The 144,179-nt window shown below is 38.3% G+C and overlaps 1 protein-coding gene across 1 annotated transcript; it reads left to right on the top strand.

Annotated features, from left to right (window-relative positions):
* Nucleotides 1-57,059: 57,059 nt before the first annotated feature.
* Nucleotides 57,060-57,755, top strand: LOC140240635 (uncharacterized). Its single transcript, XM_072320389.1, has one exon. It carries the CDS (start codon nt 57,060-57,062, stop codon nt 57,753-57,755), a length of 696 nt encoding a protein of 231 aa, XP_072176490.1.
* The last annotated feature ends 86,424 nt before the right edge of the window (nt 57,756-144,179 follow it).

Raw genomic sequence — 144,179 nt, 5'->3', positions numbered from 1 at the left:
CTGTAAGATGTCAAAATTTTGAAGCTTGCTCGCTCCGCTCACTCGCTCAATCATTATGCCATTCTCCTGATGTTGCTGCCAGTAATTGCCAGCAGTTTTCGCCCGGTGTGCCTCCCCTTAATTTCCAAAGCGAAAAATGCAGCTACAAACGACATTGTCTGGGATTGCAAAATGTCAAAATTTTAAGGCTCGCTTGCTCCGTTCGCTCGCATTTAATCGCTATGGCATTCTCCTGATGTTGCTGCCAGTGATTGACAGCAGTTGTGCCCGGTGCGTCCCCTTTAATTTCCAAAGCGAAAAATATAACTACAAATGGCAGTTTTGGGGACTGTAAGATGTCAAAATTTTGAAGCTTGCTCGCTCCGCTCACTCGCTCAATCATTATGCCATTCTCCTGATGTTGCTGCCAGTAATTGCCAGCAGTTTTCGCCCGGTGTGCCTCCCCTTAATTTCCAAAGCGAAAAAATGCAGCTACAAACGACATTGTCTGGGATTGCAAAATGTCAAAATTTTAAGGCTCGCTTGCTCCACTCGCTCGCATTTAATCGCTATGGCATTCTCCTGATGTTGCTGCCAGTGATTGACAGCAGTTGTGCCCGGTGCGTCCCCTTTAATTTCCAAAGCTAAAAATAAAGCTACAAACGGCAGTTTTGGGACTGCAAAATGTCAAAATTTTCAAGCTAACTCGCTTCGCCCGCTCGCATTTAATCGTTATGCCATTCTCCTGATGTTGCTGCCAGTACGAACTGCCAGCAGTTGCGCCCTGTGCGCCGCCCTTAATTTCCAAAGCGAAAAAATACAGCCCAAAACAGCAGGTTTTTTTTTACTGTAAAATGTCAAAATTTTGTTGATGTTGCTGTCAGTAGTAATTGCCAGCAGTTTCACCCGGTGCCCCCCTTAATTTCCAAAGCGGACAAAATACAGTCACAAACTGCAGTTTTGGGACTGTAAAATGTCACAATTTTCAAGCTCGCTTGTAACAGTTTGTCAGATATATATCACTCTCCTCCCACTTTATATTTCATGCAAAAGAGTGAGACATCCGATCCCTGTAAAGTGTGTGTGTGTGTGTGTGTGTGTGTGGGGGGGGGGGGGGTTACCAAGCTTCTCTCACCCCCCGTCCCCCTCAAGGCTGCGCCGGTTCGGTTATGGGCTTGTAATCGTGGTGATGGTGACTATCGCCGATCATCCCCCCCCCCCCACTCCTCAGTATGGATTTACGCCGTTGATCCCGTTGCAACTGATTGACAAATTGCCCTACATCGACGTAAATAAGCACTGAATTGATCAGTGTTTTAGTAGTAGCCATGATAAAAAATCATGGGCGTACATACTCGAGCAGGATTCGAACCTACGACCTCCTGATCACCGGACAGGCGTCATCTCCACTAGACCACCGAGCTTTCGCCCGACAGCAAGTGTTGGTTCTAATCCTTATATCATGCGGCGGGTACTGCTTTGTTATTCAAATTTATGAAAATCAAATGTTTGATTGCTTGTTAACACTGATCAATTCAGTGCTTATTTACGTCGATGTAGGGCAATTTGTCAATCAGTTGCAATGAAAACATCTCGACGGAAGAATTTCATAAATTTGAATATATATCCCGTGTTAATGACACAGTAGTACCAAAAAGATAATTAAATCGAGGTCCATACACATACCATTACCTTTCACGCTTGGCAACATCGCTGAATTAACTTGACAAGTATATGCATGAAAGACATTTTTGTGACTTGTCAACCTCAACTTACTCCGGTTTTACTGTCACAAATATATGAATGATATTGTTGCAGTCTCTGAGTTCACTGTTCGCATCCAACAAATTGTTACGTTTCTGTTGATACAGAAACTAACAATGTAACCGAAGTCAATGTATCACTTGTTTGATTGCTTGTTAGCAAGAATGTCTTTATTGTATAGCCGTCTTACGCTGTTACGTCATTGTGTGATTACCTTGTCATTTGCTTTTGTTATGAATGATTGTTACTTAAAATAGTTGTTAAAAAAGGACTTCAAATTCAAATACCGTACCCTCCCGTTTTCAGTGACAACAGTAGCTATCAATCTGTTGTATCACAACCAGTTCTGCCCAGTTCTTCTCTTCTTTCATGCTTTGTCTCCACAGCTTAATGTCTTATCTACCCGTATTCTACCCTATATAGCTTTCAAATTCTCATCTTCCCTCCAGTATCTGCCTTCGTATCCCCCTTTCTTTTCTACCCATATTATGCACGGTTATATCGAAACCAGTTTTCTCTTGTCCACCCTTCCCCCTTTCTGGAGTTTGTCTTTATTTCTTCCTCTTTTCTTTCACCCGCATTCCATCCCGACTCACTCTAATGTCAAACAAGAATATTGTAAAAAAAAAAATGACACATTCCTTTCAGAAAGGAGATTGTATTGACATAATGATACTGTTTATTTTTCACTATGTGTAAGTTACAGTACTTGATAGGTCACCCCTAAAGTGTAGCATATTATTTGAATTTGTGTTTTTGTGTGTGTATGCTCTGCAGTCCTGTAGATCATGTCAATAATTTCGTTTCAAGCGCTCCTCTATAGTTTGTTACAGCACAACACGCACCGATGCACCTCATCGTATACACCCCGTGTATACAATGTGCACTGCACTTCCCGTTGCACCATGATATGCTGCGATCACGTAATGTCACTCATTGTAAATGGATTCTGATTTTGGAAAAATGACCAACAACTAGTCAACCACACAAATCAGTACTTCACTATCAATGAATTCAACAGTCAATTTTTTTGTCAACAAGGCAAATCAGATTTGTGCTAATTTTAGTTTAATCCATCTCAATTCAAGGAGTTTGAATAGAAATTTTGAATGGTTTGAATTATTTCTAAGTTCCCTCAATGATTTCCTATTTTCCGTTATAGGAATTACGGAAACATGGTTGCACTCCAATTCTCCGGGCCTATTTGGCATTGAAAATTACAATTTTATTCGTAATGACCTCATAGAAGGTGGGGTTGTCATGTATGTTAATAATCAAATTAAGTTAAAAATTCGAACTGATTTGCATATCCAGGGAGCAGAAAGTTTATTTATTGAAATTTTAAATGATAATGAGAAAAATATTATAGTTGGTACCATTTACCGTCCTCCGCAAAATGATATTCAATCTTTTTTTTTTTGACAATTTTGACCAATGTGTTAGTGAAATTGTTGGAGAGAGAAAATCATTTCTTTTTTGTGGGAGATTATAATATAGATTTATTACAACCCACCCATTTCCATGACATATTACTTTCCAACTCACTGCATCCCCACATTAATAAACCCACCAGAATAAACAACAACACCCATAGTAAAACATTAATAGATAATATACCGTCTAATGTTATTACTGAAACCTGCACGAACGGCATTATTTATTCAGATATATCCCATCATCTACCGATTTTTATGATTAACGATAAATCTGTAACAACCCCAATACGCCGCCAACCCAAACAATACTTGAAAATGCATAGAAATGAAACACCACAAAATATTGATTCATTGAATCAAGATTTATTTGAAGTACAATGGAATGACGTCTTTGAACTCCAAGATGTTAATTCTTCTTATGAATTTTTTTTTTTTTACAAAAACTATTAGATTATTATGATAAACATATTCCTTTAACTACCAAAAGAAATGGAAGGAAAAGAGCTCGGCAACCCTGGATTACTCAAGGTCTTATACATTCCATTCTTACTCGAAACCGTCTTTATAAAATATCTCTGAGAAAACTCACTCCTGAAAATGTGAAAAGGTATAAAACATATAGAAACAAACTAACTACTTTAATTCGAGTTTCACGTAAATCATATATTTCAAATAAACTCGAATCTAACAAGGATGATAAAACTGCTCTTTGGCGGACTGTTAATGAAATACTCAAAAAGAAACCTACGGAATGTCCTGATAGTATTACTCATAATGATAATGTCATTACCAATCCTGACCAAATTGCAAATATTTTTAACAATTTTTTTTTGTTAATGTTGGTCCTTCTTTAGCAGCATCTATTCCCATAAATGATATCAAAAATTATAAAGAATATTTACCTGAAAGTAATCAAAATTCTTTGTTTTTTACTCCAATTAATGAATCTGAAATCATTGCTACTGTTCGATCTCTGAAATGTAGTAAATCCTGTGGGCCTGATAATTCAAGGGTGAATTTGTTGAAAAAAATAATTTACCCCCTAGCAGCCCCTCTCACCCATATATTCAATCTATCCCTACTTAATGGCAAGTATCCAGACTCTTTTAAAACCGCAAAAGTTATCCCCATCTATAAAAAGAAAAAATCCATCAATGGTGAAAAATTATAGACCCATCTCATTGTTGCCTGTTCTATCGAAAATTTTTGAAAAAGTAGTTTACAAGCGTCTTTACTCGTTTATGATTGAAAATGATATATGGAATGCGAATCAGTTTGGTTTTAGGAAAGGATTTTCTACTGATTATGCTATAATCAAATCTGTCGACAATATTATTGATGCGCTTACTAAAAAAGAACACATAATTTGAGTTTTTATGGATCTTAGTAAGGCATTTGACACTATTGATCATGACATTTTACTTGAAAAATTACATAATTATGGCGTGAGAGGGATTACTTTGTCATGGTTCAGAAGTTATCTAAGTCATCGCAAACAATATGTTGCATTTAAATCTAGTCACTCATTATATTCTAACGTGTCATGTGGTGTCCCTCAGGGATCTATCCTCGGGCCCCTACTTTTTTTTTTGATTTACATTAATGACATGATCAATTCCTCCCTTCGTTTGAACATCATCTTATTTGCAGACGACACTAACGTTTTTTTACTCCCACAAGGATATTGCAACACTGATTGATACACTTGATATGGAATTAGGCAACATCTCGAAATGGTTTAGAAGTAACAAGCTTTCATTGAATATTGATAAGACATGTTTTATACATTTTCATACTCTTCAATCCCAACCCACCCTTCCTAAAAGTATTTATATTGATGATCATAAACACTGCTGAGAAACATTCAACCAAGTTTCTAGGAGTGACCCTAGATAGCAATCTAACTTGGAACACTCATGTCCAGAATATTACTACAGCAATATCTAAAACAACTGGTGTTTTAAAGAGAATAAAGTATCTAATTAATGATCAAACTTTAATAATGTTATATAACACTTTATTTTTACCATATGTAATATACTGCAATATTGTATGGGGCAACTGTAGCAAAACTAAATTAAGCACAATTTTTATTCTTCAGAAAAAGGCTTTTCGTATATGCACACACTCAAATTTCTTGGCTCACACTAATCCCATATTTTATCGCCTAAAAACTCTAAAGGCCCATGAAATACAAAATATACCTAACTGCCATATTTATGCATAAACACACTCGAAATTTATTACCATTTTTTCATACTGCCTTAGTAACCAATGACCATATTCACTCATACCCAACCCGTCGTTCCCATGATTTTCATTTAAGTAATCCAAAGCTTCTACTTGCTCAAAAGTCGATCAGACATCATGGTCCGGATACATGGAACACTCTTCCTGAGGAGTTGAAACAATGTGCCTCCTTGTTTTCATTCAAAGCAAACTTAAAGAAGCACATTTTATTACAGTATACTTCAACTACGAATTAAAAACAAATAATTCATATGATTAATGTTGGTCTCCCAAATAGCAACATCGTATATCGTTCCCTCTTCCAGGAAACCAATTCTATTATTCTACATTCCAGCATATCTGCCCTTGTGCACATTCTAGCACTTGCACGCACATCCACCACCATCACACATCAGAGTTTATTTTCCCCTGCTATCTTCGCAGCATAATTTGTATTGTATTGTATTGTATTGTATTGTATTGTATTGTATTGTATTGTATTGTATTGTATTGTTACGAAACTAGCATACGTCCCTACCTTTCCCTCCGGCCGGCCATCTTTTCAAGCTATGCTTACAATGGCGGCCCTCTGCATAATCGCTCCATAATTATAATTGTTGTTGTAATCCCCGCTGCATAGACATGCATACTGTATATTGTATCATTCATTACCTTTTATATCTTTGTTTATGCAAGTCAAACGACTCTGTTTTGAATTTATTCTGTGTATTTCCCACATGTTCATGATTATATGCCTTGTATATATTGATTTGCTAATTGATTTATTGATTTGCAGAAAATAAATTATCTATTAAACAAACAGACAAACAAACAAGAAATTTCAAATTCATAACAGCATCAGTCTTTAATAACATATGAATCAAAGCAAGATGTTAAGGCATTTTTTATGAACAAAGCAGGCGCGGTGGAGCACTCCAATTTGCATCTCATTATCGCCCCGTTCTATTTGAATTTCCAACGGGCATCCACGGCTGCCCGAAACTGTGTGCATGAAAAAGTCAAATCTTTACCTTCTCCTTGTGCCGCTATGCGTGCCGCTAGTAAACTCAAACTTCCTACACTATCTAAGTTTTTAAAAACCTTTCTTTTGATGAAAAAATTATGAAATTTGCTGCACTAGAACTTGAGATATTAAAGCGTTTTGAAAATCACCTCTCGCAAAACATGCTCTCTGTTTTTTTCCGACTGGACTATGGCCGGGCTCCAATGTGTCCGAAATTGGCAACATAAGTTTATCAGGCCTCAATCCATTTATGGTGAAAGTTTACGCTTGGTTCCACCTGTACTTTTTGAGAAATCAACTTGTTTCTACAGGGTTTGGAATAGAAAATTGTAGTCAGCGAAACAATTGAAAATGACGTCATTTCTTTTCCCGTAATATTGGGCATGCGTGGTACACACTGATCTCCCCTCTAGGGGGGAGATCAGTGATCTCCCCTCTAGGGGGGATATCAGTGGTGGTACAGTACGTGAGATTCAGGATTTCGTGCTCATTGTTGGTTTGCATGTGACGCAGTCAATTTTGCTGAGTGTCGCACGGCGGTGACTGCTCGGAGCGGGTTAACCCGCTAGCTGTGACTGCTGAGCTGCTGCCGCGCACGTTGCATGCAGCAAAGCGTTGTGTGTGCTGTGACATGCAACGCTACAGTCACGCGATTATACATACATGGGACCGACCTGTACGCTTTGCGTTCGTGTCATTTTTGATATCACCTTCTGTTTTTTTCCGACACAACCATGACCGGGAATATTACGGTATGACATTTAAAACGCAAGCAGATAAATAAATTTTGGTGTACTTTGTGCGAATGGCGCTTTGGTTCCGCAATCACACTTCGTGAATTTTAGGATGATTTTCGAGGCATATTTTTGGTAATTTTGCTCGCCAGGTTTTCGCTAAAATTTCACATTTTATCATTGTCAAATCCTTTAATATGTTATATGTGCACATTCGGACATGTTTTCAAATTCAAACTAACTCAATTTTAATCCGAAAATAGGTTTCCTTAAATTGTTATTAGCTTGAGAAGTTGTTTACTTTTTCTCAACTACGCGAGTACATGTTGTTTACTTTATGCAAATGAGGCTCGGCTGCCGATGGATTTCTGCGAGATAATTGGGGTGCTCCACCGCGCCTGAAAGGAGAAATCAATAAAGGGAACCGTCATCATAAGCAGAGCTTGACGTGGATGAGGCCCTATGTTATATGTATAGATATATATTACAATACCAAAGAACATACACTAAAACTCTTAATCTTAACGTTATATTAATACCAAAGACATTAATTTTTGCAAACATTTTGTTGCTGCTGTCGTGCTTATCAGATGCATGCTGTCAAATACCATAAAGGCACAGGAGCAAGAGACGCAGCTACATTATTATTATTACTATTATTGTTATCATTATCATTATTATTGAACGTTTGTCCTATTATTTCATATACCCTGATTTCATGATGTCTTGTTTTGATTTTCTCTCGTGTTTCTCAGTGGTGTATCGGAGGGGTGTGTGTCAGCTCAAAGCTAGACGTAGCCCCAGCGGTGGACGGCGGATGGACCGAATACAGCAACTTTAGCGAGTGCTCGCGAACCTGTGGCACGGGCGTTCGAGTCAGAATCCGCAATTGCACCAATCCCACGCCACAGTGGGGCGGGGAGCCATGCGTCGGGGACAGCCATAAATATGAACTGTGCAATCAAGAGGTACGTGCACTTATGACATAGAGCTACAAGATATTCTGTTGCAGTTCCATGCACATAGTCTCATTTACCAGTTAAGGTTAGTCTCATATTGCAAGCATTCTTCTCCCATAATGACTCTGTCATTTCCAGTAGCCCATAACTGGTAAACATTGATACACCTAATTCAATGAAACAACATGTGCACGAGACTAGAAATTCATGTTGTGTATTAAATGCATTTGCTTAATGTCCAATAGAGTTCTCCTGGAAAATTAACCAAAACATAAGGTTAATAGTTTCTATATTGAAAGTGAAATATTAATGGACCATTAAAACGATTGAAAAATGATTGGAAAAACCATTAGAAGAATAACATACTCCCCCTCCATTACGCTAACAGACCATAAAAATTGGAATAGACCATTAGAAAACCAAAAGAAGAATTTAGAACAAAGAACAAAAGTACAATTTACAATGTAATTAAATGTACAATGTGCAATGTATAATGTAATTAAATGTACAATGAACAATGTATAATGTAATTAAATGTACAATGTAAAATGCACAATTTAATGATCTGGCAAATTTATTCCTGCAGTAGGAATAACTGTTAACATGGTTTAGAACACAACATGCATCAGACAAATTGAAATACTTGCGAAATCCTTGATTACAAACCTCTCATAGGCCTGCATGTTAGTGAATTCCATTCTTTCTAACACAATGTCACCATGCCATAGTGCATGAACGACATTGTCATCATGGTTAGTTAGAAAAATCTTTTCTTTAAGTGTTATAAATATTGAAATCGCATTTGCAAAAATTCCTGATGTCCGTCACTTTGTGATAAATTCCCTGCTGCAACGTATGAGGAAACAAAACGTGCTGCAGTCACTGTCTTCATAGAAGAATTGAAAATACAATAAATTCGGCACAGACAAGCAAATCATCTCCAAAGGATTGTACTCTTTCAGTTTCTGTTGGTACCGTTGTTTTCTAATGGTCCAATAGATTGTGATTAAAAAAAAAAAAAAATCTGCTCTCATAATGTGTGCTGATTTCTAATGGTCCAATATGTTTTGATGGGAAAAAAATAAATCTGTTCTAATAGTATGTGCTGGTTTCTAAGGGTCCAATTGGTTTTGGTGGAAGAATCTGTTCTAATGGTTTTATGCTGGTTTCTGATAGTCCAATAGGTTTGATGGAAAAATCTGCTCTAATGGTATGCGATGGTTTGTAATGGTCCGATAGGTTTTGATGAAAAAATCTGTTCTAACTGCATGTGCTGGTTTCTAATGGTCCAATAGGTTTTGATTTTAAAAAAAATGATGTTCTAACGGTATTTGCTGTTTTCTTATGGTCCAATATGTTTTGATGGAAAAATCTAACGGTATATGCTGGTTTATAATGGTCCAATAAGTTTTGATGGAAAAAAATCTTCTTATGGTATGTGCTAGTTTCTACTGGTCCAATAAGTTTTGATGGAAAAATCTGTTCATGTTGGTTTGTAATGGTCCAATAGGCTTTGATGGAGTCGTCGACTGTTTTTAGTTTGTCTTACATGTTTATATTCTTTCCAAGAAGAAAAAATATGTAATCGTTTCTACCGGTGTTTATTAGATCATTAGAATGATCATGATTGTTGTTGGTCCATCACAACTCCAACTGAAACCATTAGAAACCATCAGATTTATCTAATATTCTCTACTAATGGTCTCTAATGGGTTCTTGATGTCGGGGTACAGCCTGGTGGACCATTAGGAATTCTTTGTTGGTCTATGATGGTAGAATATGCTTTTTACTTCCTATTGATGAAATGCCATGATGGGCATGTCACTGCTTGCTTTAGCCCATTAGTTACATTTAGCTCGAAATGTCTTGTACAAGGGAGGTGGATGCTACCCAAACTCCCTGCTTGTACAAACCTGGTGAACAAAACCATTAACCTTCCGCAGACAGCAAGAAAAACAACACCTTAATGATCTCCCTTAGTAAATTCAATTGTTTCGTTTTGGTACTACAAGAAAACCATGCGTTATAACTTGTAAATCTTATGTTCTAGCACATAATACATTTGGAAAACAGCTAAAATGTAGACAGAGAAGACAGAGAGGAAATATGCAGAAATTCTTAGCCATGCCAATTTGTGGATTTCACATTCTTCAGTCCTGTGCGACGGCACAAGATACCTTCCGTGATGAACAATGTGCTGATACGAATTCAGTGGCAATCAATGGTGCGTTATACAGCTGGGAGGATTACACCTCAACGTTTACAGGTACGTAAATAGATTCTTGTTCTGCTTGCTATGTTGATGGTAGTCCCCTGTACAGTAACTCTGCTCATCATATGTCGCAAAATCTCCATCAACTTTCATTGATTTTAACGGATCAATAAACATAGGTACAGCTGAGTTGCATAATTCGGCTTTTCATCTGGACTGTAGATACCACGTAAGACACCACGTAAGCCACCACGTAAGCCACCCCCCCCCCCCCCCCTCCCTTAGCCCCACCGTTGGTACGGGACTAAGCAAAAATTTACAAGTGTAAAAAGCCCTTAGGTCCTTTCTGCACCAATAGTTTCAAAAGTAAGCTTGCCGGAGGGAACACACTGTCCTACAGTGTGTTCAAGCGATGTGCGTTAATACAGTCGAGTTTGTGTTAACACTGTGGGACAGGGTTCACGCTGTCCTTTTGTTATTGTATTTTACACTGTGTTCTTTCCGTGAGAGGACCAGGGAGACCAAAGTAAATTCCATTTGTTGAAACAAAAGTTGAAATAACCACGGCATTAAGAAAAGAAGGGTTAGTTACAGACCAAGAATACGGTGGGAATACCATAGAGTGGGAACGCTGGCCCGATTCGGATCTATTCGAGAATCTCCGTAACCAATCGTATACAGCTGATCTCTGTTGTACAAAATACACGGTGAAATTATCTCGACTCAGGTCGACCGTGCGTTTTATTCTATTTCACGAGACTTACGTTAGTTGTGGTTTCGAATGGTTTCCTGTGTGCAGATGAAATAAAGACCCATGTGTACCCATGCTACAGGGTAACAAAAAGACCTGGTAGCAAAGGGAGGGACAGGCCCGATTGAATCAATCAATCAATACATCATGGAATCCAGTTTTCTCGTGTCCACGATGACACGTGTTGCAGTTTCATTTTCCCCCTCTTTTTCGTTTCTAATTTTATTTCATGTTAGTTGACATTGGTTCATTTAAGTTTGCTTTATATCTGTTTGTAGTTTCATTGATTCAGTACTCGTTCTCTTACGTATTTTCCGAGGATCCTATGTCGTACAAGCTAGGCATTTTAGTGGGACCCTCAATTTCCATTCCTCTCCTGATTCAATTGGTACTGTGCATATGCATATTATATATATACAGTCAAACCTGCCTTAGCGGCCACCTGTCTATAGCGGCCACTGCAAAATCCCCCGGGAGAAAAGCCCTGTTAAAGACCCTGTGTATAGCGGCCACCTCTCTAACGCAGGGCGGCCAGCGGCCACAAATTTTGTTTCCCGCGGGAGATATTAACCTGTCTATAGCGGCCAAAAACCCAATGGAGCCGTAGCCAAGCCGATAATTCAGCGTATTTTTCTGTTTGGTAGCCGTGCGAGCAACGTTCAGTGATCGCCACCGCTGCATTCATCCCTCATTCAGTCATAATAATGCACGATTCTTCACGACAATAAACATGCTACACTCTTAGAAAAAAAGGTTCTTTTGAGCACCATTAAATGGTTCTCAGCACTGTCACAATAGCGACACCCTTTTAGGTGCTCGTGAGAACCTTTTTGAAATGGTGCTTGTCGGCACCTTTTGCAAAAGGTGCCCATTAGAACCTTTTTCCCGATGAAATGGTGCTCGTGAGTACCATTTAAAAGGTGCTCATGGGCACCTTTTTGACTAAAGATGGGCACCTTTTTGACTCTTTTTCAAAAGGTGCTCACGGGAACCATTTCATTGGAAAAGGTTCTAATGGGCACCAATGTTAAAAGGTGCTGACAGGCACCATTTAAAAAAGGTTCTCACAGGCTCCAAAAAAGGTGTCGCTATTGTGACAGTGCTGAGAACCATTTAATGGTGCTCAAAAGAACCTTTTTCTTTTTTCATAGAATGTAGTATGTGAATTGATGTCTGTGTATTTTTGGTGTGTTTCACATGCAGTGCTGGTAAGTGCTTCACTGGCACCATTCTTAAAGGTACATTACCTATCTGCATTGAAAATGTGCATCACAAACTCATTTGAAATGAAATGAATTCATCTGAATTTCATCTCATCAGTCAAACATACGTTCAAAACATGTACATTAGCAATACATTAGCATGTCATACATTATCATTGACACTGGAAAAAAAAGAGCAAGGATAACACACCCATGCACACGCAGTTTCACAAGCATGAATACATGTACATGACATTCACCAATATTTTTTCATGAAACATTACTCAATAATTGAAAACCATAGAAATTTGCTCTTTCACAAATTCGCAGAAATGTATTTATTCACCTTAACTTTTACAATCTAAAGGTGAGGTTTGTATTTGTCATGTTATAATCTGTCAAATATTCTTAACAAAATATTTTCATTTGTTTACTAATTCTTTTTCAACAATATTTGTCATTTGTGTACCGAGCAGTTCTTGAAACACCATCACACATCTCTGTACAGATGATATGAAATAGCAAGAGGTGCATCAGGCTTTTGAAATACATAACAAAATTTCTAATTCTCTGTGAAATAATTCCTGCATGGATGAGATACAGTAATTGTGTCAGTCTTAAGATAGGCAGAAGTCAAGTACATTACTTAAGAAGTATGAGGAACTTTTTCCACATGTTTGCCAGTTTGTTCGGTGTTGTTGTTTTTTTTTTCTTTTAAAGCATGCTTGTCCTAAAAGCAACTACAAAGGGCAGGAAAACAATTCCAAATTCCATTAAACAGGACCTTTGGTATTGTCACAGAAAACATACATTATATTGCTGGTATGATACTTGGGATAGGATAAGCTTTACACTTCTTCACTTCACATTCATAACGTCGAGTACTTGAATTAACTTATCTTTGTTTGTATACGAGTGACCTTTTTTGTTGCTGTTCTGCAATTTGAAAGCACCACAGACTCATCTATACAACTGTAAATACAAGAAGAGTATCAATTCAGGTTAATCATGACTTCTGACAATTTACAGCATGTCCTACGAAAACACACACACACACACACACACACCCAAAAAGAAGAAAAGAACACATTGTTTATAATGTGAAGGATAATAAGAATCCCAAGGGGAAAAGAGTTAGGATACCACACCCACACAGTTTCACAAGCATGAATGAACAAAATTCCTCAACCATGATCTAAAATATGTAACATTTGGAATCAATAAAAAATTACTTTTTTTTTTTAAAGCAGAGCAACAAATTCATTAGAGTAAACTATATATGATGCAGGCCTAAAGCTGAGGTTTGAATTTGCTGTCCTATAACCTGCCTATGACAATAATATGTTGTTAGCATTTGTCATTTTGTTCACCAAATTTGCCAACAGTCTTTTAAACACCACCACCACGTACATGTACATTTTGTATGTCTGCAAAAGCAATATAAACTGGTGACAAGAGGTGCATCAGTGCTTTGAAATAAATTACATAATCTTCAATTCTCTATACACAATACGTAATTCCTGCGTGGGTATAAATGCAATACGTTTTACTAGTCTATGTGCAAACTTTAAAAGTGTGCAGAAATCGACCACACAATGACTGGAGAAGTATAACGAGCATTTTCCGTTTGTGCTTTTAAAGTTTAGAACTATGAATGACTCCACTTCTCAGATTGGCATCTGGTCTGATCTCATTATGTCTACCCCCCCCCCCCAATACAGTTGATTCAAAGCTGTTAAATGCACATTATAGTGAAACATTATCACTGGTACATTGTACGTTGCAAATGAAGAGTTTGTTTGCAAAAACCGATAAGTCCATAGTTGCCAAATGGAGATATTTGCGATTAAAGGTCAAGAAAAATAAAGAGAATAATAAAAAAAAAATCTTTGCTTCTTTTGACCATAACTTTAAAAATGTACCTTTATATGTAGTGACCAAAATATCATTTAAAAGGTATTATTTTGTACTTTATGACAGAGACCGTACTTCAAAATCTTCAAAAATGGACTTATCGGTTTTTGCGAACAAACTCTTCAAATACTGTATTGGGATCATAACAAAACATATGTGACCCTCCATCACACAAACCAACAAAAAGTCGCCTGACATGAATATTTGGTTGACGGCAGATTCTGAAAGAGCAGCTATAAAATACACTATAAGTCAATGCAAACGGACTTACCTATACCCTATCTACATATTTCTCAAAGGTTTTCTCTGGCAGCATCAGCGTTTTTTCTTTGACTCAGCTCACTCTTGGCTAGCGTAGGTTTCTGGTCGATGCTGTCAACGGGCTATCGGGCTAAAATTGTCATTCTGATCGATGTATTCTTTTGGTCACCCAGATCATTCGTGACTAGCCAAGGGTTCTGTTTGATGCTGTCAACGGGCTATCACGGGCTGTCATTCTGATCGATGTATCGTCTTAGCCACACAGCTCATTCTCGACTAGCCCAGGTCCGGTTTCTGGCTGATGCTGTAAATGGGCTATCCCGGGCTCTTATTCTGATCGATGAATTCTTGTGGCCGCCCAGCTCATTCATGGCAAGTGTTAAGCCTACGGTTCTGGCCGATGTTGTCAACGGTCTGTCACAGGCTGTCTCTCTGATCAATGTAGAGTCTACCTTTTTCCCAAACACGTACGTTCTGCTTCATCGTCCCGGCCGGAGTTTCTTGTTCCGTGGTTTCTGTGCATGTTGGTGTGTCAACTTCCCTGACATATGAATTGAAAGAAACAATAGACCTACACCGCGTTAATAAAACAAAGTCATGCTATAATTCGATAAACAGAACACGGCATTACATGACGTGACTCCTTACTTAGAACAAGCCTGAAAACATATTGAAGAGATTTTGACCTAAAAGTTAGGCCTACTGGGCTGTAGACAGACCTCTATTGCTAGTATTGGCTCTAACGTTAACAATGACAGTTATAACTTATAGAACAAAAGTTATTGCATGTAGAACGGTTACCGGTAGTAGACCTTACCCCGGGGCGCTCCTTGTACAGTTATCTTTGCCTTTAGTCTAGTGGGATTTGGAGAAAATATGACTGTTAGAGGCATTTTAGTAAAAGTTGGGAACCGGTCTATTTTGTATAATTCGAGTACGCTGAATCCAAAAATTCCGGTTCCCAAGCGGAATTTTGAGTCTAAGAGCATCTAATTTGCATAAACAAAATGGCCGCCAATCCATCGCTTTTTAAGGTATTTCGATGATCTAATTTTCATGAAATCTCCATAGACATGCAGAAATAGTAATAGTTTTAGAAATTAAGGTGCGGAGACAATAGCTAGGTCGTTATTGTTCATAACTATCACTTATTATATGCAAATTAAGAAGTGAAATATGCAAATTAGGAGTTGCCGCTGATACAGCAATGCATTACCGCGTATGTATAGTAGCCCTACCTATACTTATTCACTTCTGTTTTTAATCATTTTAACAAGTTATCGGGCAAACAAAAAGTACGAGGTGTCGTCAGAGTCCAATCAAGTCCTGCAATCAATCAATTCATAAGAGTTGAATGACACTTATGCAAATATCTATACAAATTGGTATACAAGGGGATACATAACTGGCAGGGTTCTAGATTCTACAACGCATCGCCGCAATAAATTATATGAATCTGAATCATAATTCTGATGATAGTTATCATTGTATCACGACCGGTTCACGATTCCTAGTCTGATAAAGAGATACAAGAACCAACTTCAAGTATTAAAATAAAACACGCATCTCATTTGCATAATAGATTATGCAATTTTTTTCCATTTTCTCAACGTATTTTCCCCTAAAACAAAGTTTTGCTATCAAAATGTACCTTGGCGTAGTGAAATGTGATATGCTATTGGTCAAACAAAGTGTACATGGTGTCATCAGAGTCCGAGGAAAATTAAGCACTGGAATCAACCAATTCAGGAAAAAAAATATAACAATAGATTTGCAATTACGTATGCAAATTGGTATGCAAGAGGCTATACTACCACAGGCTTCGAGATTCCCCAACACATTGCCGCGATATAGGAATCTCAATCATTATAGTGATCATATCAAGACCTAAATTGATGATTCTTTTGTGACAAAGAGATACAAGAAAAAACAGCTATTAGAAATGCCCTAATAATCTAATTTGCATAATGAATTATACAAATAGTTGGCCATTTCTATGAATATATTCCCTAAAACAAAGTCTTGCCATCAAAATGTACCTGGCGTACTGAAATACAGCTAAGTTATCGGGCAAACAAGTTGCACATCATAGTGTCGTCAGAGTCCGAGGTAAATCAAGTACTGGAATCAATTAATAAAGAAGAACTGAATAACTTACGGAAATATGTTTGCAAATTGGTATTCAAGAGGCCGTAGACCAGGCAGGTTTCAAGATTCTTCAACGCATGCCGCAATATATGAATATGTTTCATAACAGATTACATCAAGGCCTGTTAATGATTCCTGGTGTGATTAGGAGATACAAAAATTAACTGCAACTACTAACCAACACACCTCTATTATCTCATTCGCATAATAAATTATGCAAATATTTACCCATTTTCTGTCCATATTTACCAAAAAACAAGTTTTTGCTATCTTAGTTATCGGGCAATCACATCACTATACATTACCCTATAGATTAGTGCAAGGTCACTTTATCCTTCCCTGTACTTTGTCGTTTTCATTGGATAAATTGGTTTATAATTATTTTCAATCTGCAGTTTCAATCTGCAAGTCTGGCAACTTTCATAAATTTCGTCTGCGAACATAATTTATGGCTTTTTTATCTATCTCTTCACCCATTCTTCAGGGTCAAAAAAAAAAATCCTGGTATCTCCGGACAGTGTCGGAAACAGAAAATAAGGATGACTTTGTAATTCTTCAGTCATCAACACCTTTATATTTTGGCTGTCGAAGAAACATAATCTGAGTCGAAAAGTCTATTTCTCAATCGAGCTTAATTGATCTATACATTCATGCAAGGTTTGCATCATCACACTGTTGCTAACATGCACACGCTGCTGAACATCGTAGGCCTGATTTGTGACATTTGCATCGAAACGTTCTGCATTGCTTTCGCATGCAAATGAAATCATCTCAAGGCAACTTTGCAGGATTGGAGCTAGATACATCAGTTGTACAGGCTGTAGGCCAGATCAAAACGTTCCCACCCATTATCTTAAGGTGAAGAAAGATCAGGTCTGGCACAGTGAGCAGGTTTTCTTCTTTCTTTCTTTATTATGCAGGAGTATTGTCGTTGATCTGCTTCCGCGAGCGTTCAGTTTACTTTTGTCGGTAAAATGGCGGAACATAATTTTTTTTTTTTTTTGTGCCAAACGAGCTTGCGTGATGCATCTTTTGAATATAATATAAGTTTATTCTTATAAAGACGACTGATAACAACCATGTCTTGGAATCCTTTAGTTTTCTTCTCGTACAAGCAGCATCCTTGATGATTGTGAGTCCTTGATCACTTGCTTTACTAAGAGTGCTACTGTCAGTATCAGTCTGACTGAAAAAACACAACTCCAGCATCTACGGAAGAAAGGTCTCTTTGAGGTAGCTATCGGATCGATGTTATCTCTCCAGGGAACAAAAGAAAATTCATGTTCGCAAGGTGGTGGAAAACCCAGGTCCTCCATAAAAAAGATCAATATCTTAATTCTTGGGCAGAAATTCAAGTGACAACATGGATATTCAAAAACTATACTTGATAAAGCATATAATGAGAGGCGAAATGGCGACCATTTACGTCTGATACGATGTGGAATCTTTTGTATGTAACATGGTTCTTAATGAGTATTCAGTATTCATTAGTTTTTACAAACCACTGGTCCTTAAAGCTAGAGGCCTATTTGCTAAGAATGTCATTTCTATGATCTGAATCACACCTCGTGAGATATATCAGAAGTCAGACACACAAGGGAACGTGGCGTCGTCCAGTTAAGAATAAATTGAAATGCATCAATACCTAGTGGTTATCACTGGCGGTGTGTTATCCACGCATATTGAAAACAAAATAAAAAAAGGACCAGGAAGGTGTAGACCCGTTATTTCGCAGATTGCACTGGCCGAGGCAATTTCAGAGTTCAAACTGTCTTGAAGTTGACTAAGTTACATCCTTTGAACAGATGTAGAAGGATCAAATCTAGGTAGATGTATGCCACACGTCTTTTTTTTTCTCTCATTTCCTCTCCCTCACTGCTATTGTAACATCGTTATTTAAGATTATCATGACAAGGCGCGGTCAGAGTGGCAAAAGATCGCAAAGTTTAAGATCGTGAAGTCTTCGCGATCTTTTGTTGTCCGGTCACACTGGCAAGAGACCGAGAAGTTTGGCGGGGATGGCATTATAAAATGAAATATCCCTGTAGTGGGAAGTTTCAAGGAAAGTTTGCAGTCACACGCACTTAAAAAACTTTAAGATCTTAAAGATTGCGATCTTAAACTTTTCGATAATTTTGCCAATCTGACCGCGTTTGTTGAGATCTTGGAGATCGCGATCTTAAACTTTTTGATCTTTTGCCAGTGTGTGATCGCGGCTATTCTACAAGCTTAACTTCCCAATGGATCCTTCTCCAGTCTTAAAAAAAAAAAAAAATATATGATTTCATCTAACGGACTTACAACATATTTTGTTTATTCATTAGGGCATCAGTAATGCTTGTTGTGATATTAAAGATGTTTTTCTTCGACTTGCAAGAAAAAAAAAAAACGCCTCAAGAGAAAATACTATAAAACCACCTATCCCATTTCAACCTATAGACGAATGCTTGCTATGTATAATCATATGTTATCATATATGAGAGTACCATGCTCTGGCTAACTGGGAAATAGAATTTCTGTGCTGATGCTACAGATTTGCATATTGAAACAATACAATAATGGATGTTGCATATGAACACGATGGCATTGATCGATGACATTTTTCCACCCCCTCCATAAAAAGTTGAGTCATGATCCGCGTAGAGAGAGTTTTCAGGAATTCGTTTTGCGATTATCGATGTACTACGCAATATTGCGGCTATTTTGTATGTATTATGCAAATTAGATGTTAAAGTTCATTCTCTTGAATAAGACCCTTTTTTGTTTGTTTTGTTTTTTGTTTTGTTTTTGTTTTCTTGCCCTAGCGCAATCAATTTTGGTTAAGAATCGGGTTCCTAACTTGAATTCTAAAAAAAAAAATCCAAAAGGACCCTTTTACAGGATTTGAAAAATAAAATCCCACAGGGTATATAGGCTATTGAATTAACTGCATGCACAAATTAAAAACTCATGAAGCATACATTATGATGTGCATATCAATTACAACATTTGCAATTTATTTTGATACCACTGAGAAGGGATTCTGGTATTTATCTAACCCTTAAAACCTGAAAGTCTCCATATCTAATGTTTTTAAATTCCCTCTCACAAAAAATGTAAAAATTACTCTTTAGTGTTAATAATTATATATTCATCTGCAAATTTCAGTCCTAATTTGCATAATTTTGAAAGAAATATAGGCCTATTATTTACCACCTGAAAAACGTTTATCCTTCAAGGTGCTAATTCCATTCTATGTAAAAAGATTTCAAATCACTTTTTCCAGCTCATTTGCAAAAAACAAAAAACAAAATCTAGAAAATGCTTGTCTGAAATTGACAATTTCTGTGGCTGGGCAGCCATTTTGTTTATGCAAATTAGATTGTCAAGATTGGTGAATTTTGCTTGGGAACTGGAGTTTTCTTCACCCTCAAAACCTGAAAGTCTACATATTTAGTGTTTAACTTGCCATTCAAGAAAAAATTGTAACAATTAATCTTCCAGTGTTATTATGTACTTATATATCTGCATATTTCAGTCCTAATTTGCATAATTATGAATAAAATATACAATTTGCCACCTGAGGAACGTTTATCCCTCAAATTGCTAATTCAATTCTCTGTACAAAGATTTCAAATCACTTTTTCTTCAAGCTCGTTTGCAAAGAATTTCTAGAAAATGCGTGTCCGAAACTGACAATTTCTGTGGCTGGGCAGCCATTTTGTTTATGCAAATTAGATGGTCAAGATCAGTGAATTTCGCTTGGGAACCAGAGTTTTCCTAACCCTCAAAACCTTAAAGTCTACATATTTAGTGCCTAACTTGCCTCTCAAGAAAAAGGAAAATGTAAAAATTACTCTTCCAGTGTTAATATATATATATATATATATATGCATATTTCAGTCCTAATTTGCATAATTACGAAAGAAATATACCATTTACCACCTGGGAAACGTTTATCACTCAAATTGCTAATTCCATTCTCTGTACAAAGATTTCAAATCACTTTTTTCAAGCTTGTTGCAAAGAATTTCTAGAAAATGCGTGTCTGATTTTGACAATTTCTGTGGCTGGGCAGCCATTTTGTTTATGTAAATTAGATGGTCAAGATCAGTGAATTTCGCTTGGGAACCGGATTTTTCGGATTCAGCATACTCAAATTAGGTAAAATAGCCCGGTTCCCAACTTTTACTCAAAAATGCCTCTAACACCTTTTTAGAGAGCCCTTTTGGCCCAAAACCACTATTTCGGCACAATTGGACAATCACAAAACGGGAAAATTAAAGTTGTTAGAATAGGTTTCATTTTTATACCAATCCACGAGACAAATATTCAAGTTTGTAGTTGAAAAATATGAACACATAGTTTTGCTTTATTTTAAAGGTGTGATAATTTCTTCCATGGGGCGTAAATTTCATCATGTAACATACGTTACCATGTCATTCTATTTCAAATGCATTAAGATTGGTGACTACATTCTATGATTGAGATAATTATGCGTCAGATGTGAAGTATACCATCGGCTGCCATGTTTGTAAATGCTGCCTGCAGATGGGAAGGATGGCAAATGACCTGTATGCTATACTGAACACAGCATGTCCTATTGTGTTAAACCTTAGACAGGTAATGTTAATTTGTTTTCTCGATAATTTGACATCAGACTTTCTTCAGAAAATATTTTTCACCATTTATCAGTCCCAAATTGCCAGCTAATTCTTGAGTATCATCGATGAAACATGTGAAACTATATTCGCAAAAATATAGTCGTTAGATTCCACGTAACGTATGTTTCACGTTAATGTAACGTAAGTTACAAAGACAATACTACTACATGTGCAGCAAATTTTGGAACATTTTCTTTTTGGTTTTTGTATATATTCTTACACTAATTTCTCTTCAACTCTAAGTGAACGAATATTATAACACGATGTCGCAATATTATGGCGATACAATTCTCAAAAATAACAATTAAAATAGTTGTAAAACTGCAAGACTTTATAACATGTCCTCGTATAAACTCTTCAGTAGAACAGTAATCCGTAACTGTTGATATTTTGAAGACAATTGGCTTCATACTTATGAATTTATGGCATTGAAATGATAAGAGTTGGGAACATGCTGTTTCGTGCCTTAACGGATGAAAATATTGTCGTGATGTACGTGTAATATAAAACGAGTGGTGGGTAACGTAGGTTTCACTTTAATTTTATCATAATGAAGGTTTTCGTATGCTTGATATCTTGTGACTTGTTATCTTCATATTGATGTCTTGTAACTTGTTATCTTCATGCTGTTGAAAGATATGTTTCGAATCCATAACTTTGCAGACTCATCAGCTGTCGCAACAGTTACTCTATGCAGGAACAGTTTGAAAAGAGCAATTGCAATAAAATAGTATTCACAAAATTTTTAACACTTGTATGAAACAAGAAACGGCAGAAACGAGATGATTACTCTGTTAAAGTGCTTCATAATGAACAATAACGCCGTATTGCTTGTATTTAAAATGTCTGAACTCGGTAAAGGAGAGATAGGGAAAGAAGGAACCGAGAAATGTTCTTTGTTAACTAAATAAATGACCACTTTACTAAGTTGACTTTGGCAAAATGAGGTCCATGAAATAACGTCAAATTACACAGTTTCATTAGCACAATACTGGGTAGGATGAATGAAATTGTCATTAGTAAAATGATGTACTCGATTTTCCTTGTTATGTATGCATAAAACAGAATAATCCACAAGGATAACAAGAATAACAAGTCTTGCATTAATAATTCTTGCCGTATCTTGAAATTGTCTCCAGGAAAAATGTTTTGAATCTTTAAAAAGAAAAGTGAAAGGACAAGTTGCTATGCATGCACAACAAAGGTACTGATAATGATTATAGGCATGCATGCCCGTAAGTAGGATTTTTATGGGGTGGGGGATGGGGTCAGGAGTTAGAAAAAGTCGACCACTTCCAGTATTAATCTCCTGACGGGCAGAAAAATAAAAAGCTCCCGTGCCTTTTTTTTTTTTTTTTTTTTTTTGGTTTCATTTCTTTTGCCGGGTTTCATCGACTGACAAGCAAGAAAAAAAAAAGAAAGAAAAGAAAATTGAAGAAATGTAAAAAAAAAAAGGCTTCAGCTCAATTCGATGCTGCCAGTACAAGCCCAATTTCATGTTTGTTTGTTTGTTTTTTTATTTCAAACGGGGGAGGGTGAGTCCGCGATTCATTTTTTTCTTTTTATTTCCTTTTGTTTATATTTTGACTGCTGGCAAAGGTGCGGGGGAGCCTGAACCCCCTCCCCTATAATTACCCTGATGTGGTGGGGTAAAAAAAAAAAAGATGTGTAACTTTGCTTCTTTTCTTTGTTAACTATGAGGCGGGCATAATTTTTTTTTTCTTGAATCTTTGCTTAGAGATATGCTTTTTTGCCATTCTGATTACAGCTAACACGTTCCCTATATATGGGGTTTTAATCCTAGCACTGCTCTTCCCCATTGCAACTGTATAACTTCAACGAGAAGGAAGAACAAAAAATGTTAATGTCTTAAACATATAGCTTACTGAAACATATATTACTATAATTACTATTATCATTATCATTATTATTATCATGTAGGCCTGATCTATGATGGTAAGAGTAATACAATGTAGTTGAAATTACATTTCTCTAATGCACTGTATTTTTTTTGCCTTTTCTTCATTCAAAATGTGTGTTTCTTCACTTTGAGATCATCAACGACATTACGACAGAAATTTGAGTTTATTTTCTCCATTAAAAATAGTCAGGGAGTAAGTCACCATATTGGTTTATGATAAGCAAAGATAAATATAATAGAAAAGACGTATTTCCCTACAGAATTCCTTCAACAATAGTTCTAGAACAATTAAATGTTATTTTTATCCACGCACATTCTCTAAAATATCCTTTTTCAATGACATGAATTGATGAAACTTACGTTACCAAAACTAGAAACTTACGTTACTACATTAATGCAGGGACCTGGTCCACTAGTTTTGAATTAGAGATCTGTGTAATCTCTAATCTTATTAGCTATGCACTGAATTTTCTTAAAACAATGTTAAATTCATTGCTTATACCTGAAATATGACATCGTTAAAGCCAAGTTGAACATCAACGCCCACCAAACGATTTTTTTAAAGATACTATGATTATGTCCCCTTTTACTGCATCCTCCAAACAAACAAGAACATACAGCTGTAAATGAATTTGATATGTTTTGACGTAGAAATTCATCAACATCATAACTGCAGCAATTAAATTGTCTCAGATTAAATGGGATTTTCCGTAGATTGTCTGTTATTAACATGACAACATCTTGAAACTTACGTTACCAAAATTTGAAACATACGTTACTTAATAAATTGAGTGATTTATTTCAAAAGAATAAGCCTGTACAGCAAAGTAATTACTGGATTTTTACGGTGAAACCTACTGACTTAATAAACACACAATAAACAGAAGTAAAGCATGATTCTATGAAAAACAACAACACATTTCCAACAATCAAACACTTACTCAGTTTTTCAACACATCATGTAAAGGTATTTTGCGCGCTGCCAATGCTCAAGATGCCAGTAAAAGAGGTTGCTGAGCTATCCCATGGCCTCAAATCGACGGCACAGATTCGAGAAATATACATTTAGGTGGTAATTAATGGTGTAATTAAGCTTTCTGTCATTTGGTGGTAACGTAAGTTACATCACGTATGTTACACTTGTGGATTAAATCGTATAAGTTAGCAACATAATGATGAATCTTTTGCCACCCATGGGTATGAGGACAATCTACTCCATAAGTCTCAACTTTAGAACAATCATTCAGAGCCATGCACCTTCATACTTTTTACAAAGATGGTAACGTATGTTACTTCTCTTAAATCTACCTTTTTAAAATCTATATTTGCGAGATTAGCAGTCGCATGTCTTTTGAAGCTGAGTGATGAAATATTTTTTAACATAAACTTAGACCCCTTTTGGTCAGAAAAACAATACAATTGTGTAGTATTCACTGTAATAGCATTACCAAGTTTGCAGTACAAAGATGGTAACGTATGTTTCAGCAGATCTGGCGACACATTTCCATCAGGTAGTTTGTTGTTAAATAATGATAAGCTTATAAAGTTGTGATAGGTTTTCATAGAACGTTCGGCTACTTTTCTGAAACTGTGAGTAAGCTTCTTCTTTATGCTCATATTTTCCCACAAAGTTGAGAAAACATAAAAAATCATCGTTGGCGACATGCACTTTTGAGCCTGTTGGCCGAACTTAACCCTCCACCGATGGATTAGTGGTACAATCTCGCCTTCGAAATGATTTCAGTTTTTGTCTATATGTCCCTTGGCATCACATAAAATCACCGGAGCATCTTGAAAGAGCTTTTTATCTCTCCTAGGTGAGAAGGAACATAAGCGACACGATTTTTGACCAATTGCGCCGAAATAGTGGTTTTGGGCCTTTTTCAGAAATCCCACTAGACTATTCGGCGTTCGGGCTGTGTTTCGGAGTTAGCAGACTCTATTTTTAATAGGCATACACGTTACATATGCAGGCCTAGCCAAGTAACTTAGCCCGGCCCAGTCGCTGTAAAAACGCGACAGCCCTGCTCCGGCCCCGCACGGCGTCTGTTCGGGCTAGCCCATGGGCTATTGCTATGCCAAATTTCTAATTGTAAAGTGTTAGGCGTAACATGTTATTGTTAGATCTGGATCTACTGTACCTGGTAAACATTACACAAGATAGCAGCTTCGATCAAATTAGATCTAAAACATTAACGTTAGGATCTAGCTAACCGTTAAAGGTTAATCACTGACTGAAAACCAAAACTGAGTGATGAATCTAATTTGATTTTGTACCAACGACTGTCGATCATCTAAAAATGAGATAAAACCACATTAAAACTAAAAATCGTACCTATTCTCCTAAATTGTGATGACTGCCATGGCGAGAATGGAATTGACAGTGACACGTTTCCAGTCCACTTCAGGCAAAATTAATGTCTATAATGTTAACGTTACCAGGTGCCGTTCGTTATGGGTGTGATACTGGTGATGCATAGACCTAAATGTGTAAGTGTCTACCCGGGCCCGCCACACGTACATAGCTAGCTGCATGCATGGTATTGCATTGGCACTCTCCTGCCGCTGTGGTGGCTTGCATAGGCGCAGCCAGGCAGCACAGGGCTAAATATAGCCGCGGCGCGTGCCGCGGCGGTTACATAGTCCTACAGTGCAGTACTAGTATGTGTACGTTTACGCGTACGCATATCTGATCGAGCGCTAAAATTGGATCGTGGCAGCTGTCAGTTGGCACGCAGCCAAGAGAAGTCATTAGTCTACGATAAAAAACAATATGAACTTTTTATTATCACAGCAGTAGAAACACATACAATATTTTTGTACCAATACCACAGTTTTGGTGATTCTTACATCTGGCATTTGAATATACAGCAAGGGGAAAAATGAAAGTGGACCTAAAGATATTGTTTGACCTGCAAGAGTACCACAAATAACACTCGGGGACTGGGTCGCATACTAGCAAATGGTGACGAACGGAACCATTTCGATTGGGAACCATTTATAGGCGGGGGCGGAGTGACGTCACTTCCGCATAGCGACGAACTCGCTGCCCTTAGTGCGATGAAAACAATAGCCGTCAAACGAGCGTGCAACAGAGCATGCAATGCCGTCATACAATACGCGAATTGCAATATATGGGACCGTTCATTAGCACACATAAACGGAGTTTACGTGGATCTACAGTGGAGCTGTCAGTTCACGCTGTGTTACTACTGTCGCGTTTAATGCTGTTCATTTCACTTTTATTTACCGCTGAATCTAGTTCATTGTTTCAGTTAAAATATGCTTTCATAGATTATAAGATGTCTTTCGATTACTGTGATAAACTTTCACGGGAAGCAAAGGAGAGATACGAGACTAAACTGTCCTCCATCGGCCTTGCAGTTTGTCCTTACCGTGTACCTAAACTATACACAGCCCAGTCGCCGCTGTACATACGTATTCGCGTAGAACAGCGTCTGGTCGGGCTACCGTGTACCCGCAGACTCGTGGATCAATGACCCTACGTCGTGGCCAGACATTCAGTTCGCCGATGTGTACATGTACCTAACGAGTACACCTGGTTAAGTAGTCGGTTATCATTTACTTCCAGTAATTTGAATTCAGAGCATATCGTCTTTGACTTCACTGGACTCCAGTGGGATCCGTCTTCATTCTCCCGGCTGATAGCAGCTAACCACCGGTTCCTTCTTTCTGGACTGCGATCACGTTTTCGAAGTTCAAAGAAAGATCGTTTTTTGTCCAACATTAGACTATGATTATGGCAGCCAAACACAACACAACTTCGAGGCATTGCGAGGATGTGAAACAAACGATGAAATGATGTACGAATCTGCAGTAAAAATGTCAGAAAGCTGTGCAAAAATAACCGATAATAGCACACTAGCGTATAGCGTTCATTCAGTGCAGTGCATTACCGTGCGTGTATTATGCATGCGATGCATTGCTGAGCGCTGCAGTGAAAGGTACGGTCGCTACGCATTTGTTTTCATCGGCCGGGTCGGTTACTAGGGCTCCATGTTGAAAATGCCCGGATGTCCGCCCCCGCCTATAGGTGCTCATCGGAACCATTTTGTGAGAACCATCTGATGAGAACCATTTTGGAGCCGACGAGAACCATTTGAGAACCTTTTTTTCTTAGAGTGTACTGTGCAACAATATCATATACACCGGCATGGTTAAATGCATGAAACACGGTGTATGCATACGTACACACATACACTGTACATGTACATGTAAGGATACAACGATGATTCATGTACATGTAAGCAATGCACACAAAGTTGGATTACCTGTCTATAGCGGCCACCTGTCTATAACGGCCACTTTTTCCGTCTCCCTTGGGTGGCCGCTATAGACAGGTTTGAGTGTATATATATATATATATATATATATATATATAATAATAATAATGATAATTGTTTTGGATATAAATTCCAAATTTTATTGTCCAAGAATGAAAATTCTTTTTGCCCAATTGATCGTGGGCCCGGCAGCCACTGAGCAGCGCCAGATCGACGTTGCTCTAACCTTTTCAACTGGTGAACGGCAAACAAGGTAGCAGCAACTCCCATCTTTTAACGTCTTTTGGTATGACGCGGCCGGGGTTTGAACCCACGACCTCCCGATTGTGAGGGCAGCCGCTCTACTCACTGAGCCAACAGTGATATATACATATATATATATATATATATATATATATATATATATATATATATAGATAGATATAGATATATTATATATATTTATGATTTTGTTTCTCATTATCACATGTATTTTGTTAATTTACGTTTTTGCAATCATTACACATATCATTCAGTGAAATGTTCTCTGTTTATTCGATGGAAATGAAAATAAATTTGAACTTGAGATTTAACTTGAGTCTTCATTCGCTGCCCACCGGAATATATTAAAAGACGTGGAATTTCGTGTTTATCCTAATAGGACCAGCCTTCCTTTTCATGGCCTCCACAGCCTATCGGGTCTTATAGACGTGTCTTCATCAGCCCGAAGTTCAAACCAGCGGGATAATTTCCGGTTTGGGAAAATATCCCGGCAGCATAATGTAGGCCTAAGAACATATTAGAAAGTTCTTGAAAGCAAAATCTTATTGCAGAGGGATGAAGAAATGACGTACGAGTTTCCTCAATTTGTCTGCCCTCTGTACAAATGAAATTTGTAAAAAGGCAAATGCTGATCTTCATACCAGGGACAGACTGGTGGTAGTGTTGATGCTCGGAATACAGTAGATGAAAGTTTCTATTTAGTTCTCCTTTTTTCCTACATTTTGTTAAAAATGCAGATCAACGCTTGCGATCTTACAAATTTCATTTGAACAGAGAGCAGACAAATTAACGAAAACTCATACCTCATGAAACGTTCCTGTTGTAAAGTGAGGTAGTGTAACTTTCTGGCTTTTTGCGTTGTCTTCTTTTTCAAGTTTTGTGTTTCATTTTGTTCTGATCTCTCATGCGTTGATGTCCTATTTGGGATCAAATTCTACCACCAGGTGATGATCTGTGTTTGCTGTACTGCCTTTCCGACACGGATCTCTTGCACACTCGACCGAGGGATTTCCACGACGGCACTCTCTGCTGGGACGATCGCTTGGCAGACATACGAACGAATAAATTATGCGTCAATGGCAAGTGTGAGGTAATACGCATGGTATTATTTGTTATACTTCACCGTAAAATTATGATACAGCAGCACCAGCACCAGCAGTCTTTCCTTCAGTACAAGCAGGGAATTGTTACTTTGTCTTTAGAGACGATTACGAAGACAAAATTACTTCGAGTTGTGGAGTGTTTATTTGTTCGTAGTGTTATTTCTACAATAATTACAAAAAAAAAACAGGTTTAATAACCGTGACTTACCTGCATTTTCTTAAAGTCCAAAGGATATAAAATGATGTTTTATATGGAATGAGGTTGCATCACTTAGATTTTATGCGCTGTCTTGAGAGAAATATCCAGTGTCTTGCATATTGTTTGCCTTGTATTTGCTGCCAATGAAACATCAGAATACAATGGAAATGGTAAAGGACAAGGCTTCGATCATGTCTTAAGAATGTCTTGTCTGAGACCATGCGATCTACGGTTTATTGGAAAATGTCAACTAACCAACTAGTCGCTGTTGTCATTTTTGCTTTAGTAAAACATTGGAATCGAGATGAGTCTGAATGGCTCCTCAGGTACCAACTTAAAGCGTTGCAATCCAGATATACTGGGGTTCATGTCTATAATATGCTCTTATTCACTTACCTATATACCACTTAACGATTTGCAATAGTCCGGTTATGAGCTAGCCATTTTTACAGAAACAAACTTCGAAAACTGAAGTCTATCTTGTTGATAACTTCTGTAAACTATTATAACGGACAGGAAGTTAAACTCAGGGCTGTCAAAACCACGCTGCCGAAGTAAGTTGAATTCAACTTTCAGCCTAGACTGCTTTACCATTGCTTGTTACTATGATCGTCGAATACTCTTTTGTATAAAGACCGAGTACACAAAATACAAATATTAGTTTAGGGAAATTTCCACAAGCCTCTTGACAGAGTCTGTCTTTTTTTTTTTTTTGCCTTGAAAACAAACAAACAAACAAACCTTAGGAATAACTCTACAAGTATTGCTTGTTCGAACATTCTGAACATTCGGACTTTCGGAATAAACAAATATCACCCACAATTGATGTGGCATTAACATGAGTAATCATTTCTCTCTCAATATACCTTTCTTGTCGTTTATCGCAATCATCAATACAAGAACTTTGGCTGTGATGGCAGTGGGAACGCAGCGCTCGTTTATGACGATTGTCGTGTATGCGGGGGAGATAGTTCTTCATGCGATTGTACTAATGGTGCCATCATTTCTGCGCCAAATGGCGGTGAGTATCACTAGAGAAGACAAAACCGTACACAAAATGTGAATACCTTTACACATAGAAGTGGAAGTAATTATGATATTTATTGCCTTTATCTTTGGATATTTAAAAGACAAATTTTCTGAGATTTAAGTTGCATAATATTTCAGATATTGATTATTGTGTACATGTATCAACGGACAGCCATCTATTAGATTCCGGGCATTACTTCTAACTAAAATTTGTCCTGGAATGATCACATACACAATGTTCATACTTCAATTTTTAGAGGCATCGGAATCGTATAGCACCTGAGAACCTTAGTTTCTCAGAAGTTTTGTATATTTTTTATAATGCTTTTATATTATCTTACATTACGTCTTGTAATATCGTGTGGGAAAATTGTGGATCAACTTTACAAAAGCGAGCAATGCGGTTGATTACAAACTCCTTTTACTGATCTCCCTTAGACATATCAGACCCATTGTTTTCTCAATTAAAAACGTTAAAGGTAGATGATAATCATGCTTTAAAAAAACAACAACTATTTTTATGCACAAATACACGTTCAATGAGCGGCCCGTGGTGTTCAATGATTTATTAATCCCTAATTCCAATAGTGGTATTCATTCTTACCCAACTCGCCGTTCATCTGATTATCATCTTGAAAACCCAATAATAATTGTTTTAGCACAAACTCCTTAAAACATCATGGCCCTGTTTGGAAATTTTTACCCGACGACCATAAATCTATTCACTTATTAAAAAAAAAAAAAAAAACAGCGTAAAGCGATGATCCTAATCTTGTCTAATGTACGTCAGATTACTAGAGCAGGTTGCTGTTTATGTGTTTTCGTTGTTGTTGTTTTTTCTATTCCCTGCTATCGTTAAAGAATGGGCCCCGAACTGAACGTACTGTACATGATAAACGTATACATAAAAGACACGCGTATGCATTATCACATATACCCACAACTCATCTCCACACAAACACTTCACATTTTTACCTCTTTGTCTTTATTTTCCCTCTTTCTTTATCTCCACTCAGGGAGTGGTGACATGAGTTATCACCTTAGTATGTCGTATTGTTTAGACAATCATTTCTGAGGCCATTATCCTCTGAAAACAGATCAAAATCTGAAACCTAACTTCAAAATAAATCTTGAATTTAATGAAACTGATTTATGCTATCATTTTCAAATTGTACACCATTCAGCTATTGCCCGTATCAATGTCAGTGTTATCTGATATACAGTTTTTGAACTATGAAGGATGGAAAGTGGGAAATGTTTTTGGTAACACCTATATAGTACATGGGATTCTATGTTTTAGGCCAAGAGTATTAGTTTGAACATGGACATTTCTGGTAACAAGCTGATATTTGTTTGTTGTTATTTTTACGATAGCTCCAGGAATGTGTCTCGAATAACATACTAAAAGCCCTCATAAATTCTCCATGAGCGTTTTCCGCAATCTAAGATGGCGTCGAAAATGGCCGCCATTTCCTAAAATTCTTATAACTTTTCAACCACGTATCCCAAATACAAAATTTAAATGTATGAATATACATTTTGAAGCATGAAGAACTCAATGAAATACACATTAAGAGATGTTAGCGCACACAAGTACCATAATTCAAGCAAAATGGCCGCCATTTCCTGTTTTTTTTTCTCAAACTTTGAAAGTAAAATTCACCGGTACACACTTTAAATGTCGACATATACAGTACGTTTTGGGTCACAAGGAACCAAATAAATGACTTATTCAGATATTCTGAAACACACATAAAGCGCTTAAGCACTTTCAGAAATCCAAAATGGCCTTGTTTTTCGCATAACCCTGCAACTAACTAACACCGATACGCACTAAAATGTCTCAATAATATTTTGAGACATGAGGGACCCAGTAAAATAATCATTCAGAGATCATGAAGCACGTAAGTACCAATAAAACCATGCGAATTCTTGCTGAAAACCAAATGTTGCCCAAAATGGCCACTATTTTGTTTTATCAACACATTGCTGTTTTTAGCCCGTTTCAAGAGACAAAGAAATTTTTCTTTGTCTATAATTTTAGAGAATCAAAAACTCGGAAGGTCCAGCGGAATCTTTACCTTAATATGTGCACAACATGGGTATGAGTTGTGTTAGATGCATTCCCCATCCCCCGCTCTTGGGGAAGGGGGTTGGGGAGGATGGCCTGTACAATAATTTTTGTCCAAATATTCATCCTAAAGTATATGCACTTTATTGTTGAATTGCAATCATAAAAATGCAAAACGTCCCTCGCTTGGCTCCTTTCCATCGAATTCGTACACTTGTGAGATTTTGACAAATTTCCGAATATGTCATTAAAAAGTGTGCACCAGATCTTTCAATTACAAATTACAAAGTTCCCTCATATTGGAAGGTGATATGCCATTCCTAACCCTTCCGCGGCTCAGTCCCCTGATATATATTAAGCTTTGATTAACATCTCTTCAATTTTATTAACAATTCCCATATGTTCCACCAACTATGTGTAAATGATATAACTATGTTCATCTCAATTCAAATGTAAATGCTCCCTCGTGTTGGAGGGGTTGGGGATACTGAGACTATACTCTTTGAGGATGGACAATATTTTCTCAATATTTTACACCAAGGGTGCACCAGGCCGTTCAATGACGATCATAAAAATGCAAGAACTCCCTCCAGTGGAAAGGGGTTTCCCCCTCCGACATCCTCCACCATGTCATTGCCTTGAATATACTACTCTTTATTCTACTCACAGTTCTAATAGAAAAAAATCTAATATTTCATCAACAGTGTGCGCCATAAAACCCGAGATTTTCAGGTCTGAAACGAAAAAAACAAAAACAAAAAATAAATAAATCTCCCTCTTGTGGGAGGGTGCATGACTTCCTACACCTCCCACGCATATTTTCGTAAATATATATTTTCTTACTTTTACGATAAAAACAAACATCAAATGTTTCACCAAAACAGTGCGCCAAATCACTGAATTTCAAGTCTGAAAATGCGAAAATCTCCCTCGTATTGGAGAGGGTTAACCCGACCACCGCAAACTTCCATGAATATATATCTTTTTGTTCCTTTTTTGATGGAAATAGAAATCTGATATTTCACCAATATGGTGCATCAGATGTCTGAATATCAAGTCTGAAAATGTCAAATCTCCCTCATGTGCGTGTGTATGTGTGTGTGTGGGGGGGGGGATAGGGGATCCCCCTCACACCCTCCCGTTGCCCGTTTTTCTGAATACTACTTTATAGTTTTGTTACTCTTTGATGGAAACAATTTGATATATTACCAAACATGTGCACTATAAATTATGTTTCATCTTCAAGCCAAAAAAAAAAAAAAACTCCTTCGTGTGGGAGAGGAGTATCCCTCCTCCATGTACCAATAACTATGAGTGTCATATTTCCTGATTTCTATCTATAATTTATCTAATCTACATGGAATGTATAGAATAATTTAATCACTATGTTAGGTGGAGTAATAGACTGCACCACAGAAATTCACTGTCATGTGATAAATTACACATTATTCTGTAGCACATGTAAACACTCATTTTGAACTTGTATGTAGTACAGATACCAAAAAGAATTGTTTTACTTCCTAAGTGAAAATTTTCAGTTTCAAATGGAACTTACCTGATGGTGGACATCAAATGCGTTGGTAAAAAAAAAAAAGACGGACTAAAACAAAATCTCCATCTCATGTGCTTGAGGTGACGAAAATAGACCATGTGGTAAAAAATATCGCCTTCTAGTAGGATGTCCGTTTAGCAACAAAACTGATGGTGAAATGTTTCTCTCGTAACAAGGACACACTCCTTGATTTTAGCATTCAAATGTTTTAATTTGTATACCTTTCACATTAGAACTATTAGAACTTACGGAAATTATTTCGGTTGGTGGTGACTTTTTTGTAATATATGTCTTGTATCACTGTGTGAAAATCTCATTTCACTTGATATTATAGTGAACAATATCTTCCCGACATTATGTTAGAGTTGTAAGCGAATCGTAAGATCGCAGAGAAAAAATGGCAACATCAAACCCCCATAGTTACTCATAAATGCACTCACATGGTAGAAATCTGTAGGCAGTCATGATGGATACTTTCAGGAAGCAAACTTCTTTATACAGACTTCTTCAGTGGATGGCAGGTATCTGCATGGATTATGCAGTTTTAGTCGTCATTAGTTCTCAAAGAAAGCTAGAATAATGCAGATTTATTTTAATATTGAACATCCCAGGCTCTTGTCAACATTATGGGTATTACTGAAACAGGACCAAGAAACAAACTCAAATGGACGTTATTCTATTACGAAACTCGACTTTGATAAATCAGTACAACAAAGTCTACTCATAACATTACATCGCCTTTGATGGTTTGCCTAGTGTTGAAATAAAGCCACGTGTTTCTTGTACAGGCACGTGAGCTTTGTACTTGGATATAAAAGCCCCGTCACACTACAGCGTATAAATCAGCGAATGCCTAGCGGATGGGCAAAATTTGGCAAATTCCAGATACGCTCAAATCCGCTCGAATTCGCAAGCAAAATGTGGTTTTCGAACTTTCACCTAACGAATGATGAGCATATGCTAACCGTGTTACGAGCGGATAAAGTAACGAATAAAAGCGAATGCGTACAGTCCAGCCAACGGATGCTAAGCGGACAAAGCGAATGAGCAGCGAATGCCCAACATATGCAGAGCGATACTGCCGCGTTCACGTGACGGATCTCGGCTGACGCACACTTCACCAAATCATTTTGAGCAGTGACAATGTCAAGTAATGTTGTGACTGTGAAAATGGCCCCCGAAAGAAGGATGCAGAAGTCACCACCAAGTACTAGTACTCCTGGGGGTGTTTCATCAATTTAGTCAGCGCTGACAAGTTGTCAGTCTCTGACAATTTCAGCAAAATCATCGGTTTTGATTTGCTGAGATCCTCTGGTCACTGACTGTTACTATGGTGATTGTCAGAGACTGACAACTTGTCAGCGCCGACAACTTTAATGAAACGGTGCCCTGATGTCACTACCCTCGACTGTTAAGAACAGTCCTCATGATTAAAGTGCACTTCCTTCTGATGAACACGTTGACGCATGATGTTGGTAGTCCAACATCCTCCATTGCGTCTGGTGCCTCCAACTGGAGTCGAACTTTCACAATTCCAAATTTCGATGCAGAGATTCTCATTTACTACAGGTTGACTTTTATAGCAGCGGTTTAGAATAATGTTCTCGATACAAGCACTACAAGTGCAGTTATCTACCATTTTTTACTTAATGCCAGAATACGTGTAATGAAATGTCCCGTAGGGGGTGTGCCACAGCGGATAAGACTCCCAACTCCTGAACCGACGACCCGGGTTCGAATACCGTCCAGTACTTATATCCTTCTCGACCCAGGTGTAAATGGGTACCTGGCAACGCTAGGGTAATGATAATACCAGGACCACTGGTAGAGCAGTGGCAACACTGAAGAGGCTACCCTGGGTAAATAAGACATTTTTCTTGTATTGTTATCATTATTATTATTATTATTATTGTTATTATTATTATTATTATTATTATCATTATGTGTGCTATGAATATATATTTGTTTTTTTTTTTCCTTATATACGTTAAATTAACTTGTGTTGCTGTGCAGATTTGGTGGGCGAATTTGGACGAACGGCGGACGAATAAGAAACGAACGCAGAGCGACCAAAACTTTCGATCAGCGGATGCTAAGCGAACACAGAGCGGATTGTCATTCCGTTCGTCATCCGCTCAAGATTTTGGACATGTCCAAAATCAAAATTTGGCTCTGGCGGATCTCTGCGAATTTCTGCGAACAGCTAGCGGATACAGCGAACGTCAAGCGGGTCACGAACGACGAGCAACGGATGTGAGCGTATCTCCAAATTTTCGGATCCGCTGGGCATTCGTTGGCTCGATCCGCTCTAGTGTGACGGGGGCTTTAGTATCGGCGACAAACCAGGCATTACAGCTTTTCAAATGCTGTATCTTTTATACAATGAATAAACTTCCTACTGTTTCCAAAATTCCTTGACATAGTTATGGGCCCCGTCACACTACAGCGAATGCCCAACGAATGCCCAACGTATGTCCAATAAATTTGAAAATCTGAAGATATGTTAACATCCATTGGTAATACGAGAATAGTTCGTAACATGCTTGGCGTTCTTTGTATTGATTAGCTATTCGTCGGGATTCGCAGAGATACGCTGGAGCCGATTTTGTTTTTTAAACATGTCCAGAATCTCCAGCGTATCTCTGCGAATCCCTATGAATAGCTAATGAATTCAAAGAACGTCAGACATGCAAACTGTCTTCACATTTTCGAATTCGTTGGGCTTTCGCTTGGCATTCGTTGGGCATTCGCTGTAGTGTGACGGGGCCTTAAGGAATTTTGTGAACAATAGGTGATCAAGAGTGGGTTCGTGTGCTTTTGATATGGCCACAATACGAGATTTACTCGGCGTGTCTTAGACCCTGTTTACAGTGCGAGCCCAGCCCCGCTTCAGTGTAAACGCGCAAAAGGCCAAATGCGAGGCCAAAATTGGCCTCGCATTTGGCCCTGCTCTGGAGGTGGTCTCGGCCGCGGCCGAGCCACGGCCGAGCCTTTTCTTGGTGTAAACGCAAACTGGGCCAAATGCGCGGCCAATTGCGCGGCCAATTTTAGTCTGGCTTCCAAACCCTCTGCATGTATCTTTCGCTATTCAGGATATTAATCCCCTCAACGTCGAAAACTAGTATAGTTTAAGGTGGTTTTGTCCTGCAAAGGATTCTTTCCTTCGGCAAAGGCCTTTGCCCGAACGGCGACTTCGTCGCCACGGAATTCATTTGGCGAAGGGTCTGAAAACCAGACAATACCAAATTGCATTTCTTTATAAGCAGAGCGCCACTACGACAAAATATTGAAAGGTTTGAATCAAAAGCGCGGCCGAGCCCGGCAGTGTACACGGACAAAATTGCGGGGCCCGGCCTCGCAATTGAGGCTGGGCTCGGCCGCGGCTCGGCCGCGGCTCGGCCCAGCCCCGCACTGTAAACGGGATCTTATCGCCGTAGTTGCAAATGCGTGCTGTCTACTTGCAAAAACGTGGGCAAAATTTGGGGATCCGTATGTAGTAAGTACCGCCTCAGTACGGATTTTGGAGCACGCAGACACGCCGTAGCACTTTTAGGACACGAGGAACTTTCGCTGCGTTCGGGCTACGGATTCACCCTAAGTTCGGGCAACGTACGTGCCCTCTACAGCGAACGTGCGTACAACGCACTGACTCCGTGCGTCTTTTAAAATTTTCCCACCGTCACTTGCTCGACGGACGGCGTACGTAGCACGTACGTGTTGAGCACGTAATAAGTGCGCAGCCCGTGGTTATTCGACACTTCCCCGAGTTCAACTGTTCAATAGAGCACGCAGACCGTACCGAACTTGCCGAATAAGCACCTGCTCCGCACTTAAAACGCAAGTTGTGCGCAGTGATTTCTGCACTGTACACGAGCCGACCCGACGGACGAGTATCATCGTCTCCAAAATGTCCTGATGTTGGCAATTATTCATACTGTTCTATTTCACCTACCGGGCAGAAATGCCCTGTAAGGATTATGGGATCGAAAAAAATAGCATACACAGAAAAATGATTGTTATATCACTAGAAAGGGCTTTCAAAACTCTTTCGAATAATTGTGTCACAAACCAAAATGTCATGTTATAGGACCCTTCTGCCTGGTAGGCGAGGAGTAATGACCATGGTTATTATATATATATATATATATATATATATATATATATATATATATGTATATATATATATATATATATATATATATACATATATATATATTCACAACAGTAGGTCAATATACTCCGTTAGAGACGTAAATTTGACGGAGTTTATATTGACCTACTGTTGTGAATCTATACTTTCTTAGGACTCCGAGCAGAAGCTAATTGCTGTTATATATATATATATGTTTATTTATATATATATATAAATGTATATATATATATATATATATATGTATATAATATGTTGATTAGGCTGTCCACGTGTTGGCAAGATAAAAAGATAAGTAACAAAACTGTATAATTTACACTTGTATCATATTTTGCGGCGCATAAGACAAAGTCAAAAACTGCTTGAAGAATCAAAGCATAATAGAAATCTTGAGCTCTAAGAGGTCAGTACATGATAACAGTGATAAAGTCAGTACCATTCTCTGAAATCGAGAATGTGTATATTTTGAAATTAAGCAAGGAAAAAATTTCTATGACAGTATTACCTTAGGGCCTTAATTGCAAACATGACACCTTCAGACTCAGATAAAACTGCAAAACCATAGGCCTACATTCATTGTTCTATATAGTAATATGCTGATAAATCTAGCTCAAAAATGCCTCCATGGCTGAAATGCCACCACCACTGAAACTGGGTATAAAGATGGCAGACTTCATAACGGCAAATCATATGCATCTCACCTCCAGTGCCAATGTGTTAGGATGTTTCAACCAAAATAATGTTATACAATGTCATTGTATACCTGATATTGACAGTAGCCTATTAGCCTACATCAGGTATACAAAGCCATTTTATACGTGATGTAACCCATGTCCTATACCTGATATAGCCTATTAACCCTTTTTCTGTCAGTGAGTCAAATATGCACACATTTCATATATTTCATTTAGTTCATTTATTTCAATCTCATTTTCTTTCAACAAAATATAAAAACTTATAGACATGAAATGAATATGACACACAGAAGGTTAAACTACCATTTACACGTATGGAGAAGACGTATGATTATACATCTGAAGAACCTCGGAAGGTGGTCCTATAATTAGGCCTACCCCTAGCATCTGACGGGCGAAAAAAAAAAATCATCGCACTTGCACGCACTTTCAACATGCGACAGAGTAGAGATACCATACGTGAGCAGCACGTGTTATTACAGCCTCCGCAAGAGAACGTGGCAATCGCACGCAGATTGTAAGTTGTAAGCACGTACAACTCACTTAATACGTGCACAACGTACGATGCACGTAACCCCTCACGGCCAGGCGTGGCGTGCGGGCCACGTACTTACACCCTGCGCAACCGTGCGAGTGTCGTGCGTTGACGTACTTCCACCCTGCGCCCTCCCCACGTTTTTAGAAAAAACGTGAGTGCCGTGACCTCCGCCAAGAACGTACGGACTAAAAGCACGCACGGCGAGTTGTGACCAGGGCTTTAGTCACATCCCCTTAGCAACCCTGGGTTCGGGCTCGATTTTGGAAAACCTGTCCGTCTGTGGGGGGTGTTCGTTCGCTCAGCAAACCATCCTAAACGGGTTAATACAAAAGTTTTTTGAATATTTTCGGATGAAAAATCATGTGTTAATCTTGATATCTATTGACATAATTATTATGAGATGAAATTGTTAATGCCGGCCATTTTGCACGTCATTTTGTATTTTAGGAAGAACTCGAGCGGTTTTATAGGTACTTGCGTGCTTAAAACATCTCTTAATATGTATTTCATTGTGTTCCCCATGCTTCAAAACATATATCTAGACATTTAGATTTTGCATTAGGGTTACCTGGATGTAAGGTTATAAGAATTTCAGGAAATGCCGGCCAGTTTGGACGGCATCTTTGATTACGGTACTAGTACGCCAACATCTCTTAATATTTATACTATTGAGTTCTTCATCCTTAAAAACATATTATATCTAGACATTAAAATTTTGAATTTAGTTCTTCATCCTTAAAAACATATTATATTTAGACATTAAAATTTTGAATTTGGGTTACTTGGTTGAAAAATTACCAGAATTTCAGGAAATGGCGGTCATTTTGGACGCCATCTAGGATAGCGGAAAACTCTGAGGATTTATGAGGACTTTTAAAATGTTATTCTAGACATATCTCTGGACCTATCCTGTAAAAATCAGCTTGTTACCAGAAATATTTAGGTTCAAGCCTACTTTCGGACCAAATGCTCTTGGATTATTGGTATATATGCATACGATAACGCCTGCTCGTTTTCACTTTACATTATTACGTTATAATGTCGCATATTTCAATTTTACTGTTACGTGTAGATTCAAATAATATTGTACTCGATCAGTTCGTTCAATTGACTTTCTATTATATTTATGTATGAAAAAAAGAAATTCAGAAATCAATCAATCAATCTTCTGACCAAAAATTTAGATCGAGTAGAAAATTACAGTAGAAAAGCGATAAAGATATTTTCAGTTGCACTTCTAAAATATTTGAAGAACTCTGGTGATATTCTAAGACAGATTTATCTATCTAATTTTAAAGAATCGATTTTAGAGGCAATTCGGAATTCACTTACGAACTTCTGTTTTTGTGTTTATTTGTGTGTGTGTGTGTGTGTGTTTGTCTGCATTTGGGTGTTTGTGCGGTTTTTTTTCAATCTGCCTTTGTTTTCCTAATTCTGTAATAAGTCAGTGCTCATGATGATACTGAAAATTACAAGCCCCGCTTTTCAGCAGTCCACTCTGTTTTCAACAACTTTGTGTCGGTGTATTCATGATGAAAGTCACAACATACGTACCCTTTCCACGGCAATATTCTTGACGTGAACTGAGTGGACGCTTGGAATTCCGTCTGAAAAAAAAAAAAATGTTTTTAACTGTTCCATGACATTTATCCCTGCGGCAATTGCTCCCATGAAATATCTGCACGCTAAGCTAAACAAAAATTTATCCTCAAACATAACCCTAACCCCAATCCTTTTCCTCAAACATAACCCTAACCCCAATACTTTTCCTCACATAAAACTTTAAATCTAAAAACCTAAATAAATTTGGAATGGTTTAATAAGCAGAAGAAAAGTCACTAGGACATACAAACGCAATTGATTGTAGACATGTTAATTATGATACTTATAAATAGTATATTAATTTAATTTACAATTTAACTCAAAGGAAGTATTCATTTTCCGTTTGAATTCCAGAGAGCATCATTTTGTCGATACCAGCAGGATCATCAAATGTTTCTGTGACAGGATATGACAACTCTTATGTTGGTGAGTTTTTAACTATGCTGCTCTTAGTTGACGAATATTTGTTTTCTTCAAAATCAAGTAACACTCCGACCGTGGCTTATCCAGCAACACTCTGATCGTGGCTTATCCAGCAAAAATCAATTTTGGACATCCAGTATGATGCTAAGCCTTCCCCTTTCACTGATATGTACACTTAGCATGCCCTCATTCTGATTTTATTTCACCTATTTCCATCATTTGAGACATATTGGATAATGATATTGAATATTTATTTTGAATAATTTCATAAAGATGCTTGATTATAGCAGGGACAGTACACATGCCTATTGTTTTCCGTTGTAAACCTACAAATCAGATGTTTCCCAATGAGTTACAAGACTTGCAAGATGTCAGATGAAGCAAACTGCAGGAATTCTACAGAGTGAAATGTGGGTTCCGACCTCTATCCCACTTTGATTGCGATGAAACTGAATCAGATTATTGTGTGTGTGTGTGTGTGTGTGTGTGTGTGTGTGTGTGCAAAGTGGTGATAAAGAATTATACAAGATGTCACGAGATAGTAAGTATATTTACATTATAGGTAATCTTGAATACATTAATTTATCGCATTCTTTCTTGGGGTACCTCTAGTCACTATATACTACTCCCTTTTCTATTGGTAATCGTAACATTGATAAGAATGCAAAGACATTTTTATTTCATGCGTGATTTATGCTTGTGTGAATATTTATTTTCAACTAGAATAATCCAGCTATCGGCAACATTAATCGATATCACATCCAATATTCTTTTTTTATACTGATAATTACACTGTGTGTGTATGTGTGTCTTCTTATGATGTTACTGATTATTTTCCAATAATTATTTTTTCTTAATAAAACTTGATAACAGGAAATTTAACATGTTTAGGAAAATACAAACATAAAATGCATTCAGAACGAGAAAGTGCCTTACGAAGCCCCTCACGTAAGAGCAGAAAAGTAAGTCTTTACGAAAAATAAATAGGAGAGTCAATATACATGTGTCGCTTGACCATTTCACCTGGGGTCCCGTTCATAAAATCATCGCATAAACAATTTTAATTTAATTGAGTCTGTCATAAGTGTGTCTTATGAGCTGAAAGTCTTTCATAAGGCTTTCATGAAACGGACTCCCGGACTGTTCTGCTGCTGGTGATAAGTATTAAAAGTAAATACAGAGATGATTTCAGGTTGAAAACATAACAGATTACAAAGTGAATATGAGACCAAAAAAAAAAAAAATGGATGAAATGGAATGTATATACCTACGAGAATTACAAAATCCACGATATTTCTTGGCAGATACACAGGCGTCATGTTTTTGATACATCAGCTCTTATTACTTTCTTTTCGTCAGGACTTCAATATCGAGGCTCGTTTATCTTTGGAGTAAATGTTACGCGGCCTGCGGTTACACGTCGTGGCACATACATCGTCGGTAATATGGCAGTACGTTTCAGCCTCGTCAATAATGACTATTCCATACACCTACTGACTGAACCTACAACTGAGGTTCTCGACATTTTGCTCTACAAGGTCTCGAATGTAGATGTCGTATACAGTTACTGCGAAGCTGCTTCTATTACGTCAGCACCCGTAGCAAAAGGTACACTTCAGTCTTGAATGTATCAGACACAGGTTAACACAAGTTCAGTACAATATTTACACCAGTACTGGTAAATACGTATGATACTCCAAGGTCTACCGATGTTTTCGAACTTATCGTACGCCCTTTTTATACACTATTAGAGACATCTATTGTTAAGCCAATTCGAACTGATTACACAAGCTTCCAAATACCATGTAGGCAGAGGATTGGAAAATGCTCTCTGGAGTCGATATTTGTGATAACTCTAGATGAAAAAGGCATAACTATCTCTGAATATTGCAAGAAGTGTGCGCACAGCAGTCTACATCGTATATTGCTCTTGTGCGACAGCAGAAAATTTTACGGTCGGGTAGGCGGTATAGACAGACTAATGATCTTCTCTCCAAATGGTTTTCTTTCTTATTTTCAAGGGACCTGGCGCCTAATTGTAGGAAAATGACGGAAAAACATAATTATGTTTATTTGTGACCGTGAATCACAAAACGAACAAAAAGTCCCACGCAGTGATTTTGTGTGAGGACTGAAAATAGGTGAAATGGGTCAACCTAGCCAATCTTAAGTTTTTCATATTTTCTGAAAGAGCAAGTCTTCTTCTACGTTATGTTAAAGTTTGGGATCATAAAACAAACAGAAACTGTGTTTTTCGGAGTTTTTCTCAAACATTTTATTGTTGAAGAGTCCCCTTTTCATTTCTAAAAAACCCTGTAAACAATCTTCACTTTCAGCTCTAATAACTTTTGAAAAGATAATGCTACTGCTTTGAAAGTTGGCATTAATCATGGACAAAATGTGTTGATAAAGCATGCCTAATTTCAGCTTAATATAATAATTTCTTCATTATAATTGCTCCGGTGGTTAACACCATGTTTTTTGTTCCATTTATGGCACAGCTAGCGTAGCTTGGAAAAGATTAAGTGCTTGAATGGTCTCTTTACTTCAGAGCCTCTTTTCTCAGTTCACACTTTTCCAGAGTGTGTGCTTTCTTTCCAACATTTACATGGGTTAGGAGAGTCCATTTGAATGGAGTTATACATTATTTTAAAGCTTAGAGTCTGCTCTTTTAAAATTTGTCCTTAACTAAAAATCCATGTCTGGCGACTTTTTGTTTGTTTTGTGGTGCAGGGTCACATTTAATACCAATCGCTATCCCCACAAAGTAAAAGTAAAGAATTGGTCGCGATGAAAAAAGGTTCCTCTAGGCCTAGATTAATTCGGTAGGATGCAATGTGTTCTTTTTTGTTTTAATTCTTTTTTCGTCGTAATACCGCTCTTCTGATCCAAATAATGTGGATTGCTCCATCCGACAAAATACTATTACGATGGTTACTGAAGATTCTAAGCAATCCTGCCATCACCACCTTCCCCACACGTAGGATTCTTGATCATACTTTTCATTTATGAGTGACCCAAGGTGTTGACCAATGTTTATTTTTCGACGCAGATATTACGACAACGAGCAGTGTTACGACGATGGCAACAACAGAAAAGGTGACAACAGCTCAAAAAACAACAGACCCAGTAATAAATACTAATTCTAACGCTAACCCTAACCCTAATCCCGGGCCTAATCCGAATCCTAACCCTAACCCTGTTGATACAACAACAAATCGTGCCACAACTATGGCCACTACAGAACAGGCAACAACAGTTGAAACAACAACAAAGCCGTTAACTGATGCCACAACGAACAGTGTCACAACAAAAATTACGATAAAAAAGGCGACAGAATCTGAAAGAACAACAGAGACAGAACTCGATAGCAGAACGATCCGTGTAACAACAATGGCTACAATAGATAGGGTTACAGCAGTTGAAACAACGCTAAGCCCAGAAATTGATACTACAATGAACCTTGATACAACATTGATTACAACAGGCAAGGCGACAGAAACTGAAAGAACAACAGAAACAGAAATCGATACTACAACGACCCGTGTAACAAAAATGGCCACAACAGATAAGGTGACAACAGCTGAAACAACAGAAAGCCCAGAAATTGATACTACAACGAACCTTGATACAACATTGATCACAACAGACAAGGCGACAGAAACTAAAATAACAACAGGGACAGAAATCGATACTACAATGACCCATCTAACCACAACGGGCACAACAGATAAGGTTACAACAGCTGAAACAACAGAGAGCCCAGAAATTGATGCATCAACGAATCTTGATACAACAATGATCACAACAGACAAGGCGACAGAAACTAAAATAACATCACAGACAGAACTCGATAGCAGAACGACCCGTGTAACAACAATGGCCACAACACGTAAGGTTCCTATAGCTGAAAGAACAGAAAGCTCAGAAATTGATACAACGAACCTTGATACAACAATGTTTACAACAGACAAGGCGACAGACGCTGAAAGGAAAACTGAGACAGAACCCTACAGCAGAACGACCCGTGTAACAACAATGGCCACAATAGATACGGTTACAACAGCTGACACAACAGAAGGCCCCAAAATTGATACTACAACGAACCTTGATCCAACATTAATTACAACAGACAAGGCGACAAAATCTGAAAGAACAACTGAGACAGAAATCGATACTACAACGACCCGTGTATCAACAATGGCCACAACAGATAAGGTTACAACAGCTGAAACAACAAAAAGCTCAGAAATTGATACTACAACAAACCTTGATACAACAATGATTAAAACAGACAAGGCGACAAAATCTGAAAGAACAGAGACAGAACTCCATAGCAGAACGACCCGTGTAACAACAATGGCTACAATAGATGAGGTTACGACAGACGAAACAACAGAGAGCCCAAACATTGATGCTACAACGGAGATTGATACAACATTGATTACAACAGACAAGGCGACAGAAACTGAAAGAACAACAAAGACAGAAATCGATACTACAACGACCCATGTAACAACGATGGCCACAACAGATAAGGTTACAATAGCTGAAACAACAGAGAGCCCAAACATTGATACTCCAACGAACCTTGATACAACATTAATTACAACAGACAAGGCGACAGAAACTGAAAGAACAACTGAGACAGAAATCGATACTACAACGACCCGTGTAACAACGATGGCCACAACGGATAAGGTTACAACAGCTGAAACAACAGAGAGCCCAAAAATTGATACTACAACGAACCTTGATCCAACATTAATTACAACAGACAAGGCGACAGAACCTGAAATAACAACAGGGATACAAATCGATACTACAACGACCCATCTAACCACAACGGGCACAACATATAAGGTTACAACAGCTGAAACAACAGACAGCCCAAGAATTGATACTGCAACGAACCTTGATACAACATTAATTACAACAGACAAGGCGACAAAAACTAAAAGAACAACAGAGACGGAAATCGATACTACAATGACCCGTGTAACAACAATGGCCACAACAGATAAGGTTTCAACAGCTGAGACAACAGAGAGCCCTAAAATTGATACTACAACGAACCTTCATACAACATTGATTACAAGAGACAAGGCGACAGAAACTGAAAGGACAACTGAGACAGAAATCGATACTACAACGACCCGTGTAACAACAATGGCCACAACAGATAAGGTTACAACGGATAAAACGACAGAAAGCCCAGAAATTGATACCACAACGACCCTTGATACAACATTGATTACAACAGACAAGGCGACAGAACCTGAAAGAACAACAGAGACAGAAATCGATACTACAACGACCCGTGTAACAACAATGGCCACAACAGATAAGGTTTCAACAGCTGAAACAACAGAGAGCCCAAACATTGATACTACAACGAACCTTGATCCAACATTAATTAAAACAGACAAGGCGACAAAAACTGAAAGAACAACTGAGACAGAAATCGATACTACAACGACCCGTGTAACAACAATGGCCACAACAGATAAGGTTACAACAGCTGAAACAACAGAAAGCTCAGAAATTGATACTACAACAAACCTTGATACAACAATGATTAAAACAGACAAGGCGACAGAATCTGAAAGAACAACAGAGACAGAACTCGATAGCAGAACGACCCGTGTAACAACAATGGCCACAACACGTAAGGTTCCTATAGATGAAACAACAGAAAGCTTTGAAATTGATACTACAACGAACCTAGATACAACAATGTTTACAACAGACAAGGCGACAGAAACTGAAACGAAAACTGAGACAAAACCCGACAGCAGAACGACCCGTGTAACAACAATGGTCACAATAGATAAGGTTACAACAGCTGACACAACAGGAGGCCCCAAAATTAATACTACAACGAACCTTGATACAACATTGATTACAACAGATAAGGCGGCAGAAACTGCAAGAACAACTGAGACAGAAATCGATACTACAACGACCCGTGTAACAACGATGGCCACAACAGATAAGGTTACAACAGCTGAAACAACAGAGAGCCCAAACATTGATACCACTACGAACCTTGATCCAACATTAATTACAACACACAAGGCGACAGAACCTGAAAAAACAACAGGGACAGAAATCGATACTACAACGACCCATCTAACCACAACGGGCACAACAGATAAGGTTACAACAGCTGAAACAACAGAGAGCCCAAGAATTGATACTACAACGAACCTTGATACAACATTAATTACAACTGACAAGGCGACAAAAACTAAAAGAACAGCAGAGACAGAAATCGATACTACAACGACCCGTGTAACAACAATGGCCACAACATACAAGGTTTCAACAGCAGAAACAAGCAAAAGCTCAGAAATTGATACTACAACAAACCTTGATACAACATTGATTAAAACAGACAAGGCGACAGAATCTGAAAGAACAACAGAGACAGAAATCGATAGCAGAACGACCCGTTTAACAACAATGGTCACAACAGATAAGGATACAACAGTTGAAACAACAGAAAGCTCTAAAATTGATACTACAACGAACCTTGATACAACATTGATTACAACAGACAAGGCGACAGAAATTGAAAGAACAACTGAGACAGAAATCGATACTACAACGACCCGTGTAACAACAATGGCCACGACAGATAAGGTTTCAACAGCTGAAACAGAAAGCTCAGAAATTGATACTACAACAAACCTTGATACAACAATGATTAAAGCAGACAAGGCGACAGAATCTGAAAGCATGACAGAGACAGAACTCGATAGCAGAACGACCCGTGTAACAACAATGGCTACAATAGATAAGGTTACAACAACTGAAACAACAGAGAGCCCAAAAATTGATACTACAATGAACCTTGATACAACAATGATTACAACAGACAAGGATACAGAAACTGAAAGAACAACAGGGACAGAAATCGATACTACAACGACCCATCTAACAACAGCGGCAACAACAGATGAGGCTACAACAGCTGAAACAACAGAAGGCCCAAAACTTGATACTACAACGGACCTTGATACAACATTAATTACAACAGACAAGGCGACAAAAACTGAAAGAACAACTGAGACCAAAATCGATACTACAACGACCCGTGTAACAACAATGGCCACATCAGATAAGGTTACAACAGCTGAAACAACAGAGAGTCCTAAAATTGATACTACAACAAACCTTGATACAACATTGATTATAACGGACAAGGCGACAGAATCTAAAAGAACAACAGAAACAGAACTCGATAGCAGAACGACCCGTGTAACAACAATGGCCACAACAGATAAGGTTTCAACAGCTGAAACAACAGAGAGCCCAAAAATTGATACCACAACGAACCTTGATACAATAATGATTACAACAGACAAGGCGACAGAAACTGAAATACCATCACAGACAGAACTCGATAGCAGAGCGACCCGTCTAACAACAATGGCCACAACAGATAAGGTTTCAACAGCTGAAACAACAGAGAGCCCTAAAATTGATACTACAACGTACCTTGATACAACATTAATTACAACAGACAAGTCGACAGAAACTGAAAGAACAACAGAGACAGAAATCGATACTACAACGACCCGTTTAACAACAATGGCCACAACATATAAAGTTACAACAGCTGAAACAACAGAAAGCTCTAAAATTGATACTACAACGAACCCTGATACAACATTGATTACAACAGACAAGGCGACAGAAACTGAAAGAACAACAGAGACAGAAACCGATACTACAACGACCCTTTTAACATCAATGGCCACAACAGATAAGGTTACAACAGCTGAAACAGCAAAAAGCTCAGAAATTGATACTACAACAAACCTTGATACAACAATGATTGAAACAGACAAGGCGACAGAATCTGAAACAACAACTGAGACAGAACTCGATAGCAGAACGACCCGTGTAACAACAATGGCTACAATAGATAAGGTTACAACAACTGAAACAACAGAGAGCCCAAAAATTGATACTACAATGAACCTTGATACAACAATGATTACAACAGACAAGGATACAGAAACTGAAAGAACAACAGGGACAGAAATCGATACTACAACGACCCATCTAACAACAGCGGCAACAACAGATGAGGCTACAACAGCTGAAACAACAGAAGGCCCAAAACTTGATACTACAACGGACCTTGATACAACATTAATTACAACAGACAAGTCGACAGAAACTGAAAGAACAACAGAGACAGAAATCGATACTACAACGACCCGTTTAACAACAATGGCCACAACATATAAAGTTACAACAGCTGAAACAACAGAAAGCTCTAAAATTGATACTACAACGAACCCTGATACAACATTGATTACAACAGACAAGGCGACAGAAACTGAAAGAACAACAGAGACAGAAACCGATACTACAACGACCCTTTTAACATCAATGGCCACAACAGATAAGGTTACAACAGCTGAAACAGCAAAAAGCTCAGAAATTGATACTACAACAAACCTTGATACAACAATGATTGAAACAGACAAGGCGACAGAATCTAAAACAACAACTGAGACAGAACTCGATAGCAGAACGACCCGTGTAACAACAATGGCTACAATAGATAAGGTTACAACAACTGAAACTACAGAGAGCCCAAAAATTGATACTACAACGAACCTTGATACAACATTGATTACAACAGACAAGGCGACAGAATATGAAAGAACAAGTGAGACAGAAATCGATACTACAACGACCCGTGTAACATCAATGGCCACAACAGATAAGGTTACAACAGCTGAAACAACAGAAAGCTCTAAAATTGATACTACAACGAACCGTGATACGACATTAATGATAACAGACAAGGCGACAGAAACTGAAAGAACAACAGAGACAGAAATCGATAGCAGAACGACCCATGTAACAACAATGGCTGCAATAGGTAAGGTTACAACGGCTGAAACAACGCAAAGCGCAGAAATTCATACTACAAAGAACTTTGATACAACATTGATTACAACAGACAAGGCGACAGAAACTGAAAGAACATTTGAGACAGAAATTGATAGCACAACGACCCTTGTAACAACAATGGCCACAGCAGGTAAGGTTACAACAGCTGAAACAACAGAAAACTCAGAAATTGATACTACAACAAACCTTGATACAACAATGATTAAAACAGAAAAGGCGACAGAATATGAAAGAACAACTGAGACAGAAATCGATACTACAACGACCCGTGTAACATCAATGGCCACAACAGATAAGGTTACAACAGCTGAAACAACAGAAAGCTCTAAAATTGATACTACAACGAACCGTGATACGACATTAATGATAACAGACAAGGCGACAGAAACTGAAAGAACAACAGAGACAGAAATCGATAGCAGAACGACCCATGTAACAACAATGGCTGCAATAGATGAGGTTACAACGGCTGAAACAGCGCAAAGCCCAGAAATTCATACTACAAAGAAATTTGATACAACATTGATTACAACAGACAAGGCGACAGAAACGGAAAGAACAACAGAGACAGAAATCGATACTACAACGACCCGTGTAACATCAATGGCTACACTAGATAAGGTTACAACATCTGAAACAACAGAAAGCACTGAAATCGATACTACAAAGAACCTTGATACAACAATGATCACAACAGTCAAGGCGACAGGAACTGAAAGAACAACAGAGACAAAAATAGATTCGACAACGATCCATGTAACAACAATGGTCTTAACAGATAAAATTACTACAGCTGAAACAACAGAAAGCTCTAAAATTGATACTACAGCTGAAACAACAGAAAGCTCTAAAATTGATACTACAACGAACCGTGATACGACATTAATGATAACAGACAAGGCGACAGAAACTGAAAGAACAACAGACACAGAAATCGATACTACAACGACCCGTGTAACAACAATGGCCACAACACGTAAGGTTCCTATAGCTGAAACAACAGAAAGCTCAGAAATTGATACTACAACGAACCTTGATACAACATTGATTCCAACAGACAAGGTGACAGAAACTGAAAGGACAACTGAGACAGAAATCGATACTACAACGACCCGTGTAACAACAATGGCCACAACAGATAAGGTTACAACAGCTGAAACAACAGAAATCTCAAAAAATGATACTACAACGAACCTTGGTACAACTATGAGCACAACAGACAAGGCGACAGAAACTGAAATAACATCACAGACAGAACCCGACACAAGAACGACTCATGTAACAACAATGGCCACAACAGATAAGGTTACAACAGCTGAAATAACAGAGACCCTACAAATTGATACTACAACGAACCTTGATACAACATTAATGATAACAGACAAAGCGACAGAAACTGAAAGAACAACAGAGACAGAACTCGATACTGCAACGACCCGTGAAACAACAATGGTCACAACAGATAGGGTTACATCAGCTGAAACTACAGAAAGCTCAAAAATTGATACTACAACGAACCTTGATACAGCAATGATTACAACAGACAAGACGACATTAACTGAAATAACATCACAGACAGAACTCGATACCAGAATGACCCGTCTAACAACAATGGCTAAAATAGATAAGGTTACAATAGCTGAAACAACAGAAAGCCCAGAAATTGATACTACAACGAACCTTTACACAACAATTAGCACAACAGAAAAAGCGACAGAAGCTGAAATAGCAACTGAGACAGAAATGGATACTACAACGACCCGTGTAACAATAATGATCACAAAAGATAAGGTTACAACAGCCGAAACAACAGAAAGCCTAGAAATTGAAACAACAACGAACCTTGATACAAGAATGGTCACAACAGACAACTCGACAGAAACTGATATAGCAACAGAGACAGAAATCGATACAACAGTGACCCGTGTCACAACAATGGTCACAACAGATATGGTTACATCAGCTGAAACTACAGAAAGCCCAGAAATTGATACTACAACGAACCTTGATACAACATTGATCACAACAGAAAAGGCGACAGAAACTGAAATCACAACAGGGACAGAATTCGATACCAGAACGACCCGTGTAACAAGAATGATTACAACAGAGGAGGTTACAACAGCTGAAACAACTGAAGCCCAATCAGAAATTGGTACTTCATTGAACCTTAATACAACAATGATCACAACAGACAAGGCGACAGAAACTGAAATAGCAACAGAAGCAGAAATCGATACTACAACGACCCGTGTCACAAACATGGTCACAAATAAAAGAGAAACACCAGCTGAAACAACAATGGTGCCATTGATTGATACTGCGACAAACTATGTCACAGCAATGGCCACAGCAGAAAAGGCGACTACAGTTGAAACGACCATGCCAGTAATCGATGTAACAACAAATCGTGTTACAACCACTGTCAAAACAGAAAAGGTGACAATTGCCGAAACAACAGAAACGCCTAAAATCGATACTACAGCGAACCCTGCCACTACAACGGCCACAACTGGAAAGGTGACCACAGCTGAAACAGCAACAGAGCCAAAAATCGTTGCTACAGCGAACCGTGTCACTACAATGGCCACAGCATATTTAGGGACCACCGACAGAACGACTGAAGAGTCAGATGTAACAGGTAAGGTTACAGGTATTCTTTTATCACAATTTTCAGTTATCAAGCAAGAACAAGGGCAAATATGGCATAACTGCAGTGTAAAATCAAAGTCGTTCGGTCTTCTGTCCAGTAAAGACAAGGAATGTGAGACGCTGCGGAAAGCATAGTAATTGCAATCCGTTTTGCCATTTCCGCTCATGACTTCGTTTAGAGTCAAGCCTGCCTAGTCGCGATAGCCTTTGCCTTCCAATGTTCATTTCTGTTTCATTTTCCCCTTTGCAATTTACCTTGTAGGACTGTCTAAATAAGTCCCGATTACCTTTTTTCCCCTTTCCATGCGATGACATTTTGACCATGCAGTTGGAGATACTGTATGTTGCAAATTGGCACCAGGTCTGATAACAGCAAAGAAAGGCAACGTTTTTGCCTGTACGAAGGCCCAAGTGAAAACCCAATTGCCTCTAAAAAGTGTTCTTTTCTTTGGTGATCAAAGACAAACAGCTAACCAATTCATCATCATAATCAAACTGTGTCCATGCCTTTATAACAACGGTTGTTCAAAGATGATTGGAAGTATCAAAACATACGACTCACATCAGGTGCTTTATTTTTTTTTCACTGTAGATCTTCAAGGAACATGTCAATGAATATGATTACATACAGAAATGTGTGACTATAAAATATTCAAGTGTAAAAACAAAATTTATGGAATATGTGAACTAATATGCTTTGTTGTCATTCTCAAAATCTTCAGCAAATGCTGCTCAAGCTTCTTACTTCCTTATCAATTCCTTATAGATAGTATTTCCACACCACGATCTGCATGCCCGTTCTTTCCCCGGGACACGTCAGCTGCAGCTATAACGTGCCAAACTTCCCAGTTCCGTGATGGGCAAAATGTAATTCAGCTCTGCTACTGTCCGATAGGATATCAGCCTGCGTCGGTTGTCTGCAACGATGGGGATTTCGTCGATGGTAATATTTACGAACGTCAAGGCTTACAAGTGGCAGCAGCACCCGTGTGTGAAGGTAGGCCCACCACAATGATATCTCATCGCTGTCGCGTTTATAAGATCAGACAAGTCACACGCATGTACAATAGGAATAGATGTAGAAATCCACTTAATACACTAGTTGTAGACTATAAACTGACAGAAAATAAAATCGATTTTGTAATTTAACTTTAAAAAATTAAGCAATTACATCGTCACGTTACCTGATATGCACTCTCCTTCATAAGACTGTATTCTTATTCAGGTGCGGATCCAGGGAGGACCGCAACCGGCGCACCCCCCCCCCCCTTTATTTTTTGTTGAAACAAAAGAAATAAAAAGAAAAAAATGGGGGAGGGGTGCGTGCGCCCCCCTTTAATTTTGTAAACACGCCCCCTCTTTACGGAATTCCTGGATCCGCCCCTGTTATTTTCTTATTATTATTTTAATGATAAGATACGAAATTTAATATTCCCTTATATGCGGTTTGTTTGATATAGTTTGATTTGCGTACAGTGAAGTTCCAACGCTATGAACGTTTGATTTTCCAGTCTGCACTAAATTACGCACAGAATTCTAAGCTATACAGAACTTCGCCGTTTTGGCGCCATTTATCATTAGGTGTCAGCACTTAAAACATGACCATCCAAGTAGGCAACTCGTTTACTTTGTAGAATGTCAGAGTCTCTGTATCATTTGGACTCACTTTTGCCCTATCAGCAATAAGACAGTTGTTGGAGAAGAATGCTGATACCCACTCTCCCTCTGTAGCAAATGGGAACGAATACGCCTTATCCTATTTCGAAAAAAACCCAACAACAACATAATCACAGGACCTATTATGACATGCTAAGCCCTGCTGAACCTATTCTTAAATCTGTATTACCGTGCTTTACCGATAAAACTCTCGGGTTGCTTATGGTGATCTTCGACAATAGTCTTGGAAAGCTCGAGATTGGGAAAGTGAAAGTTATTTGAAAGAACCTTGCATGTACTGGTTAATTTTAAACAATATGATGAAATGAAACAACCGCAAAAGTTTTTGCAAAATCGAACAGAGGGCAGTGAGTTGGCTCAGTCGATAGCGCGTCTGCCTCACGATCACGCGGCCCGGGTTCGAACCCGAGTCTGGACTCAGCAATGTTGTGTGTAAGCATACCGTCCCCTCAAGAGGCAAAACACTCTGTCCCTCGGATAGGACATAAAACGGAGGTCCCGTGTATGAGAGACTAACAACTCATGCACGTAAAAGATCCCGCTTCATTCATTCATCGCAAAGAGCAGGGTGTTTAACCCGGTGAAGTGGTCCCACCTCACATCCACCTGGACCCCATGGAAGACCAGCTTAACGTAGCTGAATATGGGCTATCCAGCCATCTCGTCACATGGAAATAAAACAAACAAACAAACAAACAAACAAACAAACAAACACATAATACGAAACACTGAATGATCTTTCAAATTTCTCAGTTTGGGGTAATTTCTATGAAGCAAAATGTAAGTGTAAAAAAGAAGAACACCAGGCAAGTGATCTGATTAGGATAGAACGTTATGCTCGTTTCCACACAAAAAGATAAATAAATAACTTTCAATTTCAAACCAATGCCGCAGAATCTATATCAAGTGGAATGTCAGAAGCCATGCAGATGGATTGTTTTTCGCATTATTTTCAATAAAACGAATCACCAACAGGTCCTGACAAGATATCGTCGCCTTTTTTTTTTTCCAGATATCGATGAATGCAGCGGAAACAGTGCAGGTTGCGACCCTGATGAGGGAACGTGCACTAACCTGCCAGGTAGTTTCGAATGCGGATGTGTTAGTGGATACGAACTGTACGACGATGGATGGAATTGCACAGGTGACCTTCTAGTTTCCTTCTTACATTTACTGTCTAACAATTATCCCGTCATCGAAGCGTAACTCTTTCTATGCTAGAGGCTTTGGGCAGTGTTTACAACGCTGTGGGGTTTTTTGCGCCAATCGGCACTCATGTTGTACACAAAGAGTTGTAGCATGTCAGTGTCCTTTGCGATCGCTGGTGAACTATGTCCTTTTCCTTTTGTCTGTGCCGTCATATGTGTACAAATTTATACACTGAATTTTAGTGCATCTGATTCTTGCATGCATTTTCGTAATATGTATATTAATGAATGGGATATAGTACAGAGGGTGCACAATATGCAATGTACAAACGCAGTGGACGATGGCGTACGTTTTCAGCATTTTTTGTTCCCTCTTCCACTAAATGCACTCATAGAAATGCATCAATGAAGGCATGAAACATTGTGAGATGCTCGAAGACTTGCTCTCCTGCCTTTAAAAGTTTAATGTTTGTTTGTATAGAGAGAAAAAACATATTAGAAAAGAACAAAAATCCAAATTTTCCCCTTCTCTCTCGTCCCTCGTGAAACATTGCGAGCAACCTAACAAACACGTATAATTAGATGGTTAGATGTACAAGTTAGTATACCTGATATAATGACCACAATAAAGGACAAAATCCAATGTTATTCTCAATGTTTTGGGCTACGGTAATTTCTGCTTCTCCAGATGTCCCAGACGAGGAATTTCTTTCAAATTTGCGATCAAAGCGCTATACATCTTTACATAGCGACATGTATTAACCAACAACTGATTTGATTCCATTATAATAGTCATGCGAAGTTTATTTTCTGGATGTATAATGGCGTATGTATATCCCCTATGTTTTTATGTTGCCATAAATGTTTTTTTTTTTTGTATCTTCAATTGTACACCATTTCATGGCATGAATAGATATGATATATTTAGATAATTTTGCATTCGCTGTTATATGTGACATGTGTCTCAACCATTTGATTTTTTTAAAGACATTGATGAATGCAGCAGAGGTCTGCATAACTGTGACGAAGATGCGACATGCGTTAATAATCCCGGCAGCTTTCAATGTTTCTGTGATAACGGTTTTATTGGAGACGGTGTTGATTGCATAGGTACGTGTGCGGGAAGTCACTTCATCTTTTCTTTTATGTCTTTGTTTTGTTTTGTTTTGTTTTGTTTTGTTTTGTTTTGCTTTTTTGAGGAGGGGTAGAGGGTCACCCCTTGGGTGTGTTTTCCGGATCCGCATATTCCTTTGGCGGATTGGTATAACAAAGGTAGAAAGACACGTGTAAGAACGTACAAGTAGCACTCAGGATGAAGAAAATAATGTTAACGAGATGCTGAAAAAAAAAAATCATCTGATTGGAAAATCAACTGGATGAGCGTTCGTTTTATCACAGTCAGTAGAAATTACCTTTGCTTGATGAGAATTTCGCCAGCTGGATCAGCGATTCTGTACTGCAGGCTTCTTCAGATCGAGCGCTGTGAGAAGGACTTCCCACGTAGCTGGCGCACGCCGATCTGAGAGATCGCAAACATCTACATGGAATACCTGGAAGATGAAGCCATCGCCTCCGCTCATGTCGACACCAAACCTAGAGTTTGGAAATGGTATGTGGATGACATCCTTGCCATCGTAAAAGCGGACACAGTCGACACACTTAAGGCACACTTGGACCAAGTTGATGACACAGGCAGCATCAAATTCACTCATGAGCTAGAGGTTGATAACTCCATCCCTTTTCTGGACACCAAGATTACCAAAAGACCGGATGGCACAACTAAGATGGTCGTCTACAGAAAAAAGACACACACGGGACAGTACCTGAACTTCCAATCACACCATTCACTCCGCCAAAGATTAGGGGTTATCCGCACACTCATGGACAGAGAACACTGCATTGTCAACGAGGAGGCAGACCTGAAGGTAGAGGAAGAGTACATCCAGTCCTCCCTCAGGAAATGTGGATACCCTGGCTGGTCTTTCAAGAAAACCAACAGAAAAAGGAGGGAAAATCAGACCAAACCGAAATCACAGACCAAACCAACCAATCACAGGAGAAAGTTGGTAACCATCCCATGTGTAAAGGGTATCTCTGAAGCCTTGCAAAGGATTTACCAGAAATACGACATCTCCACAGCATTCAGGCCACGCAAGAAACTTAAGAACATCTTAGTACACCCGAAAGACAAAAGATCGATCGATGACCAATCGGGGGTAGTGCACCAGATTCCATGATTGTGGGAACTGCGAGAGAAGCTACATTGGAGAAACAGCCAGGAAATTTGGTACCAGGAAAAATGAACACAAACAAGAGGTGGACACAGTATAGTGCATCCTATTTCACAAAAGAAAAAGGAAAAGAAACCACCTCCCACATGCACAAGTCGGCCATCAGCGATCATGTGGCCAGTGAAAATCACCACATCAACTGGAAAAAGTGTTCCATCCTAGCCAGAGACTCTGGGAAAACCTCACGCTGGATAAGGGAAGCCATTCACATTCGAAAACAACAAGGGAAAACCTTCAACCGAGACCTGGGGCAATACTCACTTTCCTCAATATACGACCTCATTCTCTCATATCGGCGTGCGCCACCTACGTCGGCTCGTGGGAAGTCCTTCTCACAGCGCTCGATCTGAAGAAGCCTGCAGATCCAGCAGGCGAAAGTCTTATCAAGCAAAGGTAATTTCTACCGAATGTGATAAAACGAACGTTCATCCAATGTTAACGAGACATGAGGGGATGGGATTCAACATGGTGCCGTAGCGTTGTTCAGTTCATGCAAATCCTTCGACTTTATTTACAGTTATAAACTGTTCAACGCTCAATACACTTGATTGATTTGATATAATGATACGTAAAATCTAATGAATTTTTGCCTCGTGCTAGTATTCTTTTGTTTGATGCATCATTTACCTTGTATCAGAAAATGTGTTTAAAACTAAACCCATTTTCACGCCATTTTGCGAAAAAACAAATGCAATATAAAGCGAGAAATAGATTTGAAAGAAAAAGAAGACATCTATTTTTCGAAGGAAGATTAATCTGTACCTGAGGGTCCACTTCGGATAATATTACTTGATCAAAAGGCCCTTCCGTTTTAAACAGAATGTTATAATCGTATGAGACTAATATTAAATGTTATGACATTTGATCTGCACCCATACTATCGTCAACATAACCAAGCGACCGATCTTCTGACTGTCGACTGGCCTTGTATATTCATTTTTCAAAAAGACGACAAACTGCATACCGATATCCGTACCTGCACACAACCTGATGCCGGTAACAGTATTGATGACGATTTATGATTTTATTCTTTCCAACAGAGGACATATATCTACCATACGGACCGGAAGTCGGTGATGTCAATATTGTGCCCTTCACATGCTTCTCAATAGACTGCAGCTTAGTCTGGCGGACTGTGTACTTGGACACAGGATTCCCCATTGGAAACAATGGCCTTTATACTGATATCACTGTACGTGCGCTTTGCATATCAATTTAGAAGCAGTCATTTTAGCAATGGCTAACCAGATAGCAGATGTAACCCGTAACAAACACAGAAGCTCAGAAAAGAGTAGGCCTACTTGATTACCAGAATGTTAGAATGGTAAATTATTTGAGTCTTCTTCGTATGGCAAAAATTGTGCCCGGTTGATACCATATGCAATTAACCTGGGGCGAACCGGGAGAGGTCGACAATATTTGTCCATTTTCTGATGTTGATATGTGTAGTAACCATTTCCCCATAGGTTTGCGATAAATAAGAATCTTTATTCACGTGTGTATGTTGTGAACATCCATTTTATGTCACTTTGCGGGAGAATGAGTATTTTGCCTCTTACTAGAGGGAACAGCATTGTTATACACAACATGAATGTGAGAGATTGGCTACTCAAGTAATCATAAAGATATAAACAAAATGATTATTGCAAGGTGCTTTGTTAGTGCGTGTGTGGTTTCGAAAGAAATGGAATCGAAACATCTCGGGCAATTCTGAAATCTTAAAATTTAAAACAGTTCATTTTTTTTTCAGACAATGTCAGAGTAAAAGGGATATTAGATTGTATATTGAAACAAAGAAATATAAATTGTAGATAACAACAAAAACTAGTAGCTTATATTTTACATAGACTGTATGTGTGTGTGTGTGTGTTTGTGTGTGTGTAGGAGATATTGGATTCAGTGCTGCCCAGAGGGCATATCGTAGGAAAAACCTATTATTAAACAACTTCAACTATGTTTTGCATACTTCTAATGCCTTTAAACACAGTGGCAAATATCAATTTTCTAACAAGCGTTCTCGTCTACCCATATCTTCTTCTTTTTTATTCATCTCAATTATCACATTATACTTCTGCAGTTTACGTCAACTGGAGTCATTGAATTTTCGGACGTAAGGCCAAATTACCTACTCCAGTACGTCACTCCTTCACTCTACACCATATATAACGCTTATCAAAATCCGACAGTGTCGGTCTTCGGGGCTCCTGTTGATATTTCCATCGGAAGTCCAAGGATATATTACCAGGTACTTGATTTAGCTTCATTTTATTAAGAATCGTACGATTTGTCAGTATGTCACGTTTCTATCATTGTACATCTTCATTTCGTCGTCCACAGCTTAAAACAAGAACACTCCGAGAGAGATGAACTCCGCCAAGCAGCCGTGATAAAAATATCTCCATTTCGTAGGTAGTATTTCCAACACAGACATAGAGGTATAGGGACATCTAAACAATACATTTATTTTGGTGTAAGTCTGATCGTCCATTGTTGTGTTATTTGGTTACCATTTCCTTTATGGTTCTGTGACATTTAGCCTTTGAGCGCATGACCACAAATTCAATCGTCTCTTACTTTATCATGAAGACATCCTACAAGTTTGGTTAAAATCTGATCATCCGTTCTTGAGTTATTTGGAGTTAAAACTTATTTTATGTCCTTTGTGACCCAATGTGACCTTATGACATTTGTCCTCATAATCCCCAGATTAAATTGTGTCTGTCTTCATAATAAACACACCCCCCTGCAAGTTTCGAAAATATGATCATCCGTTCTTGCCATATTGGGAGTTTGAGCTTATTTTATGTCCTTTATGACCCTATGGCCTTTTATCTTTGAAGTCACGACCCCCAAACTTAATATTTCCGCTCTCACTTCATCATGAACACACCCCCTGCAAGTTTGGTGAAAATCCGGTCATCCGTTCTTAAATTATTAGGAGGTGACCTCATGGCCCGCAAGTCTTATCGGATTTTTTTTTTCTTTCCTTACCTCACAAACCCTGCTAGTTTAGTGAAAATCTATTCATCCGTTCTCAGGCTATCTTATACACAAACAGACAGACACACAGACAAACATGTATTTAAGTGAAAGCATAACCTCCGCCTACTGGCGGAGGTAAATAGCATCATGTGCGGATTGAGTTGTGGTAATACCGGTACACGATTCAAAATAGCTGTCGATGCATAATTACTATTTCTGAGGATCTCCACTGCAAACTTTGGATGCTTCAAATGACGCTTTAAAAGGGACTGTACAGTACTGGTTTAGGTAGGAATTCATGTTTTGAACATTCCTAAGTGAGATAATGAAAAGCCTCTTATGAAATATGAAAGAGCATGTAATTTTAAGAAGGATTCAACGTTTATTTGATGAAAATTGGTTTTCAAATGGCTGAGATATCCAAAAAAGTGCTAATAATAAAAGGCGATATGCCACAACTTTATTAGGATCTCTTTGTTTCATCTTGTTTTTGGATATCTCAACCATTTCAAAACCGATTTTCATCGATAAACTTTTGATACCCCTTAGAACTGCTGCTCTTTGACATCTCATAGAGTGGTTTCTGGATATCTCGCAAAACGTTAAAAGCTAGATCTACACCACGACCAGAACTGTACAGACCCTTTAAAGCTTCGTTCCCAACAATATCTCAAGAACCTCGAGAGTGTTCATAGATTATGATCAAATAAGCCACTTATAGGCAGTCATCACAAACAAGATCGTACTGTCACAGTGAATTAAACAAGTCACCCTTGCATTGTCTCTTGTATGTAAGGTTATGATAATTTCAGTGATTTTCACAAATCATGCTTCAAGAGTTCCTTTCACTCTCCCTCTTAATTTTTCTACCACTCAACCCTCTTTCCCTCCGACCCGCTTCTTTATCTCTCACTCCATTTGTCGGTCTCTTCCCTTTCTCCTCTTCTTTTGATTTTCCTGCTGTTGGTAGGAGTATGATGGACGCAGCTCACCATCATCCACCTTCTTCACTGTGCGAGATAAGGTGGTATCGCAAATTCGCAAAACGCTCCGTTTACCCTCCGCCGATTTGTCGTCTCAAACATTCTTCGACGGAATCTATTACCTCCTCGTAATCACGTGGGAGAACGTGCAGCCTCCGGGCTCTGGTGGTGATGAGGTTGGTCTTCCATACAATTATTATTATCTTAATTGGCGCCATTACAACCTGTCAGACAGTTGTTACTCCTAATGACTGCATCCTGACAATACTATAATGATCGGCCTATATTGCATTGTGCACTTGACGTCTTCTTTAAATACAACAAACAAGGAAAGAACAAATAAATATAACAGTAATGTTATCGCAAATAGAATGCGGAAGAGTGCAACCTATGGTAGTTTTAGTTCATTTCCATACAGAATATTATCACCACATGCATGACATATTCTACCTGTCAATTACGTCGTACAGTAAGTAGAGTGAGTAAGTACAGTGAAGTACTATACCCAGATCACAGTTTGTGTAAGGTATAGATAAAAAGGAAGAACATAAAGGATACGTAAGCTTAGGCTGATGTACTATACCGGGTGTCCCCAAAAAAGCGGAACGGTGGATTTTCAGTACCTTTCGTTCTAAAAGTGATATATTTTTTGACATCACTAGAAAGAGCATCTTCCGCAGAAGACCATGATACCAGAATCATTAAATTTGGTTCAGTACTTTTTATTCTACGCCAATTTCTGTAAATGCAGTCATTTTCAATTTTTTTGTGCGACTTATGAGATAATAATTTGGGTGCGACACGCGTTCCATACGGTGAATTGTGTAAGCTCCTTGATCCATGTCAACAAAAGATAACGCTTTCATATTGGGCGCGCAAACACACACAGACACACACACACTGTTTTTTTCCTGGCCCGTGCCCAATGTGAAAGCTGTATTTTTTGTTGACATGGATCACGGAGCTTACACAATATTCACCGTATGGATCGCGTTTCGCGCACTCAAATTATTATCTCATAAGTCGCAAAAATCCGGCAAAATTTGAAAATGACTACATTTTCAGAAATTGGCGTAGAATAAAAAGTACTGAACCAAATTTAATGATTTTGGTATCATTGTCTTTTGCAGAAGATGCTCTTTCTAATGATGTCAAAAAATATACCACTTTTAGAACGCAAGGTACTGAAAATCCACCGTTCCGCTTTTTTTTTTTTTTTTTTTTTTTGGAGGGGGGGGGGGGCACCCGGTATATTTAATGTGACTCGTATTCCTTTTTGAAAGTGACACCGAAGATTTTGAGTTGAATTTGTAATCACTACATTTATATCGGAGTAGATTCACACACAAACACATACACACACACGCAAACCGTTTGTCGATATAAGACTTAATTGGAGTAATCTCGCCTAGATACCAGAGCATGCCTTGAGCAGAACGGAAAAAAAATAGACGAGAAAAAAAAAATGTCGGTATTGCAACAGATTCACTTCGAAGGCACAACTAAAGTTACGCACTCTTGGGCTGTGGTGTGCTTTATGGCTTTTAGATGTTGTGGAAAGAGGTTTTTTTTTGTTCTTTTTCCTCCCTTGTAACTCACTTGTGTGTCACCATACTTATCAGAACTGGCAGTGGTATTGCAATTTACCCTAAATTATGATCATGATATAACACATTACTTTCTGACCAACAAAGGACAGCCGCATGCACCTGCCACAATAACGAGAGTGACATGCGCAACTGGCCGTAAAGTATTTCGATCATGCCGATGAACTTGTTTCTGTAGTATTGTTTGAGAATCTGACCCGCGTTTGTACTCTATTTCCATCACTTTTAAATTTGATGTTGGTTTCTTTTATTTTTGTGTACTGGTTCCAGACTAATACATACCAAGCGATTATCCTGACTAATGGTGTCCACACTGTAATACTACTGAATTTTCAAGAGGGCAGTATGATGTGGGACCCCAATTCGAAGGAAACGCCCGCTCGGATAGGTTATAGCATCGGTGGCAACTGGCGTAATGAGTTTCCAAGTATTGACGACTTGTTGAGGAGCTACAGACCTGACCAGCTTAATGGAACAACTGGTTTACTGGGAAGATACATATACCAACTGGATTCAAATCCTCCGTACTACATCAATCCGAGGGCGTACTGCTTAAATTGGTATAATTCGGAGCCAACACCTTCCCTCGATGGAATGCAGCCGTGTCCATGTTCATTGTTACAAGCCATATTGGACGTCCGGTTCACTGGATGCAAGTTTGCGCATTTTTCACACCAAGAGAACGTCCCGCCAGACCTGTTGTCAGGCTTCAACGGACCTTGTATGTCGTAGATCTCTCTCTCTCTCTCTCTCTCTCTCTCTCTCTCTCTGTACAATCAACGTTGTATAGTTTGCGCCGAGACGGTATGATATAATAATTATAATGTTATTTTTGTCTACTGAGCTGAGTTAATGTCGTGTGTGACGAGTTGAGATTGTGCTGCTTCATCAGGACATGTCTCATGGGTTGGGTTTAGTGATAATAAGTTCAGGATATTGTTTAATATGTATTAAAGTAAGTGGGGATTTTCTACCTCTCTAACCTTACCGCGTCTCGTATCGAAATTCTACCTCGTAACCATGTAGTTTGTCTTCCGTAACCTGCTCAGGGTAATAGACATAAAAAAAAAAAAAAAAAAATTCTTTGAAGGCCACAAGATCACAAGTTCACAAGCACGGTCCACCAATATGACATTTCTTGAACATCAAAGTGCTGTCAAACAACATCACCAATCGTATCTTATTGCGTGACATGTGTTGAGATAATACTATCTTAGAATTAGAATACACACACACAAACAGACACACAAAAAGTGTCGTCACACACACACACACACACAAACACACACAAAGTGTCGCATTTTTAATAGGTAAACCGCATTGCTTACCTAAGAAAACCAGCAGGCATTACAGCTGAGATCGTAAACAATATATTTATGCAACTGATCTTTTCTCCTCTTTGTTTCCATGACAGTCTCGTTTTACTACCCCCTGTCTTCCCCTTTCGCCACGAGATGCGTGCAGCCGGTTTTTCCTCCCATAGGAAGTGGGGCATTCCGATGCACGTATTCACACTCGGGGCTATTCCGGGGATACTACAGTTTCTGGCTGTCCAGTCACTACCAATCGGAAATGCCAAGAAATGGGTTTTTGAGACAAGATGAGAGGCTCAGCTGGATTTGTAAGTCAATCCGCCCCTCTTTTTTTTTTTTTGCTCTCTCTCTCTCTCACTCCCTCTTTCTTTCTCCAGAAGAGGAGTGGGTAGAAGGAAATGATTGACATTTTGTCTACTATAAATATCTATGTTTCTTTGATGTATCTTGTCAAAACGGTTTTGCTCTTGTGATCACAGTTTCTCTATGTTTCTTTAACGCAATTAAAGTCCAATAGATGATTTATGCTGCAAGCAATACAGACAGCTGAACTCTCCAGCACCGTGCTTGGTGCTCGTAAATAGGTATACTAGCGTTCAGGTACTAGCCAGTGAATTATTACAGACTTTTCGATTTCACCTCGTGGACGTGGCCGTCAAAACTCAGTTTATCGCCGAAAAACTAAGTTTATCGATAATCAGAGTTATTCAAGATTTGTCAGTAGAGGGCGCTTTGAGCTTTGAATAGTGTTGCCAGAGTAGAACCGTCCTTTAGACCGTACTAGCGCCCCCTTTCGCCAGAGCTGAAATAACCATGTTTATCGTTAAACTTAGTTTTTCGATAAACTTAGTTTATCGAAAAACTCTGTTTATCGAGCGAAAAACTCGGTTTATCGATAGATTCTGTTTATCGAGTGAAAAACTAGCTTTATCGCGATAAACTTAGTTTTTCAGTCGATAAGCAGAGTTTCTCTCAAAAAACTGAGTTTATTGACTGATAAACTAAGTCTATCGGTCGAAAAACTAAGTTTATCGGCGCTAAACTGAGTTTATCGGAATTATTAGGCAAATAGCGCACCATAGACATAGCAGTAGGTCGCGAACGGCGTGCACTGAAAATCGAAATGGGTGATAACACCGGGACGTGACGAGTGGACCGCAGCCATTTAGAGCCGCTCTAGTACGAGTCTGGCGGCCACGTCCACACAATCGATAAGCTCTGTGGTACCTATGTTATACAACTTTCAAGGGAGTCCGTCATTTTGTCATATTTTCCCTTTTACAGATGCCGACGTATTCCCAAGATATTTCTGCTGCAGTCGTTCACGCAGCACCTCATTCTGCAATCTCTATGAAAGAAAGAGGCCACCATCTCACTGTCGTAACTACAGAGTTCCATTCTTAGGTATGTATTCCCATGGAAATCTGTTCAAATCTCCTGTGATGGAAAGAGGACTTGTTACATGAGCTTTGTTCTTACATAAACCTTTCTCTGGGTAATCTCTAACCAACAACTACATTACCCAGATTTTTGTCTTTATTCCGCTTGGGAGCAGCAAAATGCAAAGACGAACTATTTTGTCTTCTTCATTTCAGGATCCATATGCTAGAGCTTTTGCTCTTTTTTCATTTGTCGTTATGTTCTTTACCTGCAGAAGGGGTTACTATGAGTAAATATAGATACATTAATTCTGTCCAATGAAAAGATTTGTCATGAGAAAACAACGACGTGATTTTGTTTTATTTTTTTTTCCACATGTATACAAATGAAATGTCATTCTGTTTATCTATTGCTTCCTTTCAGGTTGGTTCTTCGGTAATCCTCACGTTAAGACATTCGACGGGGAATCATACACATTCAACAGCCTGGGAGAATATGTTATGCTGGAGTACACCAATGGCGATCCGTTTCAGGTTCAAGCGAGGACCGGGAAAGCGGTTGGAGAAAGGGATAATACTGGGACCGTCTTCCTGGGCTTTGCCGCCACACAAGGAATTACAACTGTAATTATAAAATCGCCATATGTCTGTCCTTGCCACTTCTTCAAAGCTACACTAATTCATTTCACTTTTTATCTCAATTCTAAACCCTCACGAATTATACATACTATATCTTCCATAAACGGAAACTAATGCGTCACTGTCTGTAGTCAACAATGGTGTAGTGTTTTTTTTTTTTTTGTTTTTTTTTTTGGTATTTAAAATTTGTGGCAAAAAACGCACCTACTACAAGAATACTGGTTTCCTAAATTATGGCAACTTTAATGCCAAGCATTCTGTCTTTTTCTTTACATAAAGATAAATCACCAAAGTTCTAGTGGCTGTTTACTGATATTGACATTTTATTGTGTTTTTCACGTCATCTTAATCATGCTTTACCGTCGAATTTTTGACAGCTTCAAATAACCCTCAACGGTAATCGGACGGAGATGCAAGTCAAAGTGAACGACTCAAACGTAGATCTTGAAACTGTGCTTACAGGTAAAGCTAGAGAAAATACAGACTTGAATTGCAGTGTCCTGAATTGAATCTTCTTTATACTAGGTGTTACAAAAACATTTCCCACTTTTGATGTTTCGAAAACTACATACAGGTCATTGATATGAGTAATAGCTATAGTGTACAAATTAGTTGGAAGTGTTTTGAATTTGAAACCTATATCACTTTCATGAAATCCATGATTAATTCCAATGTTAGTTTCCAGATTTTGGTCAAATTTTAACCCTCTGTACAAAACCTGAACTTTACACAGGAACTAATGATGTGTATGTGAGTGTGTACTTACAATGACCCTGAACAATGGACATGGATGCCACCTATTCAGAGCTCTGCTGCAAGGCACATGAATGCTTTATCACTATTATTCATGATGGATTGCCCTGGGCACTGCTAGTCTGAATTCATGACAAAGGGTGAAATCCATTCACATAAAAAAGTAAGCACATGTTTCAATAGGCGTTTCACATCACCCCGATAAAAAAAAAAAAAAAAAAAAAAAAAAAAGCTCGAGAGATATTTTTCGCGATCGCAACTTGGCGCGCTGTTTCATTTCCTATTCCCATCAGCCCGAACATTATCAAACAGCGCGTTAATTCGCATTAATTATCCTGCTATTTCGAAAATTTCCGAGTTGTACTCGAGAAATTTTCTCGATCAGAGCGATACAACTAGCGCGCTAATCTGTATTCACATTTTCAAATTTTCAAACCCGTGATCGGGTTAATTTCCCAAGTCAGAAAATAGCGCGCTATTTCGAAACATCGGGCTGATGTGAAAACGCCTATGTGCTTGCATGCACCACATTTCAGAATAAATAAAGACCAGCTGGGAAGGAGGAATTCCTCATGAATAAGTAATGGACATTCAAATCCTGGCCATTGTCCAGGATCATTGTCTGGGTGTCAACTACACACTCCCATACACACCAATTGACTTCTGTGCAAAGTTAAAGTTTAGTACAGAGGGTTGAAAATAGAGCAAAATCTGAAACCTAACTGAAAACCAATGTTTAATTTGATGAAACTGAATCATGCTTTAATTTTAAAATTGCCTCCAACAAAATTGTACATTATTCAGCTATTGCTCATAGCAATGTCAGTTTTATCTGATGTATAGTTTTTAAACTATTGAGGATCAAAAGTGGGAAATGTTTTTGTAACACGTATAATACTTATACGACAGCATGAGACAGAAATGCAGACCTGAATACAGTGTGTGAAAAATCATTTAAACCATAAAAGTCGTATCAATGAAATGTGTGTGTATTAGAAAGTTTGACACATGACTGACGTGCGTAGATTAAGAAATTCCGTGTAGATTCTCCGTATCATATTTCATATTTCCTATAATGGCAGTTATATCACGCGCTTTTCAGGAACTTTCTCGAGAAAATGTATTACAATATAAAGGTAAATTTAACATGCCTTATCCCTCTTCCCACCTGTGTATTGGAGTCACATTGTAGCAGTTTAACAAAACGTGCTGGTCCTTCAAAGCTGTAATGCCCAAATGAACAATACCTTGTGCATTAGCAATGGACGGATATGATATTAGCCACAAGATAGTTAGCAACTATGGTAATTGGAAGGATCTCCGGAAGAGCAGCGTTACCACTGGAGAAGCTTCCCTGGTCACGGCTCTTCTTCATCTTCTTCTTCTCCTTGTTATTATCAAAATCGTTATCATAAACATCACAATCACCATCATCACCAGTCTTATTACACTTCCTAGAAATGTAACTATATATAGACACTATAGCCCTAAACATGAATTTCTTTCCTGCCTTTCTCACAGAAGGGTACGATTCGGCTGATGACTATTTCGCGCTGACAGTGAGCAGTGATAACACCACGGAAGATGGGGCGACAAACGATACGACCGTCACAGCTGTCTTCTTGAGTCCAGCGCAGATCCCATCTTCACTTCAAGTCACATTTCAGAGTGGAATCCTGGATTTAATCATGTACGGGCCTTCGGAGTATGCAGAACTGAGTGTTGGAAGGGGTTTACTTGGTATGTCAGGGGATCAGAATTTGTTCTGAGTGGACTGAAGGTGATAGCTATCATGGTCATCTTCTGACTAAGACGAAGGCAGTTTAAATAAGATTTTCATGTATTCCCCCACACTTCAATTCCACACGTAATGCTGGACTGGATAAAAGAATTGTACAGGAGAATAAGTGTATGATGGGGGACACAGTGTCGCTATTTAAAAAGAATACCAACCTTCCTTCTTACACATTCCACAGCTTGTATGTGACTGTTCCAAGGCAGATGACCGTCAATGAATATTCCAACAAAAGATGCCTCATTCACTCTACAAATGACATTATCTGATAGTTCCATTGTCTTTTTGAAATCAATTGTCACTTGATTAGAATTGCACCACTTGAATTTTCCTTCAATGCAGATTGATGATCTCCATGTCAACTTTCCTCTGGCCAACGTTGATGTATGAAATATATTTGAATCGTCAGCAAATAGTCTAAAATAAAAATAAAAAAAGAAGTTGCGTTTGGTAGGTCGTTTATGATTATAATAAAAGGAGCGTTGGCCCCGAGATCTGATCCTTGTGGTACACCACAAGTATTGTGACTACTGACTGTTTCCTTGTAACATATTACTTGTGATCTATTCGCAAGATAACTCTCAAACCATTATACGGGTTTGCCGTGAATGCTATAAAAACTCAATTTGCTGAAGATCTTGTGGCTTATTGTGTCGAAAGCCCTTTGAAAATAAATGAAAACACCAATAATGTGTTTACCTTCATCGATTGACTTTAGAAGTGACTTCACAAGGTTGATTACAGAGAGCTTAGCTCTGTACTTTTTACGGAAACCATACTGTTGTTTGCACAGAATACAGTGCGAGTCTAAAAAATCCACAAACCGCTTGTTGACAATTTTTTTTTCAAAAATATTTGCAATTATTGGCAATACTGAAATTGGTCTGTAATTGCCTAGTTCTTCCCTAGAACCTTGTAAATTGGAGCAACTTTTTCTATTTTCAGAGCATCTGGGAAAACTCCAGTTTCCAGTGGCAAATTGAAGATATAAGTCAGTGTCTCAGAAATTAGATGCGCCGAGTCCTTGAACAAACGTATTGGTATATTGTAAAAAAAAAAAAACAAAAAACAAAAAAAAAAAAAAAACATATGCTTTGCCTTTTATCCAATGCCTGGAAGTAATTGCAGATTTCCCCAGATGTAACTAGTGCCCAAAATAATGATTAACGTATTATTGATTTTCATAGGTTTGTGGAACGGCGATCCATCGGATGACTTTCTGCTTAGGAATGGAACCATTTTGCAACCGGAGGAAGGGAAGAACCTTTCAGAGGCGGAAATCTCTGAGTTTGGAAAATCATGTGAGTCGAAACAATATTGTCTCCTATAAACGTACTCAACTTAAAAACTTTGATCCAAGAAAGCTTCTTTAGTGAAAAAGTTAGCCAAAACTTGTTTAATGGTACTTTCTGGTTGCTTGGTAAATGAGTTCCCAGTTTGCTTCTTGTTGTTGATGGGTTTTGTTTTTTTTTTTTTTTTGGTGTTTTTTTTTTGTGTGTGTGTGCGTGTGTGTGTGTGTGTGTATTAAACAATGTAAATTGATTTTTACACTTTTGCTTACTGTTTTGAGAGCAGAGTTTATTTTTTTCTGTTAAGCAACGTTTTAAGAATGGTTGACAGAAACGGGAATGTGCAATTTGTGTGATATCATCTATTCATAACAAATTCAGTATGCAAGAGAGAAATATGAATATTATGGCAAAATGGATACGACCTAGATTAAGCAATACACAATTAATGAGCAATTTCTCTCTTATTCACAGTAATCTCTCTGTCAGTACATTCAAACTGTCCTTTAAAATTGATTAGTTTCTGCACCGAATTTTTCTGAACTTTTGATTCTTGTCAATGTAGGGGCAGTCAGAGTGAACGAGTCGTTGTTTGATCACGGAAACAACTCGTGGGACGATTACAACGATCCTGACTTCGTGCCACTGTTTTTGGATGAACTCCTGGCTGACGCGTCCACAGAGGAAAAGAGTGCTGCCCTTGAGTTGTGTGAAGACGACAGGCCGTGTCTCTTTGATTACTTGGCGGTGGGACCGGAGCTTGGAGCAAACTCGTTGGCTATTGGTGCCAGACGCGTGGCAGTCGAGCAAACACTTAGTAAGGGACAAAGTGGATTCGTCACCAAATGATTTACCTTAAATTACAAGTCAGGCTCATAAAAAAAAAACAGCTTCTTTATTGATTCAGTTCTTAATTGAGACGATGGGATATTAATATCGAGTTTGGCTTTTTTTTTTTCAAAGGGGCACTTCTGATGTAAAATATCTTCGTAAAGCTATTTGTGACAAAAATGCACCTTGCTGTCAAGTTGACTTGTAATTAAAAAGACAATTACATTGAAATACCCATCAAATTAAAAATGATAACACCACTGTTCCACTTCCGTTTTATGTTACTCTTGACCACACTTCTCTGTTTGCCCCAACAGCTGAAATTGAATTAATGTTTTTGTATGTATGTATGTATGTATATATGAAGAGTTTGTTTGCAAAAACCGATAAGTCCATATTTGCCAAATGGAGATATTTGCGATTAAAGGTCAAGAAAAATAAAGAGAATAATAAGAAAATTTTTGCTTCTTTTGACCATAACTTCAAAAATATACCAGTATGTGTAGTGACCAATATATCATTGAAAAGGTATTATTTTGTACTTTCTGACAGAGACCGTACTTCAAAATCTTCAAAAATGGACTTATCGGTTTTTGCAAACAAACCCTTCATATATATATATATATATATATATATATGAAGAGCTTGCTTCCAAATGGCGCTAAATCCATCATTTTTTAATGGTTTTAGCGCCTTTTGGTTGCAAGCTCTTCTTTTATATATATATATATATATATATATATAACTTTACAATTAAATAATTGCATTGAATTAAATAATTGTATTCGTATTTATAACTGTATTTTTAAATTTTAATTTACAATTAAATAATTCATTTATTTTGTCATTATGTCATTATTTTGTTCACCGATTCAGATAATTTCCCCCCGGAAATCACGGACATCCAAGAGCTAAGCGCTACGGGGGCATTGATGGCCAACAACACTCTACACGTTGTAGTAGGAGAAACCTACGTCCTTCTGATCACAGCCTTCGATCCAAACAATGACATCATCACGTTTTCACTGAGCGGCACTACTCCACAAAATTCGTCCATTGATGATGGTCAGGTTCTTTATGAACACTACGCAGTCAACGAATTTGTTTAGGATTGTTTTGTGTAGTTTTTCTGGAATCTTACAAACAAATAAACTTGGTCTAATTAGTGTATAAGATGAGTTGTAATCGGATTATTTTCATCTAAACTCGCTGCTCTGTCGAGAAAACATATGACTGTATTACCTATGTGCGTCACCGTGGTTATAATAGGATTGCTTTTCTGTCTTGTCAAATACTGACGTTCATGATTTTATCATCTGGTAAGAATAGGGTAAAATAATGGGCCGAGATACAGCTTAAGTTACGTGTTTTGGCAGTCTAATAACCTCCTCGCTGAATACTGAGCATCTGACCATCATAGGCAATTGACAATCAGTTAAGATTATTTTCAATTATCTTAATTAACTTTTAAAAGAATTGAGTTTGTATTTTTGTTGCTAATTGACAAATGGCTGCAATTTCATTTTTTGATTTCATACAAATTAGATAAATTTACTAATGTTCATGTAATCTTTGCACAATGGAAGAGAATCAATAAACTATGCTCGTATGCTCGGTGAAAAGTTCAAACAAATTACTAGTATTAATGATGGATTGATTGATATACTCGTCATGTCAATCCTGTATTGTCCCCTTAGATGGTCGCCTTGTCTGGACTCCAGCAAACACGGACAGGATTACTCTGGACGTGGTGGCCAGTGACGGTTTGGTCCAATCCTCAGTCTCAATCCTTGTCAAGGTCTGCCTGTGTGAAAACAGTGGCATTTGTGACTTTGAAACGGAAGCTGAGGGAGAAGACCTCATCGAGAACAGATTTGCGGTAAGTCTAAATGAAAAGAAAAAGAAAATTAAATAACTATGAAAATGATGAACGATATCATTCCTCGTTTCATGCTTTCATGATTGAATTGCAGTGATCCGTTGCACACTTGTAGTTAAATATTTGGAAAATTTCAATCAAAAGGAAAATGAATATTCCTGGAAAAATAGAAAATCAACGTAGGCCCTACCTGTTAAATACCTCTTGTCCAACGTTTGCACCTACACTGAGTTCAAAGCTCTGTACTTGATTTTGTATTTTTCTCCTTCCCGAGGGAGGAAGCCTTTGTATTTGAAAACCTACGAATTGTAGAATTCTCTCTCTCTTTTTTTTTTTTTTTTGGGGGGGGATGTTTAAAAATTGTCATTTACAATAAAAAAGGCAGGAAAGTAGATATTCGGGATACATGTTAATCACCAAATCATGGTATCTGTCACCTGTGTGCATGCGCTTTACCTGTGCACAAGGTGTATGAAGGGGGTATGGACGAGGGTGATGAAGGAGATTTTGCAATAATTTTCTACAACTGAAGTTACACGATCTGGTGCACTTTTATTGGTGAAATATCCGAAAAATTATGAAACATAAAATAAGGTTGATAGTTTTAAATGCAAAGTTAGTTAACGATTTCAATGTATGTCTTATCAGTCTGCCTGCATTATAATTTTGATTTCTTTCTTTTCTAGAGAAGGCGAGGGGTGGGGAGATGGCACAACCCCAAAATTATTGGTGCTGAAAATGATATAATATGTCCGGTAGTAGTACCAGTGGTGGTGGTAGTAGTAGTAGTGGTAGTGGTAGTAAAAGTAGTAGTAAAAGTAGTGAAATTAGTAGCAGGACCGACACGTTTTTCGGGAGGGGGGGGGGGAGGGGTGTGAGACGAGGGTACCATTGACCTTGACTCCCCCCCCCCCCCCCGCACACTTACGCGTGACGGGAAGAATCTCAGGACGGAATCTTTGGAAATTCATGGGTGTTGTAATTTCTTTTTTTTTTTTTTTTTTCGAGTTATTCCCCAGTTCCCCGGTCCTCGGTAGGAGAAGAAGTAGACGATTTCCACTGTGACCTTCTGATGTCTTGCTTTAGGTCGTTACGTGCAATTGCACTGCCGGCTGGTCTGGAGACCACTGCCAACTCGATATTGACTCGTGTGCGGGAGACCCCTGCTTCGAAGGCGTGCTCTGCATCGACGAAAGCCCCCCAAGCACGGAGCCGAAGTGCGGGAATTGTCCGCCCAATCTATTCGGTGATGGATTCACCTGCTACGGTAATACCACGCATACACATTAATAGCACAGGAAATACATGCAAATGATTTTTATGCGAAGAGAATACAGAAACGCTTATTCCTTGTCTCTGCCGTTTACCAGTGTTCTTTTGAGATCACTACTCTGCAAAGAATGGTCTATAAACAGACATGCCTTCAGCATCTTTGTGAGTGTCTGTGCCATCCTGTGAACAGGAAAAGGAAATAATGCGTAGAAATACTTTGAAAAGACCTATGTATAATTACTTTATTGAATAATACTGAGGTACATCATGAATAATAACCATTCCCCTAACCAGTCAAGATATATTTCGTCTAACCCTAATGAAATATTTCTTGTTTGTACTTGTTTCCAACAGATCTGAACGAATGCTCCAATAGAACACTCCATGACTGCGAACAGATCTGCATGAATACATTGGGTTCATATCAATGTCTGTGTTATGAAGGGTATACATTGAATCTGGATAGACGGACGTGCAGAGGTATGTTCCTTCAGGAGATAGCGACAACCGTCTTTTAGTTTGTAATTCACAATGGTTTTCTTAATATATGTCACCTATGGTGCATAGTGTAAATGATTGAAATCGTCTTTTATGGTAATTTATCATAATTTCTTGTTTCCTTGATCAGCTTAGCTATTTTGCTAAAGATTTCATAAGTTTTATACAAGTGACATGTACTTTAGGTGTCATCTAATTATAGAGTCAACAGATGAGATCCAAACTATCCCCACAAGTACACAGTCATGTTCTCATACACCAAGAATGTCCAATGTCCAGTATATGTTTAGTATGTGTGTGTGTGTGTGTGTGTGTATGTGTACAGTAATCAAAATATGAAAGTTCTGCGTCGGTGTGTCGGTGTGGCTCCTGCGATGTTTCTATTCGACTCCTAGATTTTCATTCTTGACATCTAAAACAGAATAATTCTATATAATATTTTATAAAATGGGTTCAAGAATGTAGCCAATAGGAAGCGCTGAAATGAGTCACGTGGGCGTTGTTTATTCTAGTCCCATCGCAATGCGTGTTAAATCCACCGTGGTTAAATCCTATTGCCGATCGTCTGTGCGCGCGGCGGCCGGCTCCTTTGAATTGCATGCATACATACAGTACGCGCTGTCAATCCTGTAAACAACTTCTAGTTCGGGCTACCGGCCGGCCGGCCTTTCTTCCCTTGTGCATTGTGTGGCGTACGTATACTCTTATTATACGTACACTTTGTACAGTACAGTAGACCAAGCGTTGTGGGACCGGACGCTTACATGGAGTCACTTTGAAGGGCAAATCCAACGATTTAGCAGGTTAATTCTCACGCCGTTTTCAGAGTATGTTGTCTAGTAGGCCTATATGAGGAGTCTATATCAAGTCTTTAAGGTAAAGGGTGCATATTCTATGTAAAATAAGTAAGTTTTCATGCGGTAACTTAAGTGTCCGGAAACCCAACCCCCCATCATACTTATACTGTATGTGCGGGATTTCCGAGTGCGACGTGCGTAAATGTTTGGGACGAACATCTTCGGACGTCTTGACCCACAAAGGTACGTGAAAAACGCTGGAAAATGCTGTTAATTTTCGAATTTTCGACCCATTTTATAAAACAAATGATGCACAGGATTATTTCGTGGCGTTAGTGGAGGCGTAGCTCACTCTCGGGTATTTACAATGTAGTGCAACATGCACTCGGCTTCGCCTCGTGCATGTTTCACAATTGTAAATACCCTCGAGTGCACTATACGCCTCCACTAACGCACTCTATCCTGTGCATCATTTGTATAATAACAGGTGTGTCTACACAATCGCAGGTTTATGTGATGAACCACATTTTTTTTTTTTTGACGAATTTTCACTCATAAACAAGAGTATTGTTGCTATTTTTGTGTGCAAACAGATATCGATGAATGTGTATTGGGTATGCACAACTGTGGAAACAACAGTGTGTGTGTTAATACAGCCGGGTCCTTTAACTGCTCCTGCACGCCTGGATACCAGGGAATAGTGGGAAACCAGGTCTCATGCGAAGGTAACTGTAAACTGCAGTAGGCTCAATTTTGTGACCAAACTCTGTAAAGTAAGCCTCTGTAATTTCGATATTTCAAACACATTAAAAGATTTTTTTTCTTTGAACTGCGTTTTATTGCTCATATAAATTTGTATATAATGTATATATATATATATATTATGTATATCATTATGTATGTATATGTACGAATGAATTAAGTAGATTTCATATAGTGACGTAGCTTACCAAAAGCACTTTATTTCCAAGCTTTCGGCCTTGGGACTTGTTTATACGGCTGTAAATGTGATATTATGACATGTCAATTTACAGCCGTGAACAATGCCTATATGGCCGGAAGCCTGCAAATAAAGTGCGGTTGGCAAGCTACGCCTATTTCTTCCTCTTTTCACTTCTTACATTTCGTAACAAGAGGCAATTATTCCTCCTCTTCTCTTGGAACCCTACGTCTTTCAGGTGTCATGAAGCTAAAATAAAACAAATAGCCAGAAAATGATAATTGTTTTAGTTATCTCATTTTCACTTCTTTCTCTTTTCAAAGAGGACATATACTATTACTATTAGCATCACCGTGTAGATGATGAAAATATTTGTGATTTTTGGTCGAAGATTTGTCGTTTCTGTTTTTTACCCTCTCTAGACATCAATGAATGCACGAATGTCCAACATTGTAACCAGTACGCTGTATGCAACAACACTGCCGGTTCTTTCACGTGCAAGTGCATGGCGGGTTTCGTGGGCGACGGACTTCTGAAATGTGCAGGTTAGATCCTCGAAGATGACGTCAAGTTATAGCTGCTATAGTATCTTGTAATTACTAAACATAATAAGTCGTAACACAACACCAAGAACTAGAGTCTTAAATATGAAGAATACAGGGATGAAACTGGCGATACTTTAAAAAATCATAATGTAATTTCAGTGTAATTGACAAGACTCGCCACTCTTATCAGATATTATGGTAGAAGGTAATGATAATTATATTGTCAGTATGTAGTGGTAGAAGTAGTGTAGCACTATAGTAGTGTAAAAGTTCTCGAACTTATAGCAGTACAAACAAACACACTGACTGTCAGGTACTCATTTGTATGCTTGGGTCTATCTGTGCTTGCCTAATTGATGAAATTATGGTTACAATGTATTCACAGTATTTACACGCGAAGTATTTGAACGTGCTTGCAATGATTATCGTCTGTGGCATTATTCTCTTGCAGACGAAGACGAATGTCGCGATCCGGAAGTAAACGAGTGTCACGAGCAAGCCACGTGTACGAACAGGTTTGGGTTCTACACTTGTGCTTGCGACGCCGGCTGGATCGGGGACGGGTTCGAATGCAGCAACGTCGATGAGTGCGAGAACGCCACCGACGTGTGCAGTTCAGTCGCCACTTGCATGGATACTCCCGGGAGCTTTAGGTGTGACTGCAATCAAGGTTACACAGGAAATGGCGTTATATGCTTCGGTAAGTTAAAAACAGGAAGGTGGTTTAAATAGGAAATCCGCGTTATTTGCATTTTATTGATATAATGCATTTGATATAGCCATTGGATGGATGGATGGTGTGCAACACGATTATTGTCCGAACGTTCTTCAGTCCCTGACACATTTTGTTTGATTTCCCTTATCATGAAAAATATCATATTTTTTATCCTTCCGTTTGAGATCCCTAAAATAAAAAGTAGCAAATCAATACGTAATATTTTGAGACCAACATGAGACGAGGCTGATGTTCCTGTTTCGATTTCCTTTGCTTTTATTCAGTAATTAATTAAGGAGTCTAGTTTCCTACTTGGTCAGTAATCGTTTTAGCTGTACCACAATACATTATAACATTCAATAGATTTTTTTTTTTTGATTTGGGAACCCCGAGCTTCACAGATGGCTGCGGCTGTAATGGACGACCGATGTCGACCCCCTCCCCCTCGCCTATCACTTGCCTATCACCTGATAGTGACGAGATCACATCGAGTTTATTTTGTTTTTACTCAGTTGATATGTTAAGTTGAGTGTAGATTATTGGTTGGTCAGTAAACATGTTTCTTTGTTTGTCTTTGGGTTTTTTTCTCTTTTTTTTTTTTGAAATCTAATGTAGACATTGACGAGTGCGCAAGTGACACGACGAACAACTGTACGTTCGGGTCAAGCTGTCTGAACACGGATGGAGCTTTCGAGTGTCTGTGTCTCCCTGGGTTCAGCAGGAGTCTACACGGTCGATGCGAAGGTGATTTACATAGTTAAATGAATCAAAATTGGGGGGGGGGGTTTGATTCAAAGAAACATGTGGTATCCGATGGAGTAATTCATGTTCAAGAACAGACTCGTGCGATATTAAATCCGCCCAGTTAATCATGCTGTTGTCATAAGACGCCACATAATGTTTCCAGGAGGAGGCGATATTCTTGAAGTTGACATGTTCGAGTAAGTTTAGTCGACTTGACTGCGCATATAGTGCACTCCTGCACATATCCTTCAATTTAGACAATAAAAACTACAATAAGACAGTGATCCCTAACTTAAAGGATAAGCTCATGGGTAAGTATGGGACGCCAAGTGTCGCATGGTCTATTTCCTCACGAAATCGGTCATTTCTTGACGAAAGAGATATATGCGACACTTGGCGCCCCATACCTAGTTACAAGCTTATCCTCGAAGTTAAGGATCATCATCTGAATGTAGCTAATGCAATAGCAGACTTTCACCCCCTCCCTGCAAGAAAGCGTTAGTAAAGAGAAGAATCACTCCCTTATAACGCTGCGTGCCGCGGAGCAGCAGGTGTTAATGAATCTTGTTTGACAAAAGACAGTGCTTCTGTTTAAGTTAACATCATTCCTCAATCAAAACAAACCTAGCAAACAGCAGTTAGCTGGTCCTTTCAATGTATTCGGCAGCAAATATTCAGCATACAGAGAACAGGACCCGTGAACAAATACAATATCATTCAAAGATGGTACATCTTCAACTTTAAACTCAGGCACGCAGAAGCACGCATTAGCCAAATACTTTTTAATCTCCCTGCCTCAATGACTGGGGTTGTGGGTCTGGAATCATAGGTTCACGCGTTAAAGGTAGTCAGTAATGTCTATGGTAGTAACTCGTCAGTAAGACAGTGCGCAGTTTGACATAATCATAACCTTGGTAGGTTATTCTCGACTTATTACCCCCCCCCCCCCCCCAACTTTTGCCATTGTGTTTGTAGACCACAAGATTTTTTTTTTTTTTTTAATGCCAATTAAGAAATATACATGCGTTAACTTGACACAAACTCCGTTTCGCTTTACAGATATCGATGAATGCAACCTCGGTCACTGCTCTGTAAACGCGGATTGTACAAACCTGAATGGATCTTTTAGCTGCGAATGTCGGTCATCCTACCAGGGCGATGGAATACTTTGCACAGGTAAGTTACTGCCAAAGCAATGAAAGTGAGGGCGCTTGTGACTCTGTCATCTAAATCAGCATGAAAAAAAAAATGTTTAAACGTTCTTTTTCTGGCAAATCCTTTGCATTGTCATTCGGTCTTTTGTTTTTCTTGTGCGTGTGTATGTGTGTGTGTGTGTGTGCATTATTTCTTTTTTTTGGGGGGGGGGGAGTAGCGTAAGCTATATGCAAACATACACATAATGGATATAAACTCGGCAAAAAAGAAAGTAAACACTTTTTAAAGTTTATATTTCTCAAAGAATATTTGGCTAAAATCAAGCTAATGTATTATATACCAAATGAAAGTTAATCTAATATTGGATATCAACCTGGTTGGAGAATAAAAGGGGGAACTTTACCCATGGGTAAACACCTTTGTTTTTCTCTTCATAGGCACAAAAGTAAAGATTGCAAAAATGAACAACGTGTCTATGATGAGTAAGTGTTCTTCCGTGTAACAATAAGAACAAAAAAAAAACAAATTTAAGACAATAAAAAACATTAATTCAGTTGCAAAAATGAACTTTTGGTGTGTATAATACCCTTGAAGCCCAAAAGATCAATAAAGGCTTAAAAATGATGGCGGAATATGAGGAACCTTCTTTGTGCCCTTATTCCCATTTTGAAGTTTGAAGTCATTTGAAGTTTGAGTTGACAAAAAAAAAAATCTTATTTTCCCCCGCTAGTTTCCCACTTCGATTTTGTTTGAGCTGTTAAAGAGATGAAGAGAACGAAAATTTACATTTGTTATTCAATTCATGTCTCTCATTGTGTAAAACTGGTCTTTTGTTTTCATTGTTGAAGGGCATTTGCAAATGAAATACAATGTGTCAATTTTTGCAATTTTTACTTTTGTGCCTTGGAGGACAAAAGCGAATGTTTTCACTCATGCGTACATTTTCCTTAATATTGACCTATTCTGATAGCCAATTGAATTAAATTAAATCTTATATGAATAGTATCAACTCGAAAAGTGTTTACTTTCTGTTTTTGCTGAGTGTGGATACTCGCTCGAATTATGCATAAGAACATAAAAAGTCATTCGTTTGCGGTTAGTGTGCATTAGAAATCAAAATGCATTACCATTTCGACTCCAATAAAGAAAATATACAAAAAGGGAATTCCACAAAAATCCATTTCTCATGAAAATTACATATTCCATCAACTTGATACTGACATATGTTAAGGGTTGTGATTATTTCCCGTGCTTTCTGGAAGCGGTTAGTCAAGTGCTCTTTCATTATGCTAGAAAAGTGAAAGCGTGTGAAATTGTCTTTATATTTCCCTTATCAATTGTTGTCCACACATGACGTCATAACCTCTGGTTGTCTCCTCATCCAGCGGTTCCAACACCACACTTTAAAAATTCATAATCTTTGCATCGATTGTCCGATTTTCCTCAAAGTTTCACTGATGTGTTCTATTAATGTTGCTGCTTTCACTCAATCCACATTTCTCTTTGGGTTTTGGTTTCCTTTAAAGGCACAGGGACCAGGGATTCAAGAGGGCGCTATTGGATTGCGCAATGATAGCCATGAATTATTCCATTACGATGGCATGTAACGAGTTCTGGAACATGTATTGTGTATGACGATGATGATGATGATGATGGTGTGTGTGTGTGTGTGTGTGTGCGTGTGTGTGTGTATGTGTGAGGGTGTGTGTGTGTGTGTGTGTGTACGCGAGTACAAATCGTCTTTGCACAGTAGCTCACTGCGCTCACGTGTACGCAACTCTGAGCCGAGTTCTGTGGTCAGTATGATTGTAAAGAACTGAGGATTGTGGAAACACAGGGATGAGTACAGGATCTAGGATCATTCTAGCAACATAATTATTCGGAGAGATGAGAAAAATTTATAAATTTTCAAGAACTAGGCTCTGCTACGCCAAGCGAGACGTCAACTTGACTGTTATTACCGATATTATGGCCGTTGACTTGTCAACAACATTAATGTTTGAAAAAAAAAAAAAACAACTTGACGCCGTGCCAGAATAGATGCTAAAAGTTTTAACATTGGTGAAAAGGAACAAAAATTATGGAAATGAAGAATATTTTTGTTTGTTTCTTCTTCTTCTTTTTTATGACGAGTGCTATGGTACTATTGGTAGACCAAATAATGTTAGACATCTCGTTAGAGGGTTTGAGTAACTGTTGATAGCTTTACAGTGACACTGGCACTGACACTGACACGAGAATAGAAGCATAAGAGGTTCAAATAAGATTAACAAGAATGGTCATGAACGAATTACAGAATACAGCGCACCGCAAAATCATGTTCCATTAAATAATAATATATACAATTTCTATAGCGCCGTTCTCCACTTTGATTAAATGCTCAAGGCGCTTTACAATAGGTACATCAAAGCAAACAGATTGAAAATACAAGTACATCACAGTAATAGAAGAAGATGAAGAAGCAGAAAAAAAAAAGACATGAAAGTCTGTCTTCAAAAGACACTGGTCTTCAAAATGCACTGCTAAACAGATAGGATTTTAAATTACTCCTGAAAGATGTTATAGAGCTTGAGTCTTTCAGCTCACGAGGAAGTGAATTCCACAGTGTTGGTCCAGCGTGAGCGAAAGCACGTTCCCCCCAAGATTTCCTAGAAAACGGAATATGTAAGAGACCTGAAGTTGAGGATCGAAGAGTTCGTGAAGGTTGGTATTGACGAAACAAACAAACATTGTAATCAGGAGCTGTTCCCTCAATAACATGATAAACCAAAAGAAGTATCTTAAACCGAATACGCTCCTGTACAGGCAACCAATGAAGACTCTTCAGGATAGGTGTGATATGACTGCGTTTACTTGACAAAGAAACAATACGTGCAGCGGCATTTTGTAGCTTTTGTAATTGGGCAATTTGCGAGTTTGGTAGATTGAAAAACAAACCATTACCAAAATCAAGGCGTGAAGAAATAAGTGCATGTAGAAGTTTTTCCGTGGCAGAGCGAGTCAAATACTTGCGAATAAAACCAATATTGCGCAATTGATAACGGACTGATTTAGAAATGTTGGTGATTTGATCGGACATAGCCATGTGAGAAGAAATACAAGAACGCCAAGGTGGTATTCATGTCCATTGTTCAGGTAAGCACACACTCACATACACATCATTCGTTCCTTTGCAGTGTTCAAGTTTTGTTCAGAGATTTAAATTTGATCAAAATCCGGAACTTAACTTCAAAATTAATCATGAATTTAATTAGATCTAAAACTAATTTTTACCCTATTCAGCTAGTACTCATATCAATGACAGCGTTATCTCATAAAAGTGGGAAATGCTTTTTTTTCGTCACTTTTAGTACAACATACATGGTAAAGGTGTATTACACACTTTTGAAAACCAACAGAACTACATAAATTACTGTGGCGACTGGTTTGCCTCCGCCATATCCCATTATTCCTCCAATAAACTACAAAACGTCTTACATAAGACTACAATTTCACATGACTGATGATGACCAAAAACAACACATTTAAAAATGTGATTACACAACCCCCAAATATAAATGGATGGTGTATTGGATGAAAAGATATATCCTGCCAGAAACTTCTTTGTGACATCTGTGCTTATTCTCTCTTATACGATGTTGTTCAGGCCGTCTGTAATTAGTCACGATTAATTCAACTTGCATAATGATGAATTGCTCGTTGTTTCAAACACTATTTCTTTGATTAAAAAGCGTTACTCAAGAGCTGGAAATACGATTCGCTGCACGTAGCGAAAGTATTGCAGGCCTACATGAGGGTCGACCAAATCAAGACCCGAGATTGATATTTTTATTTCCTACTGAATACGGTAAGAATCGGCTTTAACTGGACTTTTTGAAACATTTCGTGTGTTGATCTTTAAGTTATTCAACAGACGGCAGAATCCCGGGTTCCTGTGCCTTCAAAGCACGCCGTCACACCATACACATGTCACATGTCACAATGCGAGAATATTGGAAACAAATGTGAAAAGGATTTAAGTTTTTTGATATGTTCTGTTTGTTTGTTCTTGATGTAGACATTGATGAGTGTTCCTTGCAACTTCACGACTGCTCTCAGATCTGCGTCAACGAAGAAATGAGATTCTCCTGTGACTGTGAAAAGGGTTTCATCCTGGATGACAATAACACAACTTGCAGTGGTATCTAATCTTTCCAACAATCATTTGAAAAACTAAATGCAATGTATTGTAACAGATTGATATTATATTGCCCTCCGTCGACTTAAATACACACTCATCAATTATTTCAGGTAATATCGTTACACAATATCAGGCATTAATTTGAATATAACACAGTGCAAAATTATGGCTTTCCTGGTTCTGATTGACCTATATCTATGCGAATAATTCAAACATTTCATGTTATTCCATCCTATTCTCGTGTCTAACACAATCAAGAAAAGATGTATATAGGCCCGTTACAGACAAACAGCTCTTCGAAAGTGTCCACTGAAAAAGAAGAAGTCATATTTGAAAAACGTAATATTCATGAAAAAAAAAACGGAAATGCAAATGGAATCGGAGAGGAACGGAGGAGTGGAAAATGCGATAAACACAACTTTGGTTACACACCCATTTATTGTTCAGAGATAAAGTTACATCTTATATTTTACGAACTGGTAAAAGAGAGAAATGACTGTCTGGACTGTAACATCAAAGTATTCATATTATGTTTGTTCGTTTGTTGTTCAGTCTATCTCTCTCTCTCTCTCTCTCTCTCCCTCGCTATGAACTTGTCAGTGTCGCCAAATTCAATTTGCACAAACAATGGAACTTGTGGAGGGAATGCCGTCTGTGTAAGTGTCAATGGCAAAGAAAGATGCAGTTGCAATCGCCAAGGATTCGAGCTGTCGTCAAATACAACTTGCAAAGGTTTGTTTCCGTTTTCCTGTTAATTCGCATGCTTTGCATAATTACGTCTCATATACAACTTGCAAAAGGTATGTTTCCGTTTTTCCTGTTCATTCGCATGGTTTGCATAATTACGTCTTATGGCCATGAAAGCAGGGTTTATAGTTGGAACGTTTTAATGAGAGTTAATGAAAGAGAAAATCAATACAAACGCCCTGCACTTTTGTTCTCGATCATGAAAAAAAAAAATGTGAACATCATGTTTATACCCCCTCACCCAGTGGCAAAAACAGTTCTGATGCGGGCATTTTGAAAACCGAATTCATGTTATCACTTTAACTATGCCCTACGAAATGAATGTTCCAAAATGTACATGTGTAAACCATAACGTAATTCTAAGCAACTTTTGTGAAGTCCAGTTATTACTCTTTTTTTGTGTGTGTATGTGCTTCTGTGTGTGTGTGTGTGTGTGTGTGTGCTCTTGTATGCGTCGTGTGTGTTTGTGTGTCTGTCTGTTTGTATTCGACTAGATATCAACGAGTGTGAGGGAGAGAATCTGTGCGAGACGTATTGCAACAACACTGAGGGTGGCTTCACGTGCTCATGCGCGGAAGGATATGACCTGGAGACGAATGACAGAAATTGCACAGGTAAAGGATTACTCTCCAGGAAATCACAAACTATGGGGAATAAAGATAGTTGTAGAATGATTTCGTCTCATTGAACTTCCCCCCTATGTATTTCCGTATAACCAGAATGAATGCTTTGTCATGCGCTGTGTTAAATGTCATAGCATCGCTGTCTCCGACCTCTACACGTCATACACTAAGTCTTGTCGTGCGCAAAATTATGCAGTGCCTTTAAATAGACAGGTCATGGACTTACGATATATTATTAGAAATATCTTCTTCATCTCTGTTCCTCATGAACAAGACTCCATAAAAATCTTTTCCTGGAGTAAATGGGACTAAAACAAAAAAGAATAATATATCATAAGATAGAGCATAAATATTTCATGTACGTATGTGAAAAGGGAACAATTTCCTATCATTTTGTTCTCTTGTGCACTTGGAAGCGTATTCTGAAGATATGATTCCGTTTCAGAAGAGCCGTTCAGCTACTAGAAACCCCTTAACTTGTTTTCAGTTTTTATTTTCCCTCGGGTAGAACACGGTATAAAATACAGTGTATTGTTAATTCATCATGTAAACGTTACAATCAAGACGTTAAACGAACATTTTAACTTATTGCAACAATAGACGCCGTGTTGGCAGTGATTCTCCCACTCCTTCCGTTCTAAAATGCCTACCGCCTCCTCCTTGATTCCAAAACACTCCCTTTCGTTATTTTTTCTAGACATTGACGAATGCCTTGACTCTAACGTGTGTCCACCAAATGCTGACTGTGTCAACTCTGATGGAAGTTTTACATGTCGGTGTCAACGAGGTTACCTGGCATCCGGAAATCAGAGTGAATCGTGTATAAGTAAGGATTGGTGTCACTTTTGTCCTCAGGACACCCTTCGGAGAAAGTTATTTCATGCCTTCCACTTGTCTGTTCGACGTCTGTACGTCCCAAGAATAGTTAATACAACACCGAATAAAAACAAACATACACGCAAACAGACATGCAAACAAAACAGTAAGATGGATATTCTTTTTAGTTGCTTTTTATTTTTGTATTTATTTATTCACCACATACTTGGGTTGGATGACTCTATTCAGCCAGGGGCTCTTTTTTCATAAGAGTCCACACCACATTTAATGTACATAAAATCACAATATTCATATTCAAACATAGTAGTACGTTCAAAATGCAAATCAAATTAATCTACATAAAACCAAACAATCAATACAGAAGTGAAATACATAATAAATAAACCTAAATAGGGGAAAACAGTTATGGGGTGAGAAATGTTCAAAAAGATCATTATTCCCATTTTATGGATATAGTGTGATATTCATTAAATTCTGTTAACCCTTTATTACATTAGGATCATTGGCCGAAATCCCTCTTATGTTACAGGTAGATGCGCTAAAACATTTTAAACCTCAGAGTTCAGCTATGATGTCTACAGATGTCGAAACAATGGAAATATAAAGACATTTACTTCCATGCATTTATATTTGCAAAAGGTCAATATTGTCACTGCACTTGATCAAGAATGTCATGAATCATTACTTAATTCATCTAAATATGTCCAGTGATAATATAAATTGGTAGAAACGATATATGGACATTATTTGGATGCCATGACAGAGTCTACAATGTGAGTTTTCTAACAGACTGAAGTACTAAGAAAAGGAAACGAGAAATCAATAATGGAATCAGTTTATCAGTGAGTCAGTATCGAAAAAAAATGTGGAAAATATTTAAGAAAAAATACCACCAGCTCTCTGCAACTATATCATAACCGTTCTCTCTCTCTCTCTCTCTTTCGCAGATATCAACGAGTGTGATGAAAGTGACCGTTGTGGGGTAAACGCTCAGTGCACTGACACTGATGGGTCGTATTTCTGTACGTGCCTCGATGGCTACGTGGGCGACGGCATGACTTGCGTTGGTGAGTCAAAATGCCATATAATGAATGTTGTTATTATCTGGTGTACGTTTCTATTGTTTTTGTCCAGATAGACTTTCAAATTCAAATTTGACAGGTACAACATAAGCCATTTCATAGATTAGATAAGCCATTCATGTTTATCATCGTAGAAGGATTGCTGTCATTGCATTTAACGGGATTTTGACGCTGGGTATGGTAAGGTAGAAGGCAGTCGTAAATAAACCATAATTTAAAGATGGTGACGATCAGGATAAAACATTACCGGAACTACAAAGGGATTTTTTTTTTTTTTGTGATTAACAAAATGTTATTTTTTGGGGAGAAACACTTTATTCATTGTTTTTTTTTTTTCAATCCCGTAAACATGGTCGATATTGAATGAAAACTCTCCTTATGTCCTCATTTTCAACAAAATCAATTCGGTCCTTACTTATATATTCTCTGTTTTATACCAGCCACTCATTTATGACAATTAGAGGACCTATGATATACTTACAACGTACGCGTCTCTTTTCCCCATTATAGTATATAATTTGGTCGAGAAAGTGTTCTTAGGTATACATTTTTTTTTTAGATCTCTCTTATGTACTGTGTCATTCTTCATGTCCGCTTATGATATATTGAATTTCTCTTTATTTTTCCTTGTTATTGTATCTCTTGTTATCCCCTTATATATTGTTTCTCTTTCTATTCCCTCCATGTATTGATTCTCATTTCAGATAGGAACGAATGTTCAGAAGGAGCATGCGACGCAAACGCCGATTGCAAAAACACGGAAAGCTCTTTTACGTGCACCTGCCGAAGCGGATATACTGGTATCGGCTTTGACTGTACAGGTACGCAGCTGCCGTCCAGAAAGTACGCGCGCATTGCTGGCAAAGAGGCGTGCGCGCAGAAATCCGTTTCAAATTCCACTAGTGCAAGTACAGTTAATACCTCCTTGGGCATACTTTCACAAAGACGTTTGCGAGGTATTGCAAGATAAAGTAACCATATTTAAAGCAGTCGACCCTGTAAATATTCATAGTTGATTGGTTCCCTCGGCTGCCCCATAGTTATTGCACTTTGCAGTAATTGCAAAACTTTGATATGTGCGTGCCCCATGTAAATTATAAACCATCATTTCTTATCAATAATTCGCAATTAGTGGAACTGTGAATGAGATACACTGTACGTCAAAAAATATCAAAACATATCATTACTTGCATCCCCGCCTAGAAATAAAAGAAAGTTATAAAACTTACGTAAAGTTTGATAACTCTTAATCTCACGGTCTGTTCATCCTCAAACTTTTACTGAGTATCGAGACCTGTCCTTTGATGACACATATCACAAAGGAGCAGATTATGAAACAAAAGACTGCCTGGGAAATAACATATGCACACACACACACAATTCGCAAATATATGCAAAGTGTAGTATGAAAATTAGACAACATGATATGTTCATTGCATCACTAATCATCAAACGAATTCAGTTGATAAAACAAAGTAAAAAAAAAATTGTTTTATTATTCCTAGTTGTACTATTATAGCAACAGTGTACATGTATGGCTTTTTTGAAAAGGGGTGAGCGGTTCGTACATTGTATTTATCAACCATTAGTAGCCAAAAATCAGTAAAGATGTAGAACATCATAATAATTATATTTCGCCATCTAAATTGTGATTTTTTTTTTAGGGGGTGGGGCGACTGATGGAACCTACTGGCCCAAATTCATGAAGTGACTGATTTCGTAATGAAATAGGCCATGCGACACTTGGCGCCCCGTACAAAACTAATACGGTCTTTGTCCATGGTATATAAACCATGGACGAAGATTGTACGACCTTCATGAATTCGGCCGTAAAGTTTTAAATGTTTGTTTTTCCATCGCTCATTGAAATTACATTGAACACGAAATGGAGTATAAATTATTATCTAATATAATCGTCAAGGATAGTTATAGAGTATAATTATCGTGGTTGAATATTCTTAGCACTATGTATGGGTGTCTGCATTTTTTTTTTCTCTCTCTCCCCTCATAGATATTAATGAATGCAATGAACAGTCATCTTGTGCCGCTAATGGAACGTGCAGAAACACCAATGGCTCGTTCGTCTGCACATGCGCAGACGGATTTAGGGGAAATGCTTACGTGGAATGTGACGACATTAACGAGTGCACAGAACAGCCCGATGTCTGTCATGGACGGGCGACCTGTACGAATCTTGAGGGCAGCTACGACTGTTCCTGTAATGACGGTTTCCGGGGAAACGGATCATATTGTGAAGGTAAGAATTCATGTTTACCTTTTCCTTACACAGCATCTCTGAGAGTTTTTACGCCTCCACCAGATCAAGTGTGATGATAATTTGCACTTACGGTACTTAACAAGTTCACGGGGGCAGCTCCGTTGGCCGCGATAAGCACTCGCATTCAACCCCCCCCCCCCCCCAATAAAAACAATAAATGAATAAATGAAAATAAGTAAAAATAAATGGATAAATAAAAATAAGTAAAAATAAATGAATAAATAAAAATAAGTAAAAATAAATAAATAAATAAAACAAAACACAACTCAACAACAGACGAGTGAAATGCAGAAAGGATATGTTTGTAGACAGAGAGGGCTGTCGATATTCTCTCCAAATTCCGGTTTGTTTGTTTGTTTGTTTTTATTTCTATTGCAATTTATGGGTTTTATTTCACATAATACATTTCGACATTACCAGCGTACATATACTCAGTAATGAAATGTGCTGATCGAAATTATTTATTGTATTTCAGTATTAATTAATGTTATATAATTAAACGCATGTTCAAAACACATGTGCAAGATTGATTTGTAATCTCCCAAGATTTGCTCATGTTACACCACTTTTAAAGGAATTGCACTGGCTGCCCATTCGCCAAAGAATTGATTTCAAGATATTGATGCTGGTTTATAAAGCTCTGAATGGTCAGGCCCCTAGTTATATCAGTGAATTATTGAACTTTAAATCTCAGACTCATAGCCATAATCTCCGCAGTACAAATGATAGATTGATATTGCAGATACCCCAAATCAAAACAAAAGTTACCTTAGGTGACCGATCATTTTCTTGTGCAGCCCCTAGGTTGTGGAATAGATTACCATTAGACATTCGGAAATGTCAGACTTTAGACAGTTTTAAATCAAAAGTGAAAACTGTTTTGTTTTAGCATGGGCCTATTTCTTTTTGTACTTCCCATGCAGCATTGTGCAACATAGGAATTTAAGAGCTCTTGAAGCGCAGCAGAATATATAGACATAGTTTCTGCGCTTAATAAATGATTTATTATTATTATTATTATTGTTATCATTATTATTATCATTATGTCATTTTTCAACTATCATGCGATATTTTTTCTTTTCTTTTCAAAATCCCATTTAGGGTATTGCGGTGCGTGGTACAAGAAAGAAATGCAGCATATAGCATTGCATAGGGTATTTTACTTGATATTATTAAAAAATGCACCATATAAGGGTACGTACGTGATATCCCTCCATGGAGACGTCATGTAGGGTACACATTTTCAAGTTCAAGATCAAATTTATTTTAATTTCCATCAAATGAGAGAAAATAATGTACAATGTACAAGTAGAACATAGTTGTAATAATTGCAAAAAAAAAAACCCTCGTAAACTAATAAAAAACATGTGATAATGAGTATTAAGAAAACACACACACACACACACACACATATATATATATATATATATATATATATATATATATATATGCATAGTACAAATTAGATATGGGTGGGGAATGGAAATGGAGGGTCCCAATAAAAAGCAAAGCTTGTAAGATATGAGACCCTCAGAAAATACATAAGAGAACGAATAATGAATCAATGAAACTAAAAACAGATATAAAACATAATCAAAGGAATCAATATCAACTGTAAGATCAAATTAGGAAAGACAAATATGAGGTAAAAACAAAAAGAAAAAATGAAACTACAACACGTGCCATCGTCGACACAAGCAAACTGATGTGATATAAGAGTAGTCCCATGCAAATGCAGCCTGGATTGAATATATTGCAAAGAATTGTGTACATCAGTAAGAATGCAGAAGAGTGGACATAAAAGGTAAAAGGTATAATACCGTACAATAACAGGAACATGTGAGGACTTGTGTTTGACATAGTCATAGCCTGTCATTAGGGGGTCGCGTCGAATGTGTCTGGACGCAAGTCTCTACCATTGAATAAATTATTCCACACATGCGCAACGAAACAGCGACGCATACACACAAGCACTCACATGGCACACTAATGTACGCCGTGAGAATGTGATAGAAACGACGAATCAGCGCTTCTAAAACAGGAAATCGAGTGAATCAATGACATGTGGTTCAGATTCTCTCCCATAACATTGGAATAGCGTTTTCCGTTAACCCGGCCTTTCGGTGCCAGGGACTGTTAAAGCGAGAATGCTGAACGCTTTGGAGTTTTCTGTGCCAGTTGACACTCAGAGCAAACATAGGATTAAGACTCATGATAAAATTACCAGAGAACGGCACTTTGTATCGTCGTCATAGAAATTGATTTCGTGGTTTACTTTACATTACCGTATCAGTGTAGCCTTGGGGGAACATTCATATTTCTCCAGTTGTTTCCGGAAAGAGAAAATAACACAGTAAGCCCTACTTGAGATATGATTATGAATGGATTGTCAACCAATAAACAAACGAACAAACAAAAGACGAGGTTCTGTGAACATGTTATTTAGGCCTACATTCCAGCCAGCTAAGTGTATATCAATTTATTTCACTTTGCATATCCTTTCCGACAGACATAAACGAATGCATCAACGCTTATTGTAATGAATTCGGAAACTGCTATAATACCATCGGCTCGGCCGTCTGCAGCTGTTTTGACGGTTATGAACTATCAGACAGCAGAAACTGCATAGGTAAGAATATCATCATTTCATTCCGTCTTTGCATGCATGTCTAGTCTATCAATCATCAAAAGGCTCTCTTGATGCTCACCTAATGCTATTAATTGTTCAACAGAATGTTGTTACTCACATACTGATGAAACATTTAAGGTTTGCAAGTATCATGAACAACAAAGTACAATTTGTGACCGTGCATCAGAAAAAGTCGCACCCTATGATTTTACATCAGGACTAAAAAAAAAAAAAAAAAAAAAAAAAAGGTGAAATGGGTCAACCGAGTCAATCTTCAGTTTTTCATATTTTCTGAAAGAGCTATTCCTCTTCTACGTTATTCTTAAGTTTGAGATCATAACATGAATCGGAAAGTGTGTTTTGAGCAGCTTTTCGACAACCCTTTTTGGGGGGAGAGTGGAATGATCAGCTATGTCTTAGAGACCCCTTTCATTTCTTGAAATCCTTTGCATACTCTTCACTTTCAAGTCTAATAACTTTTGAAAAGATAATGCTACTGCTTTGAAAATTGACATTAGTTATGGACAGAATGTGTTAATAGAGCATATTTAATTTCAACTTAATCTAATAATTCCTTCATTGTTGTTGCTCCGGTTGTTTACATCCTGGGTTTTGTCCCTCTCATCACACAGCTAGCACGGCTTGGTAACGATTAAGTGGTTGAATAGACCCTGTACTGAATTCAGAGCCTCTTTTCTCAGTTCACACTTTTCCAGAGTGTGTGCATTTTTTCCAGTATTTACATAGGTTAGGGAAGTCCATTTGATTTGAATTATACATCATTTTAAAGCTTAGAGTCTGCTCTTTTAGAATCTGCCCTGACGAAAAATCCATGTCTGGCGACTTTTGTTGTCCCCGCCGAACGAGTTCGAGCAGGGGACTATGAAACGGGCTCCGTACGTGTGTGTGTCCGTGTGTCCGTCCGTCCGTCTGTCCGTCTGTGCGTCCGTGTGTGATCAAAATGTTCAATTTGCTACTTCTCTGTCATTTATGAGCCGATTTTGATTCTGTTTGCTTTATATGATGGCACTACATGGGAGCTTTGAAACTTCTACACAGAATTTCAGTTGTGACCTTTGACCTTGACCTTTGACCTATATTGTACATTGACTACAAAATGCTACTCCTTCGCCATTTCTAACCCGATTTCGATTCCGTTTGCTTTATGTGATGGCACTAGGTGAGGGCTTCAAAACTTCTACACAGAATTTTGACCTTTGACTTCTTTGACCTTTGACCTTGATTTTTGACCTATATTGTACATTGGCTACAAAATGCTACTCCTTCGCCATTTCTAACCCGATTTCGATTCCGTTTGCTTTATGTGATGGCGCTAGGTGAGGGCTTCAAAACTTCTACACAGAATTTTGACCTTTGACTTCTTTGACCTTTGACCTTGATTTTTGACCTGTATTGTACATTTTGCTACAAAATGCTACTCCTTCGCCATTTCTAACCCGATTTCAATTCCGTTTGATTTATGTGATGACACTAGGTGAGGGCTTCAAAACTTCTACACAGAATTTTGACCTTTGACTTCTTTGACATTTGACCTTGATTTTTGACCTGTATTGTACATTTTGCTACAAAATGCTACTCCTTCGCCATTTCTAACCCGATTTCAATTCCGTTTGCTCTATGTGATGGCACTAGGTGAGGGCTTCAAAACTTCCTCACAGAATTTTGACCTTTGACCTTGATTTTTGACCTGTATTGTACATTTTGCTACAAAATGCTACTCCTTCGCCATTTCTAACCCGATTTCGATTCAGTTTGCTTTATGTGATGGCATTAGGTGAGGGCTTTAAAACTTCTACACAGAATTTTGACCTTTGACTTCTTTGACCTTTGACCTTGATTTTTCATCTGTATTGTACATTTTGCTACAAAATGCTACTCCTTCACCATTTCTAACCCGATTTCAATTCCGTTTGCTTTATGTGATTGCACTAGGTAAGGGCTTCAGAACTTCTACACAGAATTTTGACCTTTGACTTCTTTGACCTTGATTATTGACCTGTATTGTACATTTGCTATAAAAAGCTACTTCCGGCGGGGACATATATTACGCACCGCGTAATTTCTATTTTTCCTTGTTGATTCTGTGATGGAGGGTCACATTTGTTTTTACCATAATCATTCATTTCATTTCCAGTCATGATCAAAAATTATTTCACGTTTTAGATAAAAGGCCTACTGAAAGAAAAAAAAAAAACATCCTCTGTTGCTCTTATGAATAGATTTTGATGAGTGTGACGCCGGAGTCGATTCTTGTCCAAATGACATCTCCACCTGTGTGAATACACCGGGAGACTACGAGTGTAACTGCGCGAAAAGCTATAAGAACTCGTCTCCGAAGACCTGTGAGGGTAAGTTTCGTTTGTCCAGAACGGTTCCCATCATAATGAAGGCAAACCATTGGTGTACTCCTAGACATCAATTTAAGTAATGCCTAAAATCTCGGGCATCTTTAATATTCACGTGCAGTCTTTCTTTTTTTTTCTTTTACAAAGAAATCTTATTCACTATCAGCATTTCGGTACGAATAAATGTCACATCATCTATGAAATGATGATATGGCGATGTATGTATCACCATGCTGTCTTTCTGCAAATGTTTGTGCAAAAGGATGTGATTTTGCAATGTACGAGATTGATCGTAGAGCGCCAATCGCGTATTCTACTAACCGCAGGGTTTTTCCTTTGTTTTTTTTTTAATTCTTTCAAAACAAAAAATCGCAGGGTGAAATTATGCCATGATTATGTGTATGTGCGTGTGTGTGTGTGCGTGTGTGTGTATGATGGGTGTTTAGTGTTTAAATAGAGGCTCTTATTAACAATTAAACAATGTATACATCACTTTGTTTATATTCGGTGATCTTCTTCAGATGTGAATGAGTGTTCCACAGGTGAGTACTTCTGTCCCTCAGGTCATGTGTGCGTCAACACGGTTGGAGCCTACCGATGCGATTGTCCCGAAAGGGCCACAGAAGTAAATGACGTCTGCGTAGGTGAGTGATTGCAGGCATGTGAATCCGTACAACTTGTAAGAAATATGAACACTCCTTGAAACATTAGGTACAGAAAACAACAAAGAAAAACAATACCAACTTTGCATGAATATGACATGAATAGTATCAAACGTTTGTCATACGGGTAGTGCTATCTAAATAAATGCATATCGACTCTGAAAATCAAGCATCAGACCTCAAGTCTAGGTATGGAAGAGCAAAGAGTATCCACTAATTTGTGATGTTGTTGTTGAAGGTCATCGCATCTGTAGTAATGTAATGATAATTTGACATTTATCAGTCCCGTTGTTCGATATCAATCCTGATTGTCTGTATTGTCGAGAACAAGCTATCAATTTAATTCCAAGTGCTTATCATTTTCTCAATCCCTACCAAACTTTTGATCATAATAGATTTTTAGGGCTACAAGTGTAGTGTTTAAGCTCTAATCATTTGGCCTTTAACAATTACTCCTACTGTATGTCACGTCGATCAACATGACGTTGTAGATATTTGCACAAGATAAGTTATGACTATCATGGCAGAGTGCTCTGTAGCTGTCAGGTCATGCAGGTTCGGGTGCACGTCACGAGACCGACACCCACGAGTCATACAGCCCACAAGTCATACAGCTCACAAGTCATACAGCCCACGAGTCATACGGCTCACAAGTCATACAGTCCACTAGTTATTCAGCCCATGAGTTCGACACTGAGTAAATAAAGCCCATGAGTTCGACACTACGCACAAAAGGCTCATGAGAGCGACACTACGCACAAAAGGCTCATGAGACCAACACTAAGCAAAGAAAACCCACGAGACCAACACTAGGCAAAAGAGGCCCACGAGACCGACACCAGGCAAAAGAGGTTCAAGAGACCGACACTAGGCAAAGACGGCCCATGAGACCGACTGGATGAACAGCGTCATCTATAGACCAATTAATTGTATAGGGTGTCCAGATAATGGCATAAAGAAGGTATAAGAGATGGAAAAGTAAAGTTGCTAGGGTATCACCTCGTCAATTGCCCTCCCTCGCCCACTGAACGGTTCAATACCTTTAATTGTGTTTGCGTATGTGAGTGTTTGTGGAAAAATAAACAAAATTCAGTAAAAGTGCATAAGATGTTTCAACATTACTTTCGAAAATACCAAAACACCCTCGTTTCCCTCTCTGAAAAGCCCGTACCGGTTTACACCTACTTAGAAAAAAATAATAATAAAATGATGTGGACATTCAGATCAACCAACTAGAAAAATACCCAGGTATAACGAAGTTCACTACAAAAAAAAAATATTCACAAAATGGTCAGTGCTGTAGTGCGCACCTGCTTTACATGATATGGGGGGGGGGGTTAGACATCTGCAAAGGCGTTGAAATGGTATAAATTCAAAGAAAATAATGTAATCGTCAATTAAGGCAGCGTTAAAATTTCGGAAACCGAAGATGCATCCATGAAAACAACTTTTCTATTTCATGAAAAATGTACCGTTTTGAGAAAAATAATTTTACAAACACAAGCCACTGAAATCGAGGTGAATCGCTGCGATAAAAAACAAAACAAAACAAAAAAAGAACGTTTTCAGCCGTTGAATTTCATATATCACAGTTAAAGATAACACTGCAAATAAAACTAAGCAGGCTGGTATAAGCTGGCAGATAGGATATCTAATAAGGCCTACTTAACTTGTGAAGCGAGAAAGAAAAGGGCGAAAAAAAAAACAACTTAGATCCTGTCCACCGGCTATTATAGCACGATGGCATCTAAAATTAAACCATTCATCGTTCTTGTCCTATATCATTTTTGCATACATGTTTTTCTTTTTCTTTTCTTTTTTTTTTTGGGGGGGGGGGCTGGTGGTCCCATGAAGAGGACAATTTTATTTAAAAAAAAACAACAACATGGTAACAACGTCGCTCCCCATAGCGAGACAGAACTGCCCTCTAAAAGCCACACGTGTACAAATACATACTTAATGTCGTTGATATGCAGACGGTGCTGTTATTAGTTAGTTACAATCTCTCGCTCGACAGCGTAACGAAATTGCACCCGCCAGTATGTAATTGTCCCCTTAATTGAACACCCTGAGGAGGTACTAATTTGTAATTGACATATAGATGGCGCTGTTCATCCTGTCTGTCTTGTGAGCCTTCTTTGCCTTGTGTCGGTCTCGTGGCCTTTTTTGCCTAATCTCGGTCTCGTGAGCGTTCTTTGCCTAGTGTCGGTCTCGTGGGCTTTCTTTGCCTAGTGTCGGTCTCGTGAGCCTCTTTTGCATACTGTCGGTCTCGTGAGCCTTAATTGTGTAGTTGTCGGTCTCGTGGGCCTTCTTTGCTTAGTGTCGGTCTCGTGAGCCTTTTGTGCTTAGTGTCGAACTCATGGGCTGTATGACTGGTGAGCCGTATAACTCATGGGCTGTATGACTGGTGAGCCGTATAACTCATGGGCTGTATGACTCATGGACCTATTTTTGATGTCGGTCTCGTGGACCGTATGACTCGTGGGTGTCGGTCTCGTGGGATGACCCCGCAGGTTTATGCCGAAACAAAACAAAGCTGTCGTCAATCCGACAGCATCGTTTCCTTATGCTGCGTTTACACAATGTCCCCGGCGGTCACGGCAGTCGAGTTTCAGGCGACCATGGACAAAACGGGATAGACGTAAAACAACGCGGTGAGACGGGAAAGGCAAACGTGACAGGCCGTGATTGCCGTGGACGCCGGTTCTAAAAAATGCCATGGCATTCCCGATGCTAATGAAAAACCTTGTAGGTCGGAATAAAAAAGGGGTCAACGCAACACAACGAGAGGGCACGTAGTGCGACGCGACGGAATATATTGTGTAGTCAAGCCTGTCCATTTAGACGCCGTGAGAACGGCGTCTGATAGCTACATGGTCACGGGAGCTAGGACTGGAACTAACAAGATTAAAATGGAAAAATTAAAATGGAAAAAAAAATGAAAAAAAAAGTCCCGTCTACCCTCGGCGCACTACGTTTCGAGCATATGGGGCTGCCCGAAAGCCGCCGGGAACATGGTGTAAACGTAGTTGTATTACTGCACAGGAAAATCACTTTTACCTAGTAATTTCATTTTTAATTGGTTTTACTTATCCTGAACAGCGCTTTTCAATAGCCCGCGTACAGAATATTGTGAAAACGACACGAGCTCAGTAAGCCATCGAAAAACGATGGATTATCAAACTATTTAGACTGTCAAGATTTTGCGTTTGACTGTGGAAACGATATATCTTATACACAGCTGCTAACACCTTACCGTTGGTTGTACGATTCGTGACAATCGCCGGACTGAAAGTGAGTTACTATGCGGATTTCCTACAATATCCAGAAATGCTCGACACGCTGAGCAAACATGTAAGTATTTCTGTCCATACATCAACTCGTAGTCGAGTAGAATTTTTTAAGACCTGGAAAAGTTTTTAAGTACAAGTTTTTGTGTTTTTGTTGATTCGTGTTCTAGAAGGGTATTGAAGTAAATTCAGCTTGGTTGCCACCTTGGCAAACTTGGGCAATGTTTTATTAGCCTCATTAGCATAATTACGTAATTAGCATACGCAAAATATATATATATTGCTAATTTTAATGCAGGAAGCCTGAAAACAATGAAAATACAACTTTTTAAGGGTGCTATGTAATGAGGAATCTATTCACAGCAACAATTTTGAATTTCGAATGATGCAAGTGTCTCAACTGTTGTAATTAGCATAATGAGCTGATTTGCACAATGCACAGTATTTAGTGAAGTACATGGTAATTATATACCATGTACACGACCTGCAAAATGTTTTAAGCACAGGTTTTGTTCCTGTTGTTGTAGATTCATATTTTAGAGGGGTATTAAAGTAAACAGTTACTGTGCTTGGTTGGTACCTTGGCAACCTTAAACATTTATTTATTTTTGATAGTCTCATTAGCATGTTCAGCTAATTAGCGCAGTATGGAATATGTTGTTGATTTCAATGCAGAAAGCCCGAAAACACAGGTATAATACGTCTTTTCAAAGAGCGCATTATAGTCAGCTTCTAAGCTTTATAATCATTAATCTTCCTTTTGCGACAATTAATGGTATCAAGTTATATATGACAGAATTAAGAAAAGAGCTGCATAATCGCAATAATTGAAAATCAAAACATGATTTTTGCTATTTGCTCGCAGACAAGTCAGTCATTTCTATTTGTCCGCCCCGTGTCCCGTTTAACGTTCGTTCACCATTTGAAACCTCTGAACTTTTTTTTGCATTGTGACACATGATTGTACATTTAATACCTTTGTATTTTTCTGAATGTAATTTTCTTCTTCAGTTCTCAAATTGATATCTTTTGTTTATTGTCTATACTTTTCATGTTACTATTAATTTGCACACGTTCTGATCACATATTAAAATTTATTGTATTTTTTCTTCTATAAATGTCCACGACCTTGCTGAAAACCAGCTGAAAGCAGCCCTTATGTCCATTATGACATAAATCAAACAAACAAAGAAAACATTTGGAATTAAAACTAAACATCACGAAATGTCTATAAACTGCTAAGCAAGTGATACTCGATTTGATATTCGATTATTGATATGAACCCATCGAAATATTCCATAAAACTCATTGAAGCCCAAGACCCAACTGTTGAATCATTCGCAAAATCCGTGGCATTTAAAGCCTTGTAACACGCAGCCTAATTAGACGATATGAAACCTGGAAATCCTAGGTTTCGTTTCATGAGGTGGATTTTACTTCTCTTTGAAAGTCTCTGATAGGTACGTATGAGCGACCATTCTGAGCCATTCTGGCTATTCTGAGATTTATGTAAAGACTTCATGTGGTGACTTCATGAAACGGACCCGTGGTAACCTATCTGCGTCGATGTCTTTTGTAATGATTTATTCCAGAATGTTTTAGTGAGCCACTTTGAACTTACTATGACTTCTTTTCTTTTTTTTTGCACGTTCGAGAGCTAGAATGACATTTTCTGCCTTATCATTGTTTAGACAGCAATAAATGTGCTTCAAAAATAATTATTTAAACTTTAATTATCAAGTGATATCCTTGATAGAATTCCTCTTTGTATTCTTAATACGTCACATCACGCAGAGACTGACCTGATCATCATTTTGATCGATTGTTATAACAAACTGCAATAACCCTTTCCCCCTCCTCCTACCCTGCAACCTCAACTCTCGCTCTCCCGACCCCCCTCCCTTTCTCTTTTTCTCTCTATCTACAGATATATCTATCTCTTACTCACTCCTTTCTTCTTATTTTTTTTTTCTTACTCTTTGTAACTGAGATAGGTTTTGCAGCACCTGCTAAGAACATCAGAGGCCAATGACACTTTGGCGGTTTCGGTTTTTAATTCCACGTTGGTCGGGAGTCAGGTATTGGAAGTCGCCTTCCGGGTTGACCTGGCATTTCTCAACAGTCTAACCAGTCAACTCTTGGAAGCCGTTTTCTTGGAAGACTTGGAAACACCTTCAAATCGTTTGGAACCGAATCACATTGTTTTTGAAGGTAGGAAAGTCATGATGGTTTAGGATGTAGATAAAGGGAAAGGAACAAAACGTAGACAAACACAAAGGTAGTGCTGTAGTCGAGTACGTGTGTCATTACGCTATTGGTGTACTTCTTTTTCTTTACTTTTTCTTTGAAATTACTTCTGACATATCTACCGCAAAAAAAAAAAAAAAAAAAATCCGACGTCCTCAGTTTCAGTTTTGTTCGGAGGGAAAGACAAGTTGCAAGTACATGCCTTGCAGCGTTAATCATGTTTTCGTTTCTTCTAGTCATAAAATGAACCAGCCAATGGTAGAATTTGCAAATTGTGAAATATAAAAAAGAACATGCCGACAATAAAGTGGCATCCAAAGTGGTCATTTAGAATATTGAAGATGTACGTGACGATAATATAATGTATGTATAAATGGAAGAAAGGGCGATTCGACTGAATAGATATAATCGATATGATTATGTATACGTCGAGTAATATTGAGGTCATTGCACAGTTCTTACGCTTGTAAACATGGATGCTCCTAAAGTGACTATTCATCTTAGTGAGGATACAATAAAAATGATATGTATTGCATACTGGGCAAGTGATTTGTTACCTCAGAGAACATGTTTTTGGGGCACTTCACAGACAAAGATAGTCACCTAAGCTAATCATATTTTGGCGACTAAATTTTCAGGTGAAATGGTTCCATTTACACGGAATTTCTACTTATTAAACAATCAAATTTCTTTCTTGATAAAAACTTTTGTTATATATTTATGACATCATTTGCATACGTAGAAGTCAACGAGTGTGAGAAGTTCCCCGAAGTGTGTGGAAATGGTGTTTGCACCGACACCCTTGAAAGCTACAACTGCACATGTGACCCGGGCTACGGGGGTGATGGAGATGACTGTACAGGTAAGAGCGCTCAGTTATCTCTAAACATGACCACGTGACGCAATATTGATTCCTTTTTTTCATGCGACTGCAAGCTCGGAGTTGCGTTGTGGGCCAAGATCCTGAAAATGGCTTTATTCATGAAGTACAAATGTATGTACCATTGTTGCGGCACAAATTGTCGCGCTCTGAAACGGGCGACAAATTGTGCAGGGAGATGACGGTTCAAATTGTCGCCCCTGCACAATTTGTCGCCTGCCGACAATTTGTGCAGAGGGCTGCGGGACAATTGTCGCCCGCCCTCGATGCACATTTTGGGGGTAATATCATTCTTAACATAGACATTGGAATACCAACACATAACTTACATGGCTACATCCACCGCGATCCACGCAAACAAGCCATGTAAAACTCTCATCAAAGTTTCGAGGAAGTGTGTACTTGCTCGCGCACATGATAATTGAATGTCCGTTTGTGTGTGAGTATGTGTGTGTATGTTTGTGTGTGCGCGTGTGTGTGTGTGTGTGGAGTGGATGGATGATGGGGGAGTGCAAGGAAAATGACTGTGTGTGCGTGTGTGTGTGTGTGTGTGTGTGCGTGTGTGACCGTGACCTACGGATCAAAAGTTATGAGCCATAATAGAAACGTGCCGTAAAAATATAATATTGACCCTTGCTTGTGACCTTTGACCTTGAGTTGACCTCCATGTTTGATAAAATGTGAAACTTTGTATAACCACCCTTCCCTCCAAGTTTAATTGAAATTGAAGCCCTGGGTACATAGTTATTCAAGTTTTCTGTAGCGTATACGAACAGACGACGGGACGGACGGACGGACGGACGACGGACGGCTCGAAAAAACACAAACAAAAAGACGCACACACATACATAGCCTACATACATACATGCATACACACATCCATACATGTATGCTTACACACGTACATACACACATACATACGTACATACACGCACACACACACACACGCAGAAAGAGAGAGGGAGAACCACCACCACCATCAACACATGCACACTAAGCACATACAAACACACACATACGCACACACATTCAAACACAAACACACACGCACACGTATACACACAATCAAACCACCACCAGTATACAACCACCACGCCGTTTGCACACAGATTCCACACATATTACATGTATTATACTCCAAACACTTTTTTTTAAATAATATTCTTTTATTTGAGTTTCATTCAATGTGAAATCCATATTAACAATAAAATTAATACGTCTACCAACAAAAAAGAAAGCAGCTGTATTCTTCTTTCTTGTGCTGCTAAATCATTTTTCAAACATACAGTACGATATATTCGATTCTTTTTACCAAATCATACCCTGTTTTTATAAGAGAAATGACATAAAAATCTGCATAATTCTCAGAAAAAGCTATTTTGATCAGCCTAATCAAGCCAATCCGAATGTGCCTTATCACTCACACACCGACTAAGAAATGTGTGCTACTCAATCACTTTTTCACTTAACTTCCTTCTTTTTTTTTCTTTCTTTTTTTTGGCAGAGCACACACTATATACATAAATATATCAGATAAAGTATAACTCTTAAAAGAGAAAAAAAATCTTGATCAACTTGATCAGATTGCTCAATATCCACTTCATTATATAAATTCTCTTAAAACTCTCTTGAGAATACAGCAGTTCCTAAAACATAAAAAAAAGCATTCTTTACTTAACCGAACAAAACTCATCATTTTTTTTTCTATCTAACCTATCAACCACCCCCCCCCCGTACAAGCACAAAATAACCATACATGTATATCATCAAAACAAACCATATTCCTGCCTGACCCCTTAACCATTATTCTACCATTGCCTAACTACATCTACCTAACCCTAACCATCCCCACCTATTTCCCCGCTAACCATTACTCTACTCTAACCTAACTACATCTACCTATAACCCTAACCATCCCCACCTATTTCCCCACTAACATACCCCCCGTAGCCTTCCCTCAACACACACACACCCATATATGCACTAGACATCATAGGCGCCGGAAGTGGGGGGGGGGGGGGGGGCGGGGGGCGGCCGCCCCCCCCCCCCCCATCCAAAAAATGAGGGGGCAAAACGAATTTTTGCCCCCCCCCCCCCAAAAAAAAAAAAAAGCCCCCCTCCAAAAAAAAAAAATGAATAAATAAACAAATAAATAAAAATAGATAAAATAAGAAAGATATGTATATAAATGAATAAACGCGAAAAAACATAGCTACAAACGGCAGTTTTTGGACTGTAAAATGTCAAAATTTCCAAGCTCGCTCGCTCCGCTCGCTCGCATTCAATCGCTATGCCATTCTCCTGATGTTGCTGGCAGTAATTGCCAGCAGTTGCGCCTGGGCCGCCCCCCCCCCCCCCTTAATTTCCAAAGCGAAAAAACAAATATAGCTACAAACGGCAGTTAGGGGACTGTAAAATGTCAAAATCAATCGTCAAATTTATTCGTAACGCCATTTTCCTAACGTTGCAGCCAGTAATTGCCAGCAGTCGAGGCCGGTGCGCCTCCCCCTTAATTTCCAAAGAGAAAAACATAGCTACAACGACAGTTTTTGGACTGTAGAATGTCAAAATTTTCAAGCTCGCTCGCTTCGCTCGCTCGCATTGAACGGTTATGCCATTCTCCTAATGTTGCTGCCAGTAATTGCCAGCAGTTGCGCCCGATGCGCCTCCATTAATTGCTAAAGCGAAAGTTATAGCTACAAACGCCAGTTTTGGGACTGTAGAATGTCAAAATTTTCAAGCTCGCTCGCTTCGCTCGCTCGCATTGAATGGTTATGCCATTCTCCTAATGTTGCCGCCAGTAATAGCCAGCAGTTGCGTCCGATACCCCCCCCCCCTTAATTTCCAAAGCGAAAAATATAGCTACAAACGGCAGTTTTTAGACTGTAAAATGTCGAAAATTGCTATGCCACTCTCCTGGTGTTGCTGACAGTATGTAAGTTGTGGTTTCACACCGTCATTCCATAAATCCATGTAAGGAAAACTGTTCCTCAATGACTGCGTTGTTGAATGTATCACATTCCGTAATGTATTGTAGTCCCATTATTGCGCATGCACACACGCACAAGCATACACACCGTCAAAATTACTTTTCCACAAGGTGCCCACCCCCAATGTTTCGACACATCGTACGCCACTCTATATACTTACACACAAAAGTGTATAGAAAGTATATATATATATATATATATATATATATATATATATATATATATATATATATATATAGATGTGTGTGTGTGTGTGTGTGTGTGTATGTGTATATTGTGTAACATATATATGGTCTATAGTGAGCCCCCTCCAATATTTGCCCCCCCCCCCCCCCCAATCCAAAACTGCTTCCGGCGCGCCCGCTAGACATCAACCAAAACAACAACAACATACCCACCAGTGCGCACTCACAAACACCAACATTTGCACGCCAAATCACAGTACATACTTGTGGTATCTTGGTTACCTGTTTCTTTGACAGTTAAACACACACCAAATTAAAACCAAAGCTAACCGAAGCTAACTAAACATTTTACATTTACACACACACACACACACACACACACACACACACAAACACAGCTATGAACACACGCATACACACGCCACATACAGGATACTAGTATACGCACCTAGACAACACACACGACACATACCATTGAGCCCCCCCCCCCCCACACACACACATACACATCACATTTACCAGTCATACCCACCCCACCCAAACATAACACAGGAACAATCGCCCCAACTACACAATTCGTAGTGCATCTTATGTAGCATTATCTTCTGCAGCTTGAAGACAACGACCGACGACAATAATTTGTGCAGCTACGTTTACGCGTTATTTTACCTGCACAAATTGTCGCCATTGAAGTCAAAAACTGGGAACTGCATGAGTAGGCGACGATTTGTGCCGCCGCTCCCTGCACAAATTGTCGCCCCGTGCCGGGGGTGAGAATTTGTACAGGGGCGACAATTTGTGCCGCAACATACTATGTTTATTAAATTTGTTTTCAGATGTCGATGAATGCTTGACCGAGGAAAATAATTGCTCCCAGATTTGCTTCAACAATGAAGGAGGGTACACATGCGGCTGCCACGCGGGATTTACCCTGAGCAATGACACATGCAAAGGTGGAGTTTTTTATTCGACTTTAGTACACAGAGCCTGATGCCTCAGATTAAGAATGATACGAGCAAAGACCTGTGCAGACTATGAAATGTCAGATTTCGGTGCAGGTGTACCCGATAACCGGGCACTGACGTCTCAGAAACATGATTAAACATAAGGTTTAGATTATATGGAAATTTGTTCGAATTGGTGAGACTGTTTCATTGTTTTTTATCTCAATTTTCTTCTTGCGCTCTGCGGCGTTCAAGATAAGGACATGACTATCGACCAAACCTTGTCGTATACAATGAATGAAAAGATATGATACAAGTATAAACAAAAAAATAAATGCTATCCATATTAGGTCATTTTTCTTCAAATTGAATTTTGAGCGATGGTTTGTTAAAGTAGCTATGATGGGAAGTGCTGATTCTGCATGCTTCTCAATACTTCTTTACGTCACAATTAGTATCAACCTTTTCAGTATTTTTGTCAGATGTTATTTTGAACTGGACAAGACACAAGTAAACCCTGATTGTAGCTGGAATGAATAGGGAACTTTAGTGATGTCATTAGCCCCATACAAACAAAAGGCAGTAGGTGGATCGCGATGTATACTTTAACAAAAAGCGTGTTTAAAAAAGACCAATTATAAATTATCAGATACTTTTTTTTTCGACATCCATTATCAGCGTCTGTTGTCATTACATTGTGACCGTGATAGCCATCGTGTTTTTTGAGATATTTGGACTCCTTCGAGACGTCAATTTTCCCTTCATGATTGTTCACCCAGATATCGACGAGTGCGATATCGAACACGGATGTGACCACAGTTGCAACAATACACAGGGCAGTTACGTGTGTCTCTGTGACGGAGGTTACCAACTTCAGGCCGACGGCCGGACGTGCGCAGGTAATGAGTCTCTCTAGAGTTTGTGTGGTGAGACCTTGATTGCATTTTCACACGTCATTCTTAATGTGCCAATTTGGCTCATTTGTTAGTGTAGGACATTTTCATGTTTCATCTGTAATTTACATATGTTTCTGAAAAAAAATTCAGAACTCTTTTTTTTTTTCAGAGTGAAGGCTCCCTCTCTATTAGATGTAACATTAGACAGGATTTGTGGTGAATGACACAATTTCATAGATCACTTTAGATCACAGATCAGTACAACAATATCACACTGCGGGGTGAATATTTGTTAAATTGTGGGTCTTTATTATCAAGATAATGTAAACATTATTAGTCGTCAGCATTACCGCTTCAAGAGACTCCGAAAAAGGAATATTTGGGTTCTTTAAGTCGTCAATTTGCAGTCAGCTGCGTTTTGCTCCTCTGTGTTTCAGACGACGCCGACATCAACAATTAAGTGTTCTCTCAATAGCTTTCCACACCACCAAATCCCGCCACAGGGAAATAACCTAACAAAGAAAAAGGTTAGTCTAGTTGGAATGTAGGTGAGGTCCGACAAGAATAAAGGCTAAAAGGTCAATACATTAGGCCGTGACGCGAGAAAAGGGCCCTTAAGGCATAAAATACCGAAAATTATTTTTACATTGTAGAATGAACTCTGACGTACTTTGATATGGAAACCGTCTTCTGAAATTCCACTCCAAAATGCCCCAATTATGACATTTAAAAAGCATGTTTTGTCCAAATCCTGCCATTTTTTGATACGTCTGTGCATGTGTACGCAGTTAGCTATCTGATCTTAATTGCGCGTATTGGTTTGTCAAACTTCATCGCAGTTTTATGGCGTTTGTGCGCGGCAGCGCTAAAGGAGGGCCCTTTTCTCGCGTCACGGCCCATTCTTTTATACATTATTATTATAATTTTATATCCAACTATTACCTCTTCCTTGGCCTCAGATGCTTCGACAAGACCAGTAGACCCGTCAACACTATCGTCGTCGAGTCACGAAAACACTGTTACTTCAACGGCCGTACAAATGCTAACAAACGAGAGTGACGTACCGAAGACACTTCCATCTGTGCTTAATGAGACGATCCCCAATACAACAGAGGATCTAACCACGCCGTCGAGATCAACCCGAGCCGCCACGTCAGCACGCGACAAAGTGACAAGCACTGATGTTCCCACTGGGGCTGGATTGGTGTGCGATGGTGAAAGAGTGGAAATAAACGGCGAGTGCGTCGGTAAGATAGCTAGTCCCCCACGTTTCACAGAAAACTCCTTGGTGCACTTTCTGTGCATATGGCTAATATTTGTTATTTACGACAGGTCCTTGGATGATGGAACACAAATATACGCTTTCCGAACGTAATCACTTCTCTGTCCATGGCAATATGGCTTTGGCAGCTTCGGACGGAAAATCTATTCTGCGTCTCGTCAGTCCATCTTTGCATTTCAATTTATAGAGTTTACTTTATTATTAAAGTTACAGAGCTGTTCCTTTCTTCAATTAAAACCTCCATCTTATCCATGATTATTCTTCTTCGCTATAACCACATCAGTATCTGGAAAATCATTACACCTTAAAATTAGCTTTTATTGTTGTGTATTAATTTCTTCAAACTGAAACGGCAGATCGTACATGGTAGATGTCTGAAAGAGACAAAATGAAACCGTAATAGAATGACACAGTTTTTCTTATCGTCTTTACATTATTTTTTTTTTTCACCTGTTCGTACTCGGCCAGTATATTTGTTACGAATTCTATAATCGGGATGTCAAGATTTGTCCTATTAAATCAGCCACACACAACTACGTCCCATTACATTTGCTGTTGTTGTTTTTCGGGAGGGAATGTTTTTCGAATAAACCTGCAACTGTAAGATGTTAACTTTTTCAGGTTTTGAAGTTATTTTTTGCTGCCTTTGTGTCTCCCTTAAAGTCTTCCGACATTATATGGGCCAGGTTACAATCAACCGGATTGATGGAAGGGAGGCAGTATTAAATGATGACTTGCAAAACTCGAGCAGCATCCCGTTCCAGGAATTTGAAGAGAATCTGGAATCAGGCGTAAGTGCATTTCCTGCTCCAGATATTTCCCGAGTTCAACACAGTTGACACGCTTTACTCACACACACACACACACAGGCACAAAAAGATAAGAAAACTGGTAAGCTTCCACAAGGTAGACTTCCATGTTACCTGACACAGGCGAACTACAGTAGGTGCACTTATTGTGCTTTCGGGTAAATCCCTGAAGGTCTCTGAAATATTAGGCTAAAAAATGACGTCTTCAGCTGCAGCTTCATCAAGAAATATGGTCAATCTTATTGGTAGGAAATGTGAAAATACTCAACTGTTTCTATGATCTATGAGTGATTGTGGTGAAATTCTAAAGTGTTAAGAGAAAGGTCATTGTAATTATATATATATATATATATATATATATATATATATATTTATATATATAAACACTTCCTGTCACTTCTTCAGCTAGAAAAGTCCAGTTTGATGTATGTTAGAGCATGTGTTAGCAATGAAACAAGGAATAAGTTTAGAATTACTTTCATGAACATGGTGGTGGTAACAGGTGAGATGTTGTGCTCAACAGTAACTTTACCTTGGTTAAATATGTAATTGTTGGCCCATATCCTCGGCTAAAAACGTCAATGGGAAAAGAATATAAATAATAATATTCAACGTACAAAAATGTCTAAATTGATATAGGTGAAAGGAAGGATGAAGGTCAAGTCCAGTGACCACTAAAAGTTAACCAAAATATCATTCATTACCATAACACTCGTCTATGTAAAAATCAAATAAATGTGATTCGTAAAATCAGTGTTTTATGGAAAGAAATGAATAGGAAATATCACCACGGTGTACTGAGGTGTACAGGTAAATCCTTGGTCGGTGTTCGATCTTGATCACTTTAATCATAATGTGAATAAATTGTCATAATAAATACGGAGGACATACAACAGCAAGAGAAGCAGAGGTATACCTGTCGACTGTTTGTTTTGTTTTTTAATCCTCAGATCATCGCCCAAGCCAACCTGGAAAGCAACGCTGTCGATGTGACCATAACTAACATAAATAAATATACATCGGGAAGTATCGTTGTAAGCTTTCTTGTCGCCGTTTTTGGGAATACTGCGAGTGAAGTCGACACCAGGGCAGCTAGCCTGATGGCCTTGAATCCAGACACATTGACCGGTGGTGGCTCAACCTACAAGATTGGCTCATTCGTCATTAATGGTAATTCTTCAAATTATCCCCATTTGTTGCGGTACCACTGTTCGTGCGTGTCACAGAATTATACAGAACATTAATCACGCCTAAGTTGTTTTGCGTAACATCAGTGAAGCGCCCAAAATTATAATAGTGCGAGAGTTAACTTTAAAGTATAGCCTTTATTCCAAACCTGTCAGCAAATTGAGAATGTTGTCGGAGTCAGCAAATAATTGAAGATGTATCTTGCTGCCTCCAACTTTGTATATGTTTTTAAGTATACTGAATGCTAGTGATACAGAATCTAACGTTTTGGCTCTAGCAGTTCATCTAGCCTGAGAGTAGATGCTTTTGGCCTTAATGTCTACATTGTACCTTGATATATATTTGTCATGGTAATGTAGTCTTGATTGTTGTCGTTGTTTTTCTTTCTCTCCACACAAAAATAAATTAACAAAATTGGTGATCAGGTCCTGGAGCCACACCTATTTCCACGGGTGCTATCATTGGCATCGCTCTCGGATGTGTGTCATTCCTCCTGCTTCTCGTTGCCATCACGTTGTGCTGTATATACACTTCGCACGTCAGGAGGATGCAATTATGGAAGATTCTCCCGAGGTAGTGGTGAAATATTTTTTTTTTTTTTTATCCTCACATCATGAAAATTTTCAAATGAAATAAAGAAAAGAACTTTGTCGCAGAAAATCAGCCTGCAGTACTTTGACAAGCAGTTATCAGCAAAATTTTAATTGTTTTAGTTCCTTGCAGCCGAAATCAAAAGATTTGTTTCCGTACATTTTGTAAAACTTTGGATAGAGAAGTTTACATAAATAGAACAAGTTTGAAAGATGTCACATTATATTCGCACACGGCTTATTCTTCTGCAGTGTTTCTTCAATTAGGTAGGTTTCAATTGTAGGTATGTACCACTGTCACATTAAGCATTTGTATTTTTGATTTTTTTCAAATCAGCATCTGAACTGCAATATCTAAATTTGTTAATACTATAAACAGATTACTTGAAGAACTGATTGGGTGCTCATGAGATTAATTTCTTGCCAAAAACTTACGATGGGGTCTTGATTAATTCATCATATGATTTACTCCGAAGTAATGCAATTCCCAAATGCTCCCTATCAAATTCAGGGAGTGTATACTTTGAAGCGAGTGATACGTTATCTTTAAAGGTGACTCACCAATGTTTCTAAATTGATGAATTAAAACGTTCAAGTAGTGCTAATAGCACTCCATTTAGGACACGTTTTGGCGATGGCGGATCTTCGCTCGACAGGGAATATGAAGCGGTCCAACGGTCCAAAACGCGGATGAACCTCCATTGGGACCTCCCGTACATTTTTGATCCGCCGTTGGCTTATGGCAAAACCATGCTGAAACAGGTGAGAATGTTGGGTTCCATTTGTTGCACGATATGAAAACCTTCAGAGTCGCAAAGAAAAGTGACAACCTGACTTACAGAAAAAAAACTATCACATGCTTTCTTGTGTTATGCAACATGTCTCCGGGGATTTCTTTAGATTTCCATCTATGTGAACAGCTAGCCAGGTATGTTGTAAGCTTTAGTTTTCTTGCCAAGGTCAAGTCAGGAGACGAACGTTTCTGATCGAACCATTTAGTCTTTAATAGCAGAACCTGTTTTACTGCAGGATGTTCCGGTATAACTTGCGTACCATTGTACTATTGCCATTGTGTAAGAAGTTCTAAATAGTGGTAGAATGCTTCCGGTTTGGGGTTTTTTGTTGTTGTTTTCTGGGTTTTTTATTGTGTTTTTTAGGCAATGCCGAAAAGTCCTGTAGAAACATACCTTTTCCGGCCTTGTTGGAATAGTCCTCAGACCTCATACCTTGTTAAGGACCATTGGGTACTAAAGAGGGCTAACAACGTGTCCTGTGATTATAACGGCGGGAAATGCATCAGGGAACCAAAGACATTTCTACAAGGAAAATGTTAAGTATTGATTGAAAAGGCACTTATTTCTAATATATATCAAGACATAAAGGGCTGTTTCACTGTCCAAGTGAATGACTTACGAAGGACGCGAATGTCGAGAAAATGGCAAGCTCTAAATTTCGGAGAACCATTTTTCTCCGAATGTCTCTCGACAACGGAATCGTAAACCATCATTGCACAGATAGTACGTAGTTCTCCCTATGAATTATATGTGCGAATGTCGTCTGTACCATTGCTTATCAGACTGGCGTCACAATGTCCCGAAATTTTTAAACAAGATGGCAAAAAGAATATGGAATTTCTAATTTCGTGTCAAGCTGACCCCGAACAGGGTCAAACGCCAATCAACAGCCTAATCAAGTAGGATGTCAACAGAAAGTCACACGATGACAAGCGAACCACACACGAAGTCAACACGAAAATACGAATCTTCATCTAGAAGCTTACCGAAAGATAACGAAGAAAATACAGTGGCTACACAAATATTTTGTCACCGCTCACGAGGTTCTGCTGGAGCTTGAGAACCATACCAACGGTCATACTGTTTCCTGTTAAAGATGCCCTCATGAATGGCTCGTTGTGTGTAAGATCAGAACCGGATTTGAACATTCCCTTCATCATGTTTATCTGTTTATCATGTGTCAATCTTTGCTCAATGTTGGGACAGTGTGGGCGCGGATGGTACAAGAACGAACGACTTAAATATGAACAACGCGAATGTTGTGATAATTGCAGGCAAAAAGTTTCAAAGGGAGCTGATAGCTCTCTGGAGTATTCTGAAGTTAAATTTGTTCTCTTCTGTCATACCATGCTGAAACAGGTTAGAATGTTGGGTTTCGTTTGTTGCACGATATGAAAACCTTCACAGTCGCAAAGAAAAGTGACAACCTGACTGACAGAAAATGCCTGGTCTGTGGAATCTAGGTATGACGGGTTACATCTCCAGCCTATCACATGCTGTCATGTGATATGTCGCATGTCTCCGGAGATTTCTTTAAATTCTCATCAATGTGAAGAGCTACACTGTGATTTCATATATAGACTACACCAGAAACACTATGATGTGACAACATGAGTATTGACCTTTTGATCCGACAGAAACATGAACCAGACTACATGCAGACAAACTTTAGGGTTCCCTACGTTGCTGATGGGAGCGAGACGTCTTACAGCGGAACTAGCCAGGTATGCTGTAAGGTTTAGTTTTCTCGCCAAGGTCAAGTCAGGAGATGAACGTTTCTGAACCATTTCGTCTTAGCAGAATCTGTTTTACTGCAGGATGTTCCGGTCAAACTTAAGACACATTGTACCATTGCGATTGTGTTAGAAGTAGTAAATCATCGTAGAATACTTACGGTTTGGGGTTTTGTTGTTTTTGTTGTTGTTTTTTTGTTTGTTTGTTTGTTTGTTTGTTTGGTTGGTTGGCTGTTGTTTTGGTTTTGTTTTTTGTTTTTTTGGCTTTTTTTTGGGGGGGGGGGGGTGTTTTTGTTTTTAGCAATGGGAAAGGTCCTGTAGAAACGTAACTTTTCCGGCCTTGCTGGAATAGTTCTGAGACCTCACACCTTGTTGAGGACCATTGGACAATAAAGATGGCTAACAATGTGCCCTGTGATTATAGCGACGTGTGATTTCCGATTTACGTGTAAAATGCATCTGGGACTAAAAATATCTCTTCAAGGAAGCCGTTAAGTATTGATTAAAAAGTCATTTATGTGTAATATTTATCAAGACATAAAGGGCTATTTCTACCGACGGTCATTCTGTTTCCTATTAAAGATGCCCTCATGAATGGCTCTTTGTGTATAAGATCAGAACCGGATTTGAACATTCCCTTTATCATGTTTATCGTGTGGCAATCTTTGCTCACTGTTGGGACAGTGTGGGCGGATAGTACAAGAGAGCACGACTGAAATCTGACAAACGCGAATGTTCTGATAATTACAGGTAAAAAATTCCAAGGGAACTGATAGCTCTCTTGAGTATTCTGAAGTCAAATTTGTTCTCTTCCGTCATACCATGCTGAAGCAGGTGAGAATGTTGGGTTTCGTTTGTTGCACGATATGAAAACCTTCACAGTCGCAAAGAAAAGTGACAACCTGACTGACAGAAAATGTCTGGTCTGTGGAATCTATGTATGACGGGTTACATCTCCAGCCTATCACATGCTGTCATGTGATATGTCGCATGTCTCCGGAGATTTCTTTAAATGCTCATCAATGTGAACTGCTACACTGTGATTTCAAACAGACATTACACAAGAAACACTATGATGTGACAACATGAGTATTGACCTTTTGATCCGACAGAGACATGAACCAGGCTACATTGTGACAAACTTTAAGGTTCCCTGCGTTGCTGATGGAAGCGAGACGTCTTACAGCGGAACTAGCCAGGTATGCTGTAAGCTTTAGTTTTCTTGCGAAGTTCAAGTCAGGAGATGAACGTTTCTCCCAAGCTATCTAAATATTGGAAAGAAGGCACACACTCTGGAAAAGTTGCAGCTGAAAAAAAGAGGCTGTGAAGTACAGGGTCTATTCAAGCGCTTAATTTTTACCTAGCCGTGGTAGCTGCGCGATAAATGAGACAAACAAACGGGACGTAGCAGCAACAATGAAGGGATTATCAGATTAAGCCGAAATCTCTGAACCATTTAGTCTTAGTAGAATCTGTTTCTATCGACCGTCATACAGTTTCCTATTAAAGATGCTCTCATGAATGGCTCGATGTTTGTAAGACCAGAACCAGATTTGAACATTCCCTTTAGCATTTTTATCGTGTGTCAATCTTTGCTCAATGTTGGGACAGTGTGTCCAAATAGTACAAGAAAGAACCACTTACATATGAACAGCGCAAATGTTGTGATAATCACAGGCAAAAAGTTTCCAAGGGAGCTGATACCTCTCTTCACTTTGCTGAAGTCAAATTTGTTCTCTTCTGTCATACCATGCTGAAACAGATGAGAATGTTGGGGTTCCGTTTTTTACACGAATGAAAAACTTGACTGTCACAAAGAAAGGTGACTGACAGAAAATGCCTGGTCTGCTGAATCTATGTATGACGGGTTACATCTCCAGCCTATCACATGCTTTCATGTGTTATGCCACATGTCTCCGGATATTTCTTTAAATTCTCTTCTATGTGAACAGCTACACTGTTATTTCATACAGACACTACACAAGAAACACTATAATGTAATAACATGAGTATTAACCTTCTGATCCGACAGAGACATGAACCAGACTACATGCATACAAACTTCAGGGTTCCCTACGTTGCTGATGGAAGCGAGACGTCTTACAGCGGAACTAGCCAGGTATGCTGTAAGCTTCAGTTTTATTGCCAAGGTCAAGTTAGGAGATGGATGTTTCTGAACCATTTAGACTTAGCAGAATCTGTTTTACTGCAGGATGTTTCGGTAACTTTAGCCACATTGTACAATTTGCGATTGTGTTAGAAGTTCTAAATCGTCGTAGAATGCTTGCGGTTTACGGTTTCTGTTGTTGTTGCTGCTGTTGACGTTTGGTTGTTGTTGTTGGTTTTTTTCTCAATGGCGAAAAGTCCTTGGGAAAAGTAACGGGGGGGGGGGGGCAGAGTTACTCTTTTCGTCCTTGTTGGAATAATCCGGAGACCTCACCCTTGTTGAGGATCATTGGGTACTAAAGTGGGCTAACAACATGTCCTGATTTGAACATTTCCTTTATCATGTTTATCGTGTGTCAATCTTTGCTCAATGTTGGGACAGTGTGGGCAGATAGTACAAGAAAGAACGACTGAAATGTGAACAACGCGAATGTTCTGGATAATTATAGGTTAAAAAAAAAATCCAACGTAGCTGATAGCTCTATTGACTATACTGAAGTCAAATTTGTTCTCTTCTGTCATACCATGCTGAAACAGCTGAGAATGTTGGGTTCCGTTTGATGCACGATATGAAAACCTTCAGAGTCGCAAAGAAAAGTGACAACCTGACCGAAAAAAATGCCTCAGTGGTCTGTGGAATCTATGTATGACGGGTTACATCTCCAGCCTATCACATGCTTTCGCGTGTTATGTCACATGTCTCCGGAGATTTCTTCAAATTCTCATCAATGTGAACAGCTACACTGTGATTTCAAACAGACATGACACAAGAAACACTATGATGTAACAACATGAGTATTGACCTTTTGATCCGACAGAGACATGAACCAGGCTACATTGTGACAAACTTTATGGTTCCCTACGTTGCTGATGGAAGCGAGTCGTCTTACAGCGGAACTAGCCAGGTATGCTGTAAGCTTCAGTTTTCTTCCCAAGTTCAAGTCAGGAGATGAACGTTTCTCCCAAGCTATCTAAATATTGGAAAGAAGGCACACACTCTGGAAAAAGTTGCAGCTGAAAAAAAGAGGCTGTGAAGTACAGGGTCTATTCAAGCGCTTAATTTTTACCTAGCCGTGGTAGCTGCGCGATAAATGAGACAAACAAACGGGACGTAGCAGCAACAATGAAGGGATTATCAGATTAAGCCGAAATCTCTATCAACACACATTCTCTTCATGATAAAACCTTGAAGGTCGCAAAGAAAAGTGACTACCTGACTGACAGAAAATGCCTGGTCTGTGGAATCTGTGTATGACGGGTTACATCTCCAGCCTATCACATGCTGTCATGTGATATGTCGCATGTCTCCGGAGATTTCTTTAAATTCTCATCAATGTGAACTGCTACACTGTGATTTCAAACAGACATGACACAAGAAACACTATGATGTAACAACATGAGTACTGACTTTTTGATCCGACAGAGACATGAACCAGGCTACATGCAGACAAACTTCAGGGTTCCTGCTGATGGAAGCGAGTCATCTTACAGCGGAACTAGCCAGGTATGCTGTAAGCTTCAATTTTCCTGCCAAGTTCAAGTTAGGATATGAACGTTTCTGACCCAATTAATCTTAGCAGAAACTGTTTTACTGCAGAATGTTCCGGTATAATTGTAGACACATTGTACCAAGGCGATTGTGTTAGAAGTACTAAATCGTCGTAGAATGCTTGTTGTTTGGAGATTGTGTTGTTGTTTTGTTTTGTTTTGTTTTGTTTTGTTTTATTTTTGGAATGGCGAAAAGTCCTGGATAAACGTAACTTTTTCGGCCTTGTTATAGTCCTGTGACGTCACATTTGTTGAAGACCATTTGGTACTAAAGAGGGCTAAGAAAGTGCCCTGTGATTTATAGCGACGGGTGATTTGCGATTCACAAGTGAAAGGCACTAAGAGACAAAGAAAATGTTTACAAGGAAGACGTTAAGTATCGATTGAAAATGCATTTATTTCTAAAATTTATCAAGACATAAAGGGCTATTTCACTGTGCAAGTGAATGATGTACGAAGGACGCGAATGTCGAGAAAATGGCAAGCTTCAAAATTCGGAGAACTGTTATTTTCCGAATGAGTCTCGGCAACGGAATCGTAAACCACCATTGCGCAGTTAGTACGTAGTTCTCACTATATATGAGCGAATATCGTCTGTACCATTGCTTATGAGAGTGGCGTCACATTGTCCCGAAATTTGAAACAAGATGGCAATAGGAATATGGAATTTTTAATTACGTGCCAAGCTGACCCCGAACATGGTCAAAAGCCAATCAACAGCCTAATCAAGTAGGATGTCAACAGAAAGTCACACGATGACATCCGAACCACACAGGAAGGCAACACGAAAAATAATACGAGTCTTCATCAAGATGTTTACCAAAAAGACATACAAAGAAAATACAGGGGCTACACGAATATTTTGTCACCGTTCACGAGGTTTCCTACTGGAGCTAGAGAAACTCTACCGACAGTCATACTGTTTCCTATTAAAAATGCCCTGATGAATGGCTCGATATTTATAAGATCAGAACCAGATTTGAACATTTCCTTTATCATGTTTATCGTGTGTCAATCTTTGCTCAATGTTTGGACAGTGTGGGCGGATAGTAGAAGAAAGAACGACTTAAATATGAACAACGCGAATGTTCCGATAATTACAGGTAAAACATTTCCAAGGGAGCTGATAGCTCTCTTGAGGATTCTGAAGTCAAATTTGTTCTCTTTCGTCCGTTATACCATGCTGAAACAGGTGAAAATGATGGGATCCGTTTGTTGCACTATATGAAAACCTTCACAGTCGCAAAGAAAAGTGACAACCTGACTGACATAAAATGTCTGGTCTGTGGAATCTATGTATGAGGGTTACATCTCCAGCCTATCACATGCTTTCATGTATCATGCCACATGTCTCCGGAGATGTCTTTAAAATTATTCTCATCAATGTGAACAGCTACGCTGTGATTTCATACAGACACTACACATGAAACACTAGGCTGTAACAGCATGAGTATTAACCTTCTGATCCGACAGAGACAACCAGACTACATGCATACAAACTTCAGGGTTGCCTACGTTGCTGTTGGAAGCAAGACGTCTTACAGCGGAACTAGCCAGGTATGCTGTAAGCTTTAGTTTTCTTGCCAAGTTCAAGTAAGGGGATGAACGCTTCTGAACCATTTAATCTTGGCAGAATCTGTTTTACTGCTGGATGTTCCGGTATACCTTTAGACACATTTTACCATGGCGATTTTCTTAGAAGTTCTAAATTGTCGTAGAATGCTTCCGGTTTGGGGTTTTTTATATTTGTTTTTTGTTTTTTTAGGGGTTTTTATTGTTTTTGGGTGTTTTTTTTTTTCGCAATGGCGAAAAGTCCTGTAGAATCGTTACTTTTTTTCGGCCTTGTTGGCATAGTCGTGAGACCTCACCCTTGTTGAGGACCATTGGGTACTACAGAGGGCTAACAATGTGCCCTGTGATTATAGCGACGGGTAATTTCTGATTCTCATGTAAAATGCATCAGGAAGCAAAGAAAATGTCTGCAAGGAAGACGTTGAGTATTGATTGAAAATGCATTTATTTCTAATATTTATCAAGACAAAAATTGGTATTTCACTGTGCAAGTGAATGGTTTACGAACTATTTTTCTCCGAATGCGTCTCGACAATGGAATCGCAAACCATTATTGCGCAGTTCGTACGTAGTTCTCGATACGTATGTGCAAATGTCGTCTGTACCATTGCTTATCAGAGTGGCGTCACACTGTCCGGAAATTCGACACAGGATGGCAATAGAAATATGGGATTTTTATTTTCGTGCCAAGCTGACCACGAACATGTTCAATATACAAATGACGCAGAGGTCTGAGTGCGTCAGTCGGAATTGTGTGCATAAGGTAACTATGGAATGCTTAACCGCCGAGTGGGTTTAGGCTAAATTCCATAGTTGACGCATGTACACTATATTCGGACTGACGCACGAAGACATGTGCGTCATCTGATTTATAGAATGGGTAATTTTCTTGCCAAAAACCCATTTTTCTATAGTGTTACCCGATGACAAAATTACTGGATGCACCGCTCACGAGGTTTCCTGCTGGAGCTTGAGAAACTCTACCGACAATCATACTGTTTCCTCTTGAAGATGCCCTCATGAATGGTTCGATGTTTATAAGATCAGAACCAGATTTAAACATTCCCTTTATCGTGTTTTTGCTTTGCTCAATGTTGGGACAGTGTGTGCGGATAGTGCAAGAAAGACTGACTTAAATATGAAAAACACGAATGTTCTGATAATTAGAGGCAACAACCTTTCCAAGGGAGCTGATACCTCTCTTAACTTTGCTGAAGTCAAATTTGTTCTCTTCGGTCATACCATGCTGAAACAGCTGAGAATGTTGGGCTTCGTTTTTTGCACTATATGAAAACCTTCACAGTCGCAAAGAAAAGTGACAACCTGACTGACATAAAATGCCTGGTCTGTGGAATCTATGTATGACGGGTTACATTTCCAGCCTATCACATGCTTTCATGTGTTATGCCACATGTCTCCGGAGATTTCTTTAAATTCTCATCAATGTGAACAGCTACACTGTGATTTCATACAGAGACTACACCAGAAACACTATGATGTGACAACATGAGTATTGACCTTTTGATCCGACAGAGATATGAACCAGGCTATATGCAGACAAACTTCAGGGTTCCCTACGTTGCTGATGGAAGCGAGACGTCTTACAGCGGAACTAGCGAGGTATGCTGTAAGCTCCAGTTTTCTTGCCAAGTTCAAGTTAGGAGATGAACGTTTCTGAACCATTTAGTCTTAGCAGAATCTGTTATACTGCAGGATGTTCCGGTATAATTTTAGACACATTGTACCAATGCGATTGTGTTAGAAGTTCTAAATCGTCGTAGAATGCTTGGTGTTTGGGGATTTTGTTGTTTTGTTTTGGTTGTTGGTTTTTTTTTTTTTTTTTTTGGCAATGGCGAAACTTGTAAAAACGTAACTTTTTCGTCCGTGTTGGAATAGTCCTGACACCTCACCCGTGTTGAGGACCATTGGGTACTAAAGAGGGCTACCAAAGTGCCCTGTTATTTATAGCGACGGGTGATTTCTGATTGACATGTGAAATGCACCAGGAAGCAAAGAAAATGTCTACGAGGAATACGTTAAGTATTGATTGAAAATGGATTTATTTCTAATATTATCAAGACATAAAGGGCTATTTCACTGTGCAAGTGAATGACTTACAAGGGTCGCGAATATCGAGAAAATGGCAAGCTCCAAAATTCGGAGAACTATTATTCTCCGAATGAGTCTAGGCAACGGAATCGTAAACCATCTTTGCGCAGTTAGTATACTATAGTTCTCACTATATATGTGCGAATATCATCTGTACCATTGCTTATGAGAGTGGCGTAACATTGTCCCGAAATCTGAAACAAGATTTCAATAGCAATATGGAATTTTTAATTTCGTGCCAAGCTGACCCCGAACATAATTATTCAAAAGCTAATCAACAGCCTAATCAAGTAGGATGTCAACAGAAATTCACACGATGACATCCGAACCACACAGGAAGGCAACACGAAAATACGATTCTTCATCAAAAAGTTTCCCCGAAGGACATACAAAGAAAATACAGGGGCTACACGAATATTTTGTCACCGTTCACGAGGTTTTCTACTGGAGCTAGAGAAACTCTACCGAAAGTCATACTGTTTCCTATTAAATATGCCCTCATGAATGGCTCGATGTTTATACAATTAGAACCAGATTTGAACATTTCCTTTATCATGTTTATCGTGTGTCAATCTTTGCTCAATGTTGGGACAGTGTGGGCGGATAATACCAGAAAGCACGACAGAAATGTGACCAACGCGAATGTTCTGATAATTACAGGTAGATAAATTCCAAGGGAGCTGATAGCTCTCTTGAGTATGTTGAAGTCAAATTTGTTCTCTTTCGTCCGTTATACCATGCTGAAACAGGTGAAAATGATGGGATCCGTTTGTTGCACTATATGAAAACCTTCACAGTAGCAAAGAAATGTGACAACCTGACTGAGAGAAAATGCCTGGTCTGTGGAATCTATGTATGACGGGTTACATCTCCAGCCTATCACATGCTGTCATGTGATATGTCGCATGTCTCCGGAGATTTCTTTATATGCTCATCTATGTGAACAGCTACACTGTGATTTCAAACAGACATGACACAAGAAACACTATGATGTAACAACATGAGTACTGACTTTTTGATCCGACAGAGACATGAACCAGGCTACATGCAGACAAACTTCAGGGTTCCCTACGTTGCTGTTAGAAGCGAGACGTCTTACAGCGGAACTAGCCAGGTATGCTGTAAGGTTTAGTTTTCTTGCCAAGGTCAAGTTAGAAGATAAACGTTTCTGAACTTTTAGTCTTAGTAGAATCTGTTTTACTGCACGATTTTCCGGTATAACTTTAGACACATTGTACCATTGCGATTGTGTTAGCAGCACGACAGAAATGTGACCAACGCGAATGTTCTGATAATTACAGGTAAAAAAAAAAAAATCGAAGGGAGCTGGTAGCTCTCTTAAGTATGCTGAAGTCAAATTTGTTCTCTTCCGTCTTGCCATGCTGAAACAGGTGAAAAGGATGGGTTCCGTTTGTTGCACTATATGAAAACCTTTACAGTAGCAAAGAAATGTGACAACCTGACTGACATAAAATACCTAGTCTGTGGAATCTATGTATGACGGGTTACATCTCCAGCCTATCACATGCTTTCATGTGTCATGCCGCATGTCTCCGGAGATGTCTTTAAATTCTCATTTATGTGGATATGAACAGCTACACTGTGATTTCATACAGACACCACACACGAAACAATAGGCTGTAACAACATGAGTATTAACCTTCTGATCCGACAGAGACATGAACCAGACTACATGCAGACAAACTTCAAGGTTCCCTACGTTGCTGATGGAAGCGAGACGTCTTACAGCGGAACTAGCCAGGTATGCTGTAAGGTTTAGTTTTCTTGCCAAGGTCAAATTAGGAGATGAACGTTTCTAAACCATTTCGTCTTTGCAGAATCTGTTTTACTGCAGGATGTTCCTGTATAGCTCTAGACACTTTGTACCATTGCTATTGTGTTAGAGTTCTAAATCATCTAGAGTGCTTGCGGTTTGTGTTTTTCTTTATGTTGTTGCTATTTTTTTTTTTTTTTTTTGGGGGGGGGGGGGTTGCAATGGCGAAAAATCCTAGAGAAACTAACTTTTTCGGCCTTGTCTGAATAGTCCAGAGACCTCACCCTTGTTAAAGGCATAATTTACCATTTGCAGATGAAAGCATTAGTCCTATAAAACAGTTCTAAAATGTGAGTTAGGGATAGAAACAACCACTGTCAAAATTTGAATCCGTATAATGGATGTTAAGTGTTGTTAAATACACAAAATGTGAACAATAGTTATAATAAAAAAATTTCCAGACTAAACCGTATACAGTTACGGTTTATTGAGAAAAACCCTGATATCTCCTTATATTTTAGGTTTTATTGCAAATATTTCATATGGTAGGATGTTTTATGATACAACAGACCTACACATATGCATCACATATGATATCTTGAAAATTTTTGAAATCACTGCTCCCAAAGGTAAACTGGACCTTTAAGGACCATTAATCATACCCCCGCCAAACGAAGTTTGAAGGGGGTATATAGGAATCAGCGGACGGTCGGGCGGTCGGTCGGGCGGTCGGTCCGTTGCAAATCTTGCGTCGCGAACTACTTCCTCAGTTTTCAACCGATTCCCATAAAACTTGGCACAGATGTGTGCCTTGGGTTGTAGATGTGCAAGACGTATTTTTTGACAGTACCCAAAAGTACGTTGCCATGGTAACGGCATATTATGGGCAAGAATGGGTACAAATCTTGCGTCGCGAACTCCTCCCACAGTTTTTGATCAATTTTTATGAAATTAGGTACAGATGTTCATCTGAATATGTTAATGTGCAAGACACATATTTCCGCAGTGGCAAAAAGTGCGTTGCCATGGTGACGGCATGTTATTGGTAAAATATAGGGCAAAATGCTTCATGGCAAAACTGCTTCATCAGTGTTCTTCCAATTCTCATGGAATTCATATTGAGTGTTTGTCTTAGGATATAGGTCAGCATGACACATTTCTTAACAGTGACAGAAAGTATGTTGCCATGGTAACAGCTCACATATTATGAGCCAAAATGATGGAAAATTTTGTGTTGCAAACTACTTCCTCAGTTTTTGCCCAATTTCCATGAAACTTGGTACAGATGTGTGCCTTTGGTTGTAGATGTGCAAGACGCATTTTTCGACAGTACCCGAAAGTACGTTGCCATGGTAACGGCATATTAATGGCAGAAGATCAAGGGAAGATCTTGCGGATTTAACTACTTCCTCAGTTTTTTGACCAAAGCTTATGAAATGTGGCACACACCTTGATCTTGGTGGGAAGATGTGGAAGACATATTTTTCGGACGTGTCGGAAACTGCGTTGTCATGGTAACGGCATATAAATGGCAGAAGATCAAGGAAAGATCTTGTGGATTGAACTACTTCCTCTGTATTCGACTGAAGCTCATGAAATGTGGCACACACAGTGGTCTTGGTGGGAAGATGTGCAAGACATATTTTTTGGACGTGTCGGAAGCTGCGTTGCCATGGTAACGGCATATAAATGGCGGAAGATCAAGGAAAGATCTTGTGGATTGAACTACTTCCTCAGTTTTTGACAAAAGCTTATGAAATGTGGCACACACAATAGTCTTGGTGGGAAGATGTGCAAGACATATTTTTCGGACGTGTCAGAAGCTGCGTTGCCATGGTAACGGCATTTAAATGGCAGAAGATCAAGGAAAGATCTTGCGGATTGAACTACTTCCTCTGTATTCAACTGAAGCTCATGAAATGTGGCACACACATTGGTCTTGGAACGAAGAAGTGTAACGCATATTTTTCGACGTGTCAGACACTTTGTTGCAATGGTGACAACATTTTAATAGCAATAAATCTGGAAAAACCCTTGCAGATTGAACTACTTCCATCGTGACATCAAATTATTGCAGTAAATCTTGGAAAAATCTTGCATAGCAGGCTACCAATACACATTAACCTCTGTTATTGCATGTATTCTGTTTTTGAAATAAGTTATCTCAGTGTGTGTTATGCCATGTCATATACTGTCTTCAATGCATGTTTTCACCAAGTGCTGTAATTTCCTTGGGTAAGACTGTCGTCACGGGGCGGGGGTATTAATCACCTTCAGTGATATTTCTAGTTTTGGCACTAAAGAGGGCTAACAACGTGCCCTGTGATTTATAGCGACGGGTGATTTCCGATTCACATGTGAAATGCATCAGGAAGCAAAGAAAATGTCTACAAGGAAGACGTTAAGTATTGATTGAAAAGGCATTTATTTCTAATATTTATCAAGATATAAAGGGCTATTTCACTGTGCAAGTGAATGATTTACGATAACAAGTATAACGCCGTTACTGGACGACAGTTCGTAACTTTTGCAGTTCCTGTAAGGGGGAAAAGTAATAAATATAAGAACATTTGACACAAAAAAATAATGTTCAATTTGATTCCAACTAATTGTTTGTTTGTTTTTGTTGTTGTCTGTAAGGACAATCAGATGCAGTGCCGAATCAGCGTGTTCATTTTTGTTTTGTTTTTGTTTCTTTTATGTCACAGACACACGTTGAACGTAACCCACTGCACGTCAATCAGAGGCGATACCGGCAATGTCTTGAATGAACCCTAAAGCAGCCTGACTCCAGAATAGTTCCTAGAGTAGATCCGATCACTAATGAAAAACAAAGAAAAAGCTCTACAACATTCTATAGTAATATACACAATTTCCATGGTTTTATGTGCATGACTGTGTGGAACACTATAGGTATGCATCTCAAATAACAAAACAAGACAGTTTAATAATGAACACTCGCCCAATCAAAAAAAAAAAAAAAAGTTGGTTCTCATTAGGTAAAACACGGGAAACGTAGGAAACGTCATTACTACACAGTTTAAGCAACAGTAGAATCTGACTTCATTTGCTATCAATTTTGACAGTCAGTGTATGGAAACAACTAATGCTCTATGGTCATATTTCGTAATACATGGAGATACAGAGCTCCTATATATTAGCATTAGTTGCAACACTTTGTGGAAGAGCCTATGACATCGAGTAAAAATGATGAGATCATTATGATTTTACTAATCAATTATATGATTCTAATCTATTGTAGAGCGCATGAGAAATTATGTAATCATTTTTACCCGCTATAATTGTTATACGTTTTAATTCTGATGGCAGCATTATGTAGTCATCACTTATTTTAGCCCCCGAAAAATAGAGAACATTTACAAGATAAAAACCGCCAAGCTCTGAATAACTTTGCTTTCCTGTGGAAAGAAAAGTCAGTTGGTCTTACATCTGCGGTTTTATCTAATATGATAGGAAATCTTCATAATTAACACGCAGCATTTCTTTTTCACTTTGATTTATCGCTAGAATAGAAATTCAATAACCTTCTAGAAAAGATGGCATTATGATAATATCGATATGTGCTCCGATTCGACTTGAACTCCCTCATTAAATCGTAAATGCAAACATTGGAAACCTTGTACAAGTTACGGACTACTTGTTTGATCATCATTGTTGACAATATGTTAATTAGCATAATTCAGTTCAGTTCATTTATTTTCATTCTCACTTTTCTTCCAACAAAACATAACAAAGAAATAATCAGCAATTATATATACATTAGAATGTGCGAAACGAAAACTAACAAAATAGAGATAAACATACGTATTAGCATATTGCATGTACAAATGTATGCACATTCGCTTTCACGAAAATCCACAATATCACTGATTGTCGTTGTGAGAAAAAAAAATACTTTTACATGTTTGTTTTCATACAGGAGGAAGATTTAAACTCTACTTTTCAACAACGAGGGTACTACTCCCTTAGAGATTATATTTTTCTGATGGAAATGATTATGCACGTCACGTTATTATCGCAATTGCTTTCTCGTAGCTTTATGAGTGATCATTGTACGTAGTACATACAGTATTTAATCAAATATTGCATTTCACAGAAAGAGCGGAAGAATATCACACTATATCATGATTAACACTATTCTTGTTTGAATACAACAATGGTCCTTTTTTGTGTGTGTTTGCCGTGATCAAAAATGTAAATAATATAAAAAAGTATGTATGTTAATCTACAATTACAGTGTGAAATTAATTTAGGGAAGATAAGAATACTACCATGCAAGTATTGTTGAAAACGGTAGAAACTCCAAAGAATTATGGAAAATTCTCAAAACTGTAACACCCTGTAAGAAATTAAATAGGAAGGTGAATTCTTTAATCATTGATGGTGCATCTGAGCTAGATGAAGGAAAGATAGCTGAAGAATTTAATAAGTTCTTCATATCTGTCGGTGCAAGGTCAAGTTGTAAAGACAAAAATAACACCGCAACATGTGAAAAGCCCTATGAAAGAAATCAAGTGAATTCAGTTTTTTCCTTTCATGAAATTGATGAAGCATTTGTACAAAAGGAACTACAAAACTTACAAACGTCTAAATCAACCGGTCCTGAAGGGATACATCCAAAACTGCCGAAGGCAGCTGCCTCTATCATTTCCAGCCATCTAGCTCACCTGTTTAATGATTCACTGCGTACTGGGCTCATCCCTGAAGAATGGAAGAAAGCCTGTGTCACCCCCATACACAAAGGGGGCAACGCAGATGACACAAATAACTACAGACCCATATCAGTTATTCCTGTTGTAATGAAGGTCTTTGAAAGAGCCGTGCACCTCCAGTTGACCGAGTATCTTGTGGCACATGAAATGCTGGCACCCGAACAATCAGGTTTTCGAAAAAATCATAGTGCAGACACTGTTTTAGCTTTTCTTACTGATCTACTGTATAAGAACATGGATAAACGTTTACTTACTGGAGGGGTGTTTTTACCCCTCCGAAAAGCATTCGACTCAGTAAACCATGAAATACTCCTACAGAAAATGACATCCTATGGAATAAAAGGGGGTGAACTAACATGGTTTACAAATTATCTCTCAAACCGCCAGCAGAAAACAACAGTTGGGGATACTGCGTCAACTTGGGGTACAATACTGTCAGGGGTACCGCAGGGCTCAATCCTCGGACCCCTACTGTTCACCATAATGGTAAATGACTTACCCAGTGTCACCTTCAAGAGCAAGGTCATAATGTATGCAGACGATACTGTTTTAATACACAGTGTTAAGAATGTAGATGAACTTGAATTTCATCTAAATAAGGATTTAGATCTTGTTAACAACTGGGTACAAGAAAATGGCCTCACACTTAACCCTAGTAAGACACAATTCATGATTTTTGGAACGCCTCAAAAACTAGCTGCTACCCAAATCTTGTCAACATAAAGCTGGAGAGCCACACACTCTCGCAAGTAAAGTCTTACAAATATCTTGGGGTACACTTAGACCCAGTTCTTAACTGGAAGGAATATGTATATCATACAAGTAAGAAAATAAGTTCCAGATTAAGTTTAATGAGTCGTTTGAAAAAAATCCCTATCTCTAAATACACTAAAACTTCTTGCAAACTCTTTAGTTCTCCCATTGTTTGACTATTGCAGCATCGCCTGGTCAAAATGTCCCTCTACTACGAAAGATATTATTGTGAGACAACACGAACGAATGGCCAGAATAGTCTTAGGGGTAGACACACGTACATCTACTGACTACGTACTAAGTCAACTAAACTGGACCACGATTGAGGATAGGTGGAAGCTTCAAAGGTGCAAACTGGTTTATAGGGCACTAAATGGGGATGCTCCAGAGTACCTGTCACTCTTGTTTCAGAAAGTTTGTAATACGCACAACTACCCGACTAGATCAGCAGTCTCTGACGGGCTAATAGTAACTAGAGCTCGAACTAATGCTGGGAAACAGTCTTTTTCATACACCGGAGCACTCGAATGGAACAGTCTACCAATAAACTTAAGGCATGCCCCATCTAAACATTCGTTCTCAGCCCAATTTTGGAGGGCACTCCACTTTGCCCAAGTATAGTTCTGTTTTTTTTTTCCTGTTTTTTTTTTTTTTTTTTGAGGTAGGAGAAATTCAAGAATATGAGGATGTAATGCGTTACATAGTATTTGTTAAATTTTGAGTTTAATATATATTAGTGTATAGTATGTTAAGATATAATACAGATTTGGTAATGCAAACTTGATTTTGATGTTGGTATCGTATAATTATCATGTGTCTATTTGTATGCATGTGTTCATGCAGGGCCTCCAAGAACAACAGTGTTTAACCCACTGATGGAGCCACCCTGTGAAAATAAAACATATGAATAAATAAATAAATACAATAAATTCATGTTTTCTTATTTCAACTTCAATCCCAAAGTCTTGATAATCTAAGACCAGATCTTCTTGCCGATATGTGAATGTAGACAGGGAGTACACCAATTACTGTCCATCGAATATATCAATACCTGAAACATTTTTCCAAGATTTTATAGGTGCTCGTGTTGCTGACATTGCATTATGATTATTATCTTCTGTACCCTTGTATCGTAAAGTACATGATAAGACTGATTGATATACATAAACCCGAGCAGATCCACAAGAACACACATGCCAACAGACCAACACCAACAAACACAGATAGCGAGCTAAATACGAGCTCATCCTTTGTATAATTCTTTATCATATTATCATTTATTACTATGCCTTCAGGATACCATCTTTATTCACCTTATGAATACATGGTATACCTCATAAAACTATATAAAGACATGAACAATGTATGTTCATTCAATATAGTATAGTAGTAGTAGTAGCAGTGATAATGATAACAACAATGACAATAACAATGATGATAATAATAATAATAATAATAATAATAATAATAATAATACTAATAATAATAATAATATATGAAATGCTTATTCGTCTTATCAAATATCTTTTCATTCTTTTCTTCTATTTTTGATGGATTTTACTTTATTCTAAGATATAAATACATAATTTGCTCAGCGGATTTTGAAATGCAACATGCTTCATATTAATGCAATGCAATGCTCGATGGACGCCATCAAAAGTTTAGTAGAATATAACGTGAAAGAACAATGATAAACAAGAAACATGCCCGTCCAAAATCCACGAGGCTACATATCATGAATTCTCAAATATTGGTGGTTTTTCACATTGACAATGAATGTATTTTATTTACTTAAAGAAATAAGTTATAAATCACAACTGAGTCATTTACCTGTATATTACTTTGATTTGTTTTGACATAAAGCAAAGTTGCGCGAAAACCATACTTCCAGGTTTAACACGAGTAACTTACGTTTCCATTTGCTGTGCGTTCATGCTGTCTGAATTTTGTTTCATTTTGTGTGGTGTGAAATTTGCTTTTATTCGAGATCAATGCATGCTCTTTGCATAGTAAAATCTCTCCCCATTTATATATATATATATATATATATATATATATATATATATATATATATATATAGGGTGGCCCAGAAAGAACGGAACACCTAAAATCTTTATTTTTAGCAAACTTGTTGCAAATATGTCATTATTTTGCATACTCTTGGAAAGGCCATTCTTTTTCCAATAGAATGACACCAACTTCTTTAATTTTGGCTAATGCGTCATGATTTTAGGACCATTTTTGTAAACCCTTGCAATTTACAAAATGTTATCATTTTCACTTTCAGACATACCGAGACTGCTGGAAAATAGCGAGGTTTATTCAAAGGCATCGTTGGCAGTGACGTGGTTCATGAGTGGTTCAGGAATAAAACCCGTACTTTTAGAGACACAATAATTTCACAATAGACGTCTCACAGTCGTAGGCTAGCGGAGACATCTCTGCAACTAGCAAAATCTGCAGTCGCGAACTGGTTTCAAGCCCGGTGAGACACCCCTCAATTCGTTCATAAACCAACAAGGAACATTGTCAATGTATACTTAATAAAAGTACTGGTTTTATTCCTAAAGCACTCATGAACTCACGTCACTGCCAATCATGTCTTTGAATAAACCTTGCTATTTTCCAGCAATTTAGCATCTCAAGGACCCCAACAGGTTTTCACAATTTCTCATTCACAATGATAATGGACAATGACAATCACACCGTCTAACTTCACAGTAAAGAGCTAGGAGCGCAGCGCTGGGTGGTGTTGTCCACATTTTCACATATTGTGAACACTACTGGTTCTATGACAAGCCGGATATGCCGTAATTCTCGCTGGTTTCGGTATCTCTGAAAGTGCAAAATGATCACATTTTGAAAATTGCCAGGGTTCACAAAATGGTCCTAAAATCATAACTTATTAACCAAAAAAAAAAAAGAAACTAGAGATTGTAATTTGTCATTACTGACAAATTAAGGTGATCCGATTTTTTTTTAATCAATGATTCGAGGTCTGATCGCAATAGGCATGACCATACAGGTTTCATCTGTGTTTAGAGACATTGGCCGTGTGATGTTTGGATTCTCATTTAGAAAAGGGAGTCATATTTGTCATCTTTGGTACCAAATTCTGTATACACTAGATAACGAAGATACAGCAACAAATACATAATTTAGGCATGACCATACAGGTTTCATCTGTGTTTAGGGACATTCGCCGTGTGATATTTGGAATCTCATTTAGAAAAGCGAGTCAGACCTGCCATCTTTGGTACCAAATTCCGTATACACTGTAACGAAGATACAGAATGAAGTATATTTGACCATTGACCCCACTTTGTACAGCCAGGATGGCATCTAAGCAAAAAGTGGTTATTTCGTAAAATGATTCTTGTAACATGGTCTTTGCGTGTGCAAAATATGGAAGAGATAGGACATGTATTCACTAAGATACAGAATGAAACATTTATGACCTTTGACCCTAATTTACATACCCAAGATGGTGTCTGATCAAGAAGTTGTTATTTTATGAAATAATGTACGTGACATGAACTAAACATGTGCAAAATTTGAGGGTGATAGACGCTGTTTTTCTTGAGTTATTGCAAAGAAAGTTGCAGAAAGAAAAGAAACATCTCAATACATTGAAGATAAGTTTTAAATTCAACCACGTTTTTTAACGTGATCCCGACATCGTATGAAAAAGACGAAGGGTAAAATACGATATCCCAAAGTCTCAGCTACAACATATTAAGATCTGGGAGAAATTCACCGAAGCATAAGTGAGCTATTGCTCGAAAAAGATAGTCATGTCAAATTTCATTTGCAGAAAAACTGCACTCCCATAGAGATAACACGTCATAATGAAGATACAGAAAGAAGAATATATGACCTTAGACCGTACTTTGCACAGACATGGTGGCATCTGAGCAAAAAGTGGTTATTTTGTAAAATGATTCTTGTAACATGGTCTTTGCGTGTGCAAAATATGGGAGAGATAGGACATGTATTCACCAAGATACAGGATGAAACATTTATGACCTTTGACCCTAATTTACATACCCAAGATGGTGTCCGATCAAGTAATTGTTATTTTATGAAATAATGTACGTGACATGAACAAAACATGTGCAAAATATGGGATTAATAATTGTTGTTGTTCATCTATTGCACAGAAAGTAGTAGAAAGAAAGAAAAATAAAGAAAAAATTATGTTATTTTTATAGAAATTTGAAGGAGAAGCATGAAAAAAATCAGAAAAAGATAAAGTTAGGAAAGGAGATTAAGACTAACTAAAGAAAAAGAAGAAAAAATAGTGTTCAAAAAAAATTTAAAAACAACTGGCAGGGGAGAGCATCGAACCAGGGACCTTAGGATTACGAGTCGGATGCGCTATGCAATGACCTATTTCATGCTCCATAGGCCCTGTGTATTAAGCAAAATGACGCTGCATCGAAGCCACATGCAATTTTCAACCAAGTTTTTCGACGTGATGCCGACGTCGTATGAAAAAATGGAGGGCTTATTACGATAGATCAAAGTCTAAGCTACAACATACTAAAATCTGGGAAAAATTCACCGAAGCATAAGTGAGCTAGTGCTCGAAAAAGATAGTCATGTCAATTTTCACTGCCAGAAAAACTGCTCTCCCATAGAGATAACACGTAAACTGGTCAAATTTTACAAGGATACTTTCAATCTATTTTTACGAGGTGATGACGTTATCCAATCAAAATGTTGTTTTTACATTAATGAAAGAACATTTCATAAGCTACAACATACTGAAATCTGGGTGAAAATTGGCGAAATTTAAGTGCGATACGCTCGAGTGAATTTGAAATTTGATGACGTCATTTTGAAAATTTACTTTGTTTACTTTATTAAGAAATTTGATATCTTTTAATCATTTTTTCAGTATCGCCAACTCATGAAATGACATGTAGAACTCATCAGCTTTTAGAATATATCAAGAAAATGGGGGGTCACCGTCCATCCTGACGAGTAAAATCCGATTTAAAATTGGCGGTTTTTTGGCATAGTTGCACTGTGTATCCCCATTGACGCACGCGCGGAATTTTGAATTTGACGGGCCCGTATGACGTCATATTGAGTCGGATCGACTTGAAACTTAATAGAAATATTCCTTGACATTTTGGACATCCGATCCGTGTGAAAAAACTGAAAATTTCTATTGCATATGAGCTGTGCGTGCGTATATGCGCGCGCGCGTACGCGTCCGTCCGATTTTTTCAATTTTTCAAAAAATGCTCCAAATGGTCTGAAACGTGTGCAAAAAAAATTTGAGCTCGATTTGAGCATACAAATATTTCAACGCGCGCGTACGCGCACGTATCAAGAGAAAATCTGAATTTTGAGAATATGAGTAAAATGCGCATAACTTGAAATATATGTGACGTAAATTTCATTGAAAAACTTCATTCCATAAATGATATATGATTGAGAATGTGTTTTCATATAATGACGTCATAGTGACGTCACGGTCGACTGATCACTTTGATTTTAGTTCGATTGCCGTCTTTGGGACACGATACATACATGGTATAAGTTTGAATTTGATAGACATAGCACTTTCTGAGCTAACCTCTGCACAACTTTTGGGGAGAAATAAAGAAAGAAGAAGAAGAAGAAGAAAGAATCCGTACAGATACAATAGGTAATCCGAGAGGATACTCGGATCACCTAAAAAAAAATTGGTGACATTCTGTCGGTAAAAATGACCTTTCTAATAGTATGCAATATAATGTCATATTTGCAATAATATTGCTGAAATTAATGATCTAAGGTGCTCCGTTCTTTGTGGGCCACCCTGTATATACATGTGTACGGTGTCGAGGCATCAATTCGTTCGACTGAGGATGACTTCACGTCTATTTTCTCCTACTTCATTAGAAATAAACATTATCTGGAATGCAAGCTTAGTTACCTTCATATTGCTATACATTTCATACAGACTCAAACATTGGGTGTACATAATCTCCGCGTGGCATGAAGTGTTCATATTATTGCACACTCAATATGTTATCTTGTCTCAATATCCATGGATCCACAGTATTATCAGAAAGTGGAACTTTACGAAAGAATACCTAGACAATCAGGGCTTTTTAGGTGCCATGTTTCTGTCCATGATCACCAACTTCAGATATTGTGTTAGTGATTTTCTTCCAATTACTGTTTTACAGTGTGCTAAAATTATTGCTATTAAATGTCAGAGTACCAGCTACCAGCTTTCTTTCGTGAGTAACATGTTTCAAGGATTTCGTCACCTACCTAGCCATGCATTGCAAATGGATATACGTAGTTGGATTGCTGGTTGAGTGAGTGACAACATCAATGACTAAATGGATTACTGATTAATAAGCAGACGAAAATAATGTACTGCAGATAGAGATACAGCAAACAGCAAAACATGAATACTATTACTGTATTATTGTAGCATTCGATGTGAAAAATTAGTTAACACAAAAGAAGTCTGAATATGCAATGCATTTTTTAACACCTAGCCTACTGAGGTATCACTTTACAAATTTGAGTACGAGTTCAACAGGGCATATTTGTCATTATTATCATTGTCTTGTAACCTGAAGTTATGATTTGAAAAAATAAATCCCCCCCAAAAAAAAACATCGAGAACAAAAGCTAGCTACCAACTATCCACTAAAAACACACACACACACACACACACACACACACACACACACACACATATATATATATATATATATATATATATAATATAATATACATAATATACGTGATAATATACATTATTATGTACATTAGTTCGTATCTATTTTGCTTTCCCAAATCAAATCAAAATGAATTACATTGTACATAGGTGTGACAAATTTAAACAAAACATAACATAATCAAATGAAAAAGGATCAAAACAAAAGTGCAGTTTTTACTACATGCATAACAAAAATTGTATAGATGTAAAACATTTAGTATACAGATAATGCAGTACATTTGATTCAATAAGAAAGCAGGAGAGAGTCAACATAAGCATAGCTTGACTGGGCTGATGATCTCATTGGGAAATATAGGTCAGATTTACCTCTCATGAAAAGTAATTTTATTTGTTTGTTTGTTTTTTCTACTAATCATAATAGTATGCCTTAGAGGGGAAAATAAGATGTGAATGAGTGCAGTAGGTGTGTTGAATGGTTGTGTTGCGGGCCATATAATTTTCATAGTATTTATCATTGGTGAAGGCAATATCATGTGTTATTAGCCGCGCGCGGGGAGGGGTAAGCTAATGCTGGCAAAGAGGTTATAATTATTGATTTTATCAGCAGCTTTGAGTGTGATGAATTTGATGAGTTTGTTTGACTGATTTGTATTTGAATTCGGAGCGGTGCTTGCGTGCGGGTGGATGCTGCTTTTATGCATAAGGCCTATTATGTTTTACGTTACGACATTTGGTCGTTTCATCAGGAAGGAAGGTGGTATCGATTGGGGTGTGTGTGTGTGTGTGTGTGTGTGTGTTTGTGTGTGAGTGTTATATCTAGTTTCGTGCATATTATGTTATTCAATGATAAATATTTCGTTGGAGCAATGCAATCTAAACAATGCACTGATACGGACCCAGAACGTCGCTGAAATACCAATCTGAAGAAAGTGGTACGGCCGACACCCGAAATACAGAATGATCGTGCCTCCTACACCATGTCCTGAGCGATGGCGGGACCCACTAACATTTTGGACAAAGTTAAGCAAGATATCAGCACGTGAGAAAGAGTGTCTCCAGAGGTGTTGAAGCTTTGTGTAGGGCGGCTGTGTAGAGAGCTCCCCTAAAAGAGGAGTTCTGCAAGTCGATTCTACAAAAAATGTGGGGTGTACATTCTCACCAGCAATGGATAACAATGTCACTCTAGCCCGATACAAACACATTCACAAGCGCACACGCAAACGCACACACTATAGACACGATCAACTTTGTTTCGGTTATAATCATTATTATATTGTTTCGGTTTACATTGTATGTCTGGTAGAGGGCGTTTTGTAACTTTGGTGCACTTTGAATTCATCCGAGTCAGCCCTGTCCATTGTGCACTGTGAGTGTGAGTAGGACCTTCGTACCCACTTTCACAACAGAAGATGTATAGACAATTACTAGTAAAGGAAAAAAAAAATCATTTTAGTTTTATCATTGAGATCATAGTAATAAAAAGGAATAGCATTGGTATTACTGCTTGTTAATATCAATTCATATTAGCTAAGCTGTTCGATAGTTGATGTAAGTGTAGTATCTGAGTAGGTGTGACTTTCTGTGTTTGAGTTTGAGTTTATTTATAACAACAACATATGTACAAGAAAGTTTGAATACACGTTTATACATCAATATTAATACATAGCACATGTAACTGTCTAAACGATCTAAGAAACATATGGAATATAATGATATATAATGGATAAATGATTATGTAATCTAAAACTATTTATCAAAAAATAGCTACTATATGGCAATGTTGTACACAATGAGGTTGTATCCATTACTCCCAGTTTTTGAAACGGGGATCAGAAGGTGTTCTGAGTGGACTGAAAGTGATAGCTCGCATGGCCATTTTCTGACTATGACGAAGGCAGTTTAAATAAGATTTGCATGTACTCCCTAACACTTCAATTCCATATGTAATGTTGGACTGGATAAAGGATTTGTACAGGAGAATAAGTGTGTGTTGGGGGACACAGTGTCGTAATTTAAAAAGAATACCAACCATCCGTCTTACACATTTATTTACAGCCTGTATGTGATTTTTCCAAGTCAAATGACTATCAATGCATATTCCAACAAAAGAAGCCTCATTCACTCTACTTATGACATCATCTGATAGCTTCATTGTTCCTTTTACAGTAACTTCCCTTTTTTTAACTCTTTATAGTCATATAATTTGTCTTTTTAAAATTAATTGTCACTTTATTAGAATTGCACCAGTCTTGAATTTTCCCTAAATGCAGATTGATAATCTCCATGTCAACTTCCCTCTGGCCAACATTGAATGTATGAAATATTTGAATCGTCAGCAAATAATCTAAAATTAAAAAAATGAAGTTGAATTTGGTAGGTCGTTTATATATATCAAGAAGAGCGTTGGCCCATGAACTGATCCTTGTGGTACTCCACACTTTAAGGTATTCGGACTACTGACTGTTTCCTTGTAACATATTACTTGTGATTGATTCGCAAGATAACTCTGAAACCACTGTAAAGGTTTGCCACGAATGCCATAAAAACTCAAGATCTTGTGGTTTATTGTGTCGAAGCCTTTTGGAAATCAATAAATACACAAATAATGTGTTTACTTTTATCGATAGACTTTAGAAGTGAATTGACAAGGTTGATTACAGAGAGCTTAGTACTGTATTTTTTACGGAAACCATATTGATGTTTGTATAAAATACTGTGTGAGTCGGAAAAAAATCCACCAACAGCTTGTTGACAATTTTTTCAAAGATCCTTGCAATTACTGGCAATACTGAAATTGGTCTGTAATTGCCTGGTTCTTCCCTAGAACCTTTCTTGTAAAGTGGAGTAACTTTTGCTATTTACAGAGCATCTGGGAAAACTCCATTTTCGAGTGACAAATTGAAGATATAAGTCAGTGGATCAGAAATTAGATGAGCTGAGTCCTTCAGCAAACGTATTGGTATATTGTCAAAACCATGTGCATTCTTTCCTTTCGTCCAATGCCTGGAAGTAATTGCAGATTTCCCCAGGTGTAACTGGTGCCCAGAATAATGGTTTTTCATTTCTCAATGAGAGATATTCCATATGATTGCCACTTCCTGCTGGAATCACTTCTGCTAATTTTGGGCAAATGTTCACGAAAAAGTCATTGAAGGTCTCAGCTATATCTTTTTCTGTTGCGACAATCCTTTCTACACCATCGGTATTTGTTACCAATTTATGCACTTCAGTGTTCTTTTTACCTCTATTTCCGCCATTCAGTAATTCATTGACAGTTTTCCAGGATTTGCTAGTATCATTCTTATGGTCATGAAATAAATTACTGTAAGACATTGTCTTTGCATTTTTCAAAACAGTTCCAAAAGTATTTCTGTATCTTTTATACTTTGCGGCATGAATTCCTTCAAAGTTTGCTGCCTTGAATACCTTATATAACTTATGTTTTTTGTTGATGGATTTTAAGATTGCTGAAGTCACCCATGGTTTTCTAGGGGAGTTTCTCTTTTTGCCTATAAAAACATTTTGAATCGGCGCATGCTTGTCACATATGTCTTTCAGAAATTGGTAAATGGCAGGTAAGCAATGTTAACATTTCTACATCTATAAACATTTCTCCATTCTTCTTTGCCCAAATCCTCACAGAATGAAGCAGCATCATAGTTTCTATATGACCGTATAGTCTTTAAGTTCTAGATAAACAATACTTGGCTTGTGTCATGTCGCGTGTGTTTTCAGTTGACGACAATCTATACCATCTGCACCTCCAGATTCTATGAAATTTACGTTTTTGTATAACTTTCACTATATCTGTTTCGTTACGTATTGAATGTTTAGTAAGTCTTTATTCCTATTTTGAAGAGAAAGTTCTTTATTTTTTTTTCATAATGATGTCACTTGAACATAGAGACATAGAACAGAAACCCATTCTGAGTAGTGAGATCAGGCATGTCTTTGAGGCCCCTTTTCATTTCTTGATAACCCTTTGCACACTCTTCAATTTCAAGTCTAGTAACTTTTAAAGAAAAAATGCTACTGCTTTGAAAGTTTGCATTAAAGGGAAGGTAAACCCAAAGAACAATGTGGATTGAGTGAAAGCAGCAACATTAGTAGAACACATCAGTGAAAGTTTGAGGAAAATCGGACAATCGATGTAAAAGTTATGAATTTTTAAAGTTTTGGTGTAGGAACCGCTGGGTGAGGAGACTACTAGAGGATATGACGTATGAGTGGACAACAATACAAAGAAAATATAAAGGAAATTCAACAAATATTCACTTTTCTACAATCATGAAAGAGCAATGGACCAACCGCTTTCAGAAAGCAGGGGGAATAATTGCTACCCTTAACATATGTCAATAATAAAGTTGATGGAATTTGTAATTTTCATGAAAAATGGATTTTTGCAGAATTTTCTTTATATTTTCTTGGTATTGTTGTCCACTCATACGTCATAACCTCTAGTAGTGTCCTCACCCAGCGGTTCCAACATCAAAACTTTAAAAATTCATAACTTTTGCATCGATTGGTCCGATTTTCCTCAAACTTTCACTGATGTGTTCTACTAATGTTGCTGCTTTCACTCAATCCACATTGCTCTTGGGGTTTATCTTCCCTTTAATCACGGACAGAATATGTTAAGAGAACATGTTTAATTTCAGCCTAATTTGATAATCTCTTTATAGTTGTTGCTCCTGTGGTTTACACCATTTTTGTCCCATTCAGCGCACAGCTAGCACGGTTTGGTGAAGATTAAGCGCTTGAATAGACCCTGTGCTTCAGAGCCTCTTCTCGGTTCACGCTTTCTAGAGTGTGTGCTTTCTTTCCGATGTTTAGATAGGTTAGGAAAGTCCACTTCATTTGAGCTATATGTCATTTTAAAGCTTAGAGTGCTCTTTCAAAATCTTTCCATAGCTAAAAATCTGTGTCTGGCGACTTTTTGTTGATTTTGTGATGCAGGGTCACAATTGGCCTTGGCTACATCTTCTAACTACTGCATTATAAACTTTGGTGTAACAATATAACAAGCTGTTATAACTGTTAATTCAAATAACCGCCCATTTTTCTCAATATTCAGCTTCTTCAAACCAACAGTTTACATAACCAGCCCAAGCCCATGAGTGCCTTCTGCGTATACAAGAACAAGTTTATTACAATATAAGCAGTCTTATAATCTCTTGATCTCTTACCCAAGAGTGTAGTTCAATGATATTCCATTAAATATATTATGTAGAACACAATTCGTCGTGCGCATGGCAGATTGTTCTTAGAGCACTTCCGTGCGCATGGCAGATTGTTGTTAGAGCACTTCCGTGCGCATGGCAGAATGTTGTTAACCCTACGCGCACTCCCACACCATAACGACAATCTGCCATGCGCACTCCCACACCCTAACGACAATCTGCCATGCGCACTCCCACACTGTAACGACAATCTGCCATGCGCACGACGAATTGACCAGATTCGTTATTTGACTTTAATCGTCGAAAATAGATGAAACCTCAACCGAACGACAGCTTTCGACACCGCCGTTATTTTCTCCTCTTTCCTTGCTTCTCTTTTTCTCTATCTCGTTCTCACTCTCTCTTTACATGTATATATATATATATATATATATGAAGGGTTTGTTTGCAAAAACCGATAAGTCCATTTTTGAAGATTTTGAAGTACGATCTCTGTCATAAAGTACAAAATAATACCTTTTAAATGATATATTGGTCACTACATATAAAGCTATATTTTTGAAAATATGGTCAAAAGAAGCAAAATTTTTCTTATTATTCTTTTTATTTTTCTTGACCTTTAATCGCAAATATCTCCGTTTGGCAAATATGGACTTATCGGTTTTTGCAAACAAACTCTTCATATATATATATATATATATATATATATATATCCTATTATATTATATTCTTGTTCTTCTGCTACGAAGGTGGGTACTGATTTTTGCATCTCTTCCTGTGTCAATATATTGATATTTCAGTTGGTTGTTTGATTTACTTTTCTCATTGACCTACTTTTGTCAAAGACATCTTTGCAGATCTTCCATTCATTCTGCCCAGTATTTATATAATTATGAATAGATTATTTGCTGAAAGCCCAGTGTCATGTGCTAGGTCTATCTACAGTATTGATGTAATTATGAATAGATTATTTGCTGAAAGCCCAGTGTCAGGTGCTAGGTCTATCTATTTACAGTGTGTTCCTAAAAAAAGAAGAAAAAGTTCAAAGGTCAGCTGTGTCAAGAATACATTTTTTCTTTCTTCTGAAATGTTCACGACAATACGAAGTAACTCATCAGCTTTAATTTCCCACGTTACGTCGACAACATTGTTATGGATCACAGAGTTAGGGTACTAAGCTGAAGGTTACAAAACCTACTTTTCCAAATTTTTTTTTTTTTTTTTTTTGGTTTGGTTTGTAAGGCACGAAACCAACTTTTCTGTAAGTTTTTTTTTTTGTTTTGGTTTCATCGTTTGTTATTCACACCAAGTTTTAATGAGATGCTATACCCTCTCTTATTTTTTTTTTTTTTTTTGCAAGTGAATGACTCTTATATGACTAGTGTCTCGCTGCAATCTCTGTTGAGCTCATCCTTTCCTACATTCATTTCATCGAATATGAATGAAAGATGAATGACACTGATTGTTACATTTTCACCCTGCTGCAATGTCAAGTATACATAACGCCGCATTCTTCTGTATGATTGAATTTCTTTCACAAATTCCCAGCTGCAATGTCAGGAGAACACAGACCCACATTCTTCTTAAAGAATGAAATAGCGATACATTGTCATGTAACAGCCTATTGTTCTGGCAGCAAGGTCAGGTAAGTACATCTAGTTGCAAGTACTCAAGTGGGACAAGTAGTGCAGTCTGAAATGTAACCGGAGACAGCAAATGATATCTCATCATGGTGCAACTTACAGTTCGTTGAGCAAAGGACATTTGGGGTGACAACATTTCACCGAACCGGTAGGATAATGGATTCAAGCATTCCGTTTGGAAGCATTGGAAGCATTCCGTTTGCAGTTCCCAGACAGAGATCCTCCATCCAGAAAGACTGTGCGCAAATATCAAGAATACGGAACAAGCCTTATAGAAACAAGGGTGATTGTGGCAGACTTATAAGTAGGAGATGACCAGAAAACACTGAGGCTCCCAGGAAATAACTGGACGCCCATCCAAGGACCACAACTGCACGCCGTAATGGTTTAGGGATAAGGCCAACAACTTTCCATTGTACTGCACGATTGGATCTTAACATGTATCCTTACAATGTACATGAGGGTCATCAACTGCTGGAGAGGGATTTCCATTGGAGGGTCAGCTTTTCGAAGTGGCTCCTGGGCAGAACTGAGGGCGATGCTAATTTCCTGCGAAACCTTGTTGGCGACGAAGACGCATTTAGCGTGGACGGGAAAGTGAACATCCACAATGTCGTGGAGTACGCGGATGCAGGACTTCCACCAGAGTTCAATACGGCGTAAACACTATGAGCAGACAAACATGGACTGTGCGGGCTGGCGTGTGTGGAAATGGCCAAATAATTGGGTCATTTTTCATAACAGAAACATTTGCTTTGATAAAAGGGATTAAGGGTTGAATGATGTGCTCCCCACATATTGTAATCACAATCACTCCCAAAATGTTAACAGAGGGGATAGCATTTCATTAAAACCTGGTGTGAAAAACAAAATATGAAACCAAGCACTTACAGAAAAATTGGTTTTGTACCTTACAAACCAAAACACTTGGAAAAAAGTAGGTTTTGTACCCTTCACCTTCGATGGACCCTAACTCTGATACGTGATAGTGGTGACGCAAGCAAGGTGGCAAATTAAAGCTGGTGAACCACATTGTATCAAACTATTTCGCAAAAATAAACCAAATTTTCTTGACACAGCTGACCTTTGAGCTTTGGTTACTTTATTTTTAGGAACACGCTGTATGGGCTCCATGCACAATGTCTTAATTGTGACATTTTAAAGAGTAAGTAATGTGTTTTGGCCCCTTAATGAAAACTAAAGACAACTTATGTTGTCTGACACAATCCAAGATAAGACCTGAATTCGTGTAGCATTGGTGATCTGAAAGATTTTTCTAGAGATAAAAGATATTGAAATCAGTCTTATACACCAGCATCGCAGTTGGTACTTTTCTTATACCTTGAATATCTTGATTCATGAAGTAGTGATGAGAAAGTTATTCATATCCTAATAAGAACTAGAGTTGATAGTCAATTTTGAAATAATCTTACTCAAGCCATAATGAAACTCTCATTCCATTGGTTAATAATCAGTTCGTTTCGACCATTATTAAGTGGCTGTGTGTTTGCAATGTTGAAGTAACCCCTTCGTCTGTTGCTAATACATCGAGGAAGAAAAAAAAATCAAAATGAAAGCCAAAATTCAAGGAAATCTTGAAATTATGATATAAGATTAATTTTAGAAAAAAAACGGTATTTTTTACTGACAATTTTAAGACATCACTCTGACATCAATGAATTGCCAAAGAATTTGGTCGAACTTTGGTGTTTTACTTTTACAGACCCCTATATGCCGTGCTCTACTTAATATTCGCGACTTATAATGACTTTATGTCAGAACAATGCTTGCTGTTGATGTCATCCTAGAAAGGATACAAATGCAGCATACTGACGTGGAAAACACAATACCACTTATCAGATTCAGAAAATATGATTTATTGTGAAGCTGCCCTGGCTATTACTGCATTGGATAACAACGTTTTCATTAAAAAATAACAATCTGTGAACATTCAGGTTGTATCCGGCAGCTTGAATTCGTCTTGTTTTCGTTCGTCAATAATACGATAAAGATGAAGGACCACAGTAAACAGTGATGAACTTTAAACTTTTTTAATTTGGTTCCATGTGGAAACACCCAAAAAAGCAACCGTGCGTGCAAATGGAAACGCCCTCAGTTTCCATAGTTCTCTTTAGCATGGATGATTTCATGTCAAAGCAGTCGGCAGCGGAAAGGAACAATGCATACAGGAGCACAATCTTTTATATCTGTGAATGCCTGGATGAAAATCGTGAAGTTGCACAATTATTTTTTTTTTCTATTTGGCTGGCATTCCCGTCAAGGTAAATATCTCTCGATAACACGTGCAGTTGTCACTGTGGTAGGATAATAACCAAGGATACAGACTTAACAGGCTACTACCTCCTACTGCAGAGGGCTAGGAATTATCACTGCATATTCCTGACTGAAAGAGTTACCACCGGCTCTGTTCCCGAATGTTGGGATGGCGCTATAGCGCTGTCAATTTTTTTTTTCCGCGTTTCATGTTAACTCTTATAAACTTGTAGCCACTTGCTTGGTTTAAAAAGAAATATATAAACTGGACACAACGAGGAAGACTTCGTTGACAAACAGATGTGCTGATCTTGATATACAGACTGATTGAAAGCGTTTGGAAGTTTCTCCAAAAGTGATGGCAAGGGGCCTTACACCTTTAGTCGTCTTTCTGGCAGCCCTTCAGATATGTCACTCACTGTCAGATGTAAGTACACTGATATTTTCATATTTTTCCAAAGAAAAAATATGCGATCCATGCTTACTCGGTGAAAAGAATGATATATATATATATATATATATATATATATATATATATATCAAATTTCACCTGCCAGGTACTCGCACACTTCTAAT

The sequence above is a fragment of the Diadema setosum genome, chromosome 17, assembly GCF_964275005.1.
Source record: "Diadema setosum chromosome 17, eeDiaSeto1, whole genome shotgun sequence".
Taxonomy (NCBI): domain Eukaryota; kingdom Metazoa; phylum Echinodermata; class Echinoidea; order Diadematoida; family Diadematidae; genus Diadema; species Diadema setosum.
Note: the sequence above shows the minus strand (reverse complement) of the source record. Positions and strands in the feature narration are given on the sequence as shown.

Bases quoted from the DNA above. Each gene is read 5' to 3' on its own strand.
- LOC140240635 (XM_072320389.1), top strand. From the start codon at position 57,060: ATGGAATACCTGGAAGATGAAGCCATCGCCTCCGCTCATGTCGACACC.